The sequence below is a fragment of the Cornus florida genome, unplaced genomic scaffold (genome assembly GCF_030987335.1).
Source record: "Cornus florida cultivar Cherokee Brave unplaced genomic scaffold, ASM3098733v1 CherokeeBrave_3.0.0_Hap2_Chr02, whole genome shotgun sequence".
Taxonomy (NCBI): domain Eukaryota; kingdom Viridiplantae; phylum Streptophyta; class Magnoliopsida; order Cornales; family Cornaceae; genus Cornus; species Cornus florida.
The window spans coordinates 105,303,286-105,447,464 of record NW_026775572.1 but is presented as its reverse complement, the minus strand read 5'-3'; the positions used below and the strand labels follow the sequence as shown (position 1 = coordinate 105,447,464).

General features: G+C 36.2%; 5 protein-coding genes, 1 long non-coding RNA gene and 1 pseudogene across 7 annotated transcripts; 5 read left to right on the top strand and 2 right to left on the bottom strand.

The window, feature by feature from the left end:
• Window positions 1-56,986: 56,986 nt before the first annotated feature.
• On the bottom strand, window positions 56,987-57,629 carry LOC132296588 (uncharacterized). Its single transcript, XM_059794773.1, has 2 exons — window positions 57,524-57,629; window positions 56,987-57,435 (listed from the first exon to the last, which is right to left on the bottom strand). The coding sequence occupies exons 1-2, from the start codon at window positions 57,627-57,629 to the stop codon at window positions 56,987-56,989; spliced, it is 555 nt and encodes a 184-aa protein (XP_059650756.1).
• A 5,257-nt stretch (window positions 57,630-62,886) lies between these two features.
• On the bottom strand, window positions 62,887-63,454 carry LOC132288383 (uncharacterized). Its single transcript, XR_009473728.1, has 2 exons — window positions 63,316-63,454; window positions 62,887-63,209 (listed from the first exon to the last, which is right to left on the bottom strand). It is a non-coding gene; the product is annotated as an uncharacterized LOC132288383 (long non-coding RNA).
• Window positions 63,455-64,488: 1,034 nt separating this feature from the next.
• LOC132295531 (MDIS1-interacting receptor like kinase 2-like) lies at window positions 64,489-67,853 on the top strand. Its single transcript, XM_059793826.1, has 2 exons — window positions 64,489-64,828; window positions 67,433-67,853. The coding sequence occupies exons 1-2, from the start codon at window positions 64,531-64,533 to the stop codon at window positions 67,735-67,737; spliced, it is 603 nt and encodes a 200-aa protein (XP_059649809.1). The 5' UTR covers window positions 64,489-64,530; the 3' UTR covers window positions 67,738-67,853.
• LOC132295530 (MDIS1-interacting receptor like kinase 2-like) lies at window positions 64,835-67,426 on the top strand (annotated as a pseudogene).
• Window positions 67,854-77,767: 9,914 nt separating the features above from the next.
• LOC132296587 (uncharacterized) lies at window positions 77,768-91,961 on the top strand (the record flags this gene model as incomplete). The annotated part of the gene is made up of 4 exons (XM_059794772.1): window positions 77,768-78,214; window positions 85,278-85,540; window positions 90,984-91,077; window positions 91,578-91,961. Coding segments are annotated over 4 exons (1,188 nt in total), but the record flags the coding sequence as incomplete, so codon positions are not given.
• A 14,142-nt stretch (window positions 91,962-106,103) lies between these two features.
• LOC132295529 (annexin D5-like) lies at window positions 106,104-118,389 on the top strand. 2 transcript variants are annotated; one of them, XM_059793824.1, is made up of 7 exons: window positions 106,104-106,372; window positions 113,942-114,087; window positions 114,330-114,548; window positions 116,138-116,353; window positions 117,492-117,581; window positions 117,695-117,903; window positions 118,051-118,389. In XM_059793824.1, the coding sequence occupies exons 1-6, from the start codon at window positions 106,297-106,299 to the stop codon at window positions 117,896-117,898; spliced, it is 951 nt and encodes a 316-aa protein (XP_059649807.1). In that variant the 5' UTR covers window positions 106,104-106,296; the 3' UTR covers window positions 117,899-117,903; window positions 118,051-118,389. The 2 variants fall into 2 exon arrangements, with proteins under 2 accessions (XP_059649807.1, XP_059649808.1); XM_059793825.1 differs by lacking the exon at window positions 106,104-106,372 and adding an exon at window positions 111,702-112,258.
• A 2,251-nt stretch (window positions 118,390-120,640) lies between these two features.
• On the top strand, window positions 120,641-123,546 carry LOC132295528 (purple acid phosphatase 17-like). The gene is made up of 7 exons (XM_059793823.1): window positions 120,641-121,042; window positions 121,389-121,545; window positions 121,901-122,008; window positions 122,139-122,266; window positions 122,377-122,505; window positions 122,907-122,974; window positions 123,086-123,546. The coding sequence occupies exons 1-7, from the start codon at window positions 120,728-120,730 to the stop codon at window positions 123,300-123,302; spliced, it is 1,122 nt and encodes a 373-aa protein (XP_059649806.1). The 5' UTR covers window positions 120,641-120,727; the 3' UTR covers window positions 123,303-123,546.
• The last annotated feature ends 20,633 nt before the right edge of the window (window positions 123,547-144,179 follow it).

Genomic DNA, 144,179 nt, shown 5'->3' with positions numbered 1-144,179 from the left:
CGAGTGATCAAAATAGTGGTTGGTTGGTTGAATTAAACTAGATGCAAATTAAACTAAAGTAAATAATAGTGCAATACGGAGAATAAAAGAGAGAGAGATCTTGGGGTTTAGAGATCGCCACCAAGCATAGCTTTTCTACACCTTTAATGAATGATTAATGAGGGAAAAAATATGTATTGTAACAAGGTGTGTGTTTGTGGTTGTTCCAACAAGCATGGATGACAAATTAAGCATATATTGTCTAAACAACATGGTGTATAGCACAACATATCAAATTAAGCTATTAATCCATTCTTTAAGCTCACAATCCAAACACATCATAAGGTTAGAGAAATATGTTACTTGCTTTCATAAGTATAGAACATCAACAAGAAGCATGGATTTTCCTCCCATTTAACATCTAAACTACACCTACACTACAACTAAGCTAATGACATGAAATTAAACTAATTAAACTAAGGGAGAGGTACAATCCATCAAAAAATGAGTATGAACCATCAAATAAACCACAAGAACATTCCATTAAGCACTATGTCTTGACAATCTCTAGATCTATAGTATCAATACACATAGACATGCATCAATAATACAAGAAATAGAGACAAACACATGAACATCTATTCTAGCATACATAGACATATAGATAGAACAAAATGATCAATTGGAAGCATTAAACCATATAAATCATTGAATAAACAAGATCTATATATATGAAAGTGTCAAAACATGTATCACAATACAAATACCCTAAAAAATACATAAATTAAGAAGTAGAAAGCATGCTTAGGGCTAACTCTAGCCCTAAGAGGATGTCTAGCCACTCATGGATGATGTCCTCCAACCTTCAAGGGCAAGCTCCATGGAAGAAATCTGCTCCTTGGTTGATGAAGAGTCTCCAATGGTGTCTCTAGCCTCCTCCTCTCCTTTGCTTCCTCACTAAGTATTCTCTTATCTAAGTATGTGTATATGTGTAAAAGTGGCTTATATTCCTTATATAGGTAGGTCAAAAATCACCCCCAATGAGCTGGGCTCGTACACCAATAATTCTCTAATGATTGGATATGAGACAACTTTTAATGAGCTGGAATTTGGATTTTTCTCAGAATTTGGGAAGTTCGATCGATCGAACTTGAGGTGAGATCGATCGAAAATGGCTGAGATTTATCGAATTGAAGCTGGATTGATCCTTAATGGCAGCGCCTTTTTGGATAAAAATAAATCTAAGATACTTTGAAGAAATTTTTGGGAAAAGGATAAAAGTGGTTGGTAGGGTGGTACAACTGGATAAGATCCGGCATGTGGATAAGGACAAGAAAGTTTGATCAATCAGTGAATGATGTTGGATCGATCGAACTTTTGGGATCTCTGAAGATGACATTATAGCCTGGATCTGTCTTAGAGTGCTGAGATCGATGAAAGTTGGATTGATCGAATTTTTCTTGAGATCAATTGAAGTTGCTGAAATTCCACCCTTTGCTTCCTTCTGCTCTACTTTGCTCCTTTCTTTGATTCATCCCAGAATTGCTTCAATTATGCTCTTATTTGGCTGAGTTAGCTTATTTTGGGGATAAGTACCTGAAAATAGAAATAACACGAAATCAATCTAAAGTGGGAAAATAAGATAGATAAAGGGTCTAGAATACCTAAGCTTAAGGGGTTTAAATGCGCACTTTTCAGCGCTCATCAATGTTATATCATTTATAGATATGATATTGATGAGTATGATAATGATATGTGATGGGAATCAAAGTAGGTTGTCTTATATAATTTATTCATGCTTATATTTTGCATGTGTACTTATTGGATGATTTAATGTGAATTAATTTATGATAATGGGTAATGGAAATCATAGTAGGTTGTCTTACATAATTTATTCATGCTTGTTTTTTGCATGTGTGACTATTATATGATTTATTGTGAATTAATTTATGATGATGGTAATGGATCATGGAACCACGTGGCCTGACGAATAAATGCAATCTCACTTGTACCTCGACTTGGTTGAGTGGTTTTGGTAGGTGGTTAATTGCAGGCATGGTTGAGATGTCAATGCATAGAAAGATGGCCTATTTCATTGTATGAACAAAATGCATACACTTGAAGCATGGCCAATTTGCTAATATATAGTATGGACTAAAAACATACTTGGAGGCATGGATGAGTTGCCATTTTATTTAAATAGGTAAAAATGATAATATACATACTCCTAGGTGTGGATAATGCATAATCTAGAGATTAATTGTTATTTTTGTTTAATATTGGGAACTATAGTTCTAAGAAAGGATGTTACAGTTATTATGGTTGTGGGTGTACAGTTAAATTACTATATGTATAACACTAGGCATAGAGAAGTTGTAATTTTGAAAGATTATTAGTAATGGATTTATTATTTAACAGAATTTCCTTCAGCGTATTATTTATTCTTTTTATTTCTTTTTGTAATTTGATAAGCGCTAAAAAGTGCGTATTTAAACCTTTTATTTTCTCGCTTTAGATTGATTTTGTATTATTTTCATTTTCAGGTACTTATCCCCGAAATAAGCTAACTTAGCTAAATAAGAGCATAATTGAAGCAATCTTGAGATGAATCAAAGAAAGGAGCAGAGTGGGAGCAAAAAGAAGCAAGTGGTGGAAATTCAGCAAGTTCAATTGATCGAAAGTTCATCGATCTCAGCATTTCAAGATGGATCCAAGCTCTTTTGTCCTTATCCAAAGATCCCACAAAGTTCGATCAATCCAACTTTTTTCCGATCGATCGAAAAGATTCTATCTTATCCAGTTGTACCACCCTACCTACCACATTTGTCTCTTTACCAAAAATATCTTTAATATACCTCAGATTTGTTGTTATCTAAAAAGGCACCGCCATAGAGGATCGATCCAGCTTAAATTTGATAAATCTCAGCCATATTCGATCGATCTTACCACAAGTTCGATCGATCGAACTTCCCAAAGCCCGAGAAAATCTAATTTCCAACTCATTAAAAGTTGTCTCATATCTAATCATTTGAAGAAATATTGGTGTACGAGCCCAGCTCATTGGGGGTGATATTTAACCTACCTATATAAGGAATATGAGCCATTCTTGATACATAGCAGATACATACACTAGAGACACAATTTCCATATTCCTAGTGAGGAAGAAAAGAAAGGAAGAGGCTAGAGACACAAGTTTGGAGTTCTTCCATCAACCAAGAAGAGGAGCAATCTCTACTATGGAGTTAGCCCTTGAGGGTTAGAGGACACCATCCATGAGTGGCTAGAGTTAGCCCTAAGCATACTTTCTACATCTTGATTTATGTATTTTTTTAAGGGGATTTGTATTGTGATACATGTTTTGACACTTTTATATATATAGATCTTGTTTAATCTATGATTTGTGTGCTTTAATGCATCTAATTGATCATTTCATTCTATCCATATGTCTATGTATGCTAGAATAGATGTTCATGTGTTTATCTCTATTTTTTGTGTTATTGAAGCATGTCTATGTGTATTAATGCTATAGATTTAGAGATTGTCAAGACATAATGCTTAATGGAATGCTCTTGTAGTTTATTTGATGGTTCATACTCATTTCTTGATGGATTGTGCCTCTCCCTTAGTTTAATTAGTTTAATTTAAAATCATTAGCTTAATTATAGTATAGTTGTAGTTTAGATATTAAATGGGAGGACAATCCATGCTTGTTGCTTGATGTTTTATACTTATGAAAGCAAGTAGCATATATCTCTAACCTTGTGTTGTGTTTGGATTGTGAGCTTAAAGAAAGGATTAATGGCTTAGTTTGATATATTGTGCTATCTACCATGTTGTTTAGACAATATATGCTTAATTTGTCATCCATGCTTGTTGAAACAACCACACACACACACTATGTTGCAATACATGTTTTCCCCCTCATTAATCATTCATTAAGGGTGTTGAAAAGCTATGCTTAGTGGTGATCTCTAAACCCCAAGATCTCTCTCTTATTTTCTCTCCATTACATTTAGTTGCCTACTTTAGTTTAAATTGCATCTTAGTGTAATTCAACCACCAACCAATCTTTTGATCACTCGACCTAGTAACCCTAATCTCGATTCCACAACCTAATACGACCCACCAATCCCTTGGGACGATCCCTACTCGCCCTAACTATATTTTTAGTAAAAGGTAGTAGTGGCAATTTATAAATGTAAAACTTGGCGACATTGATCATAGCCCTACACCACTATCTTTTGGTGCACAAACTTTGGATTGGGTTGATGACAACACCAAGTTTTTGGTGCCATTGTCGGGGATTGATTAAAGGCAACGTCGTATTTATGGAATCAATTAGGAATTAGTACTCTTTTGATCATGCCTTTACTTTATTTTCATTTTCATTTTGGTTACTTATTATGTTGGTTCTTGTTTGACTAGGTGCATTGAGCTAGAAAGTGAGCAAAAGAGCATTTCAAGCAAGGAGCTAAGCAAAAGCAAGGAAAAAGCTAAAATCTAAAAATTTTGTAAAGCTAAAATTGAAAATTGAATTGAAGTGCTAAAAGACCCTTTTGTGAGCTCTTTCTTAACTCAATCTCTAGTTAAATTGTTGGCCCGCGTGAAGGCTTGTATTTCAATTCTTAGATAAATCGTGAGCCCACGTGGAGGCAAATTACTTTTCTTTGCATATTGTTGATATCATGGGAGTATGGGATTATTGCATATGGAGGTTTGTTGATTGATTTGTTGCAGGGGCGAAGTGTTTGCTTAGTTAATTTCATTGTCATGTTACTTGAATTTCATGCGGTCTTTGTAATGACCCGGTTTTTTTCCTTCCTTTCCTTCTTCTCAAATTTTTACGGATATTTTTTTTCTATTGTCTTTCCTTTCTGAGTTTGGTTTCTCGTTGATTAGTTTCGTCTCGAGTACTCTAGAATGATTTCCGAGACTCGTTCGTGTGGATTAACAACTTCCTTTGAGGACCGAGTCATTTCCACATTTTTCGTTTTTCGACACTATTCACTTTTTTTGTCATTTTCCCTATTTCATCTTTTTCCCTATTTTGTTTTTTCCCCATTTGTGACTTTATTTGCATAACCACACTTCTTGTGTTCGGAGTTGGTTTTTGACTTCATGTATCTTCATCTTGAGTGGTTTCTATGAAATACGTATCTTTACTTTTGCAAGAAAGTACTTTTGCAAGAAAAATGTCTTGGGGTGCTTTTTGTAAATATCTTTTGAAGATATTTTATTTCAGGGGTTTTTAAGAAAATATTTTTGAAAGATATTTCATTCTGGGCCATAAGTGCAGTTTTCACTTTTTGGAGGGGCCATTGTGCAATTAATGAAAGTTATTGCAAAATGTCTTATTTTGAGCCTGGATCCCCGTACGGGATTCATTTTCACATTTCGTCGAGTTGTGTACTCTTGGAATTTCCTCCTGGTCGATATTTTCCAATTTCAGGGTTTCTGGCCCCGGTTTGCGCCAAACTTGTTTTGGGCATAACTTTTTGCTCGGGACTCGGTTTTTGATGCCGTTTCTTCCGTTGTTCATCTTTTCTCATTTTAAATCCTTTTTGTTCATAGATTTTTGCCATTTGAATGCATCCGCTTAACTTTCACTTTTTTAGACCCGGCGGGGCCCGTTCGGGGCACTTTTTGAGATTTTTATAAAAAGGTGGGTGAGATATATTTTTTTTTCATCTTCCCCACTCTCTTGCACGACCTGAAGCTTCCATGGCAGCCCAAGTGAGGCTGCCACCTTCTCTCTCCTCTTTTGAGCTTCATTCCTTTGTCAAAACATAGTAAGGCTTTTGCGTTTTGTGTTCGTGTTTACTACGCGTTTCTTTCACCCTTATTAGAATCCATTTCTAACCAGATTTTGAGTTGGGTTTTGAATTCAAGTAGTGATTTTCATGGGTCCTCTTTGGAGTTTATCGTTCATGGCATTGTCCCCGACAAAACCTAGTAGTTTCGTCGGATTCGGAGCCGTTCCATTTTGATGTCTTTTGAGATTTTCATCTCAAATTGAGGTAGGGAATGTTTTAGGATTATTTGTGTGTTGTATTATGTGTTCTCCATGATTATACAACATATATGTATGCCTTGTATCAAATCTAGAAAGTTAGTAATTTTTATTTCTTTGTATAAGATTTAAGATTCATGATGTTATATAACTTTGATTTGAATTGTGACATGCTAGAAGTTTTAGTTTTAATATGTTTGTTAACATATATTAAATTGGGATTAATTGAATAAGAGTTGTACTTTTTATTTAATATTTATCTTTTGTGAAAGATTGAATCCCATGGCCGTACCTTGCACAAAATTGACTTGTGATATGCTTTTAAATTATGTCTTGGCATGTTGTTTAACATACTTTAAATTGAGAGCATTTGGACAAGTATGAAAATCTAGAGATTTTAATTAAAATGATTAATTAAAATCTAATTAAGGGTTCCATTGGCCTAATTAAATGTTTAACTTGATATTTGTGATAACTATGACTTATGTTCTAGTATATGTTAATTTGGAACCATTGGATATTGTTTTAGAAGTTAGGGATTTGATTATCATGATTTAATTAAATTCCACTTTATTGTTCTTATGGCCTAATCGAGTTTTGATGTGGTGTATGTAATGACCATGCTATATTGTTTATCATGTATTAAATGGAGGCCATTTGATTGAGATTTGAAACCTAGGGAATTTAATTACTTTATTGATTAAATTCTGTTTCTATTGTATTATTGATTAACTCATGTATTTGACATTGATAGTATGTTTAAAGTATGACTTTTGACTTATAATGAATTTATGAGTTTATGTTTTCAATATTGGATTATATTGTCATAGCGTGTAGTGAATCGCACTTTGAAGATTCGACATTGTCATCCTATAGTAGTTGTGGATTTAGGGCATGTATTGTGTGGATAAATTCTACATGTGCATGGAATATGATTTCGTGCATTGTATAAATTAGGTATAAGTTGTGAATTTACTTGGATGATTTTGGAGTCTTGGAACATTGTTTTGTGAGATGGCTAGAGTTTGGCTCTGATACGGGGACGTGAGTCCTCTAAGTTAAAAGTTCACGCATTGGGTAGGCTGCTTGGGGGTTAGTAGCTCCAAATTAGCACTAAGGAGTTCGCACGTTGGGTAGGCTGTCTGGGGGTTAGTAGCTCCAAATTTGCCTTATCTCGGCTAAAATTCGAGCTTTGAAGTTCAAGTCTTCCACTATTTGTTTTCGCATTCAATTCCAAGTTAACAATCATGTTTAATTGTGACTTGTGGTTTTGGCTATTGACGATTTGATGTTGTTAAGTACATCTATACTAAATTGTTATATTTAGTTGTTTTCACACTTTTTGATTTTAAGTTGATTACCTTGAGAATCTATGTCTTGACATGTGGTATTAGAAATTCTAATTGTACTAAATTGTTATATTTAGTCGTTTTCGTAATTGTAGATTTCAAGTTGGTAACTTTGAGAATCTATATCTAGTTGCTTGTATAGCATGTTTCTATGTTGGTTAAATTGCATAGATGTTGCGATTTGTGATTTATTGTTCAAATGTGACTTAGGAATGATCCTACAGATTGGTTTGGAACATAGACGTTAGGTGGCATGACCCACTTTGGTTGTTCTAGCATTTTAGATTTCAAGTTGATAACCTTGGGAATCTACATCTTGTTGCTTTGTGTAAGCATGCTACTATGTTATTGGAATTACGTGAATGATGTGATTATGCTAGAAATGATCTAGGGTAGCTTAGGATGCTCCCGGGGTCTCATCTTGACATAGACGTTAGGTGGCATGAGCCCCTTTAACATGTTTCACCTTAAGGTGATGAAATTGTAAAAACGTAGGTCGATGCATGCTCATTTCCTACAAGTAGCTTTATGTTACTCACCCCTACGATATTGGGGCATATTTCATGTACAGGATACAAGATTGGAGATTGCAATTGCTTGGGTGATTTGCTGAGTTGAGCTTCTTTAGAAACATTCTTGTTCACATGCAAGTGTTAGCATGTTCATGATTTGTCTATGAAATGTAATTTTTATAACTTAGAGGTTTAACATGTCAAATGTTGTAAATGAATTGTAATAAGGCCTTGGGCCATTGTAGCATGTTTAAAATGTTATTTTACACTTGCGTGTATGTTCACCTCATCATTTAATACCATATAATTCATTTTGGTCATGCAATGGGGGATTCATTTGAGACTTGGAAGTTTTTCTCCATTTTTGGTGCATAGCAGGTTCATTCTGAGCATTTTAACCTATTTCGGTCGACCGATGGGTTGTTTCGGTCGACCGAACCTCCTCGAATTTCATTTGAATAATAAAAATTCCAATTCCAGTAGCCATTTTCACTATTTGAGGTTATTTCAGTCGAACGGTTCTCTATTTCAGTCGATCGAACTGAGGGTTCATTTCCTTCTTCTTTTTGGTTCATTTCGGTAGACCGATGCTCCATTTCGGTCGACCGAAATGGAGCTACCTTGTAGGTTTTGTTTGGTTGGTTAATTCTTTGGGCCTTTATCGTTTCATTTGTTCCTACTAGCTTTTGTTAATCTTGTTTAAGCCATTTGATGGTGCACTTAGTCTAGTTTGAACTAGATTTTGTTTCCTTTGGTTGTCATCGGTGCCATAAGGTATCATTTGACCTTTCATTCTAGTTTTTGCTTCCACATTTCGGATCCGTTATCGGGTCAACTTTTGGTTCATCACTGACGCATCGGGTTGAAAAACTTGGGCCGTCACAGTCTTAACCAACCCCATCATAACCAATGGAGAATCTAGAGGGTCATCTTGGTTATTTAGACCCAAACTTCATGGAGTATCCTCCTTTCAATCAATTTCCTCCCGGAGTTCAAGCTCCAATTCCTCCAATGATCCTTCGTGATCATTATAATCTTCATGAATACCATGCACAAACTTGCATCATGCTTCCTAATTTTGAGGTCAATCAATATGAAATTAAGCCCGAGACCATTCAAATGTGTCCACTATTTTATGGCTTAGATGGTGACGAGCCGTATAAACATCTCAATGAATTTCTAGAAATATGCTCCACCGTGAAGTACATGAATGTCTCGGAAGAAGTTCTTAGACTACTTCTCTTCCCTTTCACACTAAAAAACAAAGCAAAGCATTGGTTCAACACTTTGAGGGCAAATTCAATAACATCTTGGATGCAAATACAAAATGAGTTTTTAAAAAAAAATTACCCCATTAGCTTGACCAATGTAATGTGAGCTTCAATTAGAGAATTTTCTCAAAGGGAAGGGGAGTTGTTGCATGAGGCTTGGGAGAGATTGAACAACTTGCTAAGGAAATGTCCACATCATGGTATTCCAAAACGGCAAGTCGTCTAATATTTCTATAAAAGCCTATCCGACATGCATAAGGACATAGTTGATACATCATGTGGAGGCTCATATTTTGGAAAACATGAAGATGATATTTGGCACCTTTTTAAGAAAATGAGTGAAAACTCTTTGCACAAATATCACACTTCTCGGTTTAATCATGATTCTAATAAAAAGGAGAAAAATGCAAAAGTGTGTCAAATTGAAGAATCAAAGGAAATTGTAGCCGAAGTTAAGACTCTTTCTAAAAACCTTGATCAAATCTTGTTGAGTCAAAGACCGGCTATCAAATCATCTTATCTTCATCATGTTTCTTATCCTTGTGAGCCTTGTATGACATGCTCAAGTGTTCTATATACTACTTCCAATTGTCCCCATGGACATGTGTTTAATGAGCATTTTGAACAAGTCAACGCTACATTTGCTCATCCTTATTCAAGTGCATATGTTCCAATGTGGAATGAAAACTCAAGTCCTTATCAAGCTAAAAATTTTCGAAGCAAATACATTCCACCTCATAAAAGGAATGGAAGTTCTCAAGGATTTGTTTCTTCTTCTCATCACCAAAGAATGAATCATTTCTCACATTGACGACGGCCGTTCCTATAAGCCAAAATAATGTAGTGAATGTGTGGTTCAAGAAAAACCTTTTAGGTCAAATTTAAATTTATAAAAACCACTACCAACACTACTACTAATGTAGCAAGAGTGAGTAGGGATCATCCCAAGGGATTATACATGTTGGAATTTAACTTCAACTCTAATGTACACAAAGAGAGAGATTGGTCGATTAAACTAAGATGCAAGGAAATTAAAATGTAATTAAAATAAACTAAGTTGAGATAGGGATTTAAGAGATATGAAGAGAGGTCTTAGGGTGTTGGAATCACCACTAAGCTCATGTAATTAACCACTTGCTTTCCATTAATGGGGAATACAATGTTCTGAACAAAATGCGATTACCAATTGCAATATTAAGTATGGACCATCAAATTCATGTATGAATTGTCGACCTAACCAACAAATAAACTAAATGTAGAACAACCCATCAAATTTAAGCATGACCCATCAAACTAGTCATAATTGTAGCACACATCAATCTAGAGAATTATGAAATTTGCAATAATAAGCCATGGAATATCAAATCAAGTATAAATTGTCTACCTACCTACAAGCATGAATTAAAATGTAGAACAATCCATCAAGTATAAGTATAATCCATCAAATTAATTGACAAACCCATTCAATGAAAACCCATGCTTAGCCATCACTAAATCCTTAATTAATCACACATAGACATGCAACCAACATAGAGAATCTAATGTAAAGATCAATTCCCAAATAATCACACATAAGACAACATGTAATCTAATAGAGAATCAATAGAAAGAATTAATCCATATGAATCATCTAAGAAATAATTCCTAATTTATTCACACATAGATATGTAAATAAACTAGAGAATTAATAGGAAGAATTAAACCATATAAATTATAGAAATATATCAAGATTCATTAAATTCACAAGGCTAGAACACTAATCACAACAATATATATAAATCCCCAAAAATAGAAATATAAGGGTTTAGATTACACAAGACTTAGGGCTCATCCAAGCCCTAAGTATAGATCTAGCCAATCATAGAAGAGGTGGATGTGGTCATGAAACCCTCACGGGTAAGCTCCAAACATGGCTCCATCTTCTTCTTCTTCTTCTTTGAAGCTCTAGAGAGAGAAAGTATGTGGATCTAGAGATGTGTTCTTGAGATGAGCCTCCACTTCCCTCTTTTCTTCTAACCCTAATCTCTAACTTTCTAGAGAGAGAAAATGAAATTACAATGTAAAAGTATGGATCTCTCCACAAAAATGGTTTAATCCCTCATATATATAAGGCTTTGAGAGCCCAAAAAGGTGAGAACTCAGCTCTAGAATCGTCTCCTTGAAGCACAGCCCGAGTTCGGGTGAAATGAGATTCAGATCTGCTTTTTAATAACTTTCGCGAACAGTTCGATCGATCCAACTTTTATTTTCGATCGATCAGAGAAAGTTCGATCGATCCAACTTCGATCCATCTCAGAAATAAGTTGGATGGATCCAACTTGGCAGATTTTCAGCATCAGCCTCCTTTCGCTCCAAATTCTCACTAAAGCTTAGTTCCACTCCAAAAAGGTTGTAAGAAGCCATTTTTAGCCCGTTTTAACATTATTGACCTGAAATAGACAAAAACACAAATAAGTACTAAAACGGGTAAATAAAGATAGATGAATGGACTAAAATACCCTCGCTTAAAGGGTTTAAATGCGCACTTTTCAGTGCTCATCACACATCCTCAAATGTATGATTCCCAAGTTTGTTCTCATTATCCTCATGCACCTTCTAGCAATCCTACATTTGAAGATAAAGTTTTGGTGGCTTTGGGTAGTTTAGAAATGAACACCAATTTGTTACATTCACATTCTCAATCCATATCAAAGCTTTAATCCCAAATTGGGACCACAGCTAACGCATTGAATGCAAGAGAAGTGGGTAGATTACCTAGTCAACCCGAGAGGAATCCAAAAACCCAATTTTGTGTAAAAGTAAACCCTACCTCGGGATGTTCTTCCCAGGCACAAGTGCAAGCTATTACCACTTTGAGAAGTGGTAAACAAGTTGACAATAGGGTTGAACAACCAAAGGAAGATAGTGAACCGGTGCAACCAGAAGTTGTCACCCGTCCCGTTTCCAATCCTACTCATACTTCCTTGGATGAAAATGTCCCTAATTAGAATTCTCAAGCTTCTTCATCAATTCCTTTAGTTGCAAGGTCTTATGAGCCAAAAGCTCCCTTCCCTTATGCTTTAAAAGAGACTTCGCCTTTTGGGAGGCAAGAAGGAAAAATTCATGACATGATGGAGATTTTTAAGCAAGTCAACATAAATCTTCCTCTCTTGGATGCTATTAGGCAAATTCCGCCTTATGCAAAAAATGTTAAAGATCTTTATACACAAAAGAGGAAGAGCAAGGGATAAAGCCCTAAAAAATGTTTCTCACAGAGCAAGTAAGCTCTATCATTCAACATAACACTCCACCTAAGTTCAAAGATCCCGGTGCTCCGACCATTTCTTGTGTGATTGGAAACCATGAAGTTTGTAGAGCTCTTCTTGACTTAGGAGCGAGTGTTAATTTGATTCCTTACTCCATATATGTCCAACTAGGTTTGAATGAGTTGGAGCCAACTTCGGTGGTGCTTCAATTGGCCTATAGATCCGTTAAAACACCTAGGGGTATGGTTAAGGACATTCTCATCAAAGTTGATAAGTTCTACTTCCCGGTTGATTTTGTAGTTCTTGACACCGAACTGGTTGCCAATCCTACCAACCACATCCCAATTATCTTGGGAAGGCCATTTCTTGCCATCACAAATGTAACCATTAATTGTAGATCCGGGGTTATGGACCTTTCTTGTGGTAATATGATGGTCAAGCTTAATGTTTTCAATGCAAGTCATCCCATAGATGAAGACAAGTGTTGTCTTATAGATGTGTTGGATGAGGTTGTTGAAGAGTCAATTCCAACCATGGTTATGAAACAACCAATCGAGGATAACCTTTCATCTCTCCTATCCGATGATCCTCTTGCTTCTTGTCTTCTTGAAATGTATGGCAATTGTGGGTTTGATGATGAAAAATCAATGAATGAAGTAAGCAATCTCATGGAATCTGTTGCAAGCTTGGATTTTCCACCTCGAAAAACTCCAATAGAACCTCTTCCTCCACTCTCTAACACTCCACCAGTCCCATCTCTAGTCTCTCCACCAACTCTTGAGCTTAAAACTCTACCGTTCAATCTCAAGTATGCATTTCTAGGCCCAAAAGACACTCTTCCAGTCATCATCTCTTCAAGTCTTGAAAAGGACCAAGAAATTATGCTCTTAAATGTGCTTAAAGAGAACAAATAAGCTATAGGATGGAGTGTGGTAGATCTTAAGGGAATTGATCCTTCTATTTGCATGCATCGTATACTTATGGAAGATAATGCAAAACCTTTTAGGGATGCCTAAAGGAGATGTCACGACCCGAATTTTCCTAAATAAATTCCTCTATTTATTCAAATCAAAATACATTAGTATTTCACCCGATTTATTGATACAGAATCAATTTCCTCAAATAAATATTACAACATCTCTAAAATAAAAAAATAATCCTCAACACCAACTCTTCTAACTAAGCCTGCTACTAGAAATCTAAGGTCATCCTCGGTACCTGAAACTGTAGGGGGTGAGACAGTAAGAAAAACCATAACAAGGATTTCAAAAAGTTTCATGCAAAATTAATTTCACAAAAATATACATATACATTTAAACAAAAATACGTATATGCAATTTTGGCAAAATAACAATCAATAAAATATTTGAAACAAATCATTCAAGCCATTCAAGGTATGATGATCCCTACTCTGTAAAATAAAAAAATCAACTCTGGATTATCAAGGCCATAATTCTCAGCATTCTCTGAGTCTCCGCCCTCACTGTGTGTTTTTCCTCTGATTTTTCTCTTCAGTCATTGCTTACAAACTCACAAGATAGATACCAATATAAATAGGAAAAGCCACCGACACTCAACAAAATATCAGCCAAAATATCAATTTAATTTGTGAACAAAAACATCTTATGGGTCCCGCCACCCATTCCTTATCCTTCTTCATTCATTGAATTGACAAACCCATATGCACAAAAAGAAATAAAGTCAAAAGAGCATTTGGCCAAACAACCATCACTTTACATAACAGGTGGGACCCGCGAATCATGATCACCATTTCAATTTTATTTCTATCTCCAATTTCGGCTGCTAGCTACTCGTTTTTACTTTAATGTGATGTCTTTAGATATATATATATATATATAATATATAGTAGCAAAACAATTCAACCTATTAAACTCTTTTACATCAAGTGGGACCCACGAATTCTCTTTCTTTCTTTTTGTCTCTAAATCTCGCTGGCAGCTTGTTGCCTATATCTAGATATTACATGCAACAATTAAAATTCAAACTCATTATCATCCTTTAGGTGGGACCTGCAAAATTACAAATTCAATTCCTCCTTCCTCTAATTTTCGGCTCCTTCACTGTTCCACTCATCAGATGCAATTTATATTATATATAAAATATATAAATACAATTGCAACAAAACCAAATTAACCCATTATATCTCAATTGAATAAATCACAAATTTAAATATCGTAATCCAATCTCCAATTGATCAGTCTCCAATTAAAACAAAATAGTTAATTTTGTCAATCAAAAATCAAGAGATAAATATAATTTAAAATCTTTAAAAAAAATCTGGGTTGTCACAAGAGACTTAATCCAAACATGAAAGAAGTGGTTAAGAAAGAGGTAGTTAAGCTCTTAGATGCCGATATTATTTATCCAACCTTTGATAGCAAATGGGTGAGTCCAACTCAAGTAGTTCCTAAGAAATCGGGAATTATGGTGGTTAAAAATGCAAAAGGTGAGGCAATTTCTAAGCGTACCACCAATTCATGGCGAGTATGCATTGATTACCGAAAATTGAATGCCGCCACTAGGAAAGATTACTTCCCTTTGCCATTTATTGATCAAATCCTAGAGAGATTGACCGGGCAACAATTCTATTGCTTTCTTGATGGCTATTCAGGTTACAATCAAGTAGCCCTTGACCCCTTAAACCAAGAGAAAACCACCTTTACTTGTCCTTTTGTTACATTTGCTTATAGACGGATGCCATTTGGTTTGTGCAATGCCCCTGCCACATTTCAAAGGTGTATGATGTCAATTTTCTCAAACATGGTGGAAGAGTATCTAGAGGTCTTTATGGACGATTTTTCTGTCTTTGGGTCTTCATTTGATGCATACCTCAAGAATCTAAACTTGGTACTTAAAAGATATCGTGAAACAAACCTTATTCTTAGTTGGGAAAAGAGTCATTTCATGGTTCAAGAAGGTATTGTTTTGGGTCACGTCATCTCAAAAAGGGGAATTGAAGTGGATAAAGCGAAAGTTGAGTTCATTTCTGAATTACCTCCACCTTCTATGGTGAGAGAAGTTCGCTCCTTTCAAGGTCATGCCGGCTTCTATCATAGTTTCATCAAAGATTTTAGCAAAATTGCTAGACCCTTGTGCAATCTTCTCACCAAGGAAACTCCTTTTGTCTTTGATCAAGCATGCCTTGACACTTTCCAAAAATTGCGTGACATGTTATCATCCGCTCCTATTTTTTCGCTTTAGATTGATTTTGTATTATTTCTATTTTTAGGTACTTATCCCCAAAATAAGCTAACTCAGCTAAATAAGAGCATAATTGAAGCAATCTTGAGATGAATCAAATAAAGAAGCAAAATGGGAGCAAAAGGAAGCAAGTGGTGGAAATTCAGCAAGTTCTATCGATCTTAGAAAATATTTGATTGATTGAAAGTTCATCGATCTCAGCATTTCAAGATGGATCCAAGCTCTTTTGTCCTTATCCAAAGATCCCACAAAGTTCGATCGTTCCAACTTTCTTTCGATCGATCAAAAAGATTCCATCTTATCCAGTTATACCACCTTACCTACCACATTTGTCTCTTTCCCAAAAATATCTTCAAAATATCTTAGATTTGTTGTTATCCAAAAAGGCGCCGCCATAGAGGATCAATCCAGCTTAAATTCGATAGATCTCAGCCATGTTCGATCGATCTCACCACAAGTTCGATCGATCGAACTTCCTAAAGCCTGAGAAAATCCAATTTCCAGCTCATTAAAAATTGTCTCATATCCAATCATTGGAAGGAATATTAGTGTACGAGCCCAGCTCATTGGGGGTGACATTTAACCTACCTATATAAGGAATATGAGCCATTCTTGACACATAGTAGATACATACACTAGAGACACAATTTTTATACTCTTAGTGAGGAAGAAAAGAAAGGAGGAGGCTAGAGACATAAGCTTGGAGTTCTTCCATCAACCAAGAAGAGGAGCAATCTCTACCATGGAGTTAGCCCTTAAGGGTTGGAAGACACCATCCATGAGTGGCTAGACATCCTCTTGGGGCTAGAGTTAGCCCTAAGCATGCTTTCTACATCTTGATTTATGTATTTTTGAGGGGATTTGTATTGTGATATGATGAGCGCTGAAAAGTGTGTATTTAAACCCCTTAAGCTTAAGCATTCTAGTACCTTTATCTATCTTACTTTACCGTTTTAAATTGATTTCGTATTATTTTCATTTTCAGGCACTTATCCCGATAATAAGCTAACTCAGCCCAATAAGAGCTTAATTGAAGCAATTCTGGGATTAAACAAAGAAAGGAGCAAGGTGGAGAAAGAAGGAAGCAAATGAAGCTAAAGGTGACAAGCAGCAAAGTTCGATCGATCCAAGTTCAAGGTTCGATCGATCGAACAATGGTCGATCTCAGCATTTCAAGATAGATCCAAGCCTTGGCCCAAAAGCATGAAGTCCCAAAAGTTTGATTGATCCAACACCACCCTTCGATCGATCAAACACTTTTGTCCTTATTCAAATGATTGATCCTATCCACAACTGTACCACCCACTGACCACTTTTGTCCTTTTCCCAAAAATATCCCCCAAAATATCTCAGATTTATCTTTTCACAAAAAGCTCAGCTAGTTGGATCGATCTAGCCTAAGTTCGATGGATCTCAGCCAGTTCAATCGATTCAAGTCCAAGGTTCAATCGATCGAACTTCCTCCAGTACGAAAAAGTTAAATTTCCATCTCATTGAAAGTTGTCCTTTATCCAATCATTAGGGAATATTGTGTGCACGACCCCAGCTCATTTTGGGTGTCATTTTGACCTACTTATATAAGAATAAGGATTGCCTTTTACAAAGGGGGCCATATATTATTTTCATATCATCTCTTAGAGAAGAAGTATAGAGGAGGAGGCTAGAGACACCATTGGAGTTCTTCATCAACAAGGAGCAGATTTCAACCATGGAGTTAGCCCTTGAGGGTTGGAGCATCATCACCATGAGTGGCTAGACATCCTCTTGGGGCTAGAGTTAGCCCCAAGCATGCTTTCTATATCTTAATCTTGTTATTATTGAGGGATTAGTGTTGTAATTAATGTTTTGACACTTTTATACAGATAGATCTTGTTTATTCAATGATTTATGTGGTTTAATGCTTCCAATCAATCATTTCATTCTATCCATATGTCTATGTATGCTAGAATAGATGTTCATATGTTTGCCTCTATTTCTTATGTAATTGATTCATGTCTACGTGTATTAATGCTATGGATTTAGAGATTGTCAAAACATTGTGCTTAAAAGAATGCCCTTGTGATTTTTTCTAGATGGTCCATGCTCATTTCTTTGTGGATTATGCCTATCTCTTAGCTTAATTAGTTTAATTTCATGTCATTAGCTTAATTATAGTGTAGTGTTAGCATAGTTGTTAGATGAGAGGACAATCCATGCTAGTTGTTTGATGTTCCATACTTTTAAATGCAAGTAGCATATGTCTCTAACCTTGTGGTGTATTTGGCTTGTGAGCTTAATGAAAGGATTAATGACTTGCTAGATATGTTGTGCTTTTCACATGCTATTTAAACAATATATACTTAATTGCTAGATATATGGTGTTTTTCACATGTTGATTAGACAATGTATGCTTAATTGGTTACCCTTGCTAATTGAATCAATCAAACACACACACATATCAATATTGCAACACATATTACCCTCATTAGTCACTAGTTAGGAGTGTAGAAAAGCATTGCTTGGTGGTGACCTCTAAACCTCAAGATTTCTCTCTCTCTTACTTGCTCTTTTTTGCATTCAATTATTTAGTTTAATTTAGTTGCTCTCTAGTTTAATCAACCAACCAACCATTTGTTTGATCACTCGACCTACTAACCCTAATTGCAATTCCACAACCAAATACGACTCCAATCCCTTGGGACGATCCCTACTCACCCTTGCTATATTTTTAGTGAAGGTAGTAGGGGCTTTTATAAATATAAAACTTGGCCCTTGCCTTAAAATCCACACACTCTCAAGCTTGATTGTGGTGCGGCGACACACGCCCCATCAGTTTTTGGTGCCGTTGTTAGGGATTAGGCAACGTCGTATTTGTGGCATCAATTAGGAATTAGTACTCTTTTGATCGTATCTTTACTTTGTTTTTGTTTTTCTTTAGATTACTTATTGTGTTTGTTCATCTTTAACAAGGAGCATTGAGCTAGGATCCAAGCAAAGGAGCCATTAGGTAAAAGAGCTCAGCAAGCAAGAAAAGTGCTAAAAATTTAAAAATTTTGCTAAGCTAAGCTTTAAATTTGGAGTTGAAGTGCTAAAGGACCTTTGTGAGACTTTCTTACTCAATCCCTTAGTCAAATCGTCGGCCCGCGTGGAGGCTAGTTTTTAATTTCTTAGATAAATCGTGAGCCTGCGTGGAGACAATTTACTTTTCTTTGCATTGTTATCAAAGCATTGTAGTATGGGAACATTGTATGTGAAGGAAGTTTGTTGATTATTGATTTGTTGCGAAGGAAAAGTGCTTACTCGTTTTATGGTGAATTGTGTGTCATTTGTAGTCTTATGTAGACCTTATCTTGTCATACATTCTAGGCATTCATATAGAAAATCTAGAGGGTAATCTTGCCTACTTAGGCCCACGCTTCATGCAAAACCTACCTCTTAATCAACATAACCCCGGAGTTTAAGCTCCAATTCCTCTAATGGTCCTTCGTGATCATTATAATCTTCATGCATACCATGCACCTACTTGCGTTGTGTTGCTTAATTTTGAGGCTAATCAATATGAAATCAAGCCCGAGACCATTCAAATGTGTCCACTCTTTTATGGCTTGGATGAAGAGGAACCATATAGGCATCTTAATGAATTTTTTGAACTATGTTCCACCGTGAGGTACATGGATGTCCCGGAGGAAGTCCTTAAATTACTCCTTTTCCCTTTCACACTTAAAAATAAAGCAAAACATTGGTTCAATACTCTAGGGGTGATAACATCTTGGGCACAAATGCAAAATGAGTTTTTAAAAAAAATTTACCCCGTAAGTTTAACCAATGTAATGTGTGCTTTAATTAGAGAATTTTCTCAAAGGGAAGGAGAGTTGTTGCATGAGGCTTGGGAGAGATTGAATGACTTGTTAAGAAAGTGTCCACACCATGGTATTCCAAAATGTCAAGTTATCCAATACTTCTATGAAAGCTTATCTGATATGCAAAAGGACATTGTTGATACCTCATGTGGAGGTTCATATTTTGGAAAACATGAAGATGACATTTGGCACCTCTTTGAATAAATGAGAGAAAATTCTTTGCACAAATATTACACTTTTCGGCTTGATCATGGTTTTATTAAAAAGGAGAAAAGTGTAACAGTGTGTCAAATTAAAAATTCAAGGGAAATTGTAGCCGAAGTTAAAACTCTTTCTCAAAAACTTGATCAATTCTTATTGAATCAAAAACCGGCTATCAATGCATCTCCTTTTCATCATGCAACTCATCTTTATGAGCCTTCCATGACATGTTCAAGTGTTTTGCATACTACTTTCAATTGTCCCCATAGACATGTTGTTAATGAACACTTTGAACAAGTTAATGCCACATTTGCTCACCTTTATTCAAAAGCATATGTTCCATTGTGGAATGAAAGCCCTTATCAAGCTAAAAATCTTCAAAGAAAATACATTCCACCTCATAAAAGAAATGGAGGTTCTCAAGGGTTCGTCTCTTCTTCTTTCCATCATCAAATAATGAATGACTTCTCACATCCTCAAATGTATGATTCCCAAGTTGGCTTCCATTATCCTCAAGCACTTTCTAGTAATTCCACATTTAAAGACAAGGTTTTGATGGCCTTGGGTAGCTTAGAAAAAGATACCAATTTGTTGCATTCCCATTCTCAATCTATATCAAAGCTTGAATCCCAAATTAGGACCATAGCTAATGCATTGAATGCAAGAGAGATTAGGAAATTACCTAGTCAACCCGAGAGAAATCTAAAGGCCCAATTTTATGTGGAAGCAAACCCTACATTAGGGTATTCTTCCCAAGCTCAAGTGCAAGCCATCACCACCTTGAGAAGTGGTAAACAAGTGGACAATAGGGTTAAACTACCAAAGGAAGATAGTGAATCGTTGCAACCTAAAGTTGTTACCCATCCAATTCCCAATTCCACTCCTACTCCTTTGAATGAAAATGTTCCTAACCAGAATTCTCAATCTTCTCCATCATCCTCTCAAATTACAAAGCTTTGTGAGCCAAAAGCTCCATTCCCTTATGCTTTAAAAGAAACTTCGCCTCATAGGAGGCAAGAAGGGAAAACACATGACATGATGGAAGTTTTTAAGCAAGTCAATATCAATCTTCCTCTTTTGGATGACATTAAGCAAATTCCACCATATGCAAAAATTTTGAAAGATCTTTACACATAAAAGAGGAAGAGCAAGGGATCAAGCCCTAAAAAAGTGTTCCTCACGGAACAAGTGAGCTCCATTCTTCAACAAAACACTTAAGTTCAAAGATCCTGGTACTCCGACTATTTCTTGCGTAATTGGAACTCATGAAATTCGTAGAGCTCTTCTTGCCTTAGGTGCAAGTGTCAATTTGATTCCTTACTCCGTATATCTCCAATTAGGGTTGAATGAATTAAAGCCAACCTCGGTGGTGCTTCAAATGGCCGATAGATTCGTCAAAACACCTAGGGGCATGGTTGAGGACATTCTTGTCAAGGTGGATAAATTCTACTTTCAGGTTGATTTCGTAGTTCTTAATACCGAACCGGTTACTAATCCCTCCGACCACATCCCAATCATTTTGGGAAGACCATTCCTTGCCGCCACAAATGCAACAATTAATTGTAGATCCGGAATAATAGACTTCTCTTTTGGCAGTATGATGATCAAACTTCATGTTTTCCATGTAAGTCGACATCCCATGGATGAAGATGAGTGTTGCCTTGTAGATATGTTAGATGAGGTTGTTGAGGAATCGATTCCAATGATGCTAATGAAATAACCAATTGAGGATAGTCTTTCATCTCTTTTATCTGATGATCCTCTAGCCTCTTGCCTCTTAAGATATATGGAAGTTATGGATTTGATGATGAAAATTCAATGAATGAAGTAAGCAATCTCATGGAATCTATTCCAAGCTTAGATTTTCCATCTTGGAAAGCTCCAATAGAACCTCTTCCTCCACTCTCTAGCATTCCACCGGTCTCATCTTTAGTCTCTCCACCAATTCTTGAGCTTAAAACTCTACCTTTTAATCTCAAGTATGCATTCTTAGGACCAAAAGAGACTCTTCCGGTTATCATTTCTTTAAGTCTTGAAAAAGACCAAGAAGATGCTCTCTTAAGTGTGCGTAAAGAAAATAAGGAAGCCATAGGATGGAGTGTAGTAGATCTTAAGGAAATTGACCCTTCTATTTGTATGCATCGCATACTTATGGATGATGATACAAAACCCTTTAGGGATGCCCAAAAGAGACTTAATCCAAACATGAAGGAGGTAGTTAAGAAGGAAGTTGTCAAACTCTTGGATGCCGGAATCATTTACCCAATCTCCGATAGCAAATGGCTGAGTCCAACTCAAGTAGTTCCCAAAAAATCAGGGATTACAATGGTTGAGAATGCAAAGGGTAAGGAAATCTCTAAGCGTACCGCCAATTCATGGCGTGTATGCATTGATTATCGCAAATTAAATGCCGCCACTAGAAAGGATCACTTCCCTTTGCCATTCATTGATCAAATTCTAGAGAGATTACCGGGCAACAATATTATTGCTTCCTTGATGGCTATTCGGGGTACAATCAAGTAGCCCTCGACCCACTAGACCAAGAGAAAACCACCTTTACATGTCCATTTGGCACATTTGCTTATAGATGGATGTCTTTTGGTTTATGCAATGCACCCACCACATTCCAAAGATGTATGATGTCAATTTTCTCGGATATGGTGGAAGAGTATCAAAAGGTTTTCATGGATGATTTTTCTATTTTTGGGTCCTCATTTGATGCATGCCTCAAAAATTTAGATCTAGTGCTTAAGAGATGTCGTAAAACCAACCTTGTACTTAGCTGGGAAAAGAGCCATTTCATGGTTCAAGAGGGTATTGTATTGGGTCACGTTATCTCAAGGAGAGGAATAGAGGTTGATAAAGCGAATGTCGAGCTTATTTCTGAATTGCCTCCACCTTCAACGGTGAGAGAGGTTCTCTCCTTTCTAGGTCATGCTAGCTTTTACCGCCGTTTTATGAAAGACTTTAGCAAAATTGCTCGACCCTTGTGCAATCTTCTCGCCAAGGAAACTCCTTTTGTCTTTGACCAAGCATGCCTAGACACTTTTCATAAATTGCATGAATTATTATCATCTGCTCCTATCATGCAACCTCCCAATTGATCATTTCCATTTGAAATCATGTGTGATGCTTCTGATTATGCCATGGGGGCAGTTTTGGGACAAAGAGTGGGTAAGCTTCCTTGTGCCATATACTATGCAAGTAAAACTTTTTCGGGAGCTCAATTAAATTACTCCACTACCAAGAAAGAATTACTTGCCGTAGTCTATACTCTTGATAAATTTCGTTCCTATCTCTTAGGGTCCAAGGTTATTGTTTATTCTGATCATGCCGCCTTGAGGCATCTATTGACAAAAAGGGAAACAAAACCTAGGCTAATTAGATGGATTTTGCTTTTTCAGGAATTCGATTTTGAAATCAAAGACAAGAAAGGCACCGAAAATGTGGTTGCCGATTATCTTTCCAGGTTATCGATGAGCCTTTCCCTAGTCTACCAATTTGTAACTCTTTTCCGAATGAACAACTCTTTCAAATTTCTAATGGAAGAATGCCTTGGTTTGTCGACATTGTGAATTACTTTGCAGTAGGCAAGCTACCAACTTCCTAGTCGAAGAACGAAAGGAATCGTTTCTTTGCCAACATCCGGAATTACTATTGGGAAGACCCAATCTTATACCGATATTGTCCGGATCAAATTGTGAGGAGATGCATTCCAAAGAGTGAAATTCCAAGTGTCCTAGTGTTTTGTCACACTCTTGCATGTGGTAGGCATTTTAGTGCAAAGAAGACCACCTTAAAGGTTCTTCAAAGTGGGCTCTTTTGGCCCACTATTCATAGAGATGCCTACAATTTTTGCAAATCATGTGAGAGATGTCAAAAGATGAGGACAATGTCTAGAAGAGATATGATGCCCTTGACCAATATACTTGTTGTTGAGATCTTTGATATATGGGGCATTAATTTTATGGGTCAATTTCCTATGTCCTATAGTTTTCAATACATTCTTCTTGCCATTGATTATGTTTCCAAGTAGGTGGAAGCATATGATACCAAAACGAATGACCACTCCGTGGTCATTCAATTCATCAAATCCAATATCTTTGCTCGTTTTAGTATGCCAAGGGCTATAATAAGTGATGGAGGAAAACATTTTTGCAATCAATTCTTGAGGCACTTATTTCTTAAGTACTCTGTCACTCACAAGGTAACCACTCCCTACCATCCTCAAACAAGGGGGCAAGTCGAAGTGTCTAACCGGGAAATTAAGCATATTCTTGAGAAAACGGTTAACACCACCCGGAAAGATTGGTCAAGAAAGCTAAATGATGCTTTGTGGGCTTATCGGATGGCATACAAGACTCCCATTGGCATGCCTCCTTATAGACTTATATATAGAAAGCCTTGCCATTTTTCGGTTGAACTAGAGCATAAAGCCTTATAGGCAGTTAAAAAGCTAAATTTTGACCTTGATAAAGCCGGATAGAATAGGCTACTTCATTTGAGTGAGTTAGAAGAGTTGAGACACAATGCTTATGATAATGCCAAAATCTACAAAGAAGGAACCAAAGCCTTTCATGATAAGCATATTGTGAAAAAGCCTTTGGAACCCGGTCAAAAAGCTTGGCTTTTCAACTCTAGACTGAAACTCTTTCCTGGGAAATTGAGAATCAAATGGGAGGGTCCTTATGAAGTCATCTCTGTTGCACCTCATGGGGCGGTTGAAATCAAAAACTTAAAGAAAGGGAACATTTTCAAAGTTAATGGTCAAAGGTTGAAACCTTGCATAGAGGGTCAACTCTTTCAAAGACATTTGGAAGCTGCACATCTAGTTGATCCGGTGTATGAGCACATAGAAGATTGCATTGACAAGGAACCAAAAGCTCCTTTTGAGCTTAATCCAATAAGTTCTTCAAAGAACCATTTGTTTGGAAAAGTTCAAAGCATTCATCACCCCAATAAGGAGGGGATGTATACCAAGATCTTTGATCCGGACTAAAAGAGCCCAACGTCTTGCTAGAGACGTTAAAGACTAGCAAAAGCATTCGTAGGGTGTCCAAACCCTATTCCTCCCTCATTTCTATCTTTCATTTCATTTCAAGCGAAGTCTAGATACTTGTTTTTGGTTCTCATATGCATTGAAAGGAACTTTGGTGAAGATTGCATGAGCTTTCATGTCATTATTGAGCATTCTACATAGTTCGATCGTTCTCAAACCTGAGTTCGATCGATCGAACTCCATTCTGCATCCAACACTTATAAAATTTTTCGACCTGCAGAAACATGCATCCAAATCACCTCTCTGTCCCATCGTTCGAACTAACTCTTGGATCGATCAGGAGACCTTCAATCGATCCAACATCCAAGTTCGATCGATCTCATGATTCAACACTTAGAAAAATTTTGAGCCTGCATCAACTTGCATATTTCACCTCTCTATCTCATCGATCGAAACATTCCAAGATTGATCTGAAAGTTCTTCGATCAATCTAATTTCCAAGTTCGATCGATCTTCAAGTTCCAACACTTAGCCAATTTTCTGAACCAAAAACCTGCATATTTTTGCTCTCTGTCTGATCGATTGAACTCTTATTCCGATCAATCTCAATTCTCCATTCCATTGTCTGACTTTGTTTTGACTTTTTCAATTTTAAAAATCCAAAAATATTTTATTTTATTCTCCTTTTATTTTATTTTATTTTGTTTATTCAAAAAAAAAATTCCAAAAATACTTTGTGAAGAGATCATTCAAAGTTCGATCGATCTGAGATTCTAGTTCGATCGATCGAATTTATGAGCAACAGTTTTTAAATAGAGGATAAGATCTCATTCCCCCTCATTTCCAAACCCTAGTTCCTACGCCGCCATAACCTCACCCATTTCCTCCATCTCCGGCGAGCTCTTTAGAGTGAACCAGGTGTTGATCTCTCCCTCTTCTCGGATCTCCTTCCTCTTCACCTTTCATCTCTCCTCTCTTTGATTCAAGGTAAGATCCGAGACCTCATTATTGATTTCACACCTCGATTTGTTAAGAGTATGCTATAAATGTTTGATCTGTTCCCATATTCATGATGATTGTTGGCCATGGATGGAGCTTTAAGCTTTTCATATTTATATATCCATATTCATCTTTATGCCATATCCATTGTAATGAGTTACTTTAATTTTTGGGAGTGTGAGCCATTCAAGGTGATTAGAATTGATGATTGTTGTGTTGATAGGCCCACAAACATATTCGTGTGGGTCCCGTGCTTCCACAATCACAGATCTGTGACTTCTCATTTTTTACAGAGCACAGTTCGATCGATCGAACTTGTGTCTCAGATCGACCGAAGTTGTGAGATCGATCTCATTTTTTTACGATCAATCCAACTTTTGCTATCGATCTCACTTCTTTTTCTGATCGATCGAATTTCACAGATCTCACACACACACTTCATTCTTCATATCTTGTGTTCATGCTATCTTATATATGCCCAATGCCTGTGATGCTCCACATTGGATGCATTTCATACTTATATTGCTTAGCATGCCTCACATCCTATCACTTGCATAGATTTATGTCATATATGTTTTGTCTATCTTATTTTGACAAACATGTTTCTATATTGTGCTTAAAATTTCTTATTCTGGCAATAACTCCCATTACAAGATTTCCTTTTTGCAGACCATGACTAAGAATGACAGTTCTTCTTCGGCCACACCTGAGGATCATGATCTGATATGTCGCTTAGAAGAACACCTTCAGAGTTTAGAGGATATGCTGGTTGCCCTTCGAGCTAACATTGCTACCCTTCGTCTGAATATGATGGCTGCCATTCAAGCTGACATTTCTCGCCTCCGTACGGAGATCTTGACTGCCATTGATGACTTAGCCAGATGACCGGGTCCTATTTAAGGGTCGCGATACCAAGTCAAGCTTGAAGAGTTGTACATTTAGGAGGTGGCCAAGTTTTACATATTTAGAAAGCCACTACTACCTTTCTCTATATAAAATATAGATAGGGCGAGTAGGGATCGTCCCAAGGGATTTGATGGTGTATCAAATTGTGAAACTATGGTAATTAGGGTTAGTAGGTCGAGTGATCACACAATTGATTGGTTGGTTGATTAAGCTAAATTGAATTCAACTAAATAAAATAATATGAAGTAAACAAGAAAGAGAGAGATCTTGGGGTGTAGAGATCACCACCAAGCAATACTTTTCTATACCACTAACAAGTGATCAATTGAGGGTAATGGATATGTTGCAATATGATAAGGGTGTGTGTGCATTAGGTTAATTCAATTGGCAAGGATGACAAATCAAGCAAGTATTGTCTAAACATCATGTGAAGAGCACAATATATCTAAACAATAGAGCATATATTGTCTAGACAACATGGGGATAGCACAATAGATCAAAACAAGTCATTAATCCTTCATTAAGCTCACAATCCACATACAACACAATATTAGAGGAATATGCCATTTGGACTCACAAGCATGGAACATCAAACATCAAGAGTAAATTGTCCTCCCATCTAACATTACACTACCACTACACTAAATCTACACTACTAGCATGAAAATAAAGCTATCTAGACTAGGGGAGAGGCACAAACCATCAAGAATAGGCATAAACCATCAAATGAACCAAAATAGCATTCATTAAGCATATCATCTTGATAATCTCTAGATCTATAGCATCAATACACATAGACATGCATCAAAAACACTAAATCTAGGGATAAGCACATGAATATCCTACTCTAGCATACATAGACATATGGATAAAATAGAATAGTCAATTGGAAGCATTAAACCATACAAACCATAAAATAATCAAGATTTATATATACATGAATATCAAGATGTATCATACAACACTAATCCCTCAATAATACACAAGATTAGAGTATAGAAAGCATGCTTGGGGCTAACTCTAGCCCCAAGAGGATGTCTAGCCACTCATGGTAGTGATGATCCAACCCTCAAGGGCTAACTCCATGGCTGCTCCTTATTGGTGAAGATCTCCTCCAATGGTTGCTCTAGCTTCTTCCTTTCTTCCTCTCCAAGAATAGCCTCCAAGATGATTTTCAATGTGTGACAAGAGGCTCTCTCCAAAAAGTGTATCATATTCCTTATATAGGTAGGTCAAATACACCCCATGATGAGCTGTGGTCGTGCAAGGCATATTCTCCAATGATTGGATGAAGGACGGAATAAATGAGCTGGACTTTAACTTTTTCTCGCTGGAGGAAGTTCGATCGATCGAACCTTAACTTGGATCGATCGAAAATGGGTTCGATCGATCGAACTGCATCTTGGATCGATCGAAGTGGTCTGACTCCTCCGGATAAGGACAAGGCTGGGATATTTTCAAGATATTTATGGGGAAAAAGACAAAAGTGGTTGGTAGGCGTACAGCTGTGGATAAAATCAATCATTTGAATAGGACAAAATAGGGTTCGATCGATCGAAGGTGATGTTTGATCGATCGAACTTAGAATTTCAGCAAAGGCCAAGGTTGAATCTATTGAGAAGTACTGTGATCGATCATAGATGTTCGATCGATCGAACTCTAAGTTGGATCGATCGAACTTTTCAGCTACACAACTTGATTCCTTTTGCTCCTTTCTTTCTCCACTTTGCTCCCTCCTTTGGTTTATCTCAGGATTGCTTCAATTAAACTCTTATTTGGCTGAGTTAGCTCAATTTTGGGATTAGTGCCTGAAAATATAAATAACACGTAATAAGTCTAAAACGGCAAAGTAAGATAGATAAAGGTACTAGAATGCTTAAGCTTAACGGGTTTAAATGCGCACTTTTGAGATCTGCAGAGTTCCCTCTGCCTGAGACTCCCAGTCTCTTTATCTTTTTATGCTCTCTATCTATGTTATGTGTCTGCTACACTTGTGATACTATTATTTTTGCAGTCGGGTCGGTCAGCTTTGACACTAAATGTATTGCACTTTATTGTTGTTTTTATCTATGATAGATGTCGTATGTTTTTATTGGTACATCTGTCCTTTTAACTCCATCAGGTGTATCACAGTGATTTCAGTGAGAGAGTGCTACTCGATTTTCAAGACCACCCTTATACCTCTCCCATTTCTTTATCTGTTTATCCCATTTACACTTGCATGTCCACTGTACACTAATTATCCCATTTTGTTATCTGATGAGTTTATCCAAGTGCCAATATTTAGGACCACAGTGAATCCCAAGTTTGGGGGGGGGGGGGGGGGGGCATGCCACCCACTTCGGATACTTCAGTCCCGATCATTCTATGCCTTAGTTGCACTGGTATACTCTTTCCCTTGTTCTCTTGCACATTGTCTTGATTTGAGCTTGTAAGTCTGTAGGGGTGTTTAAACGTCTAATGCCCTAAAGCCATCTGGTTTGGGAGTCATTGACCTAACGCTCGACCTCATGAATCGCTAGAAAGCTTAATAGATCAACACATTGCACTATGCTTCCATCTTTGATCCTCAATAAAAAAATAAAAATAAATATATATATAAGTGAAAAGAATAAGCACACCTAGAACAACAAAGCTTTAATAAAAGGTCCACTTTTTGTCTTGATGATCGGTACTAGATTTGTGTGCTAGTTTGAGTGTAAGAATGTGAATAATTCTTTAGTTGGCTAAGATAGCAACACATTTGATACTGGTCCACTTAAAAGAATTCTAGAGTTGTTTTGATTTGCATGATCATTTTCTTGATATGTGGAGGACCATGTTTGTTTGTTTGATGTTGAGATTTTGGGAGATTGCTTGGAAATGTTTGAAAAATTGCATACTTGAGGTAGTTTTCTCCCAATGCTTGTTTGCAATATTGGTGCCTCTTTTGAAAGAATGAGCTTAATGTTTGTGGGTACCATTTCTGAAAACCCTCACGAGACTTCACTCATCCACTAAGGATAACCTAGGGGTTTAAAAAGCTTGTTGCATATGCTAAGTGCAATCATGTTCCATACGAAAGTGGCGTTATCCATTTATTGTTTTCAAGTTCATAGTTGTATAGTTGTTCATTTCATTCCTTTACTTTCTAGTTCATTGCTAGGGACTAGCAATATTTAAGTTTGGGGGTGTGATGAGCGCTAAAAAGTGCGTATTTAAACCCCTTAAGCTTAGGCATTCTAGTACATTTATCTATCTTACTTTACCGTTTTAGATTAATTTCGTATTATTTCCATTTTCAGGCACTTATCCCGATAATAAGCTAACTCAGCCCAATAAGAGCTTAATTGAAGCAATTCTGGGATTAAACAAAGAAAGCAGCAAGGTGGAGAAAGAAGGAAGCAAATGAAGCCAAAGGTGACAAGCAGCAAAGTTCGATCGATCCAAGTTCAAGGTTTGATCGATCGAACAATGATCGATCTCAGCACTTCAAGATAGATCCAAGCCTTGGCCCACAAGCATAAAGTCCCAAAAGTTCGATTGATCCAACACCACCCTTCGATCGATCGAACACTTTTGTCCTTATTCAAATGATTGATCCTATCCACAGCTGTACCACCCACTAACCACTTTTGTCCTTTTCCCAAAAATATCTCCCAAAATATCTCAGATTTTTCTTTTCCCAAAAAGCTTAGCCAGTTGGATCGATCCAACCTAAGTTCGATGGATCTCAGCCAATTCGATCGATCCAAGTCCAAGGTTCGATCAATCGAACTTCCTCCAGTGCAAAAAAGTTAAATTTCCATCTCATTGAAAGTTGTCCTTTATCCAATCATTAGGGAATATTGTGTGCACGACCGCTGCTCATTTTAGGTGTCATTTTGACCTATTTATATAAGGATAAGGATTACTTTTTACAAAGGGGGCCATATATCATTTTCATATCATCTCTTGGAGAGGAAGCATAGAGGAGGAGGCTAGAGACACCATTGGAGTTCTTCATCAACAAGGAGCAGATTTCAACCATGGAGTTAGCCCTTAAGGGTTGGAACATCATCACCATGAGTGGCTAGACATCCTCTTAGGGCTAGAGTTAGCCCCAAGCATGCTTTCTATATCTTAATCTTGTGTATTATTGAGAGATTAGTGTTGTAATTAATGTTTTGACACTTTTATACATATAGATCTTGTTTATTCAATGATTTATGTGGTTTAATGCTTCCAATCAATCATTTCATTCTATCCATATGTCTATGTATGCTAGAATAGATGTTCATGTGTTTGCCTCTATTTCTTGTGTAATTGATGCATGTCTATGTGTATTAATGCTATTGATTTGGAGATTGTCAAAACATTATGCTTAAAAGAATGCCCTTGTGATTTTTTCTAGATGGTCCATGCTCATTTCTTGGTGGATTATGCCTCTCCCTTAGCTTAATTAGTTTAATTTCATGTCATTAGCTTAATTGTAGTGTAGTGGTAGCATAGTTATTAGATGAGAGGACAATCCATGCTAGTTGTTTGATGTTCCATACTTTTAAATGCAAGTAGCATATGTCTCTAACCTTGTGGTGTATTTGGCTTGTGAGCTTAATGAAAAGATTAATGACTTGCTAGATATGTTGTGTTTTTCACATGTTATTTAGACAATATATACTTAATTGCTAGATATATTTTGTTTTTCACATGTTGATTAGACAATGTATGCTTAATTGGTCACCCTTGCTAATTGAATCAACCAAACACACACACTTATCAATATTGCAACACACATTACCCTCATTAGTCACTAGTTAGGAGTGTAGAAAAGCATTGCTTGGTGGTGACCTCTAAACCTCAAGATTTCTCTCTCTCTTACTTGTTCTTTGTTGCATTCAATTATTTAGTTTAATTTAGTTGCTCTCTAGTTTAATCAACCAACCAACCATTTGTTTGATCACTCGACCTACTAACCCTAATTGCAATTCCACAACCAAGTACGACTCCAATCCCTTGGAACGATCCCTACTCACCCTTGCTATATTTTTAGTGAAGGTAGTAGTGGCTTTTATAAATATAAAACTTGGTCCTCGCCTTAAAATCCACACACTTTCAAGCTTGATTGTGGTGCGACGACACGCGCCCCATCATGATACATGTTTTGACACTTTTATATATAGAGAGCTTGTTTATTCAATGATTTGTGTGGTTTAATGCTTCCAATTGATCATTTCATTCTTTCCATATGTCTATGTATGGTAGAATAAATGTTCTTGTGTTTATCTCTTTTTCTTGTATTATTGACGCATGTCTATGTATATTAATGTAATAGATCTAGAGATTGTCAAGACATAGTGCTTAATGGAATGCTCTTATGGTTTATTTGATGGTTCATACTCATTTCTTGATGGATTATGCCTCTCCCTTAGTTTAATTAGTTTAATTTCATGTCATTAGCTTAATTATAGTGTAGTTGTAGTTTAGATGTTAAATGGGAGGACAATCCATGCTTGTTGTTTGATGTTCCATACTTATAAAACCAAGTAGCATATATCTCTAACCTTGTGATGTGTTTGGATTGTGAGCTTAAAGAAAGGATTAATGGCTTAGTTTGATATATTGTGCTAACCACCATATTGTTTAGACAATATATGCTTAATTTGTCATCCATGCTTGTTGAAACAACCACATACACACACTATGTTGTAATACATGTTTTCCCCCTTATTAATCATTCATTAAGGGTATAGAAAAGCTATGCTTAGTGGTGATCTCTAAACTTTAAGATATCTCTCTTATTTTCTCTCCATTATATTTAATTGCCTACTTTAGTTTAAATTGCATCTTAGTGTAATTCAACCACCAACCAATCTTTTGATCACTCGACTTGCTAACCCTAATCTCGATTCCACAACCTAATACGACCCACCAATCCCTTAGGACGATCCCTACTCGCCCTAACTATATTTTTAGTAAAAGGTAGTAGTGGCAATTTCTAAATGTAAAACTTGGTCACATTCATCATAGCCCTACACCACTATCTTTTGGTGCACAAACTTTGGATTGGGTTGACAACAACACCATAATTTGTGCTTGTTAAATATTAATTTTTTTGATACCCTCTGGTTTCTGAGTGTGGACTTGATCAACCCTAAAATTAGGGGGTATCACACTCTAGCACTAAGTCTCAATGCTCGAGCCCTACTTCCACGCCTAGCCAAATTTTGATCCAAAAATTTCTGAACCGTCTAAAGGGCATTAGCCCAAATTGTTATGATCTATTCCCTCCAAAAGGGAGGTCGAGTGTTCAAGCTCTACTAGAGGCAATATTGTGAGTGTGTGCACGTTTGTTTAAAGTCTCAGAAAAAAATAAAATAATTTTCTTAATCAGCCAATTGAATATTTAAATGGTTTATATATTTGTGTGTGATTTTTAATGCGCAGAGATAAATTAGAGTGATTTGTGTAAATTCATTCTTAACAAGAGCTACAGTGCATACCATTATAGACCTAGGTGATTGATTATGTTGAAAATTCAACAAGAGCTACAGTGCATACCATTGGACCTAGGTGATTGATTGGTGTGGCCTGGCACTATGCTTTTGAATGATTACCTCTCAAAATATTATTGGGTCATATTGACCCACCAATATTTTGAGAGAGAGGATAGATAATTTCTTTTTCCTTGCTTACATTAAGGGTCATTTTGAGATTTTTATAAATAGAAAAAAAAATTTTAATAAATAAAAAATTGTTAAATTTTAGGAATAGGGGGACATTTGCTCCAAATCTTGAACATATAGGGATTTATATGCACTTATTAATTTGTAGGGTTATTTCTTGCACATTATGCGAGGTTTTTTTTTTCACTTATCCCAAATTACATTTTAATCATTGTAATGATTTAGTTAAATATATTTTAGGTACAGTTATTACTTAAATATAATTCACTTATTAGTCCCATTTACATTTAGTGATCTCATTTACATATAAGGGGTTGTTTGGTCCATTGATGCAAGTTTTTGTTGTAATTTAATGGTACTATAAGGGTAATAGAGTCTTTTTCATTTAGTTGAAGGGCATTTTGGTTACTTCAAATCAATTTTCTGACAAAAAGTATTATTAATTTTTTTTTGTACGGAGGAGATATCTTTGCAAAATAGGAGCAAACCTCAAGGGCACAAGTTGCAAAAAAATACAAACCTTAGGTTTTTTGTAATTAGGCCAAACTTTAGGAAAGGTCATTGGTGTTATCTCAACCGAGTGCTCGAAAAGTGATTAGTGAAAAGTGGTACCACATTTAAAAATTTATAAACCACTAGACACTTATGCTATGTAGTATGAGTATGAAGGGATCGTCCCAAGAGATTGTAAGGATAGTCGGAATAAAAGTCAAATTAGTAGGTCAAGTGATTAATAGAGTGGTTTGGTTTGGTTACTTAAACTATGATTAACTAAATTAAATAATGCAATAGGAAGCAATCTAAATAAAGTAGGGTGTAGAGAATAGGAGAGAGGTCTTAGGGCATAGGAATCACCACTAAACACTTCCTCTAAACATCTAATCTTTAACAATTTGGGGGAATTCAATGTTGTAACCAAAGTGTGTGTGTGTGCTTCCAATTGAAACATTGAGCATGGATAACAAAAACAAACATAAATTATCTACTTAAGCCAGAATGTAGTACAACTCATCAAGTTAATGCATGAACCATTCAATAAACACACAATTATAGCACACCTTAATCTAGAGAAATATACATCTTGCATCAAAAAACATGGATTATCAAACACAAGCATGAATTGTTTACCTAATCTAGGAATTAAAATGCAATTACACTACAATTACACCAAGACAAGGAAATTAAGCTAATTAACTAAGGGTATAGAACAATCCATGAAGCATAAGCATAGTCCACCAAATCAATTCACAAAAGTATCCATTAAGAACAATTATGCATAACCATCACTAGATTCTCAATTTCATAACACATAGACATGCAAATAAATTAGAGAATTAATTGAAAGAATTAATCTATACAAATCATAGACAAAGTCAAAATCTATATATTCAAAAGGTTAAAACATTTATTACAACATAGAATCCCCAAAAATGCCAAGGTTTAGGGTTAAAAGGTTTAATCTAGGGCTTTTCCAAGCCCTAAGAGGTTGATTTAGCCACTCATGGATGTAGAAATGAAACCCTCAAGGGCTATCTTCAAGTTAAGTGATAAGTACTGAAAAGTGCGCATTTAAACCTCTTAAGCTTGAATGTTCTAGGACTTTATTCTATCTTATTTCCCGTTTTAGTTAAATTTCATATTATTTGCCTTTTCAGGCACTTATCCCCAAAATAAGTCAATTTAGCTGAATTAGAGCATTTAAAGAAGCAATCTCAAGCTTAGTGGAAGAAAGGAGCAAAGTGGAAGCAAAGTGGTTCAAGAAGCCCTCTTCGATCGATCGAACCAATCTTTGATCAATCACATTGTGATCATTCCAACCATGTTATGATGGATCGAGTCCTTATCTTCAGGAAAATTTCCCTTTCAATCAATCCAACCTTTCCTTCGATCGATCGAACACTTTTGATTTTATCCTCACTATAATATCCCTAATTTTAAAAGGATAGTCTCGGTAGTCTATTTTATGGTTTTATTATAATTTGTGCATTGATATATGTTTATTTGGCTATTTGCTTATTTGTTTTATTTATTGTTATTTATTAATTAATTAAGTTAATTTCAGTTATTGTTTTGTTTAATTGTTGTTTTATTTAATTGTTGTATTTCTTTGAATTATTGTATTTAATTGTTTTTTTTTCTTTAGTTGGATTAATTTAGTAATTATTAACTTTAATGTCAAATAAGTTAAATGAGTTTTAAATTACGTTAATTAACTAGGGTCTCTAGGAAGTCAGTGTGTGTAGTCGACAGGGATAAATTTTAGACTACACGGATGGGCCGACTAGGATTGGAAGTAAGGCTTAGTCTTTAATTATACATGGACTAAGGTTATTGTTAAAAACCTATAAATACATAATGTTACTGGGGTTAGGGTTTTAAAAAACGTAAGCATAATTCTGTAAAATAGAGAGACAGTGAGATACAGAGAAAAACAGATAAAGATAGGACAGGAAGGCTAGGTTGGACCAAAGAGGAGGAAGGAGAGGTTACTCGTAGGTGAAACCAAGAGCAATAGAGGTGGAACATCAGTAGGGGAATTTGTCAGAAAATTCAGAGACGGTGGATTAGAGTTTCAAAACTAAAACTCAAGGCAAGTCTCCGTTTTACTCTTTCCCTTTAATCTGTGTTCTGTGCATACGTAGGTAGACTCCAGGGATTAAACTAAAGCTTAAATACATCTTTTATGCATGTTTAATCGTTATGTAATTCCATTGAAATAATCTGTCCTGAGTTGCTTTAAAAGTTCAGTCTGAAATCTTGCTGCTATTGCTTGCAAACTTGTTTTTCAATTCAAGTCTTGGTTGTATATTATGGTCATATGATCAATCTGAAACTAGGATGGACATTAAAACATGTAATAAAAATTACTACAGAGACTATAAGTACTGCCGGAGGCGAGGAAGAAAACTGAGAACAGACTACGGCTCTTAGGGGTGAGAGCAGGCTCCAAAAAAGGAGGGAGCCTACTCCCACAAAGCTAGAGCCGGCTCTTTAGGGTTGAGAGCTGATTCTCTAGGGTTGAGAGCTGATTCTCTAGGGTTGAGAGTCGGATCTCAACAGCCTAGAGTCGGATCCCAAGGGTGGGGAGCCGGCTCTCCTTGCCTAGGAGCAGGCTCTCAAGTGTTGAGAGCCTGCTCTCTCCTTAAACTCATTGAAACAGTTTTTTTTGGGGTCTGTTTGGCTGAGATTGGATTTTCTAAAGTTGTTTAAAAGCTACTGAATGGTGTAAATCATTGCTAGAGACTTATAAAAATGTTGGGAAGCATGTTTACATTTAGATATTGAGGATGGAATTAACATAAGGTTAAACGAAGAACCGTATGTGGAAAATTGGATAATTAATTTATCTTGCTTACTATTTTAGCAATCTGATTTCTTTGCATGATCTTAAATTGTGAATTATGTTTTCAGCTGTGATATAAGCATATAGTAATTTAAATATGTGTATGCTTAGATAGATTTAACTGATGTATTAAATCTGCTATATATTGCATCAGTTATGGTACTATTTGGAGAAGTAAATTGCGTAGTCTTACTTTATCAATTTAAAGGACTGGAATTGGGATTCTAAATCTTTCATTTGATGCATATTATACACAAGGTAAACTATATTTATGCTTATTTTGGGATGTGGTTGATAAATATTTATACTGTTTTTGTCAACTGTGTTAGCTGGAGGACAGTATGCACCGGTATGGGACGGTGGCATACTAGGTATGGATTAGTTTAACACTAAGTCCTACCTAAAATGGATTAAGTTGTGGATTAACCATAAATTTTAAGTCTAACTCCTACTGGTGTCAGGTCAGTAAATAACTGAATGACATAATTTGGTTTTTGGGATGGATTGTTATACATATATCAAACCACCATACTAGATGGGTGATATTTTGTATTAGGAAGACACGGACTTTATATATTTATGATATGGTAACATGGTATGAGCTTGAGTCTCAGGACCATGGTTAGGGTACGTATATCGCCTAGGATGGATAGCTGGACAGTAGTTGTCGTTCCCTGGTAGGTCTAGGTACACATGACCACATTATGTGCGATTTGCATAGTATCTCTACTCAGGCTGAGACAGACCTATTGGACTAGTGAACGTCCTATAGTGTGTACTTATACATATATGGACTACTCTAGATATTGTTGAGTCTATCTAAGATGTATCTGTGTATCAGATTCCTGTTTAGATCGTAGTATAATAGAACTTGCATGTGGACCTGACCCACTCTATTATTTTTCAGGTGCTCGTCAGTTCTAGGGTTAAAGCTTGATCGTGCAGAGCAGATACGGACTTCCACTCATCCGACTACATATGACTACTATCTTATTTAGCATTGGATTGGGATTACAGTTATTTCCTTTCCAGTTTGAGTTTTATTTTAGGGGTCCAATTGAGGGATTCCTGAATTGTTAACTTAATGAAGTTATTTTGGAGCTTGGATTTTAATAATTATATTTTGAGGATTTTCAATTCGAATTCATTTTCGCCATTTATTATTTATTTCTTATTATTTCAATTTGTATTAATTGAAATAATACAAATATTAATTGTTTGATATTCCCCTCGGGTTTGGGCCTGGACCTAATCAACCCGTGTCTCGGATCCAAGGGGTATCACACTCACCTACCACTTTTGTTCATTTCCCAAAAATATCCCAAAAATATCTCAGCTTTATCTTATCCAAAAAGGCGCCGCCATTGTTCGATTGATCCAAGCAACCTTATGATCGATCGAACTGCCTCAAGTGCGCAAAAAACAGAATTCTAGCCAACTTAAAGGTGTGCTTGTGACGACCCTGGTTTTTAGGCCAGCGTGTCCTGTGATGAACCGTAAAGATGATCCGATAACGGATCCGAATGCGGAAGCGAAAATAGAAAACAAGACTCTAAGAAGTCAAAGTGACCTTCCATGAGGTCGTGGAACTCAACAAGAGCTGATGCGGAAGCAAAAGATCGAAAATATGACAAATAAGCCCCCAGGGGCAAACTAGTCATTTCTGAAAACTATAGATTCGGGTGCCACCGAGCACACCGCTGGAAGGATAACGAAAAACTAATCAAGATGGACTCAAGAATCGCATAATTCGGAGTCCGAACGAAAGAGAAACGGCATGACGAAGAAAAACGAGCACTTAAAGCAAAAAGGGTAAACTGGTAATTATACAGGAAGAACCGGGTGTAACCGAGCACACAATTGGAAAGACAGTGAAAAATTAGTCAAGTTCAAAAAAAAATTCACTTGAATCGGAGTCCGGACGAAGGAGAAAAGCCCAAAAGAAGAATTGACGTCGCGGCGGCCCGACGAGGGGCCATGGCGCACACGGCGCCCATGCGCGAGCCCACCGGCGTGCATGCCAGCGCCCAAAAACATGGCTGGTGGCAGCCCTTGGCTACTGCTACATTTTTTTTTTATCTGCCCAGAACTGAGGCTTGAAACAACGGAGGTCAAGACGAGTTTTTCTAGAAAAACACGAATAAGAAACCCCCCCTAAAATTGAGTTTTCTACCCAACAACATGGACGGAATTGAAAAAAACTCACTGTGAAATCCCCAAAATGCCCCTAGATCAGAACTGAACAAGAGGGTCATAAAGCTGCTAAATGAAAACTGGAAGCTGAAACTTCACGAGGGATTTCCGGTACCAAGACGAACTTTTCTGGAAAAACACGAAAAAAAACCCCCCCTAAAATCACGTTTTGTAAGCGACCATGTCGAAAGAAGAAAATAAAACTGAGGTGAAAGGTCCATAATGCCCCTAGATCAGAATATGCAAAAAAAAATGCGAAATGAATTCACAAGAGGCTCAAAACACAAACGATGAGGTTTTGCCCGGAAACGACTATGCACGCAAACGTAACTTACCTATTTAGACGCGCTACAATGGTCAATGGCTTAAAAATATAGCCGATGCAAAATCCGACCCCCCAACGGGCAAAAAGGCAAAAATGAACTTGGAATGGAAAACATGGAATCCAAAAATGCAAAACGGGATCAAATTACCGTTTGGCCCTTGGCCACACTTCATACAAGATTAATAAGACCCTATAAGATAATGAAAATGGAATTCCCACACCCGATGCAACCGTGGTGAAGGAATGACTTGCGATTTTTCAAGTCTTTCATAACATTTCATGAAGTTAAAAAGTTGCATAAAATACAATATACATGTCATTGGCCTCCGGCCTCATCTCATACATATCAAATACATTGAAAGGAGTGTGCTTAAGTACACATTACATACATGGAATAAAACATACATATTTTGACATATAAGTCTACAAAATGACATTTCATGCTAACATTTGCATGAAATGGAAACTTGAAAGCTACTCGACATCCAAGGAATGCTAGGCTTCACGAACCAAGTCTTCGTACCTGAAATATGCCCTAATATCGTAGGGGTGAGTAACATAAAGCTACTCGTAGAAGATGAGCATGCATCGACCTAGCATTTTAAAAATTTATCACCTTAAGGTGAAACATGTTAAAGGGACTCATGCCACCTAACGTCTATGTCCAAATGAGACTCGGGGAGCATCCTAAGCTACCTTAGAGTCTAAGCAACAAGAATCATGATAAACATACGTGTATGAAACGAATCATGGTTGGGATAATCTAAGAACACGACAAAAAGAATACTTGAGCATAGATTAACATGAATTGCATTTTCAATACCATTGAACTAGGTCTAGAGTAATCCATATAACATGACAAAAGCATATTTGAATACAAGTTAACAAGAATCACATTATCCATGCAATTCAACAACAAAAGAGCATGTTACATAATGTAATAAGGTATAAGTTCTCAAAGCCATCAACTTAGAATCTAAAGCACAAAATAACAGTAGTGGTCATGCCACCTAACGTCTATGTTATAAATGAATCAATAGGATCAATCCTAAGCTTTATTAGAACGTCAAAACACGATTTTCAATATCAATGCAATTTAACCAACATTGGAACTTCCAATATAACGCATAAAGCACAATTTCGCAAAGTTAACATCCTTTAACTTAAAATGAAACGACAAATAAGAAATAACAAGTTGCAACATCATCTAGTTATCAACTTGAAAATGAAATGCGAAGTCAAACAAAGTGGATACTCGGATGTCACGCCGGATCAGACCGACAACATAGTTACTTTAGGGTTACTAGCCTATGGGTAACCTCCCTATGTGCGCACTAGATTATATATAGAGGGACTATCCCCCGTACTAGAACCACGTCCTAGCCATAGTCAAACAAGGACATCCCCAAGTTTCCAAAATCAACAAGTTGTGCAACAACGCATATATCAACAGGAATATGCAAGATAATCAACTATCTACTAAGCACAACCAAATTTGGAAACCTATACAGTACATGCTCTAAATCCACAACTAATATGATATGATGAATGTCGAATCTTCAATGTGCGATTCGTTACACGCTATCATGAAAGATGTTAAACACGAAGTGTGCAAATCATTACACAAGGCAACATTATATTCAATAAGGAAAACATATTCTCATGAGTATAAACATAGCAACTATATTATCCAATGCTCAAAACATAACCAAATGAATATACAACAAGTCTAAGTCCATGATTTGAATATAAAAACCACTTCTAAAACACAACTAGATCATGGAGCAAATTGATAGAATTTAAATAGATAAACACAATTAAATTCTCTAAATTTCCAATTCAATTTCAATTAATCTCAATTTAATACATGTTAAAGGACATGGCAAGGTCATCACCTATACCCATTCTAAAACTCAATTAGGTTGTTAGAACAACAAAGTAGAACTTTAATTAAATCATGCTAATTTAAATCCCAAAGGTTCTAAAACAACTTCAGATAGTCCCAATTTAATATATACTAGTAAACAAGTCATGGCCAATACAAATATCAAGTTAAAACCTTAATTAAGCTATTGGGACCACAAAATAGAATTTAATTAATTCTTTTAATTAAAATCTCTAGATTTTTAAACTTAACCAAATGCTCTCAATTTAACATATCTTAGAGAATATGCCAAGGACTAATGTAATATCACATTACAAGTTTATTTCATTCAATTTAAGACCATGTGACTTAACCTTTCACTAAAGTTAAGTATAAATTAAAAGTTGCAATTCTCATGCAATTAATCCCAATTTAATATATGTGAACAACCACACCAAAGCTTAATTTTATAGCATGCCACAATTCAATTCCAAGTTGTATATCACCATGAGGATTAAATCTTAAACAAGGAATTTAATTAAATGAAAGGTTTGAAAACCTAACCGAATATTCTAAATCAAACATATGTGAAGCTATATGGCATGTAAGTCAAGAATATCAAGTCAGAATTTAAATAGAGTGAATAGTGCACTCGGGGCAAATTAATTAATCAAATTAATTAATAATTACTAATTTTCAAAACACCTCCAATTACTTTCAAATTCAACTATGTTGAAGAGCATGCTAAGGCCTAATATAATATGCTAACACATATTAATTTCAAGCTAGTTAAGGCCATGTGAATTAATCTTTCACCTAAAATAAATATAAATAAAATCTTTAATACTTATTCAAATGTTCCAATTTTAATACACGACAATGAGCATATCAAGGGGCAATATAAAATCATGCTACATGTTTAAACCAAGTCATGAGCAACCGGGAAAATTAGATCCCGTACAAGAAAAATAAATAATAAAATCTCTAGATTTTATATTTAATCATGCAAACAAGTAGTATAAGCATCACAAACATGTTATATAACAAGAATTTAAAGTTAGAACATCTCCTACCTCAATTTGAGATGAAAATCCCAAAGGCCCACCAAAATAAAAGTGCTCCGAATTCGACGATACCGAGAGGTTTTGTCGGGGACAACACCGTGAACATAACCCCCATCAAAGCCCCATCAAAATCATAACTTGACCTCAAAACCAAACTCAAGAAATGGTCAAAACTGAATTCTAATAAGAGGGAAAGGTAGAGCACGGCGAGGGGAACAACAAACATTAAGGCCGAAGACTTTCCATCAAGGAAAAGTGAACCAAAAGAGGAGAGAGAAGATGGCAGCACCCCTTGGGCTGCCATGGGAGCTCCAGGTCGTGCATAAAGAGGGGAGAAGATGAAAAATGAAATATCTCACTCCCCTTTTATAGAAATCTCAAAAAGTGCCCAAAACGGGCCCGCCGGGTCCGAAAAAGTAAAATTTGAGTAGACGCGCTCAAACGGCAAAACTTTGTGAATGAAAAAGATTCAAAATGATAAAATATGAACAACGAAAGAAACAGTGTTAAAAACTGAGTCCCGAGCAGAAAGTTATGCCCAAAACAAATTTAGTGCAAGCTGGGGCCAGAAACCCTGAAACTGGAAAACATCGACCAAGAGGAAATTCCAAGAGTACACAACTCGACGAAATGTGAAAATGAATCCCGTACGAGGATTCAGGCTCAAAACAAGATATTTTGCAATAACTTTCATTAATTGCACAATGGCCCCTTCAAAAAGTGAAAACTACACTTATGGCCCAGAATGAAAATATCTTCCAAAAATATTTTCTTAAAAACCCCTGAAATAAAATATCTTCAAAATATATTTACGAAAAACACCCCAAGAAAAGAAAATAATTTCAAAGAACTTTGCATCTATGCCCCTATAGACACCGGAAGTAACCAGAGTACTTTCTTGCAAAAGTAAAGATACGTATTTCGAGAAAATCACTCAAGATGAAGGCACGTGAAGTTAAAAACCAACTCCGAGCATGAGAAGTGAGGTTGTGTCAAAAACTGACAAACGGAGATAAGACAAAATAGGGAAAAGGACGAAATAGCGCATAGTGTCGAAAAACGAAAAATGTGAAAATGACTCGGTCCTCAAAGGAAGTTGTCAATTCACATGAAAGAGTCTCAGAAACCAATTCTGAGCACTCAAGATGACACTAAGCGACACGAAACAGAGCTCAGAAAAGAAAATTAAACGAAAAAAATTCATTCGTAAAATTTCAAGAAAAAGGAAAGGAAGGCAAATGACCGGGTCGTTACAGTGCTCGTGGTGCAATCATTTGGAGGTCCTAGTGCACGAGTTCTGACCATTGGGTGTGACATTTGAGCTACCTATATAAGGATTTTGGCTATTTTGAGTAGATAGAGAAGAGAGGTTGATTAGTCTTGAAAGGAGGCTAGAGATTAGAGGGAGAAATACACATTTTGGGAAACTTCTTTCACTCATCTAGGGTTTCTACCAAGAACATAAGAGGAGGATGAGGATTTTTACCATGGAGATACCCCTCGAGGGTTGGATGACAACATAAATGATTGGCTAAACCATTCTCTTGGGGTTAGAGATAGCCCTAAGCATGCCTCTTAGACTTTGATGTTTGTAATTAATGGGGATTTATGTTGTAATTAATGTCTTGACATCTTATACATATAAATCTTGTTTTTACAATGATTTGTGTAACTTAATACTTCCAATTGATCATTTAGTTCTATCCATATGTCTATGTATGCTAGAATGAATGTTCATGTGTTTATTTCTAGATTTTGTGACATTGATGCATGTCTATGTGTGTTGATATTATGAATCTAGCGATGATCAAGACATGGTGCTTAAATAGATTACTCTTGTGGTCTATTTGATGGTTTATACTTATTTCTTGATAGATTGTGCCACCTCCTTAGTTTAATTTTCATGTCACTAGCTTAGTAGTAGTGTAGTTGCCTTACTTTCTTAGATAGGTGGACAATCCATGCTTGTTGTTTGATATTCTATGCTTATATTTCTCTAATTTAATGAGTATGCATTAATTGTGGACTTATGGAAGGATTAATGGCTTAATTTGATATGTTGTGTTATTCACTAAATTGACTAGACAATGTATGCTCACTTGGCAATCCATGCTTGTTATTAAATTAATGGCACACACTTTCATTTGTAACATATAATCCCCCTAATCCATCAAATATAAGGTAATGCTTAGTGGTGAACTCTATGTCCCAAGACACCTCTCTCATATTCTCTACACCTCATTTGCTTTAGTTATTTTACATTGCATTTGTTTAGTTTAAATCATAATATAATTCAACAACCAACCATTACTACAAGAAATTCGGGTTTTAGGTACAGTCAAGACTGTTCCTAAAAGCTCCGAAACCGTCCCTAAAGGTTAAATTGGTGCGTCACTAAAAGTAGCGTGTCAAAAGATCTTTAGGGAAGGTCGAAGCTGACCGTGACAAATAATTTAGACCTTTAGGCACAGTACGTACTGTCCCAAATAACACCGTCCCTAAAATTTATTAGGGACGGTATATACTGTCATTAATAAAGTACGAATTAGGGATAGTTTTAAAGACTGTCCCTAATATTAGGGACGGTTGGACAATCCCTAATACATTATTTTTTAATTATAATTATTTTATTAGGGACGGATGGACTGTCCGTAATACATTATTTTTTTAATTATAATTATTGTATTAGGGACGGATACACTGTCCCTAATATATTATTTTTTTAAATTTTTTTTTTAGGGCTATCAGCCTATCACAAAAAGAATTGTAGTTCATTTATAATTGGACGGTACCAATGTAAAGAATATGGATCACAATTTAATTGATTAAATTTATTAAATATCTAAAAGATAAGTGACTTCTCACAAATACAAATACTCTTATTACATGCCCAACTAGGTTTTACTAATTTTATAAACAGAATGATAAATATAATAGAAACATAAAAAGGCCTGAATTTGGGATTTCTCCAACCTTCAAAAATGAGATTTAGAATAATTTTCCATTTATTTATTTTTTATATAGTTTTTTTAGGGGCTTGGACTAACAAGGTGTTGGCACTATTTTTTTATGTTAAAAATACAGTACTCCTAGTTTAAAAGATGGCCATTACAACTGCCATCCAAATTGTGGCATTATTCTAATATACATAAACAAAAAGTAAAGACAAAATAAAACCCTAGATAGGATGAAGGCACCATCAACATCAAGGCCATCATTTAAGTGACTATCATTGCATAAGATAGATTCTTTTTATATCTGAAATTTTTTGTACAAAATAGATTCAGAATAATATTCAAAAATATATTACTAGCCATGAAACAAAATAAATCCACAAAGTCATCAAAATACAACCCAAAAAAGATAAAAAGTTTAGTAATCAACTAGTTAATCATCAGAAAGCTCCAAAATTTATGTACCAAAAAATTTATCTCTTTATCACATTACTCATTATGTTGGTGGTTGTGGTGGTGCTTGCTGGTGGTGTTGATATTGCCACCATGTTGGTGGCGGCTGCTACTGCTGCTGGTGGGAATCTGATGGAGACTATTGTTGGTGGAACCATGGTGGCGGCTACTGCTGCTGCTGTTGATATTGGAGGAACCATGGTGGCGGCTGTTGCTGATACTGCTCAAGCATCTTCTCAAGTTTATCCATCTTTTTCCTCAGCAATTTCGGCCCTTTTCCCAGAAGCCTCGTCACATGATAAGGAGGCACGTTGACGCTTTGGAGCCACGAAACCATGTCCGAATCCATGGCAATATCCCTTCTGGTTTTGCACTATCTCAATATCATTTATGATTAGACTCGTACCATCAGAATTTTGAGAATTTTATGCAACCTTTTCTTTCATTGCATCCTGCAAAATATTTAAGTGCACTATCAAATTGAAAGAATATGACATGGGAATAAATCATGTGCAAGCTAGAATATTAATCTCAGTAGAGAGACAAAAAATATATATATATATACTTTTTGAAATGCTTATTTTCAAAATGGAATGATGACTTTGGACACACTGCAATGATAAATGACAACTGATATTAATTCTAAGCACTTTTTAACTGAAAGCAATCTATTTAAGGAAACATTTTGAATACTTTACACATATTCAATACCTAATATTAGAAACTAGAAACAAAAATGTCATTTTCTCAACATTTCATCATTCTCATCTCTCAAAGAAATTCATTATACAAACTAGACCTTTAAATTTATAAAATATCTCACTTGCACAACAAAAAGGGTAACACAGCTTCTTCTTTCAACTCTGGGATTTCTCACAAATACAAATACTCTTATTACTTTTAGAAATTCCTGGAGCATGTGAGGATGGGTACGCAGATCATTTAAATGTTTTTTCTTGTAGGTTACTATGTATGCAAATGACAGTTTACATGTCTCTGTTTTTGTTTTACCCAATTTAATTGCCTCTTGATTTGACATGTTCATAGAGAAACTTGTTGATGAATTTGAAGTAACAGAAAGTAGATATAAAAATTTACTGCAATGTGCTGTTGTCTGTTGATACTTTTGTACAACCAACTAAAGTGCAGCTTCTGCTAGACTAGTTGATAGTTTTATTGATTGTTAGTAAGTCCTTTTCAATTAAAAAATGACAATTCTTGAGAATACAAAGAATATTTTGTGAGCACTGCTACATACAATTCAAATTCAAGCAACGATACATCTCAAAACTCACTTAGAACGTGAGAGGGCTATCAGCCTATCACAAAAAGAATTGTAGTTCATTTATAATTGGACGGTACCAATGTAAAGAATATGGATCACAATTTAATTGATTAAATTTATTAAATATCTAAAAGATAAGTGACTTCTCACAAATACAAATACTCTTATTACATGCCCAACTAGGTTTTACTAATTTTATAAACAGAATGATAAATATAATAGAAACATAAAAAGGCCTAAATTTGGGATTTCTCCAACCTTCAAAAATGAGATTTAGAATAATTTTCCATTTATTTATTTTTATATAGTTTTTTTAGGGGCTTGGACTAACAAGGTGTTGGCACTATTTTTTTATGTTCAAAATACAGTACTCCTAGTTTAAAAGATGGCCATTACAACTGCCATCCAAATTGTGGCATTATTCTAATATACATAAACAAAAAGTAAAGACAAAATAAAACCCTAGATAGGATGAAGGAACCATCAACGTCAAGGCCATCATTTAAGTGACTATCATTGCACAAGTGTTTGGACATTTTAAATTAATAGTTTTTATTTTTTATAAAACCAAAGTAGGAAATGATATTAGTATTTAAAATTTGTTGAGTCGCTTAAGAACAGTTTGAACATTTTAAAAATCAAATTCATACTCTTTTACACACATATAATCAGATTAAGAGCAACTTTTTTTTCTTTTTTCTCCACATCTCTACTTTGATTTTCATAGATTGCAAAATAGGAGCCAAAAGAATATATGTCATTAAGAATTAAAAATCATTTTCCTCCAGGCCTTTCCGTAAACATATTTTCCATATTTGTCTTCTGTTTTCAAGACTTAAATTTGTTTTGCATTATTGTCCAGTTATTTTGATACTTGATGAATGATGGTTAAACTTTGCTGCAAGCTCTTTAGACATTTATAGATGGCTTCTGCTAGAAATTTTGTGATAGCTTATTTTTGGGAAATTTTCTGTATAATCATAGTTTAATTTTCAGGCTCTCTTTTATAATCTCCCTTATCATATTAACACAACTTTAAACTTCTTTCAATGTGAACCCTCTTTGTCACATGGCCCCAACATTTCAACAAATTATTCCCATTATATATTTTTATTTTTTAAACATGAAATGCAATGAATGTAAACCACACTTCATCCACAACAATTCCCCACCTCCATTTGTGCACAAAAAATAAAGAATGGTCACTAAAAGGCATGTGACCCACTATAAACCGTAAAAATATTATGAGATCCAAATTTCATAATCCAACATGCTAGCTTATAGTCAACTTATAAAATTCCTCTTAGCTTTCTCGTGTGTACCAATCCACCTTATTCCTTAAAATGTGTGTCCTTGTACAAGCGAATAGCAAGATCCTCATCCCTTTCACCGTCCTCATCTTCTTGGCTCTGCCTTTCTTTGAGTTTGACCTGCAGTACAAAGTAATAGTGACCATTAGACAAATATATATGGTTTAGAACGTAGAATATAAAATAAAAAATTTATAATTATTATTTCATATATTACGTACATAAGCATCGCAACGTCTGACGAAGGACATCGATCCAGAATAATGTGGAAACTCATTCTCGGAACGGTTTTCTTTGTTTTTTTCACTTATTTCCTAGATAGTAATTCAAACAATATTACAAGTTAGGAAACCCAAAATATATATAATTGAACCCTACAATATATATACATATATATATATATATATATATATATATATATATATTTCCTAATAATTGTCAACAATTGAGATTCACAAGCACCGACAAGCTTCAACCATACAGAAATTCTATCAACATAATTACAAGAGAAATACACTTCTTCTATTAAAAAAAAAAAAAAAAAAATCAAGTGATTAACAAACAAAATAAGATTTAATGATTAAGAAGCAAAATAAGAGTTAAGAGTCATATTGCATGATATGTGATACATTTTGTACTAAATATATATTTCAATGGCTTTTTAAAAATAAATTTTAAACTTTTCTTAACAATTATACTATGATATTATTTTGGGAAAATCTACATTTTAATGTTTAAAACTAGTTAAAAATGTGTATTGAAGTATGCAAGAAGTATTTGATATGTGATCGATGTGAGAAGTATTGAATACCGGTTTTTAAAATGAATTTGTTAATAAACAAAGAAACATGTTTTAATTTGAGTATTTGTTCATTGACTGTCATGGGTCAACTATCGCTAATGTCCGTCTACCTTCATATAATAATGTCCATCTGCCAGAGAATTCTTAATTATAGGTTGTTATTCTTAAACTAATTTAAAACTTAGATGGAATATTTTGAAGTAATGCCATAGCAGTAATAATGTAGGAAAAAATTATATATGGAAAAAAAAAAAAAATTGCTAAACATCTCTCAATAGAACAAGAAAATTCATTAAACGTTGCAACGACAATATCATTGATTATTTAACATGCACCTTAGATGATAAAAGTGGAAAACTTAAGAATTCCAAATTTGTTGTATATCATTATAGATTTAGTAAAAGAAAGTCCAATGGGAAATAAAAATAAAAATAGAAGAAATTAAAAACTTTAATGGATTACCAAATGGTCTGCAAAAGGGATGGTCACTACAGGGGTTCATTTAAGTAGCAGCTATTTGCTGGTTTAGTTGAGAACTTCCCATCATTTTTTGTCCTTTACATATATTTTACATTTTCTTAACAGTAGATAATACCCTCATAGAAAAACTTTATTCATAAAAGTATCATTATTCCTTTACTTATCAAAAAAAAAAAAAAAAAAAAAAAGGAAAAGAAAAAAAAGAAAAAGTATCCTTATTCCTTACATCCCACTTACACGAATTGTGCTTTCCTATATTGACTCTCTTGCAACTATTCTATGATTCAACTTGGAAATAAGGTGAATGCATGTTTTGCTCTCTTTCTACATCACTATAAACTCTATTCTACTTGAATAGAAATTCTACCAATTGACCTACAAGAAGAGAATATGTTTTTCTTCTATGACAACAGACTTATTGTAAAAAGATGGTATTCTACAACAGTTTCTCATTTCCTTTCCCTAGATCATAAGATCTCCCAAGTAAATAGTTTTTCTTAGTTTTCTCTGCAAAATTCTCAAAAAATTAGCTGCTCCTGGAAATTTTTTGTCCTTGACTTGATCTTTGTTTCAAATTGTCTTGGAATATAATTCCTATCTTATAATGTGAGATAAATTTCAGAAGTATGATATCTGTGATCTAAAAGTTATTTTCATGCTCACATATATTGTCCGTCATTACTATGATTAGTTTATTTCAGTGTTCTCCCTCATCATCCAGGTGATTTTGATATGCTATCCAACTCAGAATAGTTGTAGTTTAACACTGTCCTCCAAAATTTCATGTACAAACATGTTGTCCTCTATTGTGATTGATCCCTACCATCTATGATTTTCACTAAATCATTCTGGGTCATTCGAGACGTAATGGTCTTGGTCATTCCTTTTTGAAGTTAGATAAAGCTTTTTTCTATATATGTGTGTGTATAAATAAAAAGGCCATTACCTAATATAGTGTCCATTAATCAGGGTTGCTGGAACTTGAAGGGACAAAACTATATTATAACATAATTTTTGGCATTATTTTTATAAAGTGCTACTATGGGATTGCAACGACCAAAAAGTGGTAAAAAAAATATATTAAAAAAGTGCAGATCAAATATTAGATAGAAATTCTACAAAATTCATACCTAAATCAACCTCAAAAAAAAAATATAATACATAAATAAATAGTATAGAGAAGCAATCTAAGCTAGTCAATTGAGATATGAAGAAGAGAGTGAAACATACCTCTCGGCAAGTAGATAGCCGCCAGTAAAAGAAGTAGCAGAATGTTGAGTGATTAAATCTATTGTATAATAATGAATGAGTAAAGAAACAATATAATAAGAATGAAAATAGTACACAATTTCTTTATGTGTTCGTGAACTAATGAATGAATTGCATATATACATATATATATATATATAAAGGATATATATACATATATATTTATATGTATATAAGGGATAAATTAATAAAGATAGAAAGTTCAAACAACCTGTATGATTTCCAACAGCGATTCAGACTCAGACAAAAAGCTTTTTCTAGATTTTTAATTTACCTCTTCAATTATTAGGCCTTTTGCAATTTCAAAACCCTAAAACATGTATTTACATTTTTTTTTTTTTTACAAAAAAAAAAAAAAAAAAAAAAAAAAACAAACAAACTAGGGTGAGGATCATGAAACCGAAGTAGGTTATATGAACGTCAAATCTAACATGGAGGTTCTCTGAAAATCGAAGAAAGAGGCTCAAACTTGAATAATCCCTAAAATTTTGCAAAAATAAAAATGTAATGCCTTAGGATCATCGTCTTCTGATTCGGTGAAGATTGAAGATGCTTTGAACGAGCTATTGAATTCGGTGAAAATCAAGCCCAAAGAATGTTTAAGAAGAACTAAAGAGGTTTGTAAATGATATAGGTCTTCATATTTCATAACAGTGGAAGAGCTCTGCAACTTTTGAAAAGAACTGAAGATCGAGGTTTGCAAATGATATAGGTTTACTAATTTTTTTAGACAAAAATGACGTAGTTTGATGCCTCTTCCCTATTTTGTAAAATAAAATAATTTTATATATTTCATTTTTAGGCATACTATAACGCCAAACAAAAGAAAAAAAAAGAAAGCGCTAAAACTTGGCGCTACTTTTTGGTGGAATTAGGGACGGTATTTAACAGACCGTGCCAAAAAATAACTGTCTTTAGGGACAGTTTTTAGGGTACAGGTGACATAGCATATTGACTGTCCCTAAAGGCTGGTATTAGGGACGGTAAAATTTGCCCGTCCCTAATAACAAGATCTTTAGGGACAGTTTTTTAGTGCATCACTAAAGGACTGTCCCTAATAGCTTAATTTCTTGTAGTGCATCTTTTGATCATTCGACCTACTAATCCAACATTGATTTCCAATCAAAAATACGCTTCCTTTCTCTTGGGACTATCCCTACTTACTCTAGCTACATTAATAGTTAGTAGTGATAGTGGCATTCTATAAATTCAAACTTGGTCATATTTTATTTCACCACATTTTTGCAATTAGGTACGAGACACAACCATTAAGTTCCATCTTCTTCCTCTTTTCTTGCTCAAGAACCCTAATCTCTAGAGAGAGAAACTATGTCTAGTTATAGACTAATGTATGTAAAATGTAACAAATTGTGGAACCCTATACAATTGGTTCAATTTGATTTAAATATACAAGCTCCTTTGTGTATGCAACAAGTCAGAAAATGGCCTTCTAATTGGTCTAATCTCGCAACCCCTTTGGTAGGTAGAGCTCAGGAATTAAACAGCTCACTGCCAATAGGATTTCGATAGATTGCCAAGATCTTCGATGGATCACCAACCTCGGCGATCGATCGTGGATGACATGTCATGTTTATCTTGACAACTGGCAAACTTATATGCTTAGCTAGCGCTGACGTGGCACTGCGAACGATCACCAATGGCTTTGATTGATTGCCACTTTGGAGGAATGATGAGGTGGCAGTCTTTTCCATTTACTGACGTGGCTGTGATGGATCGTGAGTCCTTCAATCGATCGTTAATGAATCTTCGATCGATCGCCAATGCTCCAGGGCAAATTTTCTGACTTTTTCAAAATTTTCTTATTGACTCCAAAAAGGGCTAAATAGACTGTTTTTAGCCCATTTGAACCTTATTGACCTGAAATAGACAAAACACAAATTAGAACTAAAATAGGAAAGTAAGATAGATGATTGGACTAAAATACCCTACCTTAGTTGCTAAAATGTGCAATATTTGAGTACTTATCAGTCATTATAGTTTACCCTTGGTGGATGGCTAATATCAACGTTTAATTTTATATTAATATAATATATTACTGCAAAAATTATTAAATGGCCGGATGTCATTGACACTTGGTGGTACGAATATTTTCTCAATCAAAGAGTCTAAATTGAATTGGTTTACCAAGTGTCAATATATAAAGAAACATCTAATAATTTCTAGTTATTTTTTATTTTTTTGGGGAGTAAATTGGTGCATTTTAATTTAAAATACACAGAACCGTCTGCACTGGACTAATTTAAACTACACAGAACCGTCGGATGCAATGGACTAGATGTTGATGTCTTTCCTCCAATATCAAATTGTTTCTTCCCTACCACGGATTTTGGAGCTCTTTTATTCCTCAAATTTTGTTTATGTCTGGAAGGCATGTTTTGTTTAGTGATGCTCTATATGTCTTGGTCCTCTTAGACTCTTGGATATATGGATGTTAAGTGATCATCTATGGTTCATTGGTTATATAGTTTCCAAACTTAAACACATTAAGGATATAGTTTTGTAGTTTTTGCATCCTTAACTTACTGTTTGATTTCATCTTGTAATTCGTCTTTGAGAGGATATCTTGTGCTCTTTTCTTTCTCAAAAAGTTATCCACTTAGAGAAAGAAAAGGTCAGTCCACCATCCCCTTTACTATAGTATAAGTGCATCATCAGATTGCCCAATTTGTTTTTCTTTAAATGCTTTACCTTGAATTCCTCTCTCAAAATATTCTTAATAGTTTTCAATGCATAATGTAACACGAATATGATTCTAATGGAGAAAGATGTTGGCAAAGAACTTCTCTCACAGAAAGGTCCATGATTTTTTAACTGTTGAACTATTTGAAGCATCTGTCTTCCACTTATAGTATTAGCATCCATTGATTTCATTTATTCATCTTTCAGGGAATGAGGTTGTTGCAACCCCTTTCCTGGGAAAATCTTTTTCATTTATAAAGTTAAAGCTGTATTACACCCATTAGGCAAGTAATGTAATTGTAATTGCACCATGTTCACAGTACATATTATGAGCTTTGGTTTCTGTTAGTCTACTCCTTTTCTTCCCATGGTCATCATTAGCATTATGTCAATCATGTTTATCTTTATTCTATCATTACAATTGATTTTTTTTCCCTTTCACTAACTTTTCTACCTTTGGTTATAACCCGAATGGTGGTTTATGAGTAACTTAAGAGGAAGTAGCAGCAGCAACACCAACAGTTTGCCACCTCGGAAGCCATAACTTAATGGGGATGTTCTTGTGTAAAACCTTGTCCAATATCATTGTTGTATTAACTTTGTTGTAACATAGTGTAATTGGGATGTGGTTGGAGTAGAGAATTATATTAGGGCCATTCAAGTTGTCTGGTGTAAGAAGCTAAACTGTGTATGGAGAATCTTTTGATTATTTCTTGAATGTAACATGAATTTTCTTGGTAAATGTACTTTCCTCTTATGATATCTTAAGAACCATCAAATCAAGAGAGTGATGTACAATTATTTATTTAATTGTGGCCCACATGATTTGGACATGTGACATATTACTTGGTGGCTAAGTAAATAGATATCAATTAATATTATTTATTTTTGGTCAACTTATAATTACCTTTTTGGTAATTACTTATTGGAGAAGTATTTTCCTTTCTTATTCCTTACTTTGATAGAAAGTGGAATTATGTTACTAAAAGGAAAACTGGTCCTCTCTCTGCCCTTTATAAAAGTGCATATACTCCATCAATTATGTATAATTAATAATACGACACGTAAAATTTTTATGTGCGCAAAAGGCGAAGAGAGAGAAACCAGTTTCCACCTTTGCCTGTTGATTAGAGTTGCAGATTAGTTCGTGATTAAAGGATCTAGACATTGGATTTAATCTCAACAAGATTTGATATCATGAATCGAGGTATTTATATCTAACCATTTATTTATGCATTATAGATATGTGAAAATCATGAAGTTCTAAGATTCGGGATTCATGTAAATTTGTGATTAATGGCTTAACACGAATTATTAAAGTTTACAAGTTAGTGTTTAAAAATGGAATGAGTTTCTCGGTTATTTTTTCATTGTTGGCGTTGAATTTACTTTGTGTTATATTCAGTATGAATGAAAGAAGAGTGGAAGCAACAAATTTCCTTCATTCGACCTCCTTCACAAATTTTTATGCGTCCAAATATGAGCAAAAAATAAGAAAAAAAACAAGTGAGCCTATTATAGAAGTTTTAAATTACTTCATTACCCTTCATAAATATTTAATAAATCACATAAATAAAGTAAGGGATGGGTTTAATGGTAAAACAACTTAAAAATTTATCTTTCCTTTTATCCTATAAATCAAATTAAATTGTTACTTTTTTTCCTTCACTTCCATCTAACCGAACAAAAAGAGGAAAACACTTAATCTCTTCCTTAAGAATGTCTCATTCATCATTTTTTTTCTCTCTTCCATTCAATATTACGAATGCTAATTACCAGCATGACAATTATTTTTTTTCCTTTATAAGACTAATATTCAGTATTTATTAAAAATAAAACCCTATATTTGTATTCATGATCAGACAAACATATTGAAGGCACAAAATCTTTGTCCTATTACATTTCTTAAGGCTCCGTTCATTAGGAAGGAAGAAAATTGGATGGAAAGGACAGAGGAAGGGAGAGATATTAAACAAAAAAAATACAATCTTGCATTCCAAAGACCATTATCCCTGTAGAGTCATGTCAAACTAAAATTCTTATTTTCATCCATGTGCGTTGTAGTTAACTTCTTCTTCAACACATGATTTCTCATAGTTTGGAAATAAATTTATACAATCATTTATTTTTAAGCAGACAACTATCTCATTAAAAATAGATAAATTAAAGTGGTTACTCCAAATTTATTGAAACAAATACAACTGATGATTGTTAATTCACAATACTACAGGTGAGAAATCATTCGGCATTCCTTGCACAACCTCACCTAAGAAGCCATTGATACTCAGCAAAACACTAGATGCATAAATGTCTACAGTGAGCAATTGGTTAATCAAATATTTGTTTCCTATTAAAATTGCACCATTTGTAGTCACATAAACTGCCTTCAACCATTTAAAATGACAAACACTTGCCAAGATCAAAATTCCAAAAGACATAAAAAAAAAATTATCATTCTTATGAAAAAAAAAAAAACAGAGGAATAAATCAAGCGAAGTTAAAAACTCCAAAACAATAAGAGTTGGTTGAAGTTAAAGACTTCAAAATTATAATCATTCAAGGGTTGGTTGCATCATCCATCATCTTATACAACAAATCCTTGCGCCTCTCAGATGGCACGGCAAAGAATGCACTTTTGTGAGTCTAACTTTAAATAAGAATTACCAGTGCATCCAACTGAAGTTTCTCAGGTACCCCAATGTTCAACAATTCTGCAAACACTTCATCTTCTGAATAGTAACATGATCGAGCTCTCTCAGAAATAGCAATTCTTTTTTCTGCAATTGCAAGTCCTCTTTCCACAACAAGATTTTCCTTCTCGATTGTCTCCGCTACTTTGTTAATTTCACCTCTGATAACTTCACACTCTTTCTCAAATAAATTAATCATCAACTCTTTTCTTTGTGTGCCCCTTGAAGATGTAACCGATTCTTAATTTGGTTGAGAAGATGCATTCATGGGAGAATTTTTTTCATTGTTGTTCGAATTTTTATTAGCTTGTTTCAAACTTCTATCTCTTGCCCATTCTGAACTTTTTCTTTTGCACTTACAGCACCATCACCATTAGCTCTATCTTTTGCAAAAAGATCATACAATTTCTTATAAAATTTTATTTTAGTATGCCTCCATTTGGATGCTGATGGCTTTGCCTGCAAAATAATTGTAATAAATAAATAAATCATAACAACAATATATGTTCTATAAATAATTTCATACCTCTATAAGGTCCTTCCAAATTTCTGGTTCTGCCTCAAATAATTTTGTTTCTAGACTTCATGAAAATCCACTTAAATTTTTTAATAGATCATAACATGTATTGAAGTTAAGTTTTAAGGTTTTCACCCGGTTTTTTATGTGTTTCTTATCAAATGGATAACCAATTTTTTCAGTGTATTTTTTTACGACATTTGAATATGCTGTGGAGGTGAATGTTTCATCAACTCTATTACCATTTTTTTCTTGCTCCAACAATGCATCAATCAATACTTCATCCATTACTTCTATCCATCTTAGTGCATCCGTCTTATTTTTAGTTGCGTTCATATCTTTATTCATTTTCTTCATCATTTTCAAAGTCTGCATTTTTCAATGTCATATGAAAAATAAATATAAGAAACAATTAATCACATCAACAGATTAACATAAAAATTTCACCACATTAGAGAAGTCACACAGACTATAAAAATGTAGGAGGTTTTATTGCTCTACTAATACAACACCAATAGATATTAAAATAGTTACACAGGAAAAGAAAAAAAAAAAACTAAATTATTCTCCATCTCCTAAATAATCGTCCCACATGCTAGCTGCTATTGAATTCCTTATAGCTGCTCCTTCAATAGCATCTTCTTCATTATTACTTGTATCAAAGTCTTGTCCATTATCTAGATCAACATTAACGTGATCATGATCAACTTCTGCAATCAATCTTTCATCCAAATCAACACCCATTAGATAATTATGAAGTATATAACAAGCCAATACAATTTCTATCACGGTGTCAACTCTATAATGAGCTTCTGCCCCACTTGAAATAATTGGAAATCTCTTTTTTAGTACTCCAAATATTCTTTCAATTACATTTCGTAAAGAAGAATGTCGGTGGTTAAATAATTCTTCCATATTCTCTGGTGCACGTGATGAGTACTCTTTCAAGTGGTAGCGCACACCTCTATATGGTGTAATCAGCCCACTATTTAGCATGTAACCCCCATCCACTAGATAATATTTATCTAGCAAAGAGTAATAAAACAATCATTTTTTTGTTTAAAAATTAAAAACTATGTATTATTGTATTTGAATTACCTGTTGGGGTTATTAGTTTATCTTCGCGCTCATGTAGTGCATTTTTAATTATCCTTAAGTCACTTGCAGTTCCTTCCCAACCCGATAAAACATACATAAACTTCATGTCGAATGAGCATGCTGCTAAGACATTTTGTGTTGGATAGTCTTTTCTTCCTCGATATCTCGGTGCATCTATTTTAGACACTTTGACACAAATATGAGTTCCATTTATTGCTCATACACAATCCTGAAATTATTGGAAACACTTTTATAATTTTCATATGTAGATATAATAATGTGAATTAGTAGTTTAACGCTACGTTACCTTAAAATATGGATAGAATCTATTATTGTTGAGTATTTCTAGAGGGACGTCTGAACCACTTGGTTGTTGTAGAAAATTTTCTTCTAATGTTATTATTGCTCTTAACACATCATGGAAATGACAACTAATAGTATCACCGGATCGGCAAAAAAAAAAAATCGAATGGCACAGTTTTTCACATTATGTGCTAATATATAGAGAAACTTGGCCACTTGGTCCTCGACTAAAGCATTTTTTTTTCCCTTAAGGCGACCAGTGCCACGGATTATATGACACAACTTGGCAAATGCATGTGGCCCCATACGAATTATGTCACGATAATTTTCATTTGAACCAAGTTTATTCATTAGTTGTTCTCTTGCTCTTTGTTTGTCTTCATTGATGTCGTTGATAGGCCTATCTAAAAAATGTGAATGAAATATATCTCCCATCAAATAAAAAGCTAGCATAAACAACAAAACAAATTACTTGTACCACTGCCATTCGTCGTCGTTGTTCCCAAGTGATCAATTGCCCTATGCTATCCTCCCACCAATTTTCTTCGCCACACTCTTCCAAATTCTTCTCTTCATTCTCAACCCAATTATCATGTATTTTTTCTCCGAAATTATCGTGCCAATTATGTTCCTTGTCCATCTACCAAATAAATGTCATTTGTATCAAAATAATTAATGAAACAGTTATTCAAATCACATACAATTTTATAAAGGTAAAATGTTTAATTAATGTGTGTGTATATATATATATATATCTTTCTCCACAGTTATACAATTATTTGATATTTTTATTTATTTTTTGTGAGGGGGACATATTGTACAAAAGTAGAAGAGGGGTATACACATGTACAAACATGATAAATAATGAAAAACATGGAGTTAACAAAGCAAACTAAACTATAGTAAAGTAAACTATATACACACTTAACATGCACCACACATTTATAAGTAAGAACACCAAACATCCATAACTGAAACAATATAATACATATAATAATAAGTAAAATTATTCTATAGGCAAAAAAGAGGGTGTACTAAATAAAGAATATCCAAGATTTAACACTGGAACAAGTAGAACCCAAAGTCTTCTATTATCATATGCCCTAATAAATTCCTTTGATCATAGACTTTCATTTTATAAGATATTACAAGGGAATGGTTTGGTTCCCTTTATTTGGTTAAAGGGGAATCCTACATGTTCACAGGTGGTCTATCATTTCAATTGGTATTTTTTTAATATTTATTTATTCTTTTACTTGGTTCTATTTTACTCATATACCTAGCTAGGTGTGATAGCCAACCAACTCATTGAAAATTGACCCTATTACAAGTAGTGCCTACTTCGTACATATTCATTTTTGGATGCTCACTACAACATGAGATCTGAAAACTCAAAATTATTTGCACCACTAGTTGAAGTCGTACAATATATGACAATACTAGTGAAGTAACTACTATTTTTCGAACTAGGTGTGAACATGGAGTTTTTTTCGTTCTAAATATGTTCTAAAAAATGCATTATGGCATTGTATGGTTCTTTATGTAGACTTTGTATTTTTTCTTCTGAATCCTCTTTTTTACTAATAAGGCAATTATATAACAAACAATCTATATATATATATATAAGATGCAGATCTCGACCAAACAAGGATTACAGAGGTCAAGTTCAAGGCAAGCGTGGGGTACAAAAGGATGATAAAGGGGAATGTGTGTGTGTGTATATATAACACATGAATCAAACTTGTTTATAAATACTGTCGATTTATGTATATGTACAGATCAAGCAAGAATAAGAGAGAGTTTCTTACCTACGTGAGAGAGATCGCTCGAGAGAGCGTTTGATAAAGTTCAACATGAAGGTGACTTCTTCTTGATAAGGTTTTGCATGAGATGTGATGCGAAGGTTTAATTTTAATATTTGGGAAAGATTATATTGTAATTTAGTATTTTTCTAATAGTTCTGATTGTTTTCTCTCCTGTCTTCCGCCTAAATTTGGGGGGATGAAAATTTGAAAAGAATGAAGGATAAGCCATCCCTCCTATTATCCTTTCTCTTCTTGTCTCCTTCCTACCGAATGAAGGAATTTTGTTCCTTCCCTCCTATTTTCCTTCCACCTCTCTTTCTTCCTTCCTACCGAACAGACCCTAATCCATACATCCACAACGAAGGCATGAGATATATACGAAGTGATAACATAATCACACCAATACTCATATTATCTTCTATCGATACTAAACCCCTCTACTATTAAGTTTTATAATCGACACTCATACAAAATAAAGCAAGTTACACTACCATCATGCTACCCAACTTCATGCAAAAATAATTCACACCACCATTATAGGTGCATAAAATCTCGGACCGAACACTTATGTCCAGCCTAATGATCCTGATGCTCTCACACTCAAAATTTCATAATGAAAAACCAACCACCATAAGAAAAATTCAGAGATTAACTAAGAGAAGAGCACGACCGTCAAGAGTTTATCCTCATTTGGGTCTTTTACCCATATTTATATTGTACAGAGAGATCTTCTGGGAGCCTTTTTAAGACTTTCCCTTTGAAAAAATCAATCAATCCCTGATCTTTTGCAGTTTATTGTTCATGCGTTATCCACAACCATGTTAGTGAAGACTTCTGCATTGGGCCATTTGGGTCATGGGTCGCTTTTGGACCAATTCGATGTATGGGGCTTTCCTTGGACGTTTGGGTCAATCTTTTGAGCCGGGTTCTTGTTTTTTGGTATGGTTCTCTAGGCTTTCTTTGCATAGTTGTGCACACGTGGAGACTTATGATTGGAGGGAAAATTTCCCTCCACACTTTGAATTTAATTCCTTCTTTGAAACCGATTCATTGAAGGAATTCCAACTGCCTCTGGAAGTGAAGGGGATATTTTGGAGCCGTTACCTGATAAGTGCTGAATATTACATAATCGAGCCCTTGAACGTGCATATGTTAATGCCTTAGCGATGCCTTTATCTAGATTTTTATATTTGTTTTCGTTCAATTGTTATTTGTAGGGTTTTACCCAAAGAGATGGCCAATTCCATGTATTTAGAACTTATGGCAATGTTCCCGATACTTAAGGAGAGCTTGGGGCCTTCTAGGTCATTTTGGGACTCAATCGAGAAGATTTAATAAAGTTTCAGGTTCTAGGACTCGAGCAAAACTTTCTACGGCTCGAGCACTGCCTATTGCTCGAGCACAACCCTTTAGACGCTTCGAAAATTTTGGGATCAAAATTTAGCTAAGGGTGGAAGTAGGGCTCGAGCACTGAGACTTCATGCTCGAGTATGATACCCCCTAATTTCAGAGATATGGGTTGATCAAGTCCACACTCAGAAATCAGAGGATATCAAAACAATTAATATTTAACAAGCACAAATTACAAAAAGAAATAAAAAAGAATAAATAATACACTGAAGGAAATTCTGTTAAATAATAAATCCATTACAAATAATCCTTCAAAATTACAATTTCTCCATGCCTAGCATTATACATATAGTAATTTAACTGTACACCCACAACCATAATAAGTGTAACATCCTTTCTTTGAACTATATTCTCTAAGTTCCCAACATTAAACAAAAATAACAATTAATCTCTAGATTATGCATTATCCACACCTAGGAGTATGTATATTGTCATTTTTACCAATTTAAATAAAATGGCAACTCGTCCATGCCTTCAAGAGTATGGTTTTGGTCCATATTATATATTAGCAAATTGTCCATGCTTCAAGTGTATGTATTTTGTTCATACAATTAGATAGGCCATCTTTTTATGCATTGACATCTTAACCATGCCTTCAGTTAACCACCTACCAAAACCACTCAACCAAGTAGAGGCACAAGTGAGATTGCGTTTATTAGTCAACCCACATGGTTCCATGATCCATTACCGATATCATAAATTAATTTACAATAAATCGTACAATAGGCACACATGTAAAATATAAGCATGAATAAATTATGTAAGACAACCTACTATGATTTCCATTACCCATCATCATAAATTAATTCACATTAAATCATCCAATAGGCACACATGCAAAATATAAGTATGAATAAATTATGTAAGACAACCTACTATGATTTTCATCACGTACCATCATCATACTCATCAATATCATATCTATAAATGATATAACATCTAAGTGCAGCCAAAGATCATGTTCTGGATCAATTGTAATCATAATAATATTTATGCATTTAGTTTCACAACAAAAGATTTAATTAAAACTTATTAGTTAATTTCATCTTCTCCCTCGACCTCCGAATCACAAGAATATAATGAACTTTGAGGTATCTACATCTTATGACATTGTTTTCACGCCTAAGGACATTTTTTAGTGGTTCACTTTTCAATCAGTGTTATACTCAGTGCCAAATTGTTGAAGTTGATATTACGCGTGTTCAAAATTATATTTCTTTTCATATAGAAAAATTACTTAACAAAATAATGTGAAAAATCTCGTGAAAACTTCACATGTACAATATATTTGTCAAAAAATTGCATATGAATATAACATGTCTCTCCTCTCATGTGTGAGTCCCACATGTGAGTGTGTGCATGTTTGTGCATGTGAAATCGTGGGCCATTGTTTAAAGTTGGCAAATTCTAATAGGACTCATCACTTTCTTTAAAATAAAATATTAATTGGCCCACTTATCCTTCCTTCTATTTACTACACATAGTTTTAATAGAAAGTTTATCAAGTTGCGATCCATGTGGCAAATTCCATTAGAACTCGCCATATGCTCACTTTTTACTAGTAAATATCATATAGCTAATCTTCAACAATTTAACAATACAAGTTCCTCTATCAGAATATCGAAACACCAATCTAGTGTGATAAGTTCATTGGAACTCGTCACATATCACATTTTCATTAAGCTAAAAATAATGAAATAAACACCGTACTGTTAAGAATTAAATACTGAATTGAGATATCAATGAGCACAAAAACACTTGATCCAAAACAATGAAATAAGCAAAACAAAAACGTCCCCGTTTTGTCTTTCATGATACTTGTCCATTAATTTATTACTTTGGGTAGATATATAAAACAAAACCATGCATAATACCGACTCTCAAGTCTCAATATATATATATATATATATATATATATATATATATATGGATCTTCAATATTTTTACAAATTACTAATATTCCAATTCCCACCTCAAACGTTACATGTCAACAAGCTGTTGCTTTGCTTGTTTCAGTTTTATTGACTAATAATGGTATACTTTGTTTACGGAATAGGGTGGGGTACTTTAGCAGACGAGACAGTTTTCCCATCCTTCGTCAGGCGGAGAATCAACACCAGATCTGGCGTTGCTAAAATCATTTTCACCTGCTCGAATACCATGATCGTCTGCAAAACTCATCACAACAGCATGGATGAGAGAGAGTGAGATTGAGAGAGTGAGAGATAGAGAGAGAGAGTGAGATTGAGAGAGTGAGAGAGAGAGTGTGCTTACAGGAGTCGGCTAATTTTCGCGCAGACACTACCGATGAAATCATGATAATCCAAACCACAAAGATCCAAATTTTGCTCCACCATATGATAGAAAAAGAGGTCGAAGAAGCTTTGCTTGTCATTTTTATTTGTTTTTTGTACATGTCATGATTTGAACAATATTGTATGTCGTATATGGTACATTATTATTTTTTTTATTTCTGCAAGTGGGTGACACTGTTGTAAATCTGTAAAAAGTGGGTTTTACATCATTACTAACTGCTTTTTTCAAGGCTTTTATGGTACATTAGTGTGGATAAAAATATATATATATATTTAGTACAATAGTTAAGGTGAAGTGCGCTAATTTACCAATTTTAATCATGTGAAGATTTGAAAGATGCATTGGTGCGATGCGCACTTTTCTACTTTATCTATTTAAGATAAAACGAGTGCACTAATTAATTAATGTAAATCTTGTGAAGATTTAAAAGATGCATTAGTGCGTTGAGCACCATTTTACTTTACGATAAAACGTGGGCACAAGATGTAGAGAATCAATTTCAGCCCCTAAAAATGCATTAGTGCGTTAAGCATTAAACTGTAGAATTTGGAAAGGGGTGCTGCGCACAGCTCTACACGTTGTCTGTTTTGACCTAAAATATTTTTTTTTTTAAAATATATATTTTTTTAAGGTAAAATATTCTTTATTTTTACTTTGTCGTTATTTGATAAAGGTTTACGTTGAGGTTGAGGTCGAGTACATTTGGCGAAGCATATAAAATAATTTATCAAAAATTGATGGATAAGTTATTTTTGTTAATTTTTAATATTTTTTTTTTCGTAACACTAGAAAATAAAAAAATATTTTTTGAAAAATATTTTACGTCCAAACAAACAAAGCCTCAATATAGAGAACGAATTTCAATTTTGTAAAAACACCAAAGTTACATTAGTGCGCACATTTGAGGCAATGGCCAATGGGTATATGTTTTACTTCATCCCATTGAAAAATCTTCACAATATGGTGGCCCAGATATGTATTAAACTAAGAGCCTTTTCAACATTATTCTACCCACAAATTTTATTTATTTATTTATTTATTTTTTATCTCATGAGTGAGTGTGTTGAAACTTGAAAGATATAGGCAAAAGATAATGGACTAGTGGTGAAATAACACGTATATAAATAAGAGCTTCAAAGCAGCAATGTTACTCATCGAATTAACAAATAAACCATGGTGTCTCCAACCTTAGAGAAGGTCTCGTCATTTGTTTCTGTACTCGTGTTTACTATTTTGTTGTCTTCACCAAATTTAGCTTCCGTGTCTGTTCAAGAAGCTATTGCTCTCCTCAAATGGAAAGCTAGCCTTCAACACCAAAACAATTCTTTGCTAACTTCATGGATTTTTCCTTCTAATTTTTCTTCTTCAAGCCATCCAAAAACTAGTGCCATCCCATGCACTTGGTCTGGAATTTCTTGCAATATTGATGGAAGCGTGACAAGACTGAACCTCACGAATTCAAACGTAAACGGTACGTTCTATGATTTCCCATTCTTGCATCTTCATAATCTTACATATATTGATTTAAGCATGAATGATCTTTCCGGTACTATCCCACCTCAAATTGGTAAACTCTCAAAACTCATCTATCTTGATTTGTCCATGAATCAATTTTTGGGAATAATCCCACCACAAATCAGCTTGCTAACATATCTTCAGATTCTCCACCTCTTTCAGAATCAGTTAAATGGATCAATTCCTAAGGAAATAGGGCAGCTAAAGTCCCTTTATGAGCTTGCTTTGTCCACTAACAATCTTGATGGTCCCATTCCCACTGCTTTGGGAGGTTTAAGGAACTTGACTTATTTATATCTCTATGAAAACAAATTCTCTGGTTCCATTCCTTCATAAATGGGAAATCTCTTCAATCTTGTCAAGCTTGACATGGATACCAACCTTTTGACAGGTCCCATCCCTTCAACTTTCAAGAACTTGAATAAGCTAAGCAGGTTGCACCTATTCCAGAATCAACTCTCTCACTCCATTCCCCCAGAGATAGGAAACCTGAAATCTCTGGAGACACTGATCCTTTATACAAACAATCTTTCTGGCCCAATCCCGGCATCCTTGGGTAATCTTAGCTCCCTAACTCATCTACTTCTCTACGACAATCAACTCTCTGGTTCTATTCCTATAGAATTAGGGAAGTTGAAGTCTCTCCGTGCTCTAGAATTGAGTGAGAATCAACTCAGTGGTTCTATTCATGCATCAATATTTGGTAATATGAGCAACTTGGAGATTTTGTTCCTCCGTGACAACCAACTCTCTGGTCCCATTCCACAAGAAATTGGGAATCTGAATAACTTGTCCATACTAGTAATGGATGAAAATAAGTTTTCTGGATTTCTTCCTGAAAACATTTGCCAATGCCGAAAACTAAAACGTTTCACAGTAAACAATAACCAGCTTTCCGAAGATATCATCAAAAGCTTGAGAAACTGTTCCAGCTTAATCAGAGTACGTCTCGATGGAAACCACCTCACTGGAGACGTATCTAAAGTTTTCGGTCTATATCCAAATCTTCAATTCATGGATTTAAGTAACAACAATTTTTTTGGTGAAATCTCTTATAGATGGGGACAATGCCCACAATTGACTGACCTAAGGATGGCTAGGAACAATGTCACTGGACGAATACCACCCGAGTTTGGAAATATATCTCAACTTCAGGTACTTGATCTTTCTTCAAATCAATTATCTGGGGATATTCCAAAAGAACTAGAGAAGTTGAATTTGCTAAGGCTTAATTTGAAAGATAATCAACTAAGTGGTGGTATACCTAGAGAACTTGGATCACTAGATGATCTATTGTATCTTGACCTGTCCATAAACAGACTGAGTGGGTCAATATTGGGAAATTTGGAAACATGCTTGCAGTTGTATTACTTGAACTTGAGCTATAACAGTTTTAGCCAAAAAATCCCCCCTGAGATGTACAAGTTAGCTCATCTATCTGAGCTGGATTTGAGTCATAATTTTCTCACTGGAGAAATATCATGGAAAATTAAAAATTTGCAGAGTTTGGAGGAGCTTAATCTCTCCCATAATAATTTATCTGGTTTCCTTCCAAGGACTTTTGAAGAGACGCAAAGCTTGATATATGTCGACATATCCTACAATGCGTTTAGAGGTTCTATTCCCAAAAGCAAAGCCTTCAGAAATGCTAGCATAGAGGCCTTACAAGGGAACAACGGTTTGTGTGGCAATATTACAGGATTGGAACCTTGTAATAATGGAACTGTTCATTCTATGAAGGAAAGCCACAAACTCAATCTCGTTCTTATGATCGTATTACCTCTTGTGGGAGCAACTTTACTTCTTGGTGCATTTACTGGGCTTCTCATCATGTTTGATAGAAGGAAAGGTAAAGTGCCGATTGAACAAAATGATATGCATGCTGAAAATCTTTTTTCAATTTGCGATTTTGATGGAAGGGTGACGTATGATGAAATCTTAAAAGCCACCAACGATTTTGATGCGTCATATTGCATTGGAGAAGGAGGATATGGAACTGTTTACAAAGCAATGTTGGCCCCAGACAATATAGTGGCTGTGAAGAAACTTCGCCCACTATCTGAGACAGTAGACCGTAAAGGGTTTTTGAACGAGGTAAGGGCATTGACAGAAATACGTCATAGGAACATTGTAAAGCTTTATGGTTTCTGTTCACATGCTCGACACTCATTTTTTATTTATGAGTACCTTGAAAGGGGTAGCTTGGCGGCAATCTGAGTAGAGATGAAGAGGCTAAAAATTTGGATTGGCCTAAGAGGGTGAATATAATTAAGGGGGTGGCTCATGCTATATCTTACATGCACCATGATTGCTCACCACCAATTGTTCACAGGGACATATCAAGCAAAAATATTTTGTTGGACCCCAAGTACGAGGCACATGTTTCAGATTTTGGCACTGCTAAATTTCTAAATCTAGATTCCTCGAATTGGAGCACACTTGCAGGCACATATGGATATGTAGCACTAGGTAAAACTAGCTTTGTGTTGTAATAAATAATGTGACATATATAGTACTGCAAATAAATTATACAAGATCATATTTTACTTTTTCTTTGCAGAGCTTGCTTTCACGATGAAGGTAACTGAAAATTGCGATGTGTACAGCTTTGGAGTGTTGACACTGGAAGTTATCAAAGGAAATCATCCTAGCAATTTCACCACATCGCTATCATCTTCGTCTATGGATCAAAGAAAAATGCTGAAAGAAGAGTTGGATCAACGCGTTTTAGTTCCCTCAATAGAATTTGAAGATGTGTTGATCTCAATTATAAAGTTGGCAATTGAATGTTTAAATGTCAATCCACAATCTAGGCCGACCATGCAAAATGTGTCTCAGTTGTTGTCAAAATTAGCAATACCTTAATAGAACCATGTAGCTTAATTACACTCAATGTGGAAGTTTAGTTACTTATTGTAGCATGGATATTGTACTAAATAAAATCAAATGCTTGCTTAATATATTTTTGCATCCTTCGTAACTTTGTGTGTTGTTTTTCATCCTCGGTATCCATGCGAACTTAGTATCAATATATTGTCACCATATTTTTTCAACATTGTGCTCAATGTGCATATTTGGATGTTATTATTTTAACCATGTAGACACCCCATTTTTGCCTCTCCCCTATATAGATTTAATTAAAAGGAAACCATCACCTCTAAGTACCACCAAGGAAAATCCAGCAGTTCAATCAATAATCGGAAATCACCAAGACATCCAGAGTATCCTAAACCCTAGGAATCCATCTAAAGACACCACAAAGCAACTCTGGTGCCAGATCGCCAAAATCGACAGAAATGGAAAAAAAAAAAACTTTTATATTTATGTGATTTCTCACGATCAAACCATCGGATCTTAAATACTACTTTTCCATTGCACTGGGGAGGTCAAAGAAGCCCAAGACCCACCTTAGGGCACAAAAATCAATCACAATGCATTTTTCCTTATCTCAAAACATGACCAGCCAATCGGCCAATGAACTCAGAAGGTCCGAGATAATCAAAATTCACTACAATTATCGACCATTCTGTGCTCGGGATCAAAACCGAACCCAATGGCAAAATCATAATTAACTGTAACCATAATTCAATATAACCAGAAATTCGACCATTGGATTAGGGATCTAACTACACCATTCTTCTGGAATGCTCAAGCGACATGGAATTGACATATTGTTGGGTCCGTGATCGGGCATCATCAATAAATGTAATAAAATACTCCCGTTGTTCCAAAAAAAATTATCATTTTTTTCTTTTTGGTTTGTCCCAAAATAATTGTCCACTTTCTTTTTTCTAACATACTTTTCTACAAAAGTAAAAATGCATAACACATGGAAACCAAGTAAAATGAATGCATGCAAGGCTGGAATCAAATCCAAGTATGACCTGAAAGGTTACGCAAAATGAAAAAATGGTAAAAAACTGACGGAAAAAGAAAACTCGGAAAAAGAAATCAACGAAAAATGAAGTCAAATTTGAAGAATATTGCTTTCTATATATGTCCTTGTAACTTTCTTTCTTCTTCACAACTAAACTTCCTATTTTATAGGAATTTAGTTATTCAGTGTGACACCCCCAACATTTTCCATGCAAAAGTTGATCAGGCTTATACACGAAAAACGAGGGATATCAAAAACAATTGGCAATATACAAGCATGGAATACAAAATGATAATAATAAAAGAATTTAGACAGGAAAGGAACACTAAATAATACAACATCCATCCATCCTTTATTTAAATACAGTACTCCATTACAACTTGGAAATCCTATATCAAGGATCCCTAAATATAAACCTAAGAGTTCAACGTCAAAAGTAATTAAAAACTGAAACTGAAGTAATACATAAAACTTCTACCCTGAACTGGATCGTAAGAGTAGATGAGTTCGGATGGTGGTCCCACACTGCTAACCTCAACCTTGGAACGGGTACTGACCGTATCCTAAAATAACAACAATGGTGGGTCAACCCCACGAGCAAGTTCTCTCTACTATGACCCAAATCAGAGAATCAAATAAATTAATTATTATGAATCGGACGAGTACTATATCTGTATACATCCTAAGGGAACTATCCAATGTATAACATGACCTCAACCAGAATAGACGGTGATCACTTAGACTCACACTAGGTGGTTAAGTGTTGCCTTTCCCTACCCGGGAAATCAGCTATTATACATGGTGCACGGTACTGACAACACAGACTATAACGAACTACACAGTGATAACACCTCTCAAAGTACTGATGAATATACTGAGCATATAAATTAGGCAACACATGCCAATAATATTACTAAACATACTGAGCATGTCAATTAGGCAACACATGCCAATAATATTAAACCACATACCCCGACAGCCACACATCTGTCTATAGCAACGAATGCATAAGGTATAAATGAGTCTAAACTTATTAGCCAGCTCACATGGTTCTATATGACAACACATCCATATAATATAAATGTGACATAATTAAACAGTCCATTTATTTCCTGAAATGCACACAGCATAATAATCATGGTTTATATATGATTAACAGTATAAACATCCCATAATATAACATGGATAATTTATATGACGAAAACCCTGCCATTGTTTAATTTCAAAGCAATGATTAATACCATTTAATAACATAATAACACCATCTATATTTAACAATGTCGTTAAAGAAAACACATTAACATCCGTACTGTAAACGAGCAAATAAATGCTTAGAAAAGACTAATTGGCCATAAGAATAATTAACGGGTATTTAAAATAATAATTTCGTGGCCCGTTAAACCCGTAAATCCCAACAAAGTACCTAAAAATCCAAGTTTAAGGTTCTGGAATTTACAAAACAGGCCCTAGGGGTATTCTGGTAATTTCCAGCAGCTAAAAGGGCCCTTCACGCGCCCCTACGCGCCGCCCTAAGCTTCCCCACGCGCAGCCCAACCTTCCCCACTCTCCCACGCACTTGCACGCGCTTCCACGCGCGTCTGGAGAGTTCCACGCGCGCGCACGCGCTCCCACATGCGCGTTGAAGGCTCCTGCAGACGTGGCGGATCCTGATTCGTTAGTTGCATGGGCTTTGCTGCAGGCGCGCTACACCGGATCCATCTATCACCTTACACCTAATCCAATGGTTATTGATCCGGGTGTATCGCGCTAACATGGACCGCGATGCACCGGATCAATCTAACACTCCCAAGGCCCAGGATGTGCGCGCACACCAACCTGTAGTACGCCGCAACACACTGGATCACTCCGGTCATCTCCCCCATTGCCGGCGACCGGAAAACTCGCCGGAAGGTCGCCGGAAATTGCAGAAAAGCCCCGGAAAAATCTAGAAAATTCTAGAAAAATCCCTAAAGCCTTAAATAATTATTTTTAGCTAGATTTAATCGTATAGGGTAATAATTAAATATCTACCATCCTAAATAATTAAAATTTTATTAATTAAATAAACTAAAAATAATAATTTATTAATTCCTAACATGCTCTCAAGGCTCCATAATAATTTAAATAATTTAAACAATTAATTTATGGATTCAAAGGAGAAAAATAGATAAGAACTTGCCTTTTTGGATTTAAAATAAATCCGCCGGTTGTGCGTAGTCGGGTAAATTTTTCCTACACCGGTCCAAGCTCCTTTCTTTCTCTCTCTTCCTTTCCACACTTTTACAATGGCTCACTAGAATTTATAATTTGTTTCTAACTCCCTTTCTTTCCTTCTAAGGTAGGCTAGCTAATTTATATACAATTTATATAATATAAATATTACAAATATCTATTTTTGCATTTAATTAACCACATTCCCAACCATATGGCTTTAAGGCAAGCAAGCCAAGTCAAGCAAGATGTCCTAAGGTTCAACTATGGGAATGAAATCCTATCCTAAGATTTAATTTCTTCATCATTACATTGATTTAATACTATTATTATTATTATAATTATTATTATTATTAAACTATTACAATTATTATTATTATAAATATTATTATTATTATATTACAATTATTATTATTATAAATATTATTATTATTATATTATTATTATTATTATTATTATTCAGTACAAATTAAATACTTTAATTAAATAATAATAATTAATCTAAAACATAACCAATAAAAATTTCAAAACTAATCATTATACTATATAGAACATAAAAATCAATATTACATGCACAAATAAATAAAATTAATTAACTAATTTAACATATATAATTATAAGGTGAATAAATCTACACATTTAAAGAATTAACCTAACACAAAATTAATTCAAAATTAATTTAAATAAACTCTTTAAAATTACGGGGTATTACATTCAGTTTCATCCGAACTTAAGCTTTTTCCTTTTACGCTAGCAGCCAGTTTGAAATAGTCAAACATTAATTGCTAAAATTTAGCAACTTCCTTGTAAACTTGGCAGCTTTACCATTCAGATTCTATGAACCATACGTGTAATCATTATATTGATCTCTATGTTTCCTTTAATGACATGTAATAAAATACCATCAACATTTGCCTTTCTCTGGTTAGTACATGTCATCCCTAAGGTGGCTACCAAGTTTTGGTGCCAACAATATATATGTATATTTATATATTTATATATTGAAGCTAACCACGGAAAGAATTAAAGGATATGTAAATATGTAATGACCCGGACTTTTTCCTCCTTTTTTCATTTTTGGTGATTTTCTTTTTTTTTTTTGTCTTTTACTCGTTTATCATTTTTCCTGGCTTAACCTCACTTCGGGTGTTCGGATTTGATTCCGGTTTTGCATGCATTCATGATACTTGATTTTCATGACATTGGTATTTTCACTTTTGTTGAAAAGCATGCTAGTTGCTTTTATTTATCATTAAGGGCATGAATGCTTACTTTAGTGTAATTATACATAACTTTTGGGATTTTAGTGTAATTATGCAAAATTATTATTTTTCGTTTGAGGGACCTTTTTGCAATTTATTTTAGAAGATATTTTGAAAAAGGACCATTTTGCAATTTTTGGAAAGTGTAACAAGTGTCACACTCTCATGGAGCCATTTGTTGCCATTTAGGTGAAGAGACTTGGCACCGTGACCTCTTGACATTTGGTGGGTGGAGATTCATCCATGTGTTGGCCTTAGATTGGTGCACATATAACCATTGGATTGTTGACAAGTGTAAGCTTAGGATTAAGTCTTGGAAGAGGCATTGGATTGTTGACAAGTGTAAGCTTAGGATTAAGTCTTAGAAGAGGCATTGGATTAGTGACAAGTGTAAGGCCATGATCTAGTCTTGCATTGTGTGTGTGTGTGAGAGGTAGTGTAAGAGCACATAGTGAGTGGAGGATCTCTAGCCCTTCCACTCACCATTTTTTTCACTTATCCTCTTTATTTTCCTTAGTTCTTCAAAGTTCTAACCTAGCCACCATTGGAGAAAAGCTTGGTTAATAGCTTTCTTCTTCAATTTTGGTGCCCTTCCATTTATCTTAGACTAAGAACCTTAACTAGTAAAAGTTTCCTCTCATTCTCCTTTTCATTAATCCTAAGCTTGTTTTCCATTTTGTGCTTGGTAACTTGGATTATAGAGATACAATTCTCTATTGAGGTAGGGGTGGTAGTATGTTTATTTCCTAAGTGTTTTGAAATCCTTTGGGGTTTAATATATATTGTATACATGCTTTTAGAATTGTAGTATTGCATACTATAGGAAATCCTTATGATTGACTTAGGATTTCATTGATCAAGCATGTATGTTGTGTGTATATCTTGAGTAGGATTGTTGAAGTTGTATAGAATTCTTAATGATTTGAATTACTATGCTATTGTGATGGAAACCCTACATTCTAGTGTATTACTATTGATAATCATGGTTGTTTTAGAAGCTATTTGCTAAAATGCAAACATTTAGTATATATGGCTTATTGTTGAGGCATGCTTAAATTGATAAGTTAATGATATTATTTTGTGTATAATATCATGTTAAGAACTTGTCATCTATCATGTCATTCTAGACTTGGAATCCTAAGACATGGTTTGTATGGTTTCAAAGTACTTGTGCATGGAAGGTGGTTTATATGCCTTGTTATCTATATATAAGTTTTGAACTTGATATATATACTTTGGATTCTCTTGGGACATGGTTGCTAGTAACATGGCTAAAGTTTAGCTCTAGTGCGGGAGGTATGAGTTCTCCCCAATCGAGATAGTGCGCACTTAGGGTGGTCTTCCTTGCGGGTTAATGCCCGGAATAACCGTTGATGTCTCGGCAGAATTCCGAGATTAGGTGTCCAAGGATTCTACTTTTTTTGATTTCGCATTCATTTCCAAGTTGACAATCTATGCTATTTGTAACTTGTAAATTTTGTTATATGCGGTTTGATGTTGCTAAGTACATCCATTTTGATATTGTGTTGCTAATAAACATTTAAGTTAGCTTAAGATGATCCCTTAGAACATCTTGAACATAGACGTTAAGTGGAATGCTCCCTTGTATTCGTCTATATTAATCTTACAATGATATTGAAACTTTAGGGTATACGCATATGCTTCTCTTACGAGTAACTTGATTACTCACCCTAGTGGTTTGGGTTATTTTTCAGGTAAAGAGACCATTTTCTTGGATGCTCATCATCCTTAGAAGATTTTAAGTTATTTGAAGCCTTTTTGTATATTGACATGCACTTGTTTAGCATGCCTTCCTTTTTTAGATGTTAATTTTGTATCCCATGGATGTATGGTATTGTAAAAGCTAAAATGGCTTCCTTAATGTGTAATGTATATCTAAGAACACTTGAAGATGTCTATTTTGTATGCATAACATGAGGCCAAGTGCCATGTACATTTATATCACATGTATGCTAGTTTAATCCCATAGTTGTCTTATGAAATAATGAGAATTCGAGGTTTGACAGGTTGTATTTTGTATATGACATGTTATGTGACCATGAGCTATTGGAACACATGCATTTTCTCATTTTACATATGTGTGCATGTTCACTTTGGCACACAACACCATTCTTGAAGAAATGAACACTTAGACTAGCATTCATTTACATTTTTTTGTTAAATGAGACCTCAAGGGCATTTTTGGTATTTCACTTGAAAAATAAATGTTTGTCTTGACATGGTTGACCAGAAAACATGATTTTAAGGGGGGTTTACTTCACAACTTTTTTCCAAAAAAGTCCCAGAAAGTCCTCAAAATGGCATTTCAAGGTTGCATTTCAGGTGCAGCTATAGGAGTTCGAGCGCTCTAAATGGGAGTTCGAGCGCTCGAAGTTTGGGCAGAAAGTTTTGGCCTTGGGCAGGTACTATTTGAGCACTCAAAGTCCTAATTTCGAGCGCTCGAAGTACTGTTCACAGAGTGTTTTTGTGTCTTGGTTCAGCACTGCACCTCCAACTTCAAATTGTCATATCTTCCTCGTTTTAACTCCAAATTGGTCCGTTCTTCAGTCTAAATTGGCCACATCGAAATAAGCTTTCCAATGGTATCAATTATAGTTTCAGATTCCTTTGATAACTGAAGTTATTCAAGTTTTAGTGGAGGGGTGTCAGTTTTTGGCTCGAACCGGGATAGGGTTTTTCTTCGACTTTAAGATTTGATATATTTGCCGTCCGGACTCCGAATCAAGTGATTCTTGAGTCTAAATTCATTTATTTTTCATTTTCTTTCCAATGGTGTGCTTCGTAGTACACACTTTTAGGATGGAAATGACCATTTTACCCTTGGGTTCCTTTTGTCTATTTTTGAGATCTTGTTTCTGCATTTGTTTTCTTTGGGTTCCATGATCTCATTGAGGGTCTCTTTGGTGTCCTAGAAACATGTTGTGTCCCTAGGGATGTCGTTTCATCTTTTGCTTCCGCAATTTAGATCCGTTATCGGGTCATCTTTCTGTTCATCACTGACGCACCGGGTTGAAAAACCTTGGGCCGTCACAAGTGGTATCAGAGCTCCTAGGTTTGAACACCTTAGGACGACGGGTTTTGGGTGCATATCATGCTATTGTTGTTGTACTTTGATGCATTCACATGCTTTTGATAACATGTTTTGACTTTATAACGTGTTTAGATGTTTCGTGATAACATGCTTAGTAGTATGACATATCTTTTTGCTTATATGCCTATGTGGTTAAGAGTGCCTTTGTTTGACATGTATGCTTATCTGTTTAAGTGCTTAACTATTTAAAAAGCTTTTGTAAATTGCTTTAGCATGACAGTATGTTGCATACCTAGTTTTGTTTCTTGCTTCATTGCATTCATAGTATGAGTTGCATTTAGTCATAATAACTTGTGTTATTGTTGGCTTCCTTTCTTTTACACGTTTAGAATCATGGTTGTCACGCGTGGAGTATCTTCGCGTCAGGGCATTGAGGAACAGGTGGCTGACACCAAGTTCACGAGGGGTCCGGGGAGGCCCAGGATTCCAGTTCGTAGCGCGGATGCTAATCCGCCGCAGGCACCAACTTACGAGGAGCGAGTGGCTCAGGGTATCACACAAGGAATTGCTGAATCCCTACAGGAGATGATACTCAAACAGGTGGCAGGGATACAGATTCCAGCACCGGCACCGGCACCGATTGTCAATGAGGCGCTAGAGTACTTTATGTGACTTCAGAGGGTCAAAATTGATCCATTTGCAGGGAGTTCAGATCTGCTAGTCTCAGAAGCTTGGTTGGACCTTATGGTTCGCAAGTTAGACAGTATGGTGGTACCCACAGATAGGTTGAGGATTTCTTTAACTGCTTCTTTATTCATGGGGGATGCAGATATCTGGTGGAGGTCTATGACCAATGTCTACAATGTTGAGTTGATGACTTGGAATGAGTTCAGGGATTTGTTCTTCGAGCGCTTCTTTCCTAGGGCTATGAGGCGAGAGATGAGGACACAATTCGCAGGTCTTTATCAGGGCACTATGAGTGTCATTGAGTATGAGACACGATTTACTTCTCTCTCTTGTTATACCGAGAATATGGTAGCAACAGATGAGGCCAGGGCAATGAAGTTTCAGGATGGGCTACATCTTGACATTAGGCCACGGGTCTCTATTCTTGATTTGAGGACCTACAGGGAGGTGGTTCAGAGGGCTATGCTAGCTGAAGCAGAGGAACGGGATCAGTTACGGATCAGGATTTCACGCAAGCAGCCTCGTGGAGATAATCCATCATCTTCCGGGAGTCAATGGAAGAAGGCTAAGGCGGGGAACAGTACTCACTTACGGAGGGCATCACAGCAGAATCATTCTGCACCCACAGTTCCTGTATCTTCGGGGTCAACCCAGGGAGTGGTTTGTTACCATTGTCAGCAACCGGGGTACATGAAGCCTCGTTGCCTACGGCTTCGGGCACAGGCCAGTCAGACTTCAATTTCTACAAAGATAGGGTAGGGAGCTTGCTTCTATTGCAAGCGGCCAAGTCATCTCAGGAAGGATTGTCCAAAGTTGTCGAATAAGTCACGTGGTGGCACAGATTCACAGACGGTGCCGGCACAGTCTGCAGTAGTTCAGTCTGGTTTCAGAGTTCCTGAGGCACCACAGCCAGTAGCACCAGTTGGCACTTATCCAGCCAGAGGTTCTACACCTACTGCTTCTACATATCAGCCAGGCTATCAGGGCAGTTCACAACAGGGCTCAGGGACTCAGGGACGAGCCTATGCTCTTCCACAGGCGGATGCTTCCGCAGGCACCTCTTCAGTTCGAGGTATCTTTCCAGTTTTTAGTTCTTGGGCACGAGTTCTTGTTAATACGGGTGCATCACATTCTTTCATTTCTGCATCATTTGCACATTCATTGGGTCTGGAGGTCACACTTCGGGATAGTTTTCTCTGTGTTGACACACCAGTAGGGGGTCCAGTGTCTTAAAATCGTGTTTGTCGAGGTTGTACTATTGAGATAGCTGGACGAACTTTGGAGTTCGATTTTGTTATTCTTGACATGACGGGTTTTGACGTCATTCTTGGGATAGATCGGTTGTCATTCTTCCGGGCTACGATCGATTGCTTCCGCGGGAGGTTGTCTGTTTGCACTCCCAAGGGAGATTGTTTCCATTTTGTGGGAGATCAGAGCGATTCCCACCCGGCAATGGTTTTCAGCATTGGTGACTGGAGTCGCCACAGATCCTACTTGGCTAGTTTACTAGTTAACGAGGATAGCAGTTTAGGCCGTGTTCTTCCGGCAGTTGTTGAGGAGTTTGTTAATGTCTTTCCAGAGGAACTGACAGAGTTACCTCCTTTAAGGGAAGTGGTTTTTGCCATTAATGTCATTCCCGGTACGGCACCCATCTCTATGGCACCGTACCGTATGGCACCGGCAGAACTTGATGAACTGAAGGGTCAGTTGGATGATTTGAAAGCTAAGGGCTTTATTCGTCCTAGTGCTTCACCATGGGGAGCACCAGTTCTTTTTGCGAAGAAGAAGGATGGGTCTTTGAGACTTTGCATCGATTATCGCAAGTTGAATCAAGCTACGATCAGGAACAGGTATCCTTTGCCTAGGATCGATGACTTGTTTTATCAGTTGAAGGGAGCGACATGCTTTTCGAAGATTGATTTGAGGTCGGGCTACTATCAGTTAAGGGTTAAGGATGAGGATATATCCAAGACTGCTTTTCGTACACGGTATGGCCATTATGAGTTTCTGGTGATGCCATTTGGTTTGACCAATGCTCCAGCAACTTTCATGGACTTAATGAACCGTGTATTCAGTGACCATCTTGATAAGTTTGTGGTGGTGTTCGTTGATGACATTCTCGTGTACTCAGCTTCAAGGGAAGAGCATGAGTATCACTTGAGAGTAGTTTTGCAGATCCTTAGGGATAACCAATTGTATGCCAAGTTCGAGAAATGCAAATTTTGGCTACCGGAGGTGAAGTTTCTTGGACACGTCGTGTCAGGGGGCGGTGTTGCTGTGGATCCGTCAAAGATTGAGTCTGTAATGGATTGGGAGCGGCCGAAGACAGTGTTTGAGATTCGGAGCTTTCTTAGCCTAGCCGGCTATTACAGGAGATTTGTTCAGGATTTCTCTCGTCTAGCAGCACCAATGACTCGACTTACTCGCAAGGGAGTCAAGTTCATATGGAATGAGGCTTGTGATTTTGCTTTTCAGGAGTTGAAGGTCAGGTTGACATCAGCTCCAGTTTTGATCATACCTGAACGTGGTTTGGGTTATGTGATCTATTGTGATGCTTCACGGGAAGGTTTGGGTTGTGTTCTGATGCAAACTGAATGGGTGGTAGCTTATAGGTCTCGACAGTTGAAGACTCACAAGTTGAACTATCCGACACATGATTTGGAGTTGGCAGCAGTTATCTTTGCCCTTAAGGGGTGGAGACACTATTTGTATGGGGAGAAGTTCGAAGTTTTCTCCGATCACAAGAGTCTCAAATATCTCTTCTCTCAGAAGGATTTGAATTTGAGACAGCGCAGATGGGTTGAGTTCATGGAGGACTATGATTTTGTGTTGCAGTATCATCCGGGGAAAGCCAATATGGTGGTTGATGCATTGAGTAGGAAGTCGCGAGGTACTCTTGCTAGCATTTCCATTCACAAATGGAAGATGTTAAAAGAGCTTGCAGATCTTGGTTTGCAATTGTATGAGGATGTTTCACCGGCTATTTTATTTAGCCTTGTGGCTCAACCGGCTCTTGTTAGCAGAGTTATTGAGGCACAGCAGGAGGATGGGGAGATGAAGTCCATCCACGATCAGATTTCAGGCGACGGGAATGTAGAGGGTTGGACCTTGCATTCAGACAGTGGTCTCAAGTACAGGGGGAGGATGTTTGTCCCTTTGTCTTGTCGTGATGATGTTCTTCGGGATTTTCACCATTCTCGACTCGCAGTTCATCCAGGTGGTACGAAGATGTATCACAATTTGTGGAGACAGTTTTGGTCGAAGGGTATGAAAGGGGATGTTTCTCAGTTCGTGGCTAAATACCTTACTTGTCAGCTAGTGAAGGCGGAGCATCAGAGACCGGCAGGTTTGTTGCAACCACTACCAGTGGCAGAGTGGAAGTGGGAGCACATCACTATGGATTTCGTGACGGGACTTCCGAGATCCAAGGCAGGGAATGATGCCGTTTGGGTCATTGTTGATAGATTGACTAAGACGGCTCACTTTCTGTCTATAGCAGTGACGGACGATGCAGAGAGACTTAGTGGACTGTATGTGGGGCAGATTGTCAAGCTTCACGGGGTTCCAGTATCCATTGTTTCGGATAGGGATCCCAGGTTCACGTCTCACTTTTGGCATAGTTTTCAAGAGGCTCTTGACACAGGGCTTCACTTTAGCACGGCATTCTATCCTCAGACTGATGGTCAGTCAGAGCGTACCATTCAGATATTAGAGGATATGCTACGGGCTTGCATTTTGGATTTTGGGGGTAATTGGGAAGACTATTTACCCTTAGTTGAGTTTGCCTACAACAACAGTTACCAGACCAGTATTGGCATGGCACCTTTTGAGGCGTTGTATGGCAGACCTTGTAGATCTCCAGTTTGTTGGACCGAGGTAGGTGATACAGTCGCCTTGGGTCCTGACATTGTCATTGAGACAACAGAGAAGATTAAGTTGATTCGGCAGCGGTTGGCTACAGCTCAGAGCAGACAGAAGAGTTATGCTGATAAGAGGAGGATATCCTTGTCTTTTGAGGTAAGGGACCACGTCTTTCTTAAGATTTCTCCACGGAAGGGACTTCTAAGATTTCGACAAATGGGCAAGTTGTCTCCTAAGTTCATAGGACCATTTCAGATTTTGGAGCGCGTTGGTGAAGTTGCTTATCGTTTGGCATTACCGCCAGACTTGGATAGAGTTCATGACATCTTTCATGTATCTATGTTGAGGAAGTATGAGCCGGATCCATCGCATGTTTTACGGTGGACTGATGTTGTTATTGATGAGGATGTGACCTACGAGGAGGGTCCAGTCCAGATTCTTGATTCACGGGAGCAGGTTTTGAGAACCAACACCATCCCATTGGTTAACGTTTTGTGGAGACATCACGGTGTTGAGGAGGCTACCTGGGAGCTCGGGCAGGAGGTACGCTCTCGGTATCCCCATTTGTTCTCTCTTTCAGGTACGGCTCGATTTCGGGGACGAAATCCATTTAAGGAGGGTAGGTTGTAATGACACGAACTTTTTCCTCCTTTTTCATTTTTGGTGATTTTCTTTTTTTTTGTCTTTTACTCGTTTATCATTTTTCCTCGCTTAACCTCACTTCGGGTGTTTGGATTTGATTCCGGTTTTGCATGTATTCATGATACTTGATTTTCATGACATTGGTATTTTCACTTTTGTTGAAAAGCATGCTAGTTGCTTTTATTTATCATTAAGGGTATGAATGCTTACTTTAGTGTAATTATACATAACTTTTGGGATTTTAGTGTAATTATGCAAAATTATTATTTTTCGTTTGAGGGACCTTTTTGCAATTTATTTTAGAAGATATTTTAAAAAAGGACCATTTTGCAATTTTTGGAAAGTGTAACAAGTGTCACACTCTCATGGAGCCATTTGTTGGCATTTAGGTGAAGAGACTTGGCACCGTGACCTCTTGACATTTGGTGGGTGGAGATTCATCCATGTGTTGGCCTTAGATTGGTGCACATATAACCATTGGATTATTGACAAGTGTAAACTTAGGATTAAGTCTTGGAAGAGGCATTGGATTGTTGACAAGTGTAAGCTTAGGATTAAGTCTTGGAAGAGGCATTGGATTAGTGACAAGTGTAAGGCCATGATCTAGTCTTGCATTGTGTGTGTGTGTGAGAGGTAGTGTAAGAGCACATAGTGAGTGGAGGATCTCTAGCCCTTCCACTCACCATTTTTTTCACTTATCCTCTTTATTTTCCTTAGTTCTTCAAAGTTCTAACCTAGCCACCATTGGAGAAAAGCTTGGTTAATAGCTTTCTTCTTCAATTTTGGTGCCCTTCCATTTATCTTAGACTAAGAACCTTAACTAGTAAAAGTTTCCTCTCATTCTCCTCTTCATTAACCCTAAGCCTGTTTTCCAATTTGTGCTTGGTAGCTTGGATTATAGAGATACAATTCTCTATTGAGGTAGGGGTGGTAGTATGTTTATTTTCTAAGTGTTTTGAAATCCTTTGGGGTTTAATATATATTGTATATATGCTTTTAGAATTGTAGTATTGCATACTATAGGAAATCCTTATGATTGACTCAGGATTTCATTGATCAAGCATGTATGTTGTGTATATATCTTGAGTACGATTGTTGAAGTTGTATAGAATTCTTAATGATTTGAATTACTATGCTATTGTGATGGAAATCCTACATTCTAGTGTATTACTATTAATAATCATGGTTGTTTTAGAAGCTATTTGCTAAAATGCAAACATTTAGTATATATGGCTTATTGTTGAGGCATGTTTAAATTGATAAGTTAATGATATTGTTTTGTGCATAATATCATGTTAAGAACTTGTCATCTATCATGTCATTCTAGACTTGGAACCCGAAGACATGGTTTGTATGGTTTCAAAGTACTTGTGCATGGAAGGTGGTTTATATGCCTTGTTATCTATATACAAGTTTTGGACTTGATATATATACTTTGGATTCTCTTGGGACATGGTTACTAGTAACATGACTAGAGTTTGGCTCTAGTACAGGAGGTATGAGTTCTCCCCAATCGAGATAGTGCGCACTTAGGGTGGTCTTCCCTGCAGGTTAATGCCCGGAATAACCGTTGATGTCTCGGCAGAATTCCGAGCTTAGGTGTCCAAGGATTCTACTTTTTTTGATTTCACATTCATTTCCAAGTTGACAATCTATGCTATTTGTAACTTGTAAATTTTGTTATATGCGGTTTGATGTTGCTAAGTACATCCATTTTGATATTGTGTTGCTAATAAACATTTAAGTTAGCTTAAGATGATCCCTTAGAACACCTTAAACATAGACGTTAAGTGGAATGCTCCCTTATATTCGTCTATATTAATCTTACAATGATATTGAAACTTTAGGGTATACGCATATGCTTCTCCTACGAGTAACTTGATTACTCACCCTAGTGGTTTGGGTTATTTTTCAGGTAAAGAGACCATGTTCTTGGATGCTCATCATCCTTAGAAGATTTTGAGTTATTTGAAGCCTTTTTGTATATTGACATGCACTTGTTTAGCATGCCTTCCTTTTTTGGATGTTAATTTTGTATACCATGGATGTATGGTATTGTAAAAGCTAAAATGGCTTCCTTGATGTGTAATGTATATCTAAGAACACTTGAAGATGTCTATTTTGTATGCATAACATGAGGCCAAGTGCCATGTACACTTATATCACATGTATGCTAGTTTAATCCCATAGTTGTCTTATGAAATGATGAGAATTCGAGGTTTGACAGGTTGTATTTTGTATATGACATGTTATGTGACCATGAGCTATTGGAACACATGTATTTTCTCATTTTACATATGTGTGCATGTTCACTTTGGCACACAACACCATTCTTGAAGAAATGAACACTTAGAGTAGCATTCATTTACATTTTTTTGCTAAATGAGACCTCAAGGGCATTTTTGGTATTTCACTTGAAAAATAAATGTTGGTCTTGACATGGTTGACTAGAAAACATGATTTTAAGGGGTGTTACTTCACAACTTTTTTCCAAAAAAGTCCCAAAAAGTCCTCAAAATGGCATTTCAAGGTTGCATTTTAGGTGCAGCTACAGGAGTTCGAGCGCTCTAAATGGGAGTTCAAGCGCTCGAAGTTTGGGCAGAAAGTTTTGGCCTCGGGCAGGTACTGTTCGAGTGCTCAAAGTCCTAAGTTCGAGCGCTCGAAGTACTATTCACAGAGTGTTTTTGTGTCTTGGTTCAGCACTGCACCTCCAACTTCAAATTGTCATATCTTCCTCATTTTAACTCCAAATTGGTCCGTTCTTCAGTCTAAATTGACCACATCGAAATAAGCTTTCCAATGGTACCAATTAGAGTTTCATATTCCTTTGGTAACTCAAGTTATTCAAGTTTTAGTGGAGGGGTGTCAGTTTTTGGCTCGAACCGGGATAGGGTTTTTCCTCCTTCGACTTTAAGTTTTGATATCTTTGCCGTCCGGACTCCGAATCAAGTGATTCTTGAGTCTAAGTTCATTTATTTTTCGTTGTCTTTCCAACGGTGTGCTTCGTAGTACTCACTTTTAGGATGGAAATGACCATTTTACCCTTGGGTTCCTTTTGTCCATTTTTGAGATCTTGTTTCCGCATTTGTTTTCTTTGGGTTCCATGATCTCATTGAGGGTCTCTTTAGTGTCCTAGAAACATGTTGTGTCCCTAGGGATGTCGTTTCATCTTTTGCTTCCGCAATTCGAATCCGTTATCGGGTCATCTTTCTATTCATCACTGACGCACCGGGTTGAAAAACCTTGGGCCGTCACAAAATAATTCTTATGTGTTGGTTTGAAATTATAATTCCAATATTTATGATTGTGTCTGTTTCTCTTCGGCATAGTTAGGGCTTAGGATTATGAATGATTAATAAATAAAAAAATTAAGGCATTTATAAACCAAATTATTAGTCATTAACAATTGTCTATGCACGTGTAGAGAATGACTACTTTGATTGGAGTGATCTTTATACTTTTAGCCTCAGTTCTGAGAAAAAAAATCAAATGTTGCTTGCTGTAAAAACACTATTCCTGCCCAGATTTCTTACCCGGAAAATAAGTTGATTTTTTTGAAACTTTGAGGCTTCATATCTTCATCATTCGGACTCCAAATTAAGTGATTTTTGAGTTTAAGTTTATTAGTTTTTGCTTGTCTATCCAACGGTATGAACTGTTGCATCCAATTTTATCTAAAAAGACTATTTTACCCCTTGTAAAGTGCCCTTGCCGCACTGATTTTAAACTCAAAAGTTAGTTTTTTTGAAACTTTGACGTTTCATATCTTCTTCATCCGGACTCCGAATCAAGTGATTCTTGAGTCTAGATTCATTAATTTTTCCTAGTCTACCTATCAGTATGCTTAGTTGCATCCAATTGTATCTAAAAAGACTATTTTACCCCTTGTAAAGTGCCCTTGCCGCACTGATTTTAAACTCAAAAGTTAATTTTTTTGAAACTTTGACGTTTCATATCTTCTTCATCCGGACTCCGAATCAAGTGATTCTTGAGTCTAGATTCATTAATTCTTCCTAGTCTATCTATCGGTATGCTCAATTGCATCCAGTTTTATCTGAAAAGATCATTTTACCCCTTGTAAAGTACCCTTGCCGCATTGATTTCAAACCCAAAATTTTGATTTTATGAAACTTTGGAGTTTTATATCTTCTTCATCCGGACTTCGAATCAAGTGATTCTTGAGTCCATCTTGATTAGTTTTTCGTTGTCCTTCCAGTGGTGTGCTCGGTGGCACCCGAGTCCATAGTTTTCAGAAATGACTATTTTACCCCTAGGGGCTTATTTGTCATATTTTTTGTCTTTTGCTTCCACATCAGCTCTCATTGAGTTCCACGACCTCATGGAAGGTCACTTTGACTTCTTAGAGTCTTATTTTCTGTTTTCGCTTCCGCATTTCGGATCCATTATCGGATCAAACTACGGTTCATCAGAGGACGCACTGGCTTGAAAAACCAGGGCCGTCACAAAATCAGCCACCACAGGTCATGCTAGACAGAAGACAATTAGTTGGTTTACTTACCCAAGAGTACGGCCTGGAACTTAGAGGTGCCGGCCGACCAATCTATAGAACTCCATATCCAGAAGTGGTAAACCAAGTTGAGTTCCCTAGAGGATATATAGTCCCTGACTTTGTAACCTTTAGTGGAGAAGGGAATCAATCGACCGTGGAGCACATTGGCCGTTTCACAGTGCAATGTGGAGAGGCCAGTGTGAGCCCTTGGTTAAAATTAAGACTTTTTCCTAACTCTTTGACTGGGCAGCTTTTTCATGGTATATTCGTTTACCTTCTAACTCTGTTTTTAATTGGCCATAGATGGAGGAGTTATTTCACAATCAATTCTATCGTACTGAGACAGAACCAACTCTGGCCGATTTATCCAGGCTGAGCCAATTGCCTAGTGAATCGGTCGAGACATTCATTGCAAGATTCAGGAGGGCAAGATTGAGATGTTGTGTACCTCTTCCAGAACAGGAGTACATCTGTTTAGCTTTGAACGGCCTTGATTTTGAACTTCGGAAGAGGTTTGAAGGAGTCCCATTTCGTGACATGTATGACCTGGCCGAAAAAGGCACCAGGTATGAGTTGGTCCTCAAGGAGGAGAAAGAATGAAAAAATTCCTCTAAAGGTACATACTATAGGGATCCCAATTATGAAGTTTTTTCAACCGATGTGATTAAAGAGGAAGATCTTGATGCTAATTTGGCTGAAATTATAATTAAGAAGCCTTATGTATGTGAGGCTTTAACAAAACCAAAGGCATCTACCAGTGGTACTTAGCCATCAACTTCATCGGCCAGGAAGGGCACCGCCGATACTGGTAAGGTATTGCAAAAAGCCATTGACGAAGGAGTTTTGAAATTTTTTGAAAAGAAGGCAGAAGTGTGACGGCCCTGGTTTTTTAGGCCAGTGCGTCAGTGATGAACCGAAAGGATGATCCGATAACGGATCGGAAATGCGAAAGTAAAAACAAAAAGAACATGACTCTAAGAAGTCAAAGTGACCTTCCATGAGGTCGTGGAACTCAATGAGAACTAATGCGGAAGCAAAAGATCGAAAATATGACAAATAAGCCCCCAAGGGCAAAACAGTCATTTTACATGAAAATGACGTCCCTAGAATGTATATTATTTTTGAGACACATCCAAGACTTCTAGTGAAGTCACAGAACTCAAAAGAAAGTAGCGGAAGCGAAATTACAAGAAAACCGGACAAAAATAGCCCCAAGGGCAAAATGGTCATTTTTGAAAAATATAAAATTGGGTGCTACTGAGCACACCACTGGGAAGACAGCAAAAAATTAATCAAGTTGGACTCAAGAATCACTTGATTCGGAGTCCGGATGAAAGAGAAAAGTCAAAACAAAGTTTTGACTACGCCGCGGCCGTGAATAGTAACCTGGGCAAAATGCTGAAATCGTGTGCTGTTTTGAGGCACTAAACGACGTTTTCTTGAAAAACACGAAAAGAAACCCCCCCTTAAAATAATTTTTCCAGGCTGACCATGTCAAAAGAAAAATTTATTTTCGACGTGGAATCCCCAAAATGCCCTTACAACAGACTTTTCAAATAGTGTTGATGCGTACAGGAAATCATATTTGACACGGGGTTTTCGAGTCTGAGATGACATTTTCGAGAAAAATGTTGTGAAGAACCCCCCCCCCCCCCTAAAATCACTTTTTCTATGTGACCATATCAAGACCGGAATTCATTTTTCAAAAGAAATTTCCGAAATGCCCCTAGATCAATATAGGCCAAGAGGGTTAAAACAAAAAGCTGCTACATGATTTTTTTTTTTTTTTTTTAAATCTGCCAGAACAGAGAGCGAAACAGGCTAGTAGATGAATTTTTCTAGAAAAACACAAAGAAAAAACTCTCCTCAAAATTGAGTTTTCTATTTGACTCACCACAGAATTCAAAAAAAACTCACTGTAAAACACCCAAAATGCCCCTCCATGAAATCTGGTCATGAAGGCCAAAAAGCTGTTACAATTGAAAACAGAAAAGTGAACTTCCCAAGGGATTTCTGATACCAAGATGACATTTTCTAGAAAAATACAACGAAGAAACCCCCACTAAAATCACATTTTCTAAGCGACCATGTTGAAAGAAGAAAATAAAACTGATGTGAAAAGTCTAGAATACCCCTAGATCAGATTATGCAATAAAGTTTCAAAATGAATCCATATGAGGCTTATTTCACCAAAGAAGAAGGTTTGCCCGAAAACGACCATGCACGCAAATGTAAATTACCTATTAGGACGTGCTACAATGGTCCATGGCTTAAAAATACCACTAACGCAAAATTTGACCCCCCAATGGCCAAAAGGGCGAAAATGCACATAAAATGGAAAATTTGAAATTTAAAATTTACAAATGATTTCAAATTACCATTTGGACCTTGGTCACACTTCATGCATGATTAATAAGACCTAGTGGAGGTGCCGGGACACACTTTACACCACCCGATTTGAAAATGAACCCTTAAAGGCTCGGTTTCTACTATTTTAGCCCAAAAATGCAACATGTGAACTAAAATGCAAAAATGAAAAATAAATGGTGTTTGGTCCTTAGCCATACCTCATATATATTAAATAAATTCTAGGTAATGAATTTCATACATAAAGCACACTCCGGTGCAAAATAACATACTAAAACGCATGCTTTTTCACATATTTTCATTAAAGGCAAAATACAACCATTATGAATAAACATGAACTTCAAATGAAATTTGGCCCTTAGCCTTATATCATATATATAAAATGAGAATCAAAAAGTATGCTTAGGCACACATTACAAGTTTAGAATCAAATATACACACTTGACAAATAAGGCTACAAATGGTATTTCAAGCCAACCTTTACACGAATGGAACCTTCAAGTCCACAAATCATCCAAGCATGATGAGAATCTCAACCTTGATTCCTATACCTGAAATATGCCCCAGTAACTTTGGGGTGAGTAACATAAAGCTATTCGTAGGAAATGAGCATGCATCAACCTAACATTTTACATGTTTGCATAATTTAAACATCATGGTTCATTCCACCTAGCGTTTATATCAAAGGTGAGACTCAGGGAGCATCCTAAGCTGCCTAAGATCATTTCTAGCATAAAACACATCATTCATGCAATACAAACAACATAGGAGCATGCTATACAAAGCGACAAAATATAGATTCTCAAAGTCATCAACTTGAAATCTAAAATGTGTAAACAACTAAATATAACCATTTAGTATAAATTGGAGTTTCTAGTACCACACGTTAAGACATAGATCCTCAAAGTAATCAACTCGAAATCTAAAAGTGTGTAAACGACTAAAGTGGGTCATGTCACCTAACGTCTATGTTCCAAATGAATCTATATGATCATTCATAAATCACATTTGAACAATATAGCATAAATACGCTTAACAACATCAAAATTTATAATGATTCATCAAAAAACATAAAAACATGAATGTACTAAACAACATTAAAAGCATGCTATGATTCATTCAAAACCATAATGCGTAAATGTACTTAACAACATTAAATCGCTAATAACCAAAACCACAAGTCACAATTAAACATTGGTTGTCAACTTAGAATTGAATGCGAAAACAAATAGTGGAAGACTTAGACATCACGTCTCGAACTAAACCAAGAACAAAATGGTTATTCCGGGCATTAACCCGCTGGGAAGACCACCCTAGTGCGCACTATCTCAATGGGGAGAACTCATACCTCCCGCACTAGAGCCAAACTTTAGCTATATCATAGTAACAATGTCCCAAGACTCCAAATAAATAAGTTAACAACTTATATATGAAATATATATATATCAGCACGAAACTACATTCCATACACAAGTAGGTTGAAACCACACAATACATGCCCTAAATCCACATGTCGAATCTTCAGTATGCGATTCGAAACACGCTATAACAATATAATTCAATATTAAAACATAATCGCATAAGTCCATTACAAATCTAAAATCATGCTTCAAACATAATATCAATGTTAAACACATGATTTAATCAATAATACAATAGAAATGGAAATTAATTATATAACCTAATTAGTTTCTCTAAGTTTCATATCTCAATCAAATGAACCCTAATTAACACATGTTAAACAACATAACTTGTTCATTACATGAATCAAATCAAAAGTTTATTTAGAACATTGGATCAATAGGATAGAATTTAATTAAAACATGATAATTAAATCTCTAAATTCTAAAATAACATCAAATGGTCCCAAATTAACATATGCTAGTATACAAGCCCTAGTCATCACAAATATCAAGTTAAAAACTTAATTAGGCCAATGGAACCATTAAATGGATTTTAATTAATCTTTAGATTTTATACTTATCCAAATGCTCTCAAATTAAATTATGTTAAGGAATATGCCAAGACTTAATTTAAAAGCATATTATAAGTTCATTTCATGCAAGGTACGTCCATGATAATTAAACTTTCACAAAAGATAATTATTAAATAAAAAGTGAAATTCTTATTCAATTAATCCCAATTTAATATATGTTAACAAACATATCAAATCATAATTTATCATCATGCCAGAATTCAATTCTAAGCTATATACATCCTTGTTAATTAAATTTCATACAAAGAAATAAATATTACTAATTTTTTAAATTTGATACAAGGCATGCAAATAAGTTGTATAATCATGGGAAACACTCAATACAACACATATATAATCTTAAAACATCCCCTACCTCAATTTAAGATGAAAATCTCAAAAGCCACCAAAATGAAATGGCTCCGAATCCGACAATACTTCGGGATTTTGTCGGGGACAACGCCGTGAACATTAAACTCCAAAGAGGACCTACCAAAATCCTAACTTGACCTCAAACCTGAATTCAAAATTTGGTCATAAATGGGTTCTAAGGGGGAAAGAAGCGCGTAGTCAAGACAAACACAAAACGCAAAGGCACTATGACTTTCTAACAAAGGGAAGGAAGTTTAAATTAAAGGAGAAGGGTGGCAGCCCCCCTTGGACTGCCATGGCAGATTCAGGTCGTGCATGAAGAGAGGAGAAAGTGACTTTTTAATTTTATAACCCCCAATTTATAGAAAATCCCAAAAAGTGTCCCGGAAAAGCCCCGCCGGGTCCGGAAAAGTGAAATTTGAGCAGACGCGCTCAAACGGCAAAACTCCGTGAATGAAAAAGATTCAAATTGATAAAATATGAATAATGGAAGAAACGGCGTCAAAAATCAAGTTTCGAGCAAAGAGATATGCCTTAAACAAGTTCTGCGGCAACCGGGGCCAGAAACCCAGAAACTGAAGAAAATCGACCAAAAGGCAATTCTAAGAGTACACAACTCGACAAAAAGTGAAAATGAGTCTCGTACGAGGACCTAGGCTCAAAACGAGTTATTTTTGCAATAACTTTCATTAATTGCACAATGGCCCCTCTAAAAAGTGAAAACTGCGAAAATATCTTCCAAAAACATTTTCTTAAAAATCCCTAAAATAAAATATCTTCAAAAGATATTTATGAAAAATACCCCAAGAAAACAAAAAGATTCTGAAAAACTGTGCATCTATGCCCCTACGGACACCGAGAGCAGGCAGAGTACTTTCTTACAAAAGTAAAGATATGTATTTCGTGGAAACCACTTAGGATGAAGGTACGTGAAGTCGAAAACCAACTGCGACCATGAAAAGTGAGATTGTGCCAAAAAGTGACAAACGGGGAAAAGACAAAATAGGAAAAATGACGAAAAGTGAATAGTGTCGAAAAATGAAAAATGTGGGAATGACTCAGCCCTCAAAGGAAGTTGTCAATTCAAGGAAAAGAGTCTCAAAAATCATTCCAGAGCACTCGAGACTACACTAAGTGATGAAAAACTGAACTCAGAAAGGAAAAAAACAATGGAAAAAAAAATATCCGTGAAAATCTGAGAAAAGGAAAGGAAGAAAAATGACCGGGTCATTACAAGAAGTGATGAGGGTTGATGGTGATCCATTTCCTAATATTGTAAATACCAATGTAATCAGCCTGGCACTTGAAAAAGTCGCTAATAATGGTAAACAAAAAAGGGTGCCAAAAGTTCTTGATAGTTCATCATCAGCCAGCAACAATGAACAGAGGGTGAATGATTTAGAAAATTAGTTAGGGAAGCTCAAATTACCCTTATCAGCAATGGTTGTTGCCCAACTTGCAAAGGCCGTGGGAATAATCAAGATAAGAGGAGCTATTTTCAATCAACCAGGAAGTGCAGTGTTCATGAAAGGTTGGGTCATCAGCCAAGACAGAATCCCGAGGAAGTTAATTGACCAATATTCAGAGAGAATCGGCTAAGGGCAATAAAAATCATTCGATCAGAAAGATCTGTGACCGATAGAGTTCTACCAGAGGAACATTCCTATCCTAGTTTCAAAAGGAAACCAGTAATCCAATCAGAAATATGGGTTCAAAAGGGGAAGGAGTCTAGCCATATAAGAACGGTCAGACCTCCTTTGGTTGACTATGTCAGATGGACTCGAGTGAATCATCTGAAGTTTCCTAAACAACCTCCTACACATACTCAAAAAAGGAGGTTGCAAATGAAAATTGTAGAACTTAAAAGAAAAAAGGATAAAATTGACTAGGTTCCATTAGCCAAGGAGGATGAACCAAGGGAGGCTGAAGACATAGAGGTTGCTATATATTTTGGGAATGAGGCATCCTCTTACAAAGAGAAAGATAATCAGCTAGATCAAGATCCAAAGCATACGTCCAAGTACAGGATTCGTTTTGGTTCCCTTCCGGATGAGGTAAATAGTAATATGGTATTTGTTTTACCTTCTATGTTTGAAGCAAGGACGGAGCCAAAGATGAACAGGGATGTCACATCAACCGATCATAAGGACGAGGCTAAATCATCAAAAATCAAGAATGGTTCAAAGAGTTCATCGGCCGGGGTAGATTGGCCTCTCCGGGCCAACCAACTGAGGCTGATAAAATCATCTTTGAAAAACCACCTCTGGCCATGACACAACAGTTGAGGCCATTGTATGTTAAGGTTTGGGTTGAAGGACAGCCAATCAATAGGGTGTTGTTGACAATGGTTCGGTGGTAAATGTCATTCCAGCGACTACTTTGATGAAATTGGGCAAGACCATGGATGATGTGGTTCCAACCGACATGGCCATCAGCGATTTTAATGGAGGATCTAGTAATACCAAAGGTATTCTGCCTTTGGAAATTACTATTGGTGGCAAAACTTCCTTCACGGCCTTCTTTATCATTGACTCAACCACAGCCTATAATCTCTTTTTAGGCCGAGATTGGATTCACCCTAATATGTATATCCCATTAACATTGCATCAAATGTTGATTTTTAGAGATGACAATGAGGTAAAAATTGTTGACGCCGATAATAAACGTTTTATAGCCAAGGTATATTCGGCCGAGGCTACACTTTATGATGAAACTGTTGTACCTATCAAATTTGAAGGCATTAATAGGATGAGACGACCAGCAGTAGCAACAATGAAGAAAAACTTAGTTACTACTGATGTTGAAGAGCTATTAACAGAAGTAGTTCGGCCGAAAATTGATATTTTCAGGTCGAGCATCAAGGAAATTGAAGACGTTTTCGATGGATTACATAAATAAAGAAAAAAATAAGTGGCAAACTTTTAGGGCCGCTTGCATAAGACTGAAAGCATATCTTGCTGGAAATAGATTAGCTAGAGAAGAGCAATTATATGAAGAAGTAGCGGCCAGTACGGCTGATATAGTTAAAGAATGTTTTGAAAAACTGGATGCAATCCAACTTGAAGATTTGGAGTCAGCCCCTTTCAGGATAGAAGATAATAAGGCAGAGGTTCAGGATCCTTTATATGAAATTAATGTTGGTACTGAAGAAGATCATCGGCCATTGTTTGTTAGTACTTTGCTTGAGCGTAATTTTCAGTCCGATTTGATCAATTTATTAAAGGAATATAAGGATTGCTTTACTTAGAATTATGAAGAGATGCCTGGCTTATCACAAAAGCTGGTATAACACAGGTTGCCTATCATGTCACAGCCCAAGTTTTGTAAACTCGGTGCGTCAGTGATGACCAAAAGATGACCCGATAACGGATCCGAAATGCGGAAGCGAAAGGTGAAACAACGGTCTCTATAGATACAATGCGTCTCTAAGACACCAATGTGACCCTCAATGAGGTCATGGAACCCAAAGGAAAACAAATGCGGAAGTGTTGTTTCAAAAACGGACAAAAAGGAACCTAGGGGCAAAATGGTCATTTTGTAAAAAAGTGGATTCAAGTGCTATCGAGCACACCACTGGGAAGACAATGAAAAACTAATCATGATGGACTTAAGAATTTTATTATTCGGATTTTGGATGAAGGACAAATGATAAAACAAAGAAAAACGAGCAATAAAGCTAAAAGGGGTAAACTGGTAATTATCCAGAAATATCTGGGTGCAACCGAGCACACCGTTGGATAGAAAATGAAAAATTAATCAATTTGAAAAAAAGAAAATTCACTTGATTTGGAGTCCGGATGAGGGAGAAAGGTCAAAAACAAAATCGACGTCGCGGCGGCCCGATGAAGGCCGTGACAGCTACAGTGCCGTCAACCCACTACTGCTGCAACTAAAAGTAAAAACGGGCATCTAAACGGACTTTTCTGGAAAAACTCAAAGAAGAAACCCCCCCTAAAATCAAGTTTCCTACCCCGATAGCGGACGGAAACAAAAAAAAAATGTATTGTAAAATGCCCAGAATGCCCCCAAGAAAATCTGGTCAATGAAGTAAAAATTTCTCCGAGCTGCTGCCCAAAGAAAGGAAATAGGGCTTCGAGAGTTTTTTAAATTGCCTAAATTGAAAATGCAATCTTAAAATACACCCACAAGACCCTCGGAAGTTTTGGATCGGTCGTCACACTTTTCAAAAAAAAGTCGATGAATAGTACCAAGTACATTTGCACTAAAAATCTACAAAACCTGGCAGCAAGGATTTTTCGGACAAATATGGATTTTTGAGGGCCAAGATGGCATTTTCTGGAAAAACACGAAGAATAAACCCCCCTCAAAATTGAGTTTTCTACACGTTACATGAGGAAAAATGAAAAAAAAATGCATTGTGAAATACCCGAAATGCCCCTGGAACAGAATAGGGTAAAACTCCCTAAAAATGCTACTTAGAGTTTTTGTTTCATCAAGGATGGTGTTGTTTGCCAAAGTGAGTATGCAAGTGCATGCAATATGATAAAATAGATGTACCAACATGGCCTAAAGCCTCTTTACATTCTATTAACAAGTTTTAGCATACAAAGCTTCCATAGTTGATAAAAATACATTTTCAAGCAAAATATGGCACCAATTGAATACAAGTGCAAATATGAACTTGCTTGGCCCTTGGCCTCATGTCCTACATGTCAAATGCATTAAAAGGAGTGTACTTATGTACACTTTACATACGTAGAATCAAAGAATACAAGTTTGATACATAAAGCTACCAAACAATCCAAGGCAATGAAATCTTCAAGTCTTGAGTCCTGTACCTGAAATATGCCCCAGTATCGTAGGGGTGAGTAACATAAAGCTACTCGTAGGAGATGAGCATGCATTGACCTAGCATTTTACAGTTTTATCAATTTAGGGTGAAACATGTTAAAGGGGCTCATGCCACCTAACGTCTATGTCAAGTGAGACTCGGGGATCATCCTAAGCTACTTAGATCATTTCTAGCATAGTCACATTGTTCATACAATTCAAACAACATGGAAACATGTTATACAAAACAACTAGATATAGATTCTCAAAGTCTTCAACTTGAAATCTAAGATACGAAAACAATAAGAGTGGGTCAGGTCATCTAACGTCTATGTTCAAAGTGAATCTATAGGATCATTCCTAAACTACATTTGAACATCAAAACACAAATTATGATATCGATGCAATTTAACCAACATTGGAACTTCCAATACAATGCTTAAAGCATGATTTCTCAAAGTTAACGTCTTGCAACTTAAAATGGGAAATCAAACAAAGAACAACAAGTTACGATATCATCTAGTTATCAACTTGAAATGAAATACAAAATCAAACAAAGTGGATACTCAGACGTCACGCCGGATCTGACCGACAACATAGTTACTATAGGGTTACTAGCCCATAGGTAACCTCCCTATGTGTACACTAGACTATATAGAGGGACAATCCCCCGTACTAGAACCAAGTCCTAGCCGTAGTCAACAACGACATCCCCAAGTTTCCAAAATCAACAAATTGTACAATAACGTATATATATCAACATGTATATACAAGATATCAACCATTTACTAAGCACAACCCAATTTTGGAAACATATACAATACATGCTCAAAGTCTACAACTACTATGGCATGAAAGATGCCAAATACAAAATGTGCAATTCCTTACACATAGCAACAATATATTTAATAAGGAAAAACATATTCTCATGAATATAAAAGTAACAACTATGTTATCCAATACTCAAAAGTAATCAAGTGACCATACACCAAATCCAAATCCATGATTTAAATATAAAAACAACTTCCAAAATGCAATTAAATCCATGGAGTAATAAAATAGAATTTAATTAGACATAAATAGTTAAATTATCTAAATTCCAAGTTAATCCCAAATAACCTCAATTTAATCTATATTGAAGGACATGTCATGGTCATCACATATATAACATCAAATGACAATTTAAGTGACTAAAGCACTTAAAACAAAATTAATCAAGCTATTTAATTAATTTTCTCTAGATTTTTAAACAATTCCAAATGCCCTCAATTTAATCTATGTTAGAGAACATGCCAAGGCCTATTTAAATACCACATTACAACTTGATTTCATACTTGATATAACCATGTGAATTAAATTTTCACTAAAGATAAATATAAAATAAAAGTTGTAATTCTTAATCAAATGAGCCAAATTTAATATATGTTAACCAACATATCCAAGCATAATTTCTTAACATGTTACAATTCAATTCCAAGTCATACATATCCTTGAGCATTAAATCCTTTACAAAGAAATTAATTAAAATTAAATTCCAAGATTTATACAAAACATGCATACAAGTTGTATAAGCATATATAATCATCAATACAACACAAATATAATCCTAAGACACCCCCTACCTCAATTTGAGATGAAAATCTCAAAAACCATCAAAACGAAACGGCTCCGAATCCGACGAAACTCCTGGGTTTTGTCGGGAACAACACGATCTATATGAATCTCCAAGAAGCCCCATGAAAATCCAAACTTGGCCTAAATTCCAAACTCAAAATTTGGTCAGAAATGGTTTCTAATAAGGGGTAATGGTAGAGCACGACGAGGCGAGCAACAAATGCAAAGGCCGAAGGATTTTCACTTAGGAAAAATAGGTTAAAGGAGGAGAAAGAAGATGGCAGCTCCATGGGCATCCATGGCTACCTTTGGTCATGCAAGGAGAAAAGGAAGATTTTTCTTTTTTAAGGCACCTATTTATAGTAAATCACAAAAAGTGCCCCGAAAGGGCCCCGCCGGGTCCGGAAAAGTGAATTTTGAGTAAATGCGCTCAAACAGCAAAACTCTGTGAACAAAAAAGATTTAAAATGAGAAAATATGAATAACAGAAGAAACAGCGTCGAAAATTGAGTCCTGAGCAGAAAGTTATGCCCCGAACAAGTTCGGTAGCAACCGGGTCCAAAAACTCTGAAACTGGAGAAAAACGACCAGAATGGAATTCTATGAATTTACAAGTCAACAAAAAGTGAAAATGAATCCTATACGAGAATACAGGCTCCAGATGAGACATTTTGCAATAACTTTCGTTAATTGCACAATGGCCCCTACAAAAAGGGTTAACTGCGAAACTGCCCCAGAATGAAAATATCTTCCAAAAGATATTTTCTTAGATGCCCCTGAAGTAAAATATCTGCAAAAGATATTTATAAAAAACACCCCAAGAAATGAAATTAATTCCAAAGATTTATGCATCTATGCCCCTATAGGCACCGGGAGTAACCAGAGTACTTTCTTATAAAAGTAAAGATACGTATTTTGTGGAAACCACTCATGATAAGGATAAGTGAAGTCAAAAACCAACTCTGAGCACAAGAAGTGAGGTTGTGCCAAAAACTGACAAACGGAGATAAGACGAAATAAGGAAAATGATAGAATAGGGAAAAGATGAAATAGCGCATAGTGTCCAAAAATGAAAAATGCGAAAATGACTCGGTCCTCAAAGGAAGTTATCAATTCACATGAAAGAGTCTCAGAAACCAATTCTGAGCACTCGAGATGACACTAAGCGACGAAAAACCATACACGGAAAAGAAAAGACAACGGAAAAAATTTATCCGCAAAATTTGAGGAAAAAGGGAAAAGGAAGAAAATGACCGGGTCATTACATATCAAGAAAGATTTTCAACCATATAAACAACCACCAAGGAGGATGTCCTTTGAAGTAATGCTCAAAATTAAAGAAGAAATTGAAAGACTTTTTTAAGGCAGGATTTATTCGAACGGTTAGGTATGTTGAATGGTTGCCCAATGTTGTTCCAGTAATAAAGAAAAATGTCAAACTTCGGATTTGTGTAGATTTTCATAATTTAAATACTGCTACTCCAAAAGATGAATATCCAATGTCAGTAGCTGATCAACTTATTGATTCGGCCACTAAATATTAAATAATGTCTTTCATGGACGGCCATTCAGGTTATAATCAAATCTATATGGCCGAGGAGGATATTCCCAAAATGACTTTTAGATGTCCTGGGTCAATTGGTACTTTTGAGTGGGTTTAATGCCATTCGGCCTAAAGAATACAGGGACTACTTATCAAAGGGCAATGAATTCAATCTTTCATGATATGATTGGCCGATTTATGGAAATTTACATAGATGATGTGGTTGTGAAATCATCAGCCAAAAAACAGCATTTGGAACAGTTGAAAAATGCCTTTAAAAGGATGAGAATCCACAAATTGAAAATGAACCCGTTGAAGTGTGTTTTTGGGGTCTTAGTCGGGAACTTTGGGATTCTTGGTACATCAATGAGGCATAGAAGTGGAGCAGAATATGGCCAAAGTTATTATAAACACTATGGCCCCAACCAACAAAAAACAGGTACAAAAGTTTCTCGGCCAGGTAGGTTTTCTTAGAAGATTTATTTCTAACCATGCTGGCTGAGTACATGCTTTTTTTCCTTTACTGAAATTGAAGTCACATGAAAATTTTCATTGGGACAAATCCCAATAGAAGGCCTTTGACAAAATAAAAGAGTATTTGACAAACCCCCCAGTAGTGATGCCTCCAAGGAAGAAATGGCCGTTGAAGCTTTATTTATCAGCCACAGATGAATCGATTAGTAGCATGCTTGCTCAGAATAATGAACTCGGAAAGGAACAGGCTGTTTACTATTTAAGTAGAGTACTAACTGATGTTGAATGCAGATATTCTTCAATTGAGAAGCTTTGTTTATCTTTGTATTATTCAGCCATGAAATTAAGGGTATATATGCGGCCGGTTGATGTTTACATTCTTTGTCAAACTAATGTGATTAAATATATGTAAGTGGGCATTAGCCTTGATGGAATTAAATTTTATCTTTGTCCCACAAAAATCAATTAAAGGAAGACTTCTGGTTGATTTCTTGGCCGATCATCCTTCAACTGATATTGATCCACAAGTTTATGATGAATTAGAGTCATCAGCCATATTCTTGACCCCTTAGATATTGATGTTCGATGGATCAAGCACGGTCGATGGAGCAGGGGCAGGTATTTTTATCATCTCACCAGCCGGAAGAAAGACTTCATTTCATTTTTCTTAGATTTTAAATGCTCAAATAATCAGGCCGAATATGAAGCACTTATAATCGGCCTAGAAATTTTAATTGAAATGGCTGTCAGAGATGTAAAAATTTTGGGAGATTCAAACTTGGTACGTAGTTAAATTACTGAAGATTTCAAATGCTTAAGTTGGCAATTAAGGCCGTCTCATTCTCTAACCAGTTCATTAATTAATCAATTTGATAATGTTCAACTTAAGTTCTGGCCGAGAGGACAGAATAAAGAGGCAAATAACATGGCCCAAGCAGCTTCTAGAATAAGAGTACCAGTCAGAGCTGAAGATCAATTGATAAAGATAACACGGAGATCCTTACCATCGGCCGAAATAAGAAATACTGAGATGGCCGATTCTTGGGTAATTGTTATAGAAGATCTGGCCGATGACGATTGGAGAATACCCTTCATAATGTTTCTTCGAAATCCAAATATCAAGGCTGATAGCAGTATCAAGAGGAGATCAATCAATTTTCTACTCCTTGATGGGGATTATACAGAAAAGGCTTTGAAGATGGACTCCTACTACAATGCATAAGTAAAGAAGAAGCACTCCAGGTTATAGCCGAAGTACATGAAGGCAGTTGTGGAGCCCACCAAGCAGGAATTAAAATGAGATGGCTGATCCGAAGGTATGGATACTATTGGCCAAGAATGAGGAAAGATTGCATAGATTATGCAAAAGGCTGCCAAGCTTGTTAAAAATATGGGCCGATTCAAAACATGCTAGCAAAAGAATTACAACCAATAATTAAATTATGGCTGTTCAGAGGATGGGGCCTTGACCTCATTGGTAAAGTTAATCCACTATCAAGCAAAGGCCATCACCGGGTGATTGTTGCCACGGATTATTTTACTAAATGGGTTGAGGCAAAGCTTGTAAAATGGTTGATCAACAAATGGTGATTAGCTTCATGGAACAACATATTGTCTATAGATTTGGGATTCCAAAAACACTTGTTTCTGACAATGCAACAGTGTTTAAGGCAGTTGATGTGTTATAATTCGGCCACAATATAAATATCCATATGTTAGCCTCTACATCATACTATGCCCAAGCAAATGGTCAGGTTGAGTCTTCAAACAAAAGTTTAATAGAGATCATTGAAAAAATGATCAAAGATAAGCCAAAAAGATGGCATGAGACTTTATCTGAGGCTCTATGGGCCTATAGAAATTCAAAAAGAACAGGCACGGGAATCATACCATATATGTTAACCTATGGACACAATGCTGTTCTGCCTATGGAAATGAAGGTTCAATCGGCCAGAGTTGTATTCCAAAATAATCTAACTCCGGCTGATTACACCTAAGCAATGTTAACAGAATTGGAAGACTTGGATGAAATTAGGCTGGATGCGTTGGATCACATCATAGCTTACAAGAAGAAGGTAATGAGGATATACAACAAAAGGGTAAAACCTACGTCTTTTGCTGAAGAAGATTTAGTTTGGAAAGTTATTTTGCCAGTGGGTAAGATTGATAGGAAATATGGGAAATGGTCTCATAAATGGGAAGGGCCATACTTGGTCCATCAAGTCCTAAGTGGAGGAGCATACAGGCTGAGGTATCTTAGTAGCTGATTGCATGATTACCCCATTAATGGCAAGTACCTTAAGAGGTATATGCCAACAATCTTTGAAAGGGAAAATTAGAGTCAGCCAATACCTTTGGTTGACCATTTGTACCTCTATGTAATAAATTCGGCCTGTTTATAGGCTGATTTAGTTGTTTAAATTTCAATAAAAATTCTTGTTGAAGTCTTGGTAGTTGCAGCAAAATAAAGCCATTTATTTATTGAAGTGTAAAGATTACATCATTTAAGTTCATACACTGTAATGGCTACAAAAAGGGGTCCTATTGAAAAAGATTAAATGTTTGCCAATTTTTCCTTAAAATCGACCCAAATCACTAAGGACCGATTAAAGGCAACCATAGCCTGTCTCTTTGATTCTTCCAATTTAGGTAATTCTTCACGAAGATTTGCATGCTCGTGAGCAAGGTTTTGAGCTTCAAACTGCAATGTGGCAGCTTTGGCAGACAAGATGGCCTTACGAGCATGACTCTGGTCGATCTCTTGTTTGAAGACTCTCTCTCTCTCCTCCAGGCTAATGAATTCTTTGTTCACTCGGTCAAAGGTAGAAGCTTAGGTTAATAATTGATCACCAAGAGTATCCTTCCTGCTCTTGCTCTTGTTAAACTGATTGATCGATTCATTGGCTTGGAAAATCTCATCAGCTAAAGCTAGTAGTTGACCTTTAAAAGTAGTAATTGTGGCTTGCAGGTCGACTGGGAAGTCTGGGTACTGGCTGAGTGTGGTAAGGATAGCCATGAGTTCAGTCTCAAATTGTAGAAGATCAGCAACATCTCTCTGCAAAATTTCAACCAAAGCTTTTTTCGTTTCTTCCATTGTTTGTTTTGGAACACTGGCTGAAGTAACTGGAGTTGTTCCTAAAGATTCACTCTCTCTCTTTTCAGTCACTGAAGCTACCACATCTTTGAAGAAATTACTCAAGGCCAGAAGGGAGGAAGCAGGAGCTTTTGGTAGAGGAAATAAGGGAACTTTTTCTTGAACAACCTGTCAATTTGAAGAAGGTTAGATTACTAAATTTTGAAGTATAGACAAAATTACAGGTATGAGGTAATCAATACCTTGGATGATTCGGCCATATCCGCAACCAAGGGTGGTTGATGGCTGATTACTGGTGGAAGAAATTCAAGCTGAAGAGTTATGTTGTCCCCTTGAGATGAAGCTTTGGCAGGAGTAACCTGAACATTTAAAGGTACTTTAATGGGTTCATGAAAATCCTTCAAAGGACTGAAGTTCCTAATTGGGCTATAAACCAAATCAAGATGAGGAAATTGCTGCAAAAGGAAGACCAATGGTGTTATTAAAAGTTGTGAAGTTTAAAAATAAAAAATAAAAAGAACAACTTGTGAAAATATCATTACCTCTTTTTTATCTGAGGAATGATCAGAAGGATCATCAACCACATTAATTACAGGATCATCGGCCAATTCAATCATAGGATCATCAGTCACATCTTCTGTAAGCTGGGGACTTGCTGGATTCTCTTCAACTTCAGGTTTTTTACCTTTGTTGAACTTTGTCCTCTTTAAAGTTCCATGGGCAGTAGACTTTTTTCTCTTTCCCTGAAGAAGGAAATCTTGTTAAAGATTACCTCGGCCGATAACAATTTTGGCCGAGAATTAGGTATCAATATCGGTTATGTATTTTGATAATACGGCCGATATGACCATTTTACTGAAGAATAAAGGTTCATTAGGCTAATGAGTATAATCTTTTACCTTGCCCACAAGTGGAAGGATTGGAGGAACATCAGGTTTGGTGGCTGATTCAGTTTCTGTAGGCTAAGGAGGTTGACTGGAGGAAATTTCATCATCCTGAAGCTCAACATTCTCTGGATTAAGGGAAGCTGACAGAGTTTCATTATCTGAATCTACAACAAGGGTAAGAGAGTTTAGTCTAAAGCTTTTAATATATATATGTATGAAAATAAAGGAAGAGTATATCTTTGAGTAGGCTGGCTGTGGCCTTAGCCTTAACCTTAGCCTTAGCCTTTCTCTCTTTATTAGTCTTTGTTGGAGCATCTATTGGCTGAGAGAAAGGAAGTTTCTTGGCTATTTGTTTCTTGCCTTTGGGAGGATCTTTTTGAGGCACAAATTTCTTTGGAGTTACAGCCCAAGTGATTACAAAAGCCCCTTCAAAGGCCACAGATATAAACTTGAATGATTCTAGGATTTTGATGATAAGGGATCGGCATTCAACCGTCCTGGTAGAAGCAATATAAGAAGACCATCATTGGTCAAAATTGGAATTTGTGGCTGGGTTTTTAGTGAAAGTTTGGAATTTGAATCCATCTTGCTAACTAGAGAACCGAGAGGATACATTTTGAACATAAGAATCATTCGGGAATACCACACGCCTATGAAAGTTTTTGTTAAAGGAAAGATAAGGAGGCGTGGGAATCATTTGGGTTAGGCCAAATTGCTTAGCAAGCTGACTAGGGTTATAGAACTCAACCCCAACCTTTGAATTCACTGTCCCCAAAGGACCAGTATTGAAATGAAGATCCCTTGAAATAAGAAAACTGCCCACATGACTGGCCCACATCGCCGAAAGCTCATCGGTAGTCTTTTTTGTGTATACTCCTTGAGGAAGAGTTAACCATCGAGGGGCTTGAGAACAATGTGAAAATGGAAGAAATTGGCTTATGGTCCTATGCTCGCATCTAGAGTAGAAAAAATTGAAGCAATCTCCAAATGAGTGAGATTTGGATACGGCCGATGCATAACTGACAGAAATGAGTGGATCATTGGCCGAAGGCCTCACCACAGACCCTAACTCAGGAAAATAAACTTGTAGCCAAATTTGAAATAGCCAGAAGGGGCCACCATAACGTCCAAAGTTGGAGGTAAGCAGGTCATAAATTCCTCTGTATAAATGAGAAAGAACCAAAGGGGCTAAAGTAAGGGTACCTCTGGAAAGAGCAACGGCCACATGGATGAAATCTTTGGTAACTTGAAAGGCCAGCACATATAGAAGAAACTTATTCAGCCAGGCCAACAAGAAAGCAATGTGTTCGGCATCATTTACAGGAATATGAGGGTCTATGGTGGAATTGAAATATTTACCATATGAAGACTCAGAAGATTTGGTTCCGATTTGTTTGGAAAGAAAGACGAAGGGAGAATCCTCCTCTACCAATAAGCTGCCCACATCAATCCCAAAGGGCTTAAAGCAGGTTAAAAAGCATATATCCTGAATAGTTAGAGCTATCATGCCACACTTCAAGTGTAAGGAGTTGGTGGTGGTCGACCAATTGAACATAGCCATTAGGGCCCTGTCTTGAGCAATATTGGTTTTGCTCAGTTAGATGGCATTATAAATACCGCAAGCCTTCCACGTGTCTCCTTTTACGGCCCCAACCCGATCAACCCAATTGATGCAAGCATCATTGGGAATATGCCATGTCCTAAATAAAAATGTGGCAAACTGTCATTTTCATTAGGGGAGAAAGTTTGAAGAAATGGAAGCACATCAGCTGAAGGGTAGAATGGCGAAATGAATCCAGGGGCTTCATCAAGGAAGGTAGGACCAAACCTTTGAAGTCGGAACGAAGGTCTATGAGAGTGCCAAGACAGTATTTGTAAGGAAAAAGGGTCTTTAGGGATTTTTCAATAATATTGCCATGAGTCGAAGGATCTGAGGGTTGAGGCGCTGAGGTAAAATCGGTTGATTTGGTTTTCTTAGGAGCCATGGAAGAGTATCAAGGGAAGGAATTTAAGTTGTCATGGTTTGAGAAAGGGAATTTCAGAGATAGTGATTGAAGGGTAAGAAGAATAATTCCAGTGTTTAAAACACAATGCTAAATATTAGTGGATGTAGTAGCAGATGTGTCCAATCACCGCTTTACATGGGAATTGATAACCATTAAGGCAGGTGGTTGGGTGAGTAAGAATTTATTTCTGAAATTTGAAATTCAAGTTTTGGCCGATTAAAATTCCAAAAGTCTTTTATCATAAGTGATAAGGCATTTCAAATTTAGGGGGCATTTGTTGGCACCAAAACTTGGCAGCCACCTCAGCGGTGACGTGGACCAATAAGGAGCCGACAAGTGCAGCATGATTCCAAGGAAAGACGGCCAATTGAGAAACAAAAGGAGAAAATCTAGGAATTCAGCCACCTTATCCAATAAGGTTGTTGCTGAAATTTGGTAGCTAATATTTGAATTAATTCAAATATGTTGTTAAAACTGGGAGACTAGAGATTTAGCTAAATTGAAATCCCTATGAAATAGGGATTTAATTGGAGAAGGAATTCCAACAAAGAAGGAATGGTCGTATGAGTTCAAAGCTATAAAAGGCTATTCAGGCCATTTAAGGGAAGTACTTTAGCCAAGCTTAAAGAAAGGGGTTGCTAAAAATTAGCAACTTCTTTAGCAACTTTTTAGCAACAATTCGGCAATTTGTATTTGACTAAATCAAGGAGAGTCTTCAGCAAGGATTTCCATTTAAGTCAAATGACGCAAGATGAAGCAAGATGCAGAAGATTACTGAGTTGTGACCTAGTTTGAATAGCAAAGTGAAGAAAATCAAAAGAAAGAGGATTTTTAGAGCAATTAATTAGGGAATAAGTTGATTTAAAATTCTATAAATAGAAGTATTGTAATTCATTCCAAATCGTCCGACACCAACCACAAATCAGCATGAATAAAAAATTCATTAAATGACTCAACGTCATCTTATCTTCAATTATTTTGTCCAAATGGCAAATTTCATTTGAAGAATATGAATTCCAATAACTTATCATTCTTTTTGCAATGCTTAATTATGCTATTTACAATTTATTCTTTATTTTATGCAAACAGATTCAAATGACAAATCTTTTATCAGATTCATGTCACTTTAATTTGGCCGATTTATTCCATTGCAAACATTATTTTTCAGTGCATTTCAATTCGGTCAATTTACTTTCCAGTTCATTTCAATTCAGCCAATTCGTTTCATTTACTTTAAATTGCATTTTTTTTTTCTTTTTAACACCTTTATAAAAAGTCCTTACATCAAGGCAGAAAAAGAATCTTGTTGGGAGTTCTTACTATTCTCTCTCCCACACATTCGTCTGAAGTCAGCCATCGAAAAAAGTGATAGGCTGGTGTTCATTTCAATATTTTGAGTGTTTTATACAAATACTCTTGTACGCGCGCAAGAGTCCATCGACCGACATAAGACCAAAAATCGCGCGAACAATTTCATATTTACTTTTTGTTAAAAAGTGATTTGATGAGCTTATTTGCACCTTTTTTAAATTTTATAAATTAATATATACATTTTTAAAATAGTAAAAATTAATTTTGTACAAATCTTATATATAAGGTGATTTTTTTTTTTTTTTAACTTAACCCCTCAAAACCCATCATGTCATTGTCATATTAGTCTATAAAAATGGGGGTATAATGGCCCCCAACCATTCAAAACCCAACTTGTCAATTTTTCTCAATTCTATTTTATGTGTTTAGTTATAATTGGCCGAAGAATACAATAATTTTTCCAAAACTAAGCCCGCATCATGCTCCGCACATCCCGCATTGGATTCTGCACCGACAATAGCACAGAGGAGCCCTCTACCAGCGGACCACACACGCCACGAGTACCCCCTACCAGTGGACCACACACTCACCTACTTATGGCGATGCTCATCAATTCGTTCAGTTCCTCTGAAAACTCTATCACTATTTAAAAGTAGAATACGTGTTAATTATCCAAAAAAATATTTTAAAAAAAAACCCAGAAAACGTGTGGGTCCCACTCTATTCATTACAAGTTTACAAGGAAAAGGAGTGCCAGTAGCGTCACGGGTCCTCCTCTCATCTTCCTTGCCGTTTCAATTCAAATCAATGTCTCTAATGCCAACGGAAAGATTTTGAGTTCATATTTTGTATAGATAGCTATATAGATAGATAGAGAGAGAGAAAAAAATGTCTACGGTGACTATTCCTCCGGTTTTGACTACGCCTCGTGATGATGCTGTCCAATTGTACCGGGCTTTTAAAGGTAAACTTTAATTTCTTGTTATGTTGATGATACACACACAACCCGTGAATTTGATGCTATGTTATGGGTTCTTATATTTTCAAAAATATATGTTTTGGAGCATTAAGACTATTACAAATAAGGGGGAAAGTGAAAAAAAATGTAGTAATTTTATAGTGTCTTTTACTCTTACAATAATGTATCAGAGAATGTGTATTATGTTATCTGTGATGCTTAAATAGCTTTGAACACACATAATCAAAGTTGTATTAGGAACAGAGTATCAAAGAATTAGTGAATTTTAACTTTTAATGTAGACTAGTGGCGTAGGGTTTGGACTGGTGAGATGCAGAGTACTGTTAACGGTTTGGGTTTTGGGAGAAACAAAGGGCATTAACTCAGATGGTATGATTTTTCACCAAAGGGAGGTCGAACGACCCTGATAGGACAATATTGTTAGTGTTTTGTAAGTTTGGTTGAACTTTCTAAAAAAGAAAGAAAAGAAAAAGAGGGGCTACTCCTCTTTTTAAATATGGTGTTCTGAGTTTAGGGAGGTTCTCATTTATAAGAAAGAAATTCAGATGAGAGAGTGTTTAGACCTCAAAACTAGTTCCATTATGATGAAAAGAGGGTCAGTAATGTTTTGCAAGTTCATATGTTTCAAATTGTACCTTAATTTTGGGGCAAATAGGAAATGATTGATCATGGTGGAGAGAGAATCTTGTATCATTTGAAGACAACTTTCTAGGAAATGCTAATATAGCAAAAATCTGAAGTGGGGGCTTGAAGCTCTTCAATAGGTGGTAAATTTTACTGCTTTTTTAGAGTAATAATTTCAGGTTTAAATTCTATAATGTTAATGAGATAGTTTCAGGGTTTTAGGTGGATCAGCCAGAAGAGACAAAAGGGCGCGTAGCCAGAGCAGAAAAAAACACTAGCTAATCAAGTGATGGAAGAGCGGTCCAATCCCAAAACAAGAGTTCTAGTTTTGTTAATTTGCATAATTCAAAAATCTAACCGTTGAGCAACGAAAACAGAGTTCCAAGTTTTGTTAGTTTATATAATCAAGAAATCCTACCGTTGAGCGACGGCAATTTGAGGGGAAAAAAACAGAAGATGACAAGTTTTTTTTTTTAATTTAGACATGACTTTATTATTTTTCTTTTTTTGAAAAAATTACAATTTTGTTTTACTTTCCAATTGATCAATAACTGTCGATTTAGTATGCTTTTTGTTTTGTGTTTTTTATTATGGGCTGCATCACATTTGATAAATAATGATCTATTGTTTTTTAAATGGTGACTCAAAATCAAAACAATAATTTGTGTTTTTTATTTTGGGCTGCAACACATTTACTAAATGATTTATCGTTTCTTAAATGGACTTGAATCCTATGTTAAATATTCTCTAAATTATCGTAAGTTGAATTCGTTACAAAATAATACGTAACATTAAAAACTTATCTACTGTTGGTGTTAAACACGTCAATTAATTTAAAGAAATTTTAAAAACTGCACCGTTTTAAGATAAGTAAAATTTACCAAAGTTTAAAAACTGCATCGTTTTGAATTAAGGAAAATTCACTATACTCTAACGACATTTAACATCGTTATCTCTCCCTCATTTTTTTCAAAAAAAAAAGATCCTCCCACTCTTTTAAATAGTAACAAATTTTAGATTTTTTTTTTTTTCCTAGTTTGGTGTACTCACACAACCCTGGTTCCAAAGGATTGTTTGTACAAAAATTTTAGATTTTAGATTTTTTTTATCATTTTATTTTTTGATTTGGGTAATACAATAAAAAGATAATGGATCCGTTAAAGCAGAATTCAACTCAACCATAGACATGGTTAATATCACTACAAATAGTATTTTGGAGCAGTAGCATAGATCAAGATATCATGCATTTATATCGTCATCATTCTACATATTGTATTAAGATTTTTTTTGCTGAAAAAAAGATTTAAACCATGCATTCAGCTGTAGCAGAGACGCGACTTATTTCAGATATGAACAAAGCGGGGAGAGAGGGAGGATCTTTTTCAGGAAAAGATGAGGGAGAGATAACGATGTTAAACGTAGTTAGAATATAGTGAATTTTTCTTAATTCAAAATGGTGCAGTTTTTAAAGTTTCTTTAATAATGTTAATTTGATTTTACACTAGCAGTAGATAGATTTTTAATGTTATGTATCATTCTATAGGGAATTCAACTTACGATAAGTTAGAGAATCTAAGTCCTTTTTAAATAGTATGACAATTAAAATCTATGTACTGGTATTAAACCACATCAACTAATTTAAAGAAAGTTTGAAAATTGCACCGTGTTGAGATAAAGAAAAATTTACCAAAGTTTAAAAACTGTACCCTTTTGAATTAAGGAAAATTCACCTTAAACGTTTAACGTCATTATCTCTTCCTCATCTTTTCTAAAAAAATTATCCCTCCTTCTTATCTTAAATAAGTTGCGATAGTCTCTGTTTCTATTTTAACCTCGTTCTCTCTCATCTTTCATCTCTCCTCTTCTTTATTCCTATCTTAAACAAGTCACGATGGTCTCTGTTTCTCTTTTAACCTCACGTTCTCTCTCATCTTTTTTATATATAGGGATTTTGGTTGTATTTTCCTAACTCCATTAATATCCATGCATATATATATATATATATATATACACACACACATTCTTTTTCAATCATTACTATTGCACTAAAAGTTGCATGTATTTTTGTCCATCTTAATTATATGGCAAAGAACATTCACGAAATATTCCCCCAATCGTGTATATCTCCTTATGCCCTTCTATTCATAATTTTTTTTTTATTTTTATAAAATAACCCATTAAGGAAAAAAATATATTTCGTATATACATATTCCCCCAATCGTGGGAATGAGCAAGAGGAGAGAGGGATAAATTTTTTTTTTTTGAAAAAGATGAGGGACAGAGGGAGAGATAACGACCTTAAACGTCATTAGAGTATGGTGAATTTTTCTTAATTAAGAACGGTTAATTAAGAACGATGCAGTTTTTAAACTTTCTTTTAATAAATTTAACACCAGCAGTAGATAGATTCTTATGTAGTGAATCCAACCTAGGATAATTTAGAGGATATTTAACTTAGAGGATCAAGGCCTTTTTATTTTGGGTGGCAACTCATTTGGTAAATAATGATCCGCTGTGTCTCAAATAGTGACTCAAAGTTTAAACACTAATTTGATATTTGTGTTAATTACAATGACACCCCCTGAGACTTGTCATAATGACAGTCATATACAAGTTAATCTCTTTTTGAACAATGAGACCGACCCCCTTAAGTTTAATAAAGTTAACAAGGATACCCCACACAAGCTAAAATGACCTTAATGCCCTTTCACTTGTGAATTAACCCATTTGAATTATAAAATTACCTTTTTAACCTTTCTAATCATTTCAATTGACCAATTTAGCCCTCAAACCACCACAAAAGTTGAGAAGCCCAAATTATTAGGTAGTCTTGGGACCACCAATCTATGGTCTTGGACAATCCTAGCCACATATCTAAGAAAATATGTCTTTAGCATTACACATCATTGCCATCTATCTTCTCTCTCCTCCCAACTTCCTCTTTACACATATTCAATCAGCTCTGTGATCAGATTCAATCAGTTCACATCCTCATTGTCAACAACATCAGCCTTTCGTCATCTCCATCCTCCAAGAACCCCTTAAGTAGCTCCTCCTTAGTTGCCGCCCCAACTGCCTCTTCACCGACACATTCCACTGCAGGTCCGGTGGTTCCCCAACGTCGTTAACGCCATCGGCATCCTGCGAATCATCTTCAATGGCAGTTATTGATTCGCTCGTGTCTGCGTAGGCGAAGGTCGAGTTGTTGGCGGCGGCAGTGAACCCCCAAATTGAGGCGTGGTTGCCTATGGCAGAACACGAGGTCATCACGGAGATGAAAGTCATCGCTAAGAGATCCGGTGAGTTGAAGAACGAGATCCTTCCTGACGCCGACCTAGCTGGCTACAACAATTCCAACGATCGCTTATCTTGTAACACCGGCGGCCGCCTCGAGTGCATCGGCCTCGGCGGCGCCACCCTCGCCCATACCACAGGTGTATTAAGTGACCAAATAAATTTTTTTTCCTTTCTTCCTAAGTTCTCTCTAAACTCTCCATCCTCCTAAAAGCACCTACCATACCACCGCTACCCACATCCACATCCACCACTTCTCTTTATATATATGTAACCATAGTTGCCGTCGACGTCGCAAATGCACCACCGCCGTGTCATCCCCGCTGCTAGCTAGTCACCATCATCGGAGCCCAATCTCGTCGCCCTCGTCGTCACCATCACCGGAGCCCAAGAGAAAGACTTGCAAAAGTTCCAAATGATCTAATCTTCTCTCATCTCAACCGATCTCATGAACTATGAATGTTTCCGTCAAAATTTTGAATCCAAAGGTTGTGGGTGAAGAGGTGGTGGTTGGGTGGTGGCTGCGATGGTGAGTGATTTGGTGGGTTTGGGTAGACAGGGGTGATGAGGGAAGAAAAAATGGGTGGCTGATATTGATCTCACACAAAGGGTAATTTGGTTTTTAAAGAGTTTTGAATCTTTTGATATTTTATCATTAATAGTAATAAAATATTAAAGGACAATTTCGACTTTTCATAACCTTTTAGGGGTTGCTTGGATGCAATTCTTGATAAGGGGGTGTCATTGTTCAAAAAAGCTCTAACTTGTATATAGCTGTCAATATGGCAAATCTCAAGGAGTGTCATTGTAATTAACCTTAATATTTTTATATATTTGTGTATAACAACAACATTGTAGCGATGTACCAAAAAAAAATTTAAAAATTCTGAAATGACATTTTAAATTAGCCTTTATATTTGATATTTTTACATATTTCTGCCCGCTATGAGCAATACCAAATTTTTATAACAAACATGTTTTTATATTTTTTGTTTCAAAAAAGCAAAAAACTATTTTTGGGATGGGATTAAAACTAAGCGTGAAAAGTGAGAGGTCCATGAGGGTTAAAATAGTAAAATCATATTAAAAAAAACTATTAGACAATGATCAAAACTTATGTGCAAATTGAATTCTTGTACTATCTTATTTCATAATTGATTCACGTTTTTTAATTAAAGACTTTTAATTCAACTAGTCTAGTAATACTACGTAATAAATAAAAATGACCATATAATAATTCCTTTACGCGTAGACCCAACTGAACACAGGACAGAGTCGTTGTACTTGATGGGTCTTTCCACGTGTTGACTGTGGGACCCATCTCTATAAATTCCGAACAATTTCTCCAAAATTAAGCCCGCCAACATCATGCTGTGCACATCCGCGTTGGATTCTGCACTAGAGTTTTATTACCTTTTGATCTCATGGTGGAGAGAGAAGACGTGTGAATTATCCAAAGATTCTCTCTCTTCCTCTTTCTCAGTGGTCGATTTTTTTTTTATGGCGTTATTTTTTATTTTGTGATCTAACGAGGGAAAGGAAAATGGTGAGAATCGAACCAAACTCCCAACGACAACAGTGGACCACACACGGTCACCTACTCATGGTGATGCTCATCAATTCGTTCAGTTCCTCTGAAAACTCGTCACTATTAAAGGTAGAAGACGTGTGAATTATCCAAAAAGAAATTAAAAAAAAAAAAAAAAAAAAAAAATTATCCACAAAGAGTGTGGGTCCCACGATAATTAGTTGCGTCACGAATGTTTCTTGCAGTTTCAATTGAAATAGTAGCAATCAGATTTTTCTGCTGCCGACGGAAAGATTTTGAGTTCATATATATATATATATAGAGAGAGAGAGAGAGAGAGAGAAAAAAAATGTCTACGGTGACTATTCCTCCTGTTTTGACTACGCCTCGTGATGATGCTGCCCAATTGTACCGGGCTTTTAAGGGTAAACTTTAATTTCTTGTTATGTTGATGATACACACACAGCCCAAAGGCTACTACTCATGTCTGTGAATTTCATGCTATGTTATGTGTTTTTTTTTTTTTTTTAAATATGTTTTCAAAATGTTATTTTATAGTGTCCCTTTTACTCTTAGAATGATTCAGCCCTTGTAATTTATCAGAGAATGTGTATTATGTTATCTGTGATGCTTAAATAGCAGTGAACACACATAATCAAAGTTGTATTAGGAACAGAGTATCAAAGAATTAGCGAATTTTAACTTTTAATGTAGACTAGTGGCTTAGGGTTTGGACGGGTGGGATGCAGAGTACTGTTAAGGGTTTGGGGGAAAAACAAAGGGCGTGTCACTGAAGGCATTAACTCAGATGATATGATATCTCTTCACCAAAGGAGGTCGAAGGCTGTTAGGGACAATATTGTTGGTGTTTGTAAGTTTGGTTGAATTATCGAAAAAAAGAAAGAAAAGAACAAGAGGGGCTACTGCCTCTTTTTAAATATGGGGTTCTATGAAAGAAATTCAGATGAGAGAATGTTTAGACCTCAAAACTAGTTCCATTATGATGAAAAGAGGGGTCAGTAATGTTTTGCAAGTTCATTTGTTTCAAATTGTACCTTAATTTTGGGGCAAATAGGAAAGGATTGATCATGGTGGAGAGAGAATCCTGTATCATTTAAAGACAACAGTCTAGGAAATGCTAATAAAGCAGAAATCTAAAGTGGGCTTGAAGCTCTTCAATAGGTGGTAAATTTTACTGCTTTTTTAGAGTAATAATTTCAGGGTTAAATTCTATATTGTTAATGAGATAGTTTCAGGGTTAATACAGAAATAATTTGCTAGAAAATGTTGACCTCTACAGAATTTTTAGTGTAATAATTTCAGGGTTAAATTTTATATTGTTAATGAGATAGTTTCAGGGTTAATACAGAAATAATTTGCTAGAAAATTTGACCTCTACAGAATTTTTAGTGTAATAATTTCAGGGTTAAATTCTATATTGTTAATGAGATAGTTTCAGTGTTAATACAGAAATAATTTGCTAGAAAATTTTGACCTCTGCAGAATTTTTAGTGTAATAATTTCAGGGTTAAATTCTATATTGTTAATGAGATAGTTTCAGGGTTAATATAGAAATAATTTGCTAGAAAATTTTGACCTCTGCAGAATTTTTAGTGTAATAATCAGGGTTAAATTCTCTATTGTTAATGAGATAGTTTCAGTGTTAATACAGAAATAATTTGCTAGAAAATTTTGACCTCTACAGAATTTTTAGTGTAATAATTTCAGGGTTAAATTCTATATTGTTAATGAGATAGTTTCAGGTTTAATACAAAAATAATTTGCTAGAAAATTTTGACCTCTACAGAATTTTTAGTGTAATAATTTCAGGGTTAAATTCTATAATGTTAATGAGATAGTTTCAGGGTTAATACAGAAATAATTTGCTACAAAATTTTGACCTCTACAGAATTTCTAGAGTAATAATTTCAGGGTTAATACAGAAATAATTTGCTTCAAAAATTTGACCTCTACAGAATTTCTAGAGTAACAATTTCAGGATTAAATTCTATATTGTTAATGAGATAATGCAGAATTAGTTTGCTACGGAAATTTGACCTTTACAAAATTTCTAGTGACTTATATATGCTGTGATATTGTTTGTTTAGGATTTGGCTGCGACACTGCAGCAATTGTCAATATCCTTGCCCATAGGGATGCAACGCAGCGCCCTTATATCCAACAGGAGTACAGAAATATGTATTCTGAAGAACTTAACAAACGCTTGTCTTCAGAGCTCAGTGGCAATGTAAAGGTATAAAGGAGAATTGAGCATCAATTTTTCACTCCCTTTCAATGAGTCTTTGATCCTATTATAATTTACTTTCCGCATTGATCATATGGAAGTTTTAAGTGCTGCTAATTGGAATACTGGGTAATTTGCATTGGATCAAAATTTAAATTCTGAAACGGGTGGAAATGTGGTGCGTCTATTGTTTCTATATGCAGTGGTGCATCCAATATTATTACAACTATTGTTATGTTAAATGGTTTCAGAAAGCAGTCTTACTTTGGATGCATGATCCGGCGGGACGCGATGCAACAATAGTGAGGGAGGCTTTCAGTGGAAACGTCATTGATCTTAGAGCTGCTACTGAAGTGATATGTTCTCGTACTTCAACCCAGATACAACAAGTTAAACAAATTTACCATGCTACATTTGGTGTTTACCTTGAGCATGATATTGAATTCCAAGCATCTGGTGATCATAAGAAGGTATCCCTCTCTCTCTCTACACCTAAGAAGCACACACATTCAAGCCACGTTCCTGTTTTATAATGTTAGGATCGCACACATGCTATTGGCAAATAAAATAGATAAAAGCACCCACAAGCAAAAGGTAAATTGTGGTCCACGGGCGAAGAATGACTATCTTTATTTCAAAACTTGATTACACACTCTCTCTTCTCACAAACTCAATTCAACTTTTTTCCCTCTACAATTATTTTTCCCTCTCTCTACCTTTCTACCCAAACCCATCTCTATTTATAGAGTCTTCAAAACCCAATTCGTTGTTGTATAAGAATTTCACAACTTGACTTCAAGGAGTTACCATATCAGTCACAATTCTAAAATAGAAGCATCCCAAACGGAAAAAGAAACTAATTTAAATTTTGAACCACAAACCCAACATATAATTATGTTGCTAAGCTCCTTTATTTGTTTTAATTTTGAAGGGAGATTTAGTTTGCAATTGCTTGTCTCCTTAAGCAAAATGTTTTCGTGTTTGTGATGGAAACTAAAACTGAAGTTCTTTGAAAAGGTTTTTTTTTTTTTTTTTTTTTTTTTTTTTTTGTTTTTTTTTTTTTTTTTTTTTTAATCCCTTTTTTTTCATGTTCGGTTTTTAGGTAAATGGGAATTTCCTCTAAAAATCTATCTATCTATCTTTGTAGTCAAGTAGCTCTCTATAACTCTTGAAAAAATCTTTCATGTTTTAAAATTTTATGTTGTGAATTTTTCGTTTAGTTTATCATATATGTATCCCTCTCTGTCTACACCTAAGAAGTGCACACATTCAAGCCACGTTCCTGTTTTATAATGTTAGGATCGCACACATGCTATTGACAAATAAAATAGATAAAAGCACGCACAAGCAAAAGGCGAATTGTGGTCCGTGGGCGAAGAATGACCATCTTTATTTCAAAACTTGATTACACACTCTCTCTTCTCACAAACTCAATTCAACTTTTTTCTCTCTACAATTATTTCTCTCTCTACCTCTCTACCCAAACCCATCTCTATTTGTAGTCTTCAAAACCCAATTCCTCCTTGTATATTCACAACTTGGCTTCAAGGAGTTACCATATCAGTCACAATTCTAAAATAGAAACATCCCAAACAGAAAAAGAAACTAATTAAATTTTGAACCACGAACCCAACATATAATTATGTTGCTAAGCTCCTTTATTTGTTTGGATCTTGAAGGGAGATTTAGTTTGCAATTGCTTTTCTCCTTAAGTAAAATGTTTTCATGTTTGTGATAGAAACTAAAATCTGAAGTTCTTTGAAACGGTTTTTTTTTAATCCCCTTTTTTTCATGTTCGGTTTTTAGGTAATTGGGAATTTCCTCTAAAAATTGAGATTGAAACTCATCTTCATCTATCTTTGTAGTCAAGTAGCTCTCTCTAACTTTTGAAAAAATCTTTCACGTTTTAAAATTTTATGTTGTGAATTATTAGTCTAGTTTATCATATATGTAATTTTTTTCATCTTTGACCTTCTATTATTATGCTAGTGTCCTTCCATCTCGAAATGAAGACCAGTGTTCACTATAGTGATTTGTTTGTTTAAATTACTTATTGTAGTTGCTCCTTTCATGTGTAACTACACCTCGCTACGAAGGCTTTGAAGTTGATAGAAAGATGGCAGAGACTGATGCTAAAGCTCTCTTTAAAGCTGGGGAGAAGAGATTGGGAACTGATGAAAAGATTTTCATACGCATTTTCAGTGAAAGAAGTAGGGCACATTTGGCTTCTGTTAGTTCTGCTTACCACAGCATTTATGGGGACTCACTAGAAAAGGTACAGCATCCAGGGAGGGATGTAAGCCACTGGATTTTTTAATTTTTATTATACACCTATATATTCTGTAAAATCTAAAATAATGCCCCCACTAAAATTATGAAATGAAAGAAAAAAAAACCCAGTATAAAAATATTCCCACTGCCGCTAAAATTATGAAATGAAAAAAAAAAAAAAAAAAAAAAAAAAAAAAAAAAAAAACCCAGTATAAAAATATATCCCCACTGAATTTTGGCTCTCTATTATCGTGGTGAGTTGTTTTATGCCATCATAAATATGCAATTTCAAGAGCTAAATAGTCATTTTACTGAAGCAAATTCTGAGTTGCTGCTTTGTATGACATGCATATGCTTGGATGATTCATTCACTGGTTTTCTGAAGCGAATGTCTTGCTCAATTTTATCCAAAAGAATTTTCTTCAATTGTTATCATGAAACTTGACAATTAATTGGAGAGTTATATTATGGATGCGCACTCTAGTAACGAATTTGAAGGATTTAAAGGGATTTGTGATCTTGCAAAAAGAAAAAATGGTTGCAACCAAAAAAGACAAGGTGCATTCGTTAGTTTATTAGCTTGTGGCACTGGCATTGATCCTACCAGCTGCCACTGCCACCATAGAGAGGGCATTTTTTCCTACCGTGAATATTGTAAAGAATCGATTGTACAATCGGAGATATCAATGGATGAGTGATGGTTTGATAGTGTATGTTGAAAAAGATATATTTAGTAGCCATAGATAATGAAGCTATCATATGACGTTTTCAAAACATGAAAACTCGTCATGGATAATTGTAAAATATTGTCAATGAAATTATCAATCAATGTTAAAGTTCTCTTATTTATTATATTTTGAAAATATATATATATATATATATATATATATAGAGAGAGAGAGAGAGAGAGAGAGAGGGCATTTTTTCCTACCATGAATATTGTGAAGAATCGATTGTACAATCGGAGATATCAATGGATGAGTGATGGTTTGATAGCGTATGTTGAAAAAGTATATATAAGTTCTTGTTGTCTAAACTCTAATGTAACCCCACCTCAAATAATAATTTTCTGGCTCTGGCTCTGGCACTGGCACTGGCAGCATGCTTGAAATTATTGCCTAAAACAACTCAATTAATTGCAGGCAATAAAAAGTGAAACATCTGGGAACTTCAGGTTTGGCCTTTTGACAATCTTACGGTGTTCTGAGAATCCTGGGAAGTACTTTGCAAAGGTAATTTATCATATTCCTCCCAAACTTTCTGTCCTGCAAGAGTATGGAGCCATATAATCTTATCATGCTGAAGCACCGCAATTTTCTTAGTTCTACAAATGCAAATTTTGCAGGGTTTGCGTAAGGCAATGAAGGGCTTAGGAACTGATGACACAACACTTTTTAGGATAATAGTGACGAGAGCTGAGATTGATATGCAATATATAAAGGCAGAGTACCAGAAGAAATATGGGAAAAGATTGAGTGATGCCGTTCATTCAGAGACATCAGGCCATTACAAGACATTTCTTCTTTCTCTCTTAGGCCCCGACCACTAAACAAGGTATCAGAAAGGGCATATGTAACCTAGGATGTCGATCTTGCTTGACTGTTTTTGATTGAGAGTCCATGAATTCAGATAGGATCTGAGACTGTCATTTGCTGTTTTGTCCACAACTAATTTCTATATATTTGTTGAACTTTTTTCCAGAGCGCTCGTTATATATAGCACCAGTGTTGACGATTTGCTGAATATGCAGAAATTCCCTACAGTTTCTTGTGTACCTGCTGTGTGTATTAGTTTGAAAATAATGTAGTGTCTCTGTAAAGTAACTGAATGACTTTTCTTCTTTTGATTGTTAGGTGATGGTTCATGTATTTGTATGTGCTTCAAGTGTTGTATTGACAGTAGTCATATGCTTTCTGTTTATACAAATATTTGTCACCAGAAAACAACTCAAGTGTGTGTGTGGAGAATATGGGGCATTCAGCTCTGTACTATTGTTGTTATAGATTATGTAAGAAAAATGTGCAGGTTTCTTGGGTGCCATTGTTATTTTGTGGCCTGCATTGGTGGACGAGATTATCGATAAACTAGTTATTTTTAGAAAATAATTATTGTTATGTTTGAGAGTACCGAATCGGTTCCTTGGATTTGGAATTGGAAGAAGTTTGGTTCAAATTTTGTGTTAAATTTTGTCCAATCCCAAATCCAGGCACCAATTCGGTGCCACCAAACACCAATGTTTTCTTGATTCCTAACTAGTTAAGAGTCTATTGCTAATATATTCATTATCTTAAAATAAATCAATGTGTTCTTCATTCACAACTGATTAATTAGCTTCTTGCTCATATACAATGATCATATTTACAGTTTTGTCCTCCCATTGTGAAGCTATTAATGCTAAAATAGCTTGATTCTAGTGCAGGTAGAATGATTTTATTAAGGCTCTGTTGGCCTAGAGCCGCTGATGAACCATTCTGCTTTATGGGCTCAAATTACCAAAGGAGCTTGTGGAGCATAAGGAATGGAACTGAGAAAATACGTGAGGATCCTAAAAACAATCGCATTTTCTGAAAATAGATTTAAGTAAAAAAAATAAAAAAATTAAAAGAAAGAAACATAAGTGAATTTTGAAGTATTTGATTTAATTATCCAATAACTATTTTGCAAGAATTCTTAAAACAAAATCTGAAAAAGTGTGTTCATAAAATTGAATTTCTCTTCCCTTTTAAATGAATAGCTATTTTATTTTATTTTATTTTAAAAGAGTAATAACTTGACTCGTCGGTATCTGACAAGCTATAGGCTCAACTCAACAGCTGTGGTTGGCTTGGCCCCCATAGATCATGTGAGACACACACTGAGGATTACCGGTCCATGGACACCTTCTTCCTAAACCAAGCAATCTTGATGGCCATAAGTGAGTATTTCAGACTTGGATTCTCTAAGTTAAATATTTTTTAAGTTATCCTAAGTTGAATTCGTTACGGATTGACACATGACATTTAAAATCTATTTATTGTTGGTGTTAAATCACGTCAACTAATCTAAAGAAAGTTAGAAAATTGCACCGTTTTGAGATAAGAAAAATTTACTAAAGTTTAAAAACTCCCTATTAAATTAAGAAAAATTTACCATACTCTAACTATATTTAAAATCATTATCTCCTTCTCTCTCTTCTTGCTCATTCCCACTATGGGGGAATATTTCGTGCCAAAAATGAATGTTTTTTGCCGTGGAATTAAGATGGACGAAAATGTGATTGCAAGACATGCAACTTTTATCGGCAATAGTAATGATTGAAAGAGAATATATATATATATAAAGGCATGCATATTGATGGAGTTAGGAAAATACAACCAAAAGCCCTATGTATATATAGAAAAGATGACGGGTTAAAAGATAAACAGAGATTATCGTGACTTGTTTAAGATAGGAATAAAAAGGATAGAGAGGGATACGTAGTTAGAGTATAGAAATTTTCCTTAATTCAAAAGAGTGCATTTTTTAATATTTAACTTAGATATCCAAGTCACCAGACTCACCATCAGTAAAGAGATTTTAAATATAATCCTCCAACCTGGCCGATGTTATAACTAATAAGATAAGAAGACTATCATATCTAAAGCGGATATCTTCCTGATTAGTAACATACATAAATGATACTCCATATTAAAAAGAAAAGAAAAAAAAAAAAAAATTATAACTTGATCATGAACTTGATTAATAATTTATAACTGTAAATAACTATAATTATATTATATTATATCATAATTTTAATATTAGATATCAGCTAATATATCTTGATAAATTACAATACTTTGTCATGATTTTGCCCATCCTTTCTGGAAACATCCCTGATTGGGAATTGGGGGGAGGGTTTTGGAGTTTCCTTGAAAATGAGATTTAAATTGTTGAAAGTGACAAAAATGACCATTAGCTTGAAAATGGGTTTTAAAGTGTCTTTTCACAATTGTTTTCCTTCACCAGAGATACAAAAGTAGAAGGAAAGAAAATATTAAACAATTTTTTGAGAATTATTTTGTGTGTGTGTGTGTGTGTGTGTGTGTGTGTGTGGAGCTCAGAGAATTATTTTATGAAAAGCTTATTTGTAGTCAATGCGGTTAATCAGGCTGCATTTTGGGAAAAACCATAGTAGTCCATTTTATTAGGATCTAAGACATTTTTGAGTTGGTTGGTCAACAAATTCACCTAAAATTTAATCAAAACTAATAAATAAAAAACCTTTCATGAATATGATGATACAACACATACAAACAATTGGTCAACCATATGAGCATGTGAATCAAATATTACCCACCCCTTGGACTTAAAAACAACTAATTTCCTAGAGACAAGGATTGCCTCCAAATTTAGAGACTTTATGAGGCACCACAAGCTGTACTCATTGGTTATTATTATTATAGTGAGAATAAACCAAGTATCTTCCCATTCCATCTCTTATTTAAAACTTATTTCAGCTTCAAAGAAAATCCTTAGAGTCATGGCTTTTTTCTACAAGAACACCTTGTCTATGTGCCTTCAATTGACTACAATTTTTTGCATTTGTTTGGTCACCACTTTCTCTGAGCTCCACAGGTTTCAACACAAGTTGAAAGATGCTGGATCACTTAAGTTCTTGGTGGTTGGAGATTGGGGCAGAAAAGGGTTGTACAACCAATCTGAAGTCGCTTTTCAGGTCCTAATTAGTAATTACACCTTCTTTGTTTTTGAGAAATTATTTGATTTGGGAGACTGATATGCATTTGTCCAGATGGTACGATCTCTCTTCCCTAAATTTTATAGATGAGAAAAGCGTTTGCCTGAAGAACCCTAATTCGAGTCCAGAAACAGTCATTTTGTGCAAATAATGTCAAATGTGCAGATACTGTCAAATGAACATATTTGTGCAATTACTAACATTATGCTGATTATGCTTTCATAAAGCCCCTCTATAACAGGCAAAAAAACTCATTTATTCAAGTAGATATTTCAATAGTATGATAGCAATGTAATCATTAATTAGTTGCTATTATTGACTGCAGATGGGAAGGGTTGGACAGGAACTAAATATTGAATTTGTGATCTCCACTGGAGATAATTTCTATGATAATGGATTGACCAGTGTAAATGACCCAGCATTTAAGGAGTCATTTACACAAATCTACAGTGCAGAGAGCCTACAGAAGCAGTGGTATGCTGGTAAGTTCTCATGGAGAAAACTGTGCGTGTGTGTATGTGCGATAACATGAATTTATTTATTTTTTATTTTTTTCCTGGAAACATGGAACCCTTTCAACCTAATGACCTTTTGGTACACGAGGATGAAACCTCGGATATGTATACACCCACAAACCACACGTTATCATTTAAATTCAGGTGCTTTTGGGCTATGTTTGTCTAATTCAGTGGTATGCTGGTAAGTTTTCATGCAGAAATCAGTGTGAGATACAATGAACATTTTTTAAAAAAAATTTAACGAAGAATCAACTCACCCGTCAGCCACTTTGGACTCTAGGATTATTATTTTTTTGACTTGCACTGAATTTTTGTGCAGTTTTGGGCAATCATGATTACAGGGGTGATGTGAAGGCACAATTAAGTCCTGTGCTGAGGAAGATTGATCGAAGATGGCTTATCCTGAGATCTTATGTTCTTAATGCAGGTGAAATCTATTTATTTACCGTTAAGAGTTTTAATCATTGAACTCAATCATCAAATGACTATCTATATATATATATATATATACACACACATCATATTCTCATCACTTCTTGACACAATATTTTCACTAGGAATTGCTGAATTCTTCTTTGTGGACACCACTCCTTTTGTTGATGTCTATTTTGATGACCCTTTACACCATAGATATGATTGGCGAGGAATATCTCATAGAGAGACTTACCTTGCTAGACTTTTGAAGGTAAAATTATTCATTCGTGAAAGCTTTCTTTAATGTATCTTGAAGCACAATTTCACGAGGAAAAAAATTGTATTAATCAGACTTTAAATTGATGCTAATTCTGCATAAAGGATTTGGAATCAGCATTGAGCAGTTCAAAAGCTAAGTGGAAGATTGTTGTTGGTCATCATGCAATGAGAAGCGTAAGTCACCATGGCGATACTCAAGAAGTCGTTGAGAGGATCCTCCCCGTACTCAAGGTAATTTGGAAATAACTTAAAGACTGTTTGGTTCAGTTTTTTGAAAACAATTCTCAAGAATTCATTAACATCAGAGAACTATATTTTAGTTCTATGAAAACATACATTTTCCTAACTAAGTTCTGAAAAACACAATCTTCAAAAAAGCTGATAAACAACCTTTTGTAACTGTTATTAGAAAATTTAATCTATAATTTACTTTAATTCGCTCGATCTCACACACAAATATATGTATGAATGTATCCGTATATATATGTGTGTGTGTGTGTGTGTGTGCGCATTGCCTGGAACACCTTAGCTAGTGCTAATATGGCAAACATGTTGGAATATTCTTTATAGAATTGACTTTGAGTTCTAATGCAACATATATGTATTTGTTTGTATGAATGCACAATTTTCAGGCCAACAATGTTGATATGTATGTGAATGGGCATGATCATTGCCTGCAACACCTCAGTTGCTTGGACAGGTAAGACTGATCAAACCTTTTGTCATTTTTACTTCACATATACATATATATAACACACACATTAGTGTGTGTGATTGACATTACTAATGAAATTCATTCTGTGTTGTGCAGTCCAATCCAATTTATAACAAGCGGAGCAGGTTCAAAGGCATGGAGGGGTGATGTTAAAGATCATCACAACCGTTGCGCGATAAACTTCTTTCATGATGGACAAGGCTTCATGTCAGTGCAGATGACACAGACTAACGCAGAAATGGTGTTCTATGATGTGTTTGGCAAGGTTATTTATCGATGGAACGTTGCTAAGCAGCTCGTCTCTTCCATGTAAATATTTGCTGAGAGGAAGACATATAAACTATAAAGTATACAAGCATAATATATATAGTGATTCAGATGTGTTAATTTGAATGTTTTTGTACCATTACTGGATTCTCCATATTTATTCATGGCCTTATGGTCCTCTGTGGCCTATACATATGTTTGACCTTGTAGAACAAACACTATATGTACAAAAGAGATGCATGTATTTTACATGTATATGAAGCATAAACATAGAGTTTTCCTTTTCTTTTCTTTTGATTTTTATTAAATATGTATTATAGTTTTATGGACTGCTATAGGTGTAAAATGGGATGTTAGAGTGGTTCTTAACAAATCTTCATTGCTCCCGTAGATATTGGCATACTGCTCAGATATTGTTGGCTTTAAGCTACACAAGGGACTCACGGTTTTCAAAACGTGTTTATAGGTAGGAGGCATTCCCCTTGTAAAAATAACTTCATTTGTTTATCGAAATAGAAAGGTGATGTTTATGAATTTCACCATTTTTTTTTTGTTTTTCGGAATTGTTGCATACGGAGATTTTAGTTGGGTCCATTTGCATCACATGCGCTTTTATTTAATGTGTTTAGGGATTGATATATGTACATATATGATTGTAGTGTGGATTAATAAGAAAAAGAAAAGAAAATTTATTATGTAAGTGGGACCCACCATTTTAATCAAGAAAATGAGTCCAGAGGTCGATCTTTGACCTCATTTTCTCACCTTCTCTCTATCTATACGGGCCTCTGTTTCTCTCTATTCTCTTTTTCTTTTTCATTTTAGCTTCAAACTTCAATTTCTCTCAAACCGTTGAGTGATTTTAGATGTCGTTTGCGGCAAATTGAAGATCACGCCGAGATTTACGAATTGATCGGAGCAATTTAATGTTTGGTGCACTTTGGAATTTCGAGATCTAGGGCTCACAATTTGGGGGTTTTTGCTTATTTTGAAGTAGGGGTCTCTAATTCTCACTTTCTTGTGTTTTTGTGAGTAATTATACCATATTTGTTGTCAAACATGATTAATTTGAATTATTTGCCTCTTAAATGACTTGATGTTGTATATGAAGCATGCAATTATGTGTAATTATTGAATTGTATAAAAAGCATGCTTAATTATTGAATTATCTATATTATTGTGTTGATAAAATTTGCTAGAAATGATACATGGAAGCTTATGAAAATTTTCGTAGAATTATTGTAAAACTTGCTTATTTGTGGAGTATGAAATTCCTGATTGCAAATTTGCTAGAAATGATACATGAAAGCTTATGAAAATTTTCTTAGAATTATTGTAAAACTTGCTTATTTGTGGAGTGTGAAATTCCTTATTGCAAATTTGCTAGAAATGATACATGGAAGCTTATGGAAATTTTCTTAGAATTATTATAAAACTTGCTTATTTGTGGAGTATGAAATTCCTTATTGCAAATTTGCTAGAAATGATACATGGAAACTTATGGAATTTTTCTTAGAACTATTGTAAAACTTGTTTATTTATGGAGTATGAAATTCCTTATTGCCCTAGTATTGTATACATGAGACGTACATGCATATCATGCGGCATGAATGAAGGGAAATGGTTTTTTAACAAATGAAAAAGGGATTTTGGAAAAATGTTTTGGTTAAAGAGATATTGAGAAAACCCGGTCGCCGCAAAGTCACCAAAGGGCCGGTATGTTAATATAGCCTAGAGGGAACTAAGGGGATTGCCCTAACGTGGTTGAGCTATCTAGGCCCCAAATGACGCTGTGGGGTTACCAAAGGTCAGGGACAGTAGCCGATCCTTCTCTCGTGTCGTTGTGGAGTTACCAAAGGGCGGGTTATATTAACAGTTTGTGAAGCGATGGATGTTTTTTTTTTTTTAAAAATGGGGAGTGACATGCATGGCACTGCATTCATGGCATATCATTTACTTGTTTTGAACTTGAAATTGGTATTGTATTTCTTTCCGGCTTTGCATGACCCCAATTCCTATTGTCCTATTCATTGTTTAGATTCTCGGGGCTACAAGAGGTAAGTCTTAGGCACCACTTACTGAGCAACCCCATTTTATTTAACATTTTTCAGGGCCGGGAAAGGAAATAGTGGATGCCAATCCCTCTCAAGCATGAGGAGGACTAGAGATCTATTTTGTAACTTTTTGTGTTTTAGCTAATCTTTGTAAAGTCTCAAATCATGGAAAAGAATATTTATTTTTTTGTAATCATGGCCATGTAACATAACTAAGATACTTGACTATTTTTGGATGTAAATTGAGACTATGAGAATGCTTAAGTTGAGTAGGAGGTTGATGTTATGTCTTTGAGAAATTAGTAATAGTTATATATGTGTAATGTGGTACATTTTGCCGTGAATTCAGAAAGATTAGATAAATTCTGAAGGTCCAAGAGAGGCCATTGCATTTTTTTTATGCATTTAAGCATGTTGGTGTAGGACCCTTTTTAGCAGAGGTCATGTCGATTTTTTTTAAAAATTGGCATTAGTTTAGGGTCGTTATAAGAAAGTCTTTCAATCATTATGTTATATTCATATATCATCATATACATTCAGGTTCATCATATATCCTTGTATCAATTTGTCTAACTAGGTGAATGAAACAACTTGGACACCATGAATCTATGCAAAACATTGCCAAAAACATCATAGAATGAGAAATTCTATAAACTCTTGGTCCCATAAATATTGACATATTGTGCAGATATTGTTAGCTTTGAGCCACACAAGGGCTCACAGTTTTCAAAACGTGTTTACGCACGTAGGAGACATTCCCCTTATAAGTGTCAATAACTTCATTGGTTTGCCGAAATAGAAAGTCCTTCAATCATTATGTTATATTCATAACATCATATACATTCAGGTTCATCATCCTTGTATCAACCTATCTAATTAGTTGAATAAAACAACTTGGACACCATGAATCTATGCAAAACATTGCCCAAAACATCATAGAATTCGGAAAGGTTAGATAAATTCTGAAGGTCCAAGAGAGACCATTGCATTTTTTTATGCATTTAAGCAGGTTGACGTATGACCCTTTTTAGCATAGGTCATACCAAATTTTTTTAAAATTAGCATCAGTTTAGGGTCGTTACAAATTTGGTCTCAGAGCAATGGTTCGAATACCATTAGGACGATGGGTAAAGGCCTACCTAGGATTGCATGGGAAGTTGAATTGCATGTTTATATGCTTATGTGCTAAGTGTTTAATTTTTTGAAAAGCATGCCTAATAGCTTACTTGCTTACCTGCTTAGGTGTTAATTATTTGTTGAGTTAAAGCATGCTTAAGTATTTAATGATAAGTGACAATATTTATGAGATTAATTCCATGGTTAAATTTTTAAAACATACTAAAATGACAAGGTTCCATTAGAAGTCCTTTCCCTAGAGACTGGTAACAGTGATAGGGTTTGATCTTAGTTGTGTTTCGGGACGGAAGTTCTCATTTTCTTGCACGGGCGAGAGTTTGTGTTGTGTTTCCTTGGTGTAGTGAGTGAACTCTTGGGATAATGGGTTAGTAGGGCATGGTGTGTGAGTCATGGGACCCTTTTATGTAAGCAAAGTTGATTAGATATCATAGGACGTGAAGTGGTATGCAATGTATGGCTTGTAAGGTTTAGGTGTTGTAGGGGTTAAGCAAGATTTGTATTTGGATTTTTATTTAGAAGTTCACTGATGTTAAGGTTGAGAGTTTGTCTCTTAGATTGCCGTTTTGGGAGTAAGAGTCGAGGTTGACCTTTAGTTGGTGACGAGATGAGTATGTTGCACCTTTTGTTTTGATTTTCAGTGAGGAAGGCAGAAGCTTAATGTGATGTTGTTTGGTGACCATAAAGTGTTGGTCACAGATTGTGTTGAGCCAGGATAAAGAGTGACCTCTTGGGCTTGGCGGCCTGTTCTATTTGATTTCTTTGTTTTATGGCCCTGTGGGCGGGTCTGCGTGAGCGTGTGCAGGTGGCACCAGAAGGCTACCACACTAGGCGAGCTATGGGCACACAACTCAAATGAAATCGATGTGGACATTTCATTGTGTTGGATGGTAATCATAGCGATTGGTTAGGAAATGATAGTGTTGGGGGTGTAAGAGTTGTATACCCTTTTGTTTGGTCGGATAGGTCAGCTGTAGGTATGACTTGAGTGTCCAGTTAGATACCAATAAGAGACCACAGTTTTGTAGTTGTCATAGAGTGTAGTTTGTGTGGTTGACTATTTGGCGTGGTGTCTATTGTCCTTCTTAAGGATTGTTCATGTAGCGTTGCTGCGTAGGATTCTTATTTTTTTGTAACGGGTTGTTGACTATGGTGTCGCGTATCATGAGTGATGTGTGTTTTTATGTCGAGTTAGCATCACTTTTGAATGAGCGGTTGGTAGTGGAGGCTTGTTGTTTCCAAAGGATTGAAGTTTATGTAGTTATTTTGGGAAGGATGATCATGGGGGTATTAGTACTTGAGGTTCCTGTATTATAGAGTAAGTCAGTTCAGGGGTGACCCCAGTATTCAAGAAGAAAGTGGTGATTGATTGCGTTATTGATGGTTTTAAGGAGACAGTTGGGTGTTGAGCATTTTGAATTTTTAAGCTCATTTTTGTTTGAGGATTTGTTGGCATGGCATTACCGTATGGATGCTCTTTTCTAGTGGTAAATAGTGGTTATTATAGAGAGTAGTGAGAGTTATGCTTGTTCTTTTGTTACGATGATATTATCTTAAGGATGTTCGAGGAAAAAAAATAAAAAACCTTTAGTAGTGATTTGATGGTCTGATGGGATAATAGGTTTAAATGGTTGTTGGAATGAGTGACAGTGGAGGTGTTATGGTGTCATGGTGTGATGTTTAGTGCCGATGAGCAGGACGGTTTAATGTGTGTTGTTTGTTATATGTTGATAGATATGTGATGGGATTATGCGCCAATTAAGGTGATTGTGGATGGCTTAGTTTTTTTGAACCAGCGAGAGTGGTGTTGCCGAATAGGCACCTTTTTTTTTTTTTTTTTTTTCTTTCTTTTGAAGAATCAATGGATTGTTGTGACTGGGGTCACAGGTCTTGTGTGCGCGGTGTTTGAGGTGATGTCATTTTGAAGGGTGAAAGTGGAATGGGTGGTAAAGTGTCATTTTATGAGGTTGTCAATTAGTGATAGTTTCCAGATAGGACGGAATGCAGTGTCCAAAGTGCCATAATTGTTTCTAGTGATCGAGTGTCGTGAGCATTAGTGCTCTTATCTGGTTAGTTTTGGTTGGCATGAGTATCGTGATGTAGCGTATGTGAGGTTCCGTGCTTACGTTTGACGGTCCTTAAGTGGCGAGGTCATCTAGAATTACGTTCGTAGTCTCGTATGTGTTTCCAGTTGGTCATTCTCCTTGTGTGTAAAAAGTTCATTTCATCTCAGGTGAGATTAGGTGTCCACGGTTGGACGATTGGTAAGAAACGTGTGACAGGGTGTTGGCTGCATTCAGGTGTGAGTTGTCAGTCTCTTGTGAGAGCGGGGTTCATTACCCTTCCCATTTGTTCTAGTCCTAGCAAGGACGTCGTTCGTCATGAGACTTGTACTCCATTTAGGAGTTGTGCACGTCCGTGGGTGGACAGACTTATGAGTGGTTTGTTATGCTATTGGGGTTCATCGGTAGAGGTTCTGGTTAAATGGGTTGACTCACTCCTATGAAAGGAAGTGGAGTCTTTAGGTTTTGTGGTGCTTGTTCTGAGAATGGTTTTGGCAGGTGGAATATGAGGTACGGGTTGCCGAATAGGGTTCCAGTGTATGGTACCATCGGTGATGGCTAGGAAATGTGTCATGAACAGTAGTTTGAGGATGACTAGGTAATGTAATGTGAGTTGTGTATCCGGATGCTATTTTTGATGTCTGAATTAACAGTATCTTGAGGACAAGTGTTGGTATCGTTTGAGTGTTAAGCAGCTAGAGAGAGAGAATATGCGGTTTCACTGTGGAATAATAGGAGTGATTGACTTTGGTTTTGAGGTTTCAGACATAAGACGGGCGTATTGTGTGTTCTGAAGAGGTAAGAATCGAATAGAAGATGTTGTGGAGTTATTGACCTGGTATAGGTGTTATGAGGAAATTAGAGATCTTTTATACAGGTTGATGATTGTGACATTTGGTGCTCTGTTGTTTTTGTTTATTATGATTATGTGATTGAGATATGATTGGAATTCCGAGGATAGGTATATGATTGTATAGTTATTGAGGTTGTGTGTAGCAATGGATGGATAGTGAGTGGATCTTATAGTTGTTTTGTGGACTGTGTGGATTTATGTTTCAGGTTTAGACCTGAGGACAAGAATGACGTCTGTGTTGAGATTGGAACGATGATGAGAATGGCCTGGCCAACCATTTCTCCTAAGTTAGCCCATCTTTAGCACGATGTCGGGTCAAAGGTTCATGATTGTTTTAGTTTGTCAGAAACAGTGAGAGCACGGACTTACGAATTGTGTCGGTGTGATAGTGTGGATTCAGGTGGTTTGTCTCGGTGACGAGGTGTGTTAGGTGGGACCAAGTGTCTAATCCGTTTGATTACTAAGGATTTTGTTTCAAGGATTTGTGTCTTGGGTACAGGATAGTGCATTTTACTGATTGGGTGACAAATGTTTATGCAATTGTTGGGAGAATTATTGTTTAGTCATCTTAAGGTCGATAAGTATAGTGATTGTCATATAGTGCGATTAGTAGTTATTGGTATGGTTATGTGGTGGTGTAGCTACGTACTAGATAGCAAGTGTTTGGTCTGTCAAGGACGTGTAGATTAGAGTTGAGATGGATTGAGAGATGGACGGGATTTCTTATTTGGGGTTTAGGGTGTCCCTTAGAGAATGAGTTGGGTTGGACGTTGTTATATCTGGTGGTTTGGCGACTATTGTGATACCCCTTGAATCCGAGACACGGGTTGATCAGGCTCAGGCCCAAACTCGAGGGAATATCAAGCAATTAATATTTTAAAACGAATACAAAATATAAGAAAATTTAAATAATGAAGCTGAAAGAAATAATAAAAATAAAATCCTCCAAACTTAAAGTTTTATAAAATCTAACTTTCCAAAACCTCTAAGAGTACAACTCGGGAATCTATCTAGTGGACCCCTAAATCAAATCCCAACTGAACATAAAATAACTGGAAATAAAACCAAATCTAAAACATTGAATGAAATCCTACGTCGTCAGTAGAGTGAATGATAGTCTCTGCTCAGCACGATCAAGCCTAAGACTAGAACCGTCCAATACCTGAAAAATAAAACAGTGGGTCAGGCCCACGAACAAGTTCTAATCCAACTGCAATCTATACAGTGACCTGATACGCGGATACAACCTAGATATCTCACAATATCTATCTAGTTCATAATATATATATATATATATATATCTCTACACTAAGGGACATTCACTGACTACAAAAGGGGTTTCAACCTGAGTAGAAGACAACATGCGAAAATTCACCCAAAGGTGGGCATGAGTACCTAGACCTAACAGGGTACACCTCAACCTATCATATCCAGCTACGCATCCACTGCATATACGCATCCTAATCAACGAGCCTAAGACTCAAGCTCATCTTGTGGTACCATAACCATATATCTAAAGTCCGTCCAAAACCAGAGTATGTCATTCAATTATTCATTGATTTGACATACGATTTATAATCCAGATAGTCACTCAACTTATTCAGTTGATATGACTTAACTACAAACAACTAATCCAGGAAGTCAATCAACTTAGTCAGTTGATCTAACTTAAACATAATTAGGATTCAATATTTTACAATCCATTCCATTATTCCGATAGGTTAGGTCTTAACGTTTTGAGCTAAACCATCCCTAGTATGTCACCGTCCCATACCGCTGTATACAATCCACAACATCCATATTAACTACAGAACCCAAATAACAGTTCAGTAATTAAAGTCCAAACCATAATCCAGTTAATTACAGAATAATATATAATACTTCAGCAATTAAAATTTAAAAACCATCATCCAATTAATTGCAAAATAATGTGTAAAATTTCAGCAATTAAAATCTAAACCATATTCCAGTTAATTGCAGAATAATTTAAAATATCTCAGCAATTAAATCCATATCCTTTGTTCATGTATTTGCAGAAAAGAACTAATATTTCAGCAATTTAAAATCCAAAGCATGCGTAGGCCAAATTAGTTAATTAAAGGACCCTACTGTGCATTTAAAACAAGTTTTAAACTCATGCTATAATCCGTTAAATCACTAATTTAAAATCAGGCAATTTAAATCATTTTCATCCGTTAATAGCATGCAAAGTTGTTTAATTGCATACTATTCATTCTACTCGCGTAACTGTATAAATCATACACGGAGAGCTCTTAATCACACCTATAAGGCAATGTTAAATACCTCTATATACTTCCAGAACAGTTCAAGATACACAAGTCGTAAACCCAGAATGCATCAAAACATGGGATCCTGCTCTCAGAACTTAGGAGAAGGCTCTTTAGAGCATAGAGCCGGCTCCATAACTCTTGGATCTAGCTCAGGAGGGTTAGGAGCCAGCTCTGGACTTCCCCGAGCCGGCTCTAAAGATGAGACAGCAAGCTCCCTCTTTCATGGAGCCGGCTCTCTCCCTCTCTAAGATCCCTGGTGCGTTTCCGACCGTCTACTTCGACTCCGGCCACTTCCAACCTTTTTGTTTGTTTTTAAAACTATTCCTAGGGGTCCTAAGTGTGTCCAGTATCATCCCAAACCATTACTTAAACCAGTTTGTATTGCTAAGAACCTTAGAACACTTATCGATTAAACATGCTTAAGAAATCAAACACTATAACAAAACTTGCAAAAACCGTAACTAAATTAATTCAACGCATACAGATATTTAATTTAACATATAATAAACATGCACAATTCAGTTAATGATTCATTAAAACCCTAGAGCCTATCTAGGTGCACAGAACACAGGCCAAAGGAAGAAAGAAAGAAAAGAACTTGTCTGTGATTTCAGTTATGAAATCTCGGCATCGTGTTTACGCTTCCGGCAATTACTGAATACCATCAAGCCTCCTATTGTTCTGGTTTAATCCACCACAACACCTCTTTGGTCCTCTCTGTTTTCCTCCTTAGTAACCCTAACTGTGCCTCTGTTCTTTCAACCTTCTCTACGTGAACAAACTTTAGGTTTATGTTGCTGTGTTATGTTCATCAAAACCCTAAGTTAAAACGTAATAGTGTATTTATAGGCTTAGAAACATACAACCCTAATTCTAACTAAAACACAGAACCCTAATTAAATCATAGTCGGCCCATAGAACAAAACCTAAGTTATAATCTATGCCGGCTACAAGTACGTAACTCCTAAAAGAAAACCCTAAGTAATTCATAATACTCATTTAATCCAATTACTCATTTAATTAAATAAAAAAAATGCACCATTGAGACAATTAAATATTTAAACAATTAAATAATAAGCAAATAATTAATTAAAATACAATATTTAAACAATTCAATACAGTTAATTAAAATACAACATTTAAATAATTCAATAATAAGCAATTAAGCAACCAATCACTCAAAAATGAAATAAAAAAATAATTAAAATGCCGAGACTATCCTTTTAAAATTATGGGTATTACATTCTTCCCCCCTGACAAAAGGAATTCCGTCCTCAGAATTCACTCTTACCTTCTTCCAATATTTGAGGAAACTGCAAGCGAACGTTCCCAAGTAGACTCAGCCTCGTTGTGATGACTCCACTGAACACACACCAAAAGGATAACCTTATTATGAAGGATTTGATCCCGACGGTCGACAATACGACGCGGTGGCTCCAAATACGTTGCATCCGGCTGCAACTCAATCTTCCCAACATCGATATGCTGATACTAATCCTCATCTCGCAGAAATTTCCGCAACATGGAACACATTGTGTACGCGATCCAAATTATTCGAAAGTGTCATCCGATAAATGACAACTCCAACGCGATCCATAATCATGAATGGATCGACAAATCACGGAAACAACTTCCCTTTCTTCCTAAAGCGAATTACACCCTTCATAGGAGACACTTTGAGTAGAACCTGATCCCCAACCTGAAACTCCAAAGCACATGTGCGACGATCCGCATAACTCTTCTGCCTATTCTAGGCAGTGCGCATGTGATCCCTAATAAGAGTAATCTTCTTAGAAGTATCCTTGATGAACTTAGGACCAAGAATCTGCTCTCACCAACCTCCATCCAACAAACAGGCGACCGACTCGGTTTGTCGTACAATGCCTCAAATGGTGCCATCCCAATAGTCTTCTAGAAACTATTGTTATATGTAAACTCCATAAGTGGCAGATAATCCTCCCAGTGGCCCTTGAAATCAAGAACACATGACCGAATCATATCCTCCATGATCTGATTAACTCTCTCAATTTGTCCATCAGTCTGAGGATGATAAGCAGTACTAAGATACAACTCTGTACCCAAAGCCTGCTGAAAACTCTTCCAAAATCCTGACACAAAGCTCAAATCCCTATCCGATATAATAGACAAAGGAATTCTATGCAACTTTAAAATCTCTAAAATGTAAAGTCTCGCCAACTGCTCCGAAGTGAAGTCAATGCGAATAGGCAATAAATAAGCTGATTTAGTCAATCTGTCCACAATGACCCAAATGGAATTGTGATCCTTAAAGGAATTAGGCAATCCCTCCACAAAATCCATATAAATGCTCTCCCATTTCCACTCCAGTAGAGGTAGTGGCTGTAGAGCTCCTAGTGGCCACTGATGATTAATCTTAACCATCTGACAAGTACTACATCAAGAGATAAAAATGGCAATGTCCTTTTTTATACCTGCCACCAAAACTGCCGCTTCATATCCTGATACATCTTGTCGCCTCCTGGATGAACAGAAAACTCAGAGTGGTGAGTCTCAGTCATCACATCTTTCCTCAAATCATCAGCAGAAGGTACCACCAACTGCCCCTTGTACCTTAAACCTCCATCAGCCCCAACATAGTAAAAGGGAACCTCCCCGGAAGCTATCTCTGTAACTCTATCAATGCAGTGCTCATCCCATACGAACCGTACACCCTTTTTAGTCAAATGAGTGAGTGGTCTCGCTATCTTCCAGAACCCCTAGATGAACCTACGATAGTATCTTGCCAATTCGAGAAAACTTCGGATCTCGGTAGGTGAAGTAGGCTATCCCCACTTAACCACTGCTGAAACCTTGGCTGGATCCACCGCTATTCCCCTTTCTGACACCACTTGACCTAAAAGCTTCACTTCCCGCTACCAAAATTCACACTTCTCGAACTTGGCAAATAACTGGTGCTCACGAAGCGTCTACAAGACTATAAGAAGATGTCTCACATGATCGTCCTCTGACTTTGAATAAATCAAGATGTCATCTATGAAGACAATGATAAACTGATCTAAATAAGCCATGAAGACTCTACTCATTAAGTCCATGAAAACTGCAAGTGCGTTAGTCAGTCCGAAAGGCATGACTCGAAACTCATAAGATCCAAATCTAGTGAGGAATGTTATCTTTAGAATAACTTACTCCCTAACCCGAAGTTGATAATATCAAGACCGCAGATCAATCTTAGAGAAGTATGTAGCTCCCTTCAATTGATCAAAAAGATCATCAATCCTGGGCAAAGGATTCTTATCACGAATAACAACCTTGTTCAACTCCCTGTAATCTATACACAGGCAAAGTGAACCATCATTCTTCTTCACAAACAAAACCGGTGCTCCCTAAGGTGAAGTACTCTTGCGTAAAACCCTGGCTGAGTAATTGTTGAATCTGATCCCTCAGCTCTCGCATCTCCACTGGTGCCATCCTATACGGTGCCCTAGAAATAGAAGTCATGCCTGGAGCTAAGTCAATCACAAAGTTGATCTCTCGACTAGGTGGCAACCCTGGAATCTCTTGAAATACATCCAGGAAATCCTGTACAATTGGTATGCTATCCAAAGATACAGTAATCCCTTCCTCCGTTTCCTCCTCCAGAAGGTACAAATAAGTGCTAGTGACCCCGTTAGAACGTGGCATAGCAACGACGTAAATATCCTGACCAGGTATGGTGAATACAATAGACCTATCCAAAACAATTAACTTGGGCATGGTAGTGAGATAACCAGTCCATCCCAAGTATAATGTCATAAGTGTCCATGTCCAGGACCAAAAGATTGGCTAGAAATCTGAGTCTACCAATATCTAGTGTCACAGGCCCATCACTCTCATATAAAATGGCAGTATTGCCTAACAGTGTAAAAATACCCTGAGGTCTATTGCATACCCGTATCTTCATCCCTAAACTATATCCCAAATGTTCATAATACTCCGTAGAGCAAAACACGTAAAGTAAACAAAATACTCCAAAATCTACCCACTTTTAGATTATCGTTCTATCTTGGGAATTCTGATAAGTGTCGAATATTGCATATTCAAGTGCCCTTAGCTGCATTAGTTAAGTCCATTATTCGATTATTCTATATAAATTATCTTCATTTGCACGTTTTGATATATATTTTCAGGTTCATTGGCCAAAAAGGAGCAAAAATGATGTTTTGTTCAATCTTTGAATAGTAATGTGCTCAAGGCTAAAGTTTTGGCAGTAGTGGAATCTGACTTTGCTCGCCATTTTTGACCTATCAAACTCAAGAACTGGACTTCCATTAAAACATGACATACTTAGAGCTTTGAATTAGCTTTCTAAATCTTCAAACAGTTTGTTATTTGGAGTTTGGAGCAGAAAGTTATGGCTGTTCTACCAAAGTAGTACAAAGCAGGTCAAGAGGAAGGAGCATACTGGTCCAACTTCGAATGCTCAAAGTGCTTAGTTTGAGCGCTCGAACTATGGGCAGAATACTCTTCGGGAACCATCACTTCAGTCCACTTGCACCTTGATTCCCTCATTTCTGATTTCCATCTTTATGGGTTGGTTGGAGATGTCTTTTGGTGGGGAGTTGAGCCTTGCTTGGTAGGGGAAGATGTCTAAAAGTGGAGGGAAGCCACACATATCAAATATCAATCTCATTTTGCAAGATTTGGGGGAGAGAGAAAGAGGAGAAGAAGATAGAGTTCTTGTGGCCATAGAAAGGGAGCTCAAAAATGGAGGTTGCATCCAAGCTTTTTCCGTCTTCTAAAGCTTCCATGGGTAACTAAACCTCCATCTAGGGAGGTGATGAGGCCCCCCCCTTGTAAGCATGTTCTAATTTAGGCTATATTTTGGGGATTAAAATGTATATTCTATGGTCTTTTCATAACTAAGAGCACTTCATTTCTTGTAATGAATGTTGATATATGTATGGATGATTTATGTAAGTTGATTATCTTGCTTTAGATGATGTCTTATATTAATTATATTGCTTGAGTTTTCATGGTGAGAATGGAGACAAGGTTATGAAATGGTTTAATGGCATGTTGATAAGGACTTTGATAGATCATTGCTTAGGTGAAACCTTTGATGATTTATGTTTATTTCTTACCTTCATGTGCTTCATCATTTTATCTAGGGCTTGATAGTCTTTCATTCAAGTAAATGTGGTTAAGTTACACCTTAGTTAGGTAGTCTAAACATGTTAACCTTTGATGGATTATGCTTGCTTCAGATTTAATGAACTTCTCGAGGATATTATAGCAACCAAGTGTTGCTATGTATCATGACCATAGTATATATTGTTTTTCCCCTAATTTAGCTCTAATCTAACATGTGTATAGGGATGGAGGCGGATTCACTTCCCTAGTCCTCTTTACTTGTATTTCATCTCCCTTAAACTCTTGCAAACTTTTAATTTATACACTTTAATTTCATAACTTAAGTGACAACCAACAAATCATCTATGAACACCCCTATCATTCTAAAAAGACTCTAGACACTTAGGTTGCCATAGATTAGCGCAGTCCCAGTGGTTCGACTTACCCGACCAATAGCCCTATTTTACAATGATTCATGCTATTGCGAAGGTTGATTTATAATTGTAATCAACTCAACCGATCAATTTTTGGCGCCGTTGCCGGGGACTGCAAATGGTTTAGCAATCGAAGTTTTAGGGTTAAATTTTTTTTTTTTTTGGTGTGATTGTTAATATTGTGTTTTGTGGATATTTCTTGTGTGGTTTTGAAAATTCTGTTGTTGTAAGTTGTGTGAGATTCTAAGAACTCGGGGCTCACTAAGGGAACGCTAGCAAATTTGTAAGTCTAGGGGACTCCAGGTAAGTTTCTTGACCTTCTAGATTCGAATTTGTAATATATTGTGCATGTGTTAACCTAAGTGATAATTTAGTTTTAAAGCCCTAGTTGAGGCTATTATCTTGTTTAACTTTCGTGTACAAGCATCGGTCCTTGTCGTGGCCATTTAAATTCTGTCTTGATAATTGAGGAGAATGGGAACATCGTATGTGGAGTTGTGAATGATGAATAGTAGCATTGATAGTAGTATGTATTGTTGATGTTTGGCCATAGATCGCTCTCCCTACCAACCCTTGACTCCCCAGTTGACATAAATTCACTTGAAAGAACTCTTAGACGAAACCTTAGGGAATCTTCTAGCATAAGAGAACTTGAAACTGAATTTAACACAATGGCTGAAAATATAGGAGATGTCAGAAATGAGGGAATTAATAATGATAGGGCCAAAATTCCAAATGTAGAGTCAATGTATTGGTTAAACTCACTTACTCCAAATTCCATCACTTCTTGGGCTCAATTACAGCAAGAATTCCTTAAGAAGTATTATCCTGTGAGTAAAACCAACCAAATGAGGTGTTCCATTCTTAGCTTTTCTCAAACGGATAGAGAACAACTCTACGAGACTTGGGAAAGGCTACAAGACCTTCTTAGAAAATGTCCGCATCATTTGATTCCAAAATGGCAACTAGTGCAAGCTTTCTATGCTGGCTTGACCGAACCCCATAGATTCATGGTTGACTCTTCTTGTGGTGGGATGTTCATATCCAAGAATGCAGATGAGGCTTGGACCCTACTAAAGAATTTAAGCGAAAATTCACTTCAATATAATTCTCGTAGGGCTCCGACCTCAACCAATACAAAGAACACCAACCCTTGTCAACCAAAATCAATAAGGGAGGAATCATCCCAAGTGGATGCCATAGCTCATAAATTCTATCAATTGATGGCACCGCATCTCTCTCCTTTATAATCTCAAAATTCGGCAAGTTCGGTATGCTCATCATGTACTAGTCCATTCCATCTCACGGAAGATTGCCCCACACCGGAGCAATATTCCAATCCAAATCAAGAACAAGCTAATGCCATGTTCTCAAGATCCGGGAATAATCCCTATTACAATACCTACAATCCGGGATGGCGAGATCACCCAAATTTTTCGTGGTGGCAACAAGCCCCACAAAATTCCCAATTCCAAAATCAAGGACATCAAAATCATCCCCCTCCTCAATTTCAAAATAAGCAATTTCCAGCCTCTTCAAGCTACCGTCCTTCGTATACTCCAAATGTCTCCAATCAACCTCCAGTGTACCAAACTGATGAAATTGTGGCTGCAAACAAGCAAATGATGGAGTCATTAAACAAGCAAATCATGGATTCCAACAAGCAACTCTTGACATCTTTGCAACCTACTTTTCAAATGGTTCACTCTCATACTCAATCCATAGCTAAGCTCGAAAATCAAGTGGGCCAAATAGCTAACTTTGTGAACCAATTGCTTCAAAAGGACAAAGGTAAGCTTCCCGCTCAACCATTTGAAAATCCTAGAGGGATGCATGCGATTGATGAAACCCCTCCATTGAGTGGGCCGAGTCATGAGCATGTTCAAGCAATCACCACCCTTAGGAGTGGTAGAGTGGTTGACAACAAGGTTGATGGAGAAAAAAATGAACAAGAACCTCTTTTGAAAAATCCAAATTCAAGCTCTTCTCGTCCAAATACCATTCACGGAAATCCCACACATGTTAACCCAAATAGGGAAACTACTTATGAGCCAAAAGCTCCGTTTCCGCAACGTCTTCAAGAGTCAACACATATTTGGAACAAGAATTTTAAAATTCAAGACATGTGGAAGTTTTCAAGCAAGTGAAGATCAACTTGCCCCTCTTGGATGCTATCAAGCAAATCCCTCCCTATGCAAAATTTCTCAAAGACTTGTGCACTCAAAAGCGCACTTCTAAAAGTCATTTGCCAAAGAAAGTGAGGTTAACTGAAAATGTTAGTGCTATCATTCAGCACAGCACTCCTCCAAAGTATAAGTATCCGAGTGCTCCCACAATCTCTTGTGTCATTGGTGACAACAAAATCGAGAGGGCCCTCCTTGACTTAGGAGCTAGTGTGAATTTAATTCCATACTCAGTTTACTTACAGCTTGGCCTGGGAGATTTAAAGCTGACTTCCGTGGTTTTGCAACTTGCCGATAGATCGGTCAAACATCCACGAGGCAATCTAGAAGATGTTATCATCCAAGTGGACAAATTCTACTTCCCGGTAGACTTTGTGGTTCTTGACACGGAACCAGTCCATGATCCAAAAAAGAATATTCCCGTGATCCTTGGTAGGCCATTCTTAGCTACGGCTAATGCATCAATTAATTGCCGAACCGGGGTGATGGACATTGCTTTTGGAAACATACAAGTCAAACTCCAAATCTTTCATGCAACTCAACATCCTTCCAATGAGGATGATTGTTTTCTTGTTGATGTCATTGATGAAATGGTCGAATAATCTCTTCCCTTCATTCTAAGCAAGGACCCCCTTGAAACTTGCATGTCTCATTTCGACTTCTCAAACTTTGACATTGATCAATCCATCCAAGAAGTTAATTCTCTGCTTGATGTCGACGCTATCATAGATATTCCCCCTTGGAAAATTCCAAGAGAGCCGCTTCCTCAGCTTTCCACTACTCCTCCGGTTCCGTCTCTGAAATCCCCACCACTACTTGAGCTTAAGCCGCTCCCGGCCCATCTCAAGTATGTATTCCTTGGCTCAAATCAAACTCTCCCGGTCATCATTGCATCGGATCTTCTAAAGGACCAAGAAACTAACCTTTTAGCGGTGCTACAAGAGCACAAAGAAGCTATTGGTTGGGCAGTGGCTGACTTGAAGGGAATTGACCCCTCCATTTGTATGCACCGTATTCATATGGAGGAGGACGCAAAGCCTACTAGAGAGGTTCAGCGCCAGTTAAATCCTAACATGAAAGAAGTGGTAATGAAGGAAGTGATAAAATTGCTAGATGCGGGAATAATCTACCCCATCTCTGATAGCAAGTGGGTAAGCCCCACACAAGTTGTTCCCAAGAAATCCGGTCTCACCGTTGTTGAAAATTCAGCGGGTGAGCTCGTGCCACAACGAACCACCACCGGGTGGCGTGTGTGTATTGATTACCGGAAGCTTAATTCGTCAACTAGGAAAGATCATTTTCCATTACCATTTATTGATCAAATCCTAGAAAGGCTAGCCGGCCAAAGTTACTATTGGTTTCTTGACGGTTATTTCGGCTATAACCAAGTGGCAATCGCCCCCCAAGATCAAGAGAAAACAACATTCACATGTCCCTTTGGAACTTTTGCATATTAACGCATGCCTTTTGGGCTATGCAATGCTCCTACAACGTTTCAAAGGTGTATGATGTCCATATTCTCCAATATGGTTGAAAAATTCTTGGAAATTTTCATGGATGATTTTTCTATCTTTGGCTCCTCCTTTGATTCTTATCTCAAAAATTTATCTCTTGTGCTCCAAAGATGCAAGGAGACAAATCTAATTCTAAGCTGGGAGAAAAGCCATTTCATGGTCCAAGAAGGCATTGTTCTAGGACATGTCATCTCTAAACGGGGAATCGAGGTAGACAAGGCCAAAGTTGAGTTAATCTCTAATCTTCCTCCTCCGAATTCCGTCCGCCAAATTCATTCTTTTCTTGGCCATGCCGGATTCTATCGTTGCTTCATCAAAGACTTTAGCAAAATCTCACGGCCCTTGTGTAATCTCTTAGCCAAAGATGTTCCATTCGATTTTGATGAAGCTTATATGGAAGCTTTCATTAAACTTCGCACTCTCCTCTCATCTGCCCTAATAATGAAACCGCCTAATTGGTCTCTTCCTTTTGAGATCATGTGTGATGCATCCGACTATGCGTTAGGCGCGGTTTTGGGCCAACGTGTGGACAAGCTCCCATACATCATTTATTACGCTAGTCGAACTCTTTCTGATGCTCAATTAAATTACACAACTACTGAAAAAAAGTTGATAGCTGTAGTTTATGCCTTGGACAAATTCCGCTCCTATCTTCTAGGTTCCAAGGTCATAGTTTTCTCGGATCATGCCGCCCTTCGGCACTTGTTATCAAAGAAAAAGACCAAACCTCGCTTGATTCGATGGATACTCTTACTTCAAGAGTTTGACATTACAATCCGGGACAAAAAAGGGGCAGACAATGTTGTCGCCGATCATCTCTCTCGCTTACTCATTGAAAAATCTTCCGATTTCGCCGCTGTCTGTGATTCCTTTCCGAATGAGCAACTCTTCCAGATTTCCCACGTAAATCTTCCATGGTATGCGGATATTGTTAACTACCTTGCGGTAGGTAAAATTCCAACTCATTGGTCCAAACAAGAGAAGGACTGGTTCTTCTCCCAAGTCAAACATTTCTTTTGGGAAGATCCGGAACTATTCAAATACTACCCGGACCAAATCATCCGGCGATGTATTCCCAAAACTGAGACCACAAGCATCCTCAATTTCTCTCATACTCTTGCTTGTGGAGGCCATTTCAGTGCCAAAAAGACCGCTCATAAAGTTCTTCAAAGCGGATTCTATTGGCCTTCCTTGTTTCGAGATGCATACAGTTTCTGTAAATCATGTGAAAGATGCCAAAGGCTCGGATCCATGTCCCAAAGAAACATGATGCCCCTCACTTCCATCTTAATAATTGAAATTTTTGATGTGTGGGAATCGACTTCATGGGACCATTTCCACCTTCTTATGGCTATGAGTACATTCTTGTAGCGGTGGACTACGCTTCCAAATGGGTGGAAGCCGCGGCCACCAAAGCCAATGATCATAAAGTCATGATCGAGTTCATTCAATCTAACATCTTTAGTCGTTTTGGTACGCCCCGAGCAATCATCAGCGATGGCGGATCACATTTTAGAAATCGTTATCTTAAATCCGTCCTTTCTAAGTATTCCGTCATTCATAAGGTTGCTACACCTTACCATCCTCAAACAAGTGGTCAAGTAGAGGTTTCTAACCGACAGATAAAGCACATTTTGGAAAAAACGGTTCGACCGGACCGCAAAGATTGGTTACTAAGACTAGACGATACACTTTGGGCTTACCGGACGGCTTATAAGACACCCATTGGCATGTTTCCATATCGACTCGTCTTTGGCAAAGCGTGTCATTTTCCGGTAGAATTAGAGCACCGTGCTTTTTGGGCCATAAAAAGGCTAAATTTTGATCTTAAACAGGCCGGCTTTAATCGTGCTTTGCAACTGAATGAACTTGAGGAAATCCGAAATAATGCATATGAAAGTGCCAAAATGTATAAGGCAAAGGCTAAAGCTTTTCATGACAAGCACATTGTTAGCAAGTCTTTCGCCCCGGGACAAAAGGTTTGGCTTTTCAATTCCAGCTTGAAACTCTTTCCCGGTAAACTCCGGTCAAGATGGGATAGTCCATACATCGTCACTACTGTCTTCCCTCATGGAGCAATCGAACTCCAAGATCCGGCAAAAGGATCGCTCTTCAAAGTTAATGGCCAACGGCTTAAGCCTTGCATTGACGGCACAGTCCCAACCCGAAAAATTGAGAAAGTCCTCTTGACGGACCCAATTTACAAGGATTGATGCCTGCTCTAGCTTCGTCTAACTATCAACTTTAAATTTAGCAAAGCAAGGGAAGCAATTCTTTCTATTTCCAGGCTTCTCTACATTTCCAATTGCCTGAGCCTTGAAATTTTCTTAGAAATGGTTAAGAAAAGCCAAAACTTTAACCTTATCTAGAACTATTTTAAATTATGTTCCCACAATTCAGGCTGGTTTTCTTAGACTTTCTCAATCCTTGTTTTAATTCCCGGATGCTTCCATCTCGTCCCAGCAATTTCATCGGATCTTTGGAATGCTACACATATGTGTAACCTCTCATTTTTCATACATTGTGGGATCATGGTTCCCCAAATTCCAATTATGTATTGGAGTGTTGTTACAAAGTTCGAAAATTTTTGCCAAATTCCATACATGTACTGGAGTGATGTTGCAAAGTTTGAAAATTTTCCCCAAATTCCATCCATGCATTGAACAGATGTTGGCAAATTGGCAATTCTAGTCATTTTACCCAGGCTTTTGCTCACTGGTCAAATTTCGAGCACTCGAAGTCCAAGCTTCGAGCACTCGAAACTTCCATTTTTCATTCAAGAGCCTACTGCCTCAAGTTCGAGCGCTCAAACACACACTTCGAGCGCTCGAAAGTCCATAGAAGCTCACTGCCTCAACTTCGAGCACTCGAAACTCACTGCTTCAAGTTCGAGCACTTGAAGGCCTAACTTCGAGCGCTCGAACCCTCCTTCCCTCCTTTTTAAATCTGAACTCTCTCTCTCCCGCGTCTTTCCAGTCCCTCAACCCACGACCTCCTCCCTCCATTTTTAATTTCCTCTCTTCTATTACTTCCCTTCCACCCCACCCCACTCTTTCCATCCACCCACAACCTCAACCTTTTTAACTTCCTCTCTTCCTCCATTAACTTCCACCCCACCCCACTACTCTCCTTCATTTACCAACAACCCACGACCTCCAACCTTCCAATTTCCCCTTCCTTCCATAATTCATCCACCCATTTCACTCCTCTCCTTCCTCCTCATCCATCCCTATATATATAACCATCACCCCCACTATTCCTCCTCATTCCATCCGTGCTTCTCTCCACTCCTCTTTTAAGGTATGTCTC

Coding starts and splice junctions, on each gene's coding strand:
- LOC132295531 (XM_059793826.1), top strand. CDS start 64,531: ATGGTGTCTCCAACCTTAGAGAAGGTCTCGTCATTTGTTTCTGTACTC. Junction 64,829..67,432: donor CACGAATTCAAACGTAAACG/GTACGTTCTATG, acceptor TTTTCTTTGCAG/AGCTTGCTTTCACGATGAAG.
- LOC132295529 (XM_059793824.1), top strand. CDS start 106,297: ATGTCTACGGTGACTATTCCTCCGGTTTTGACTACGCCTCGTGATGAT. Junction 114,088..114,329: donor AGCTCAGTGGCAATGTAAAG/GTATAAAGGAGA, acceptor AAATGGTTTCAG/AAAGCAGTCTTACTTTGGAT. Junction 116,354..117,491: donor ATGGGGACTCACTAGAAAAG/GTACAGCATCCA, acceptor AATTAATTGCAG/GCAATAAAAAGTGAAACATC.
- LOC132296588 (XM_059794773.1), bottom strand. CDS start 57,629: ATGAAGTTTATGTATGTTTTATCGGGTTGGGAAGGAACTGCAAGTGAC. Junction 57,436..57,523: donor TAAACTAATAACCCCAACAG/GTAATTCAAATA, acceptor AATATTATCTAG/TGGATGGGGGTTACATGCTA.
- LOC132295528 (XM_059793823.1), top strand. CDS start 120,728: ATGAGGCACCACAAGCTGTACTCATTGGTTATTATTATTATAGTGAGA. Junction 121,043..121,388: donor AATCTGAAGTCGCTTTTCAG/GTCCTAATTAGT, acceptor TATTGACTGCAG/ATGGGAAGGGTTGGACAGGA. Junction 122,975..123,085: donor CACCTCAGTTGCTTGGACAG/GTAAGACTGATC, acceptor TGTGTTGTGCAG/TCCAATCCAATTTATAACAA.